The sequence below is a fragment of the Ranitomeya variabilis genome, chromosome 2 (assembly GCF_051348905.1).
Source record: "Ranitomeya variabilis isolate aRanVar5 chromosome 2, aRanVar5.hap1, whole genome shotgun sequence".
NCBI classification, from domain to species: Eukaryota; Metazoa; Chordata; class Amphibia; order Anura; family Dendrobatidae; genus Ranitomeya; species Ranitomeya variabilis.
Window position 1 is genome coordinate 111,415,826 of NC_135233.1, and position 131,448 is coordinate 111,547,273.

General features: G+C 45.1%; 2 protein-coding genes and 1 long non-coding RNA gene across 4 annotated transcripts; 1 reads left to right on the top strand and 2 right to left on the bottom strand.

The window, feature by feature from the left end:
• Positions 1-3,291: 3,291 nt before the first annotated feature.
• On the bottom strand, positions 3,292-6,287 carry LOC143804586 (uncharacterized). The gene is made up of 3 exons (XM_077282824.1): positions 5,454-6,287; positions 4,689-4,828; positions 3,292-4,070 (listed from the first exon to the last, which is right to left on the bottom strand). The coding sequence occupies exons 1-3, from the start codon at positions 6,134-6,136 to the stop codon at positions 3,619-3,621; spliced, it is 1,275 nt and encodes a 424-aa protein (XP_077138939.1). The 5' UTR covers positions 6,137-6,287; the 3' UTR covers positions 3,292-3,618.
• A 1,879-nt stretch (positions 6,288-8,166) lies between these two features.
• LOC143804590 (uncharacterized) lies at positions 8,167-67,201 on the bottom strand. Its single transcript, XR_013221063.1, has 4 exons — positions 67,063-67,201; positions 61,634-61,711; positions 21,207-21,270; positions 8,167-8,372 (listed from the first exon to the last, which is right to left on the bottom strand). It is a non-coding gene; the product is annotated as an uncharacterized LOC143804590 (long non-coding RNA).
• OVOL2 (ovo like zinc finger 2) lies at positions 66,935-106,380 on the top strand. 2 transcript variants are annotated; one of them, XM_077282826.1, is made up of 5 exons: positions 66,935-67,212; positions 67,287-67,570; positions 69,441-69,694; positions 94,585-94,771; positions 105,664-106,380. In XM_077282826.1, the coding sequence occupies exons 2-5, from the start codon at positions 67,471-67,473 to the stop codon at positions 105,972-105,974; spliced, it is 852 nt and encodes a 283-aa protein (XP_077138941.1). In that variant the 5' UTR covers positions 66,935-67,212; positions 67,287-67,470; the 3' UTR covers positions 105,975-106,380. The 2 variants fall into 2 exon arrangements, with proteins under 2 accessions (XP_077138941.1, XP_077138940.1); XM_077282825.1 differs by lacking the exon at positions 66,935-67,212 and having other exon boundaries at positions 67,253-67,570.
• Positions 106,381-131,448: the final 25,068 nt, after the last annotated feature.

The following is a 131,448-nucleotide window of genomic DNA, read 5'->3' on the forward strand; positions in this document are numbered from 1 at the left end:
TCAACCGTGCAGAGATGACACCTGCTGCTCGGTAATGGCGGACAGTATATGGCGGTATAATGTGAACACACATGGGTTAGCTTCACCCAGTATGTAAGGAAGCGAACCCTGTTGCATCACAGGGCCGCAATACCGCATAGTGAATGCTAGTATTGGGTCACAGGACTCTGCCCCAAGGACACGGGGTTAGAGTCCCTCTAGACCACTAGCGCTCGGCGCCGCAACTGCAGTGCCAGGGAAAAACCTAAATAATGATTTACCGCACTGAGTGCATGCAGCGCCGCTCTGGCGACCACCACTAACAGCCCTAACTAGGGACAGGTAAGTGCACTGGTTGCGCACGGTGCCACACTGGCTAAGGCTAGTTTCACACTAGCGTTTACCTGATCTCCGGCAGGCTGCGGACTTCCTCCGTGAAGCCCCGCCCTCGGCCACACCTCCGCCGCTAGCTCCCCCTACTTCTGCATGCGGCCCGCATGCGACCTCCGTACCTATATTTAAAGGGCACCTGTCACCTCGTTTTTTCGGTATGAGATAAAAATACTGTTACATAGGGCCTGAGCTGTGCATTACAATAGTGTAGTTTGTGGACCCCGATTCCCCACCTATGCTGCCGAAATACGTTACCAAAGTAGTCGTTTTCGCCTGTCAATCAGGCTGGTCTGGTCAGATGGGCGTGGTGTCTTCCCCCAGATCTTGCGTAGTTTTCCGTTGGTGGCGTAGTGGTGTGCGCATGTCCAAGGTCCCGAATCCTGCACAGGGGTGTGAAAATAGCAGTGATGTCCGTTATTCCATTGGTGATCGGTGGGCGCGGCCATCTTGCTTTGGCCGCGCGTGCGCAGAAGCGGCGCTCTGCTGGCCGCGGCTTCAGGAAAATGGCCGCGGGCATCCGCGCGTGCGCAGATGGCTATCGCGGCGGCCATTTTCGTGAAGCCGAGATGCGAACTCTGCTTCACGAAAATTGCCGCCGCGCTAGCCTTCTGCGCACGCGCGGATGCCCGCGGCCATTTTCCTGAAGCCGCGGCCAGCAGAGCGCCGCTTCTGCGCACGCGCGGCCAAAGCAAGATGGCCGCGCCCACCGACCACCAATGGAATAACGGACATCGCTGCTATTTTCACACCCCTGTGCAGGATTCGGGACCTTGGACATGCGCACACCACTACGCCACCAACGGAAAACTACGCAAGATCTGGGGGAAGACACCACGCCCATCCGACCCGACCAGCCTGATTGACAGGCGAAAACGACTACTTTGGTAACGTATTTCGGCAGCATAGGTGGGGAATCGGGGTCCACAAAATACACTGTTGTAATGCACAGCTCAGGCCCTATTTAACAGTATTTTTATCTCATACCGAAAAAACGGGGTGACAGGTTCCCTTTAACATTATGTTTCACAAAAGCAGGCAGCACTCCATATTCTTTGAGACAATGAGCTCGATTCTATAAAGTTCGAAAATGGGAAACTCGCCTGTTTTTAGCGTTAAAATGTAATTCTCGCTCTGAAAACAATGTAGGTGCGATCCTATACAGTCATTCTCGATTTTGCCGAGTTTTTGCGAAAAAAACTCGCAAGTGCGAGTGCAAACTCGCAAAAAAACTCGCATGCGAGAAAAACTCACAATGGCTATGCGAATTCGAGAAATTCTAGTGCGATCCTATAACCAAACTCCCCTCTCTCTGGCGAGCAAATCTCGACAGTTATGTGGGAGAAAATTACAGTTGGTTGTTTGTGGAGAGAACTAGTTACCTCAGGAGCATCATGGAGCCTTTTCTAGCTGTTTGTGTGGATTTTGAGCGCATTCTGGCTGAAAATGCCAGAACACGGCCGGTACCCCGACCCAGAATATATCGGGATAGGTTGGACATCGCTAATTTATCGGAGAGGAGCATATATGAGCTGACCCGACTCAACCGCAGTGCCCTCACCTACCTATATGGCCTTCTCCAACAGGACCTGGAGCCAATCACCGCTCGTAATCATGCCTTACCTGGGATGCTTAAGATGGTGGCAAGCATTCAGTTTTTGGCCAATGGGTCGTTCCAGCGGCTGGGAGCATTGTGCATGGGCATGTCACAGCCGGCAATGTGTCGGGCATTGGACGACTTTCTGAAGGGGATGCGACGCATTCTGCCCACAGTTGTGTACTTCCCCACATCTGAGCAAGAGGTTAGCCACATGAAAACTAAGTGGTATAAAATCGCACAAATGCCCAATGTCCTCGGGGCAATAGACTGTACGCACGTCAATTTTATTCCACCAGTGGAGGAGGAACACATCTACCGTAACAGGAAGATGGGCCATTCGATGAACATTCAAATGGTCGCTGGGCCTGATCTGCAGATCATGAGCCTAGTGGCAGGGTTCCCAGGATCCTGTCACGACAGCCACATTCTGCGGAACTCTGGCCTATATACCAAGTTTGAGGATGGCAATCTCCCTGAAGGATGGCTGCTTGGTAAGTTATTCATGTGGTGTTCTCCGATTGTGCTAAACAATGTTGCTAACAACCTGATATGTTTCTAGGTGATTCTGGTTATCCCTGCTTACCGTGGCTGATGACGCCAATGCTGCGTGAGGACACGGCAGCGCAAACCACATATAACAGGGCCCACAAGAAGACCAGAGCAGTGGTGGAACGGGCTTTTGGACTACTAAAAATACGGTTCCGGTGCCTTGATAAGTCCGGTGGCTATTTACAATACAGACCTCCCAAGGTAGTTGACATTGTAGGAGCCTGTGTGGTGCTGCACAATCTGGCAATTAAGCACAGGGTTCAGGACTACATTGCTGAGGAAGAGGGCATGGTGGAGAACATCCATGCCTTGCAGTATGATGGACCAGCCAATGACCAGGGAAATTCTGTAAGAGCACAACTGATCAATCGGTTCTTTGCTTATTAAGTATCTTTTTTTTGTATAAAAACGGCCCCAAAAATTAATTCTTATGCCTTGTTTATCCCTGAGCAAAGTATCCGATCACATTGGCCAATGGTGATCCACTTCTAAACATGTACATGTGTCAGTTAAAGATAAATAACAGTGTTAATGCTCTGCACATCAGAATTACAGCCCACCTTCCAAACGTTTATGTGCTGCAGCAGTGTTTTTTTTTTTTGTTTTTTCAAAAATAAGCAACTGCAGTTGAAAAAAAAAAGTGTAATGTCTGTTTAACAACTTCCTAGTGTTTAATCTTGGTCAGCAATTTAGGAACAATGTGGATGTCAGATGTGTGGACAGAGTTACTGCCCACACTATTTGCACGTTACCATTTGTAATTTGAAGTATGACCAGGGGTGCACCGGGCCATGCTGCTGCCTGAGTTGGGGATTAGAAAGACCAGACCATTACAGGATTTAATATGGACCTCACAGAGATACTTTAATGTTTTAAGGCATAACTACCCCAAGTTGAGGTTCACAACATTGTGAAATGGCATTTTGTGCGCAAACAATTACTTGAAAAAAATGCATGTTTTAAACACAAAACAGAGACATGCATGAATCATAACACAAACAATTAAACAAGACGTCCAAGACACCAAAAGCACAGTATGCAGCAGCAGTTAACATAATTATCTTTAGAAAAAAGTAGGGGTAACCAGTTCCAAGCTGCACTTACTGCTGGCCAGAACGGCTTGCTTGATCGGCCAAAAAAAGGCCAATCAAACTGTTCAAGGTTCCAAAATGCTCGTTCAATTGGGTTAGCTGCAGGTTCGTAGCGATCTGTTGTTGCCGGATACCGTTAAGCTGCCGCTGCAACATTTTGCGGTGCTGCTGTTGCATCCTGTAGAAACGACAGCTCGACTGCATTTGCAAACTAGGTGGGGGGCCAGCACTACGGTCAGCTCGGTTTCTGCCAACCGCACCCCTACGTGTGTTACTTACAGGGGTGGATGTGGTGGGTGCAGCAATAGGTTCTTCATTCAGACGCTGCACCTCACATTGGTCCCCATCTATGAACTCCACGGGCAGAATAATTTCCCGTTCGTCCTGCTGGGACGACAGTTCTGGTGGAATGTCCAACTCTGAAGGCGTGTTACTGTCCTGTACATGTTCCTGCACCGGACCTATGCAAAAAAAACGACAACGGTTAAAAAGAATGCTGTCATCCAGCACCAGCAGCATACAGGGCAGTAGAGGCAGCGTCTGTGGCAGTGCCCCAACTTTCTCGCCCTGCCGCCATGGCTGCAAGCACAGAGACCACTTTCCCGCCGCCAGAGTATGCGCTGGGCGGCGCCTCTGCCAGTGGGTTCCTCTAACGTAATACAATGACATCTGAGTAGAGGGACAGCCTAGGAGGTATTCCCCCACCCAGGCCCTCCCTCTAGTCTGTCGTGCGCATGGTACGCCACGGGAAAACACTTGTGATGTTGCCAAGCGGCGTAGACTCGCTCACCAGGTAAGTGGTGCATTGTCTGCTGTGCTTGCATCTGCTGCGGACTTGAGAATATTTGCAAGTGCCTCTACTGCAGGGGCAGGTTATGGGTGTCAAGGTTGCGCCCATGTGGAACGAACAGTCCACTGTGTGAAAGGAGAGCTAAAGTGGCCAAGCGCCATGGTAAAAAAGCCATACTCTGGCCGAGTAGCAGCCTGTCTTACATCATCAGAAATGTATCATGTTCCTGCATATGGATAACTGCAATGGCATAATTGATTAAAAGGATGATCAGTGGGGCACAGCATACCTGCAACTGCAACATCAGGACCATCGGTGTCTATGGTGTGCGGAAGACCAATCAAGGTCGCCGGATTTATTAGGCCCTCAATGAGCTTCTCTGCGTCGGTCAAAAGCAACCGCCGAGGGCAACCTCCACCAGTGCCGGTGCTGTAATGCAAAGGTAAGAATATAGAACAGCATGTACGCTCGCATTTAGAACGTGGAGCAGCCAGCACCAGTTATGACAGTTGGTGACAGATATATCTGCACGTGTGTGTGTGTGCCATGGTCGCAGGCAGGGCTGCCATTAGGAATTATGGGGCCCATGACAGCCTCTAAGCCTGGGCTTCCCCCCCCGGAAAAAAAATTGGACACCTTCCTTTTCCTTGCCACTGGCATCTGCAAGGCACGGTGCACCCCTGCAGCCAGCATTTTTAGTGCAACAACTGTGGTAGCGTAAAAATTTAGAAAAATGAATAACCAAACAGCAGGAAGGAATAACCATGATCATTGCAGCGGAAGATCCACCCAAAAATCCAAAATAAAAAACCCACCCCTGCCGCAGGGTATCCCCTTTTGGGATGCCCCACGGCCCTAAGCCCCCGGGGCCTATGCTCCAAGTGCAGCATCCCCTGGTGACGTCACCTCACAGGAGTCTATGGACGTTCTGCGTCCATATACTCCTGCACAATGACCCCTTAAGGGGATGCCCCGCAGCTGGGGGAGGGGAACCGAGTATTTGGTTTGTTGGCCGGAACATCCGCATTAAGCAACTGAAGTGAACTTTGCTCACCTGTACTTCCGTAGATCTGAGACCTTTTTACGGACCTGTGTTTTTAGATCTTGGTATCTCTTTTTACATTTCGCAACACTCCTTCTTTGCCTCCCAACGGAATTTACGGCATCGACAACATCACCCCAGAGGTTTGCTTTCACGGACATTTCAGTCCGGTTTGACAGCCTTCCCATTAATTTATCGAAATGCTCCGTAATTTTTTGTGCCAAAACAAGATTCTCGATCTGAGAAAAACGGGTGTATTTTTGAATAGAACCACTTCGCTCTTCAGCTGAACGAACCTCCATGCTTTCCTCTGGGGAATTGGAACCTAGCTCCTCAGACTGATGGCTTGCAGGTGATGAGTGGCTCAAAGGAGTGGAAGCGCAGGATTCTGGCCTCATGACAGGTCTGTCAGTATGCAGTGTTTGATCTCCAGCAGCCTGCACTTCACCACTGGCCTGACTAGAGGAATGCTGTACCCTGCTGGTGCTTGCCCTGCTTGTGGAGGGCCTAGGACTGTGGCTCCGTGAGCTTGAGTTGCTAGGCAAACTGACATGTGACTCCTGTCTCCTGCTACTTCCACTGTGTCTTATATGCCTGGAGATACTACGGCGGCGTGAACTGCCGTGCCCATGCTGAGTCTGTCTCCCTGCAGCATGTGAGCGCTCTCTGTGTGTATTATGTCTGTGGGAAGACATGCCAAAAGGTGACTGATTGCTGCAGCTAATACACAGGCAACAGCTGCGGGCAGGAGCACTATAAACCTAACCTCACTCCCCTATCTCTCTCCTATCACTCCTACCTATCTCTATCTCTATCTCCTACCTATCTCTCTCTCTCTCCTATCAAACCAGATGTGTGATGCGCATGCACAAGTGTAAAGCTGTTCCCGCAGGGGCGCACTTCCTGTCCACACACGAGACTCCAGCAGCTTCCTGCACAGAAAAATACGCAAGTTTGTGACGTAAATCCGCATCGGAACTCGCAAACTCGCATGAAAAGCACCGATTTCCGCAAGCGAGTTTCAAAATCTCGCAACGACTTCCGCAACCATTCGAACAAGGGAATTAAACTCGCAAGCTTCTAAGAATCACGCGAGCAAGCGAGAACAGCTCGCATGCGAGATGAAACTCGCATGCGGAAAAAAAAGAAACGAACTTTATAGAATCGAGCCCTATGTGCAGGTGTTTATTAAGCCCACATCTCCATGCAACGTTTCGGCTCTAACTGAGCCTTTCTCAAGCAGTGAACAATCCTTTGTACAACATATATATAGGGACATACCCCTACCATCCCCTGAATACAGCCAATCAATGAACATCATACATTTACAAGTAATTAGATATCATCATAAAGTGTATTAGTGCCAGCGGTGTACTATTAAAACTACATAGGTCAACTCCTTAATACAGTAACTGTCTATTAATCCATTAAGCCTACCTTTGGAGGGACATATCACTAATGGAGGAAGCAGCGTGTTATCAGCGTTCTAACCCAGCTACTGCGCAGGTCACAGCGCTTCTGTTGTGCATCATAGTCACATGTAAGGAAGGAGGCCAATGAGGATCGCTAATTCCCATCTAGCGTCTCACGCATGCGCAGTAGCGCTCAAAATCGCCATCTTGGTTGTGGAATCATATCAATGATTCCATGGCGTACCGCGCATGCGCTGTAGCGCAAAAGTTCACTATCTAACATGAGATCACAAAGAGACCTCTTAAACGTCACTATGGACATACAATACTTGCTGCTTGTATTTAATGTGTGCACAGGGGCACCTGCGGTCGCCATTTTGGTAGTGGCATCATATGGTATTAATCAACACGCCATTTCGATTATTGCATATTATCCCATAGGCTATTTGCAGCAATACATGTATCTTAAATAAAATTCAAAAAATACAAAAAAATACAAAAAAATTCACTGAAGTACGTATCATTTATAAACCACACAGTGTAAACAGTTTAAGCCACTTTAGAGTTCACAGAGGCTATACAACTCCTTTTTTGCCATGTGGACCAATGTAAGACGTGCATGTACCTGCTTTGACCCCCCAGATAGGGTCTTATTCAGACTCTCATCTGGCCATCATACAGTGTCTAGAGGGTGCGCCCCACCCCTCCGGGCACGGCGCCTCCACTAATGACCCCTGCGTAGCAGTAGCACAATAGTCCAGGCTTATATGAACAGTTGTGGCTTGTTTTTACTGAGATACACCAGTGAGCATATTGCAACTAGCCCTTTTTGGCCACCCTATAAGGCTACTTTCACACTAGCGTTAACTGCATTCCGTCACAATGCGTCGTTTTGCCGAAAAAACGCATCCTGCAAAAGTGTTTGCAGGATGCGTTTTTTCACCATTGATTAACATTAAGCGACGCATTGTGACGGATTGCCACACGTCGCACCCGTCGTGCGACGGTTGCGCCGTGCTGTGGCGGACCGTCGGGAGCAAAAAACGTTACATGTAACGTTTTTTTGTGCCGACGGTCCGCCATTTCCGACCGCGCATGCGCGGCTGGAACTCTGCCCCCACCTCCCCGCACCTCACAATGGGGCAGCGGATGCATGGAAAAACAGCATCCGCTGCCCCCGTTGTGCGGCGCTTGCACAGTATGCGTCGAGCCGACGCAGCGCGACGGCCCCGTACCGACGCTAGTGTGAAAACAGCCTAAAAGATGCCAACAGAAAATTCATTAAAACGAGGGAATTTCTTTTTTTTTTTTTTTTTTTTTTAGATTATTTATTAATTAATTAGCCTCCCACCATCCACATGAATGATACATATTAATACCAAAAACATTTTTGTTAAGAGAAATACTAGAGTCAGTTATATTCTTTTGATTACAGATAATTATAACCACATAGCAAAGTTAATTTATTCCATATGTCTCTCCAGATAGGGTCTTCCATCACATTTGAAAGCAAAGGTACCTGGACAAAAAGTAGCAAAGAATAAAATTAGGAACATATCCATAAACAAAGTATTCCCAAATATAAAAAGATACCAAGTTTTTAACACAAGGTTCCGATGAAGAAGCAATTTTTTTACATAACTGTGTGCAATTTGAAGTCTACATTAAGGCCCATAGGCCTAAGCGTGTTCAATTTATAAATTCACATAAGTTCTCTTTTGCGGAGGACCAGATCTTTAACATTAGGTACGCAGATCGTGCCGCTGTATGCGGATGCTGCCGCATGCGTCGTTTTGACGATGCGGCGACCAGCGTAGGACGCAGCCTGTAGCATTTTTTTTTTCCGCATCGTCAAAATGACGCTTGCGGCAGCATCCGCATACAGCCGCACGACCTGCGTACCTAATGTTAAAGATAGGTACGGAGGTCGCATGCAGGCCGCATGCAGAAGTAGGTGGAGCTAGTGGCAGAGGTGCGGCCGAGGGCGGGGCTTCACGGAGGAAGTCCGCAGCCTGCCGCAGATCAGGTAAACGCTAGTGTGAAACTAGCCTAAGGCTGCTGTTAGAAGCTATAGAATGTGCCTGGTGCTGGATGGCACTAACTGGGCCTAGACAGCTCCAACATTCACGAGCATTCATCAACACTAGGGATGGGAATGATTTGGAGCTTTCAACAGAACAGGCACACATCCACACACACACAATAACTGATTTATACTAGCGCATGGCCGAGCGGCCATGCAAACCTTTTATATCTGTAGCCTTCCAGGACCTTCCTAGTGCTCCAATTGGAGCCACTACAGGACCTGAGCATGTGACTCCCGACCACCAATGAGAGGTCGTCCCGTGGGCATGCTCAGTAGAAGAAAGGCAGGACTTAGTCCCTGGAACGTCTGCTCGCCTCTGATCAATGCTGGTTACAAAGGCTGAGCCTGGAATGGCAGCTGTAACCAAACGCACAGTATCTGCTTGAGCCAGACGCTGAGACCAACGTCTCTGCTGAGCAGGCTCCACTGCGGCTGAAGGAGAATGGAAGACTGCAGCGGACATGGTTCGAGATTCCCCCTGTGCAGCGGTGGGAACACAACACCTAACATTACCCCCCTCCTAGGGCTCCCCCTCCTTGGGCCTCGCTACGCTCGAAGGCAGCAATGAGCTGCGGAGCCTGAATGTGCTCAACAGGCTCCCAGGACCAGCCCTCTGGGTCATAACCCTTCCAATCCACCAAATAGAATTTTGTGGGGGCGTGGCTATGTAACAGGAGCGAGAGGACGCACCCGAGGAGAGCTCCTGCTATCCTGACTAAATCCTGGCACCTAAACTCCTTCCAGTGTGGGCTACTCACAGCTTGGAGACCCTCTTGGACCCCGGAGAGTGAGCGGCTGCTGCGGGGAGTATTTCGGAGTTTGGAGAGGAGTGGAGATCCGGAGAGGCTTGTGGGAGCGGTGAGACACACACGAGGCGGCGGCCACTTTCTATGTGCGCGCGCTCAGGAAGCACAGAGCGGCGCCGGCCTCCATTACCGCTGGGACCCTTCTGAGCCTGGGAGGCTCTGTGGAGCGCGGCTGGACTCGGGTGCGCCGGAGGCTGGAGGGAGCTGGTCGGTGGTGTCGGCGGGAGGTGGCGGTCACTCCATAGGCGCGCGCCTTATCAGGAAGGGACGCGGTGCTGAACACTATCCTTACGGCGCTGTCTGGGAGGTGTGCACATATTCTGATCCACATTGCGGAGACAGTCGGAGTGTGCCCTGAGATATTGGGCCCCGTGCTCTCCCCTATTCAGAAGTCACCTATCCCTATCAGTGCTCGAGACTTGGAGGGATTGGCTCCCCTCCTTGCTGCTTTCTCTGCTGGGGCTGCAGGCTCTCCCCTCCTCCCCCTGGTGCACAAAGTTTGACCTGGACTGGGCACTGCTGCGTTCAGTGAATTCTACTGCTACTATAAACATCTTACTCATTTTGCGCTGCCTGCTAGGCTCTGTATACGGGATTCGTATCACTCTATCATCTTTGTGAGTGGAACTATCGCTTTTATTATTCTGGTCATCTGGTTGTTCTCCACCTCTGTCAGTCATGCAGCATTCAAAAGGTTCAGGAGCTGCTGACAAACTGAAGAAATATGCTAGAGAGGACCATTCGGATGGTGGGCGAACTCTTAGAAATACTCCTGCACAGGCTCCACGGAAAGGCCGCCTGTCGGACAGTATTGAGGAGGGTGAACAGGAAGAACTAACCCTCAAACAGGCCTCTGAACAACTAATGCAGGCCATATCTTTGACCAGATCTTCTCTTACTGAAAAAATAGAGAACGTGCACACTGAGTTTGGCCGCCTGAGACGTGATATGCAAACCATGGGAGGACGTATCACAGAGGTGGAGACAAGAGTGTCACAGGTGGAGGACACCATCCCTCCCATGGAGGCTAAATTGACAAAGGTGGCTGGCTCCATAAATGCCTGGAAACAAAAAGCAGATGACCTGGAGAACAGACTGCGTAGGAATAATATCCGAATTATTGGTCTGCCGGAACGCTCCGAGGGTCAACGCCCTGAAGAATTTCTGGAGGAATGGCTCAAGACCTCTCTGGGAGGCGAATTTTCCTCAACTTTCTCCGTGGAGAGAGCCCATAGAGTTCCTACGAGACCCCTTCCCCCTGGAGCTCCGCCGAGACCCTTTTTGGCACGTCTTCTCAACTGCAAAGATAGAGACACTATCCTGCGCCTGGCAAGGCAGAAGAGCCCTATTAAATTCCACAATGCTACTATTTCGATCTTCTCAAATTTCTCAATAAAACTTCAGAAACAGTGGGCAGTGTTCATGGATATAAAGAAGCAACTCAGAGACCAAAATGTTATATACTCCATGATCTATCCAGCTCGTCTGCGCGTTGTTCATGACGGCACCTCTGTATTTTTCACTGATCCGGAAGAGGCGGCTGAGTGGCTGCGAACCCACGGGGTGTCCAATGCAAAAAAATCCTAATGTAGTTGTGCTGATAATTGCATATTGGAGCTCTCTATGTGGGCGTCCCACTTAACAACAATACCGGACGCTGAACCTACTGTAGCGAGGGTATCCCCGTTTTTTTCTCGTTAATAGGAGCACAGGACTTTACTCCTATACTGTTTGGTTTTTGCTCTGCTTCTATGTTGGTTTTTTTGTAGGTAGAAATCGCCGCCAACAACTCTCCTGCCTTGTATGGGTTGTCCCCAGTCTCTACCCGGACACCACTATTTATCATATCTTGAAATGTGGGTATGGGGTCTGAGGTAGTCTGTATGACCTGGAATGTACGGGGTATTAAATCACCTCGGAAGAAGATTAAGGTCTTTTCTCAGATCAAGCGTCATCACCCCCAAATAGTGGCGCTGGTGGAGACACATTTGACTAGAGATTCGGTCCGCTGTGTACAGAAACCATGGGTGCAATGGTCCGTCCACGCATTTCACACTAGCTATTCTAGAGGGGTCTCATTGCTCATTCACAGGGATGTTAGATGGGAGTTCAGAGAGGCTAGAAGGGACACCGAAGGTCGTTTTGTCTTTGTACATGCTCTAATTAACTCTCGTGAATATGTTATACTGTGTGTTTACAACCCCCCTCTGGCTAGCGTCTCGGTTCTTCGGAGGGCATTGAGTTTTGCTCTAAGCTTCCCAGAAGCTAATGTTATTTGTATGGGGGACTTTAACCTAGTTATGGATAATCGCCTGGATAGACTGAGACTGGGCGACGAGACGGCTGGGGAGCCTCCATCACAGGCTTCTTCCCAATTGGCTTTATTTATGGAGGGAAGTGGGTGGTTGGATCTGTGGAGAGTGCGCCACCCCGGGGTAAAGGGATATACCTGCCATTCATCTACCAGACGCACCCTATCCCGCTTAGATTACATATTTGGATCCGAGAAGGTGGCAATGTGGGTAGACAGCATTGAACATGGTAATAGGGGAATATCTGACCACAGCCCAATTATCCTTAAACTTAAATTTGGACAATCCAACCATGGCATAATCTGGAAGCTGAATCCGTTTTGGCTTAAATTACTGGATTCTAGTGATAGAACTGTTGATCAGCTGGAATGTTTTCTCTCGTCTCACCCGGAACCCCAGGGCACTAATATATTTTGGGATGCCCTTAAGGCATATCTGCGGGGATGTCTGTTGTCCACAATTTCCTATATAAAGAGGGTGACCTCAGGGGAGGATGACGAGGTGGAGCGGAGATTGAGAGATTCGGAATCTGCATATATATCTGACCCTACTAATGGCAATAGACTTGAATGGCTATCTTCTCAGAGGCTATATGTCCAACATACAGACACTAAGTCCAAGCGTAAATTATTTTTTGCGCGTCAATCTTACTTTGAATTGGGCATCCAAGCTAGTAAATTTTTGGCCTTCTTGGTACGTCAACATAATATATCCAATACTATATTACAGATCCGGACATCTGACGGACTACTGGTGTCTCCACTGTTTTCATGAATATTATAAGTCACTATATTCATCCAAATGTGACTCTGATATCTCAGAGATGCTTACCTGCCTAGGCCACCAAACAAATGCACTCTCAGGATGCAGTGGACCCATGTGATGCAGTGGACCCATGTGGTAGAAAAAACACAGGTGCAGCATAACCGATGAAGCAGCCACTCGCAACCTACCAAATTAATGGAGGGGGTGGCTGCCTGGCACATTGCTGCACATAAAAGACTTGTATGCGGCGCTGTTCACACAATGGAGATGCACAGCATCCAGGCAGGCCTAGTAGTGACACCCTTCTATTAGATCAGGCGGGCCTGCCCAGCGCTATCCAAATGCACCCCATGTGAACAGACACCACAGTTTACAAGACAAAAATGGGCCCAACTGCACCCTGGAATAAAAGTGCAAAAAACACATAAAGAAAAAAAATTTCTATGTGAGGTATTGGTTAATATTTTGGCCAAAATACGGAAGCTCATGACCCACGTCAAGGGTCCTCACGCTCATGAGTCCTAACTCTAAACAGCAAAAGCACAAAAAGAGGATTCAAAGATCCTCCAAAAATAGAAAATACAGCAAAACAAGGCAGAGATGCTTACCTGCCTAGGCCACCAAACAAATGCACTCTCAGGATGCAGTGTACCCATGTGGTAGAAAAAACACAGGTGCAGCATAACCGATGAAGCAGCCACTCGCAACCTACCAAATTAATGGAGGGGGTGGCTGCCTGGCACATTGCTGCACATAAAAGACTTGTATGCGGCGCTGTTCACACAATGGAGATGCACAGCATCCAGGCAAGCCTAGTAGTGACACCCTTCTATTAGATCAGGCGGGCCTGCCCAGCGCTATCCAAATGCACCCCATGTGAACAGACACCACAGTATTTTTTGCACTTTTTTTCCAGGGTGCAGTTGGGCCCATTTTTGTCTTGTAAACTGTGGTGTCTGTTCACATGGGGTGCATTTGGATAGCGCTGGGCAGGCCCGCCTGATCTAATAGAAGGGTGTCACTACTAGGCTTGCCTGGATGCTGTGCATCTCCATTGTGTGAACAGCGCCGCATACAAGTCTTTTATGTGTAGCAATGTGCCAGGCAGCCACCCCCTCCATTAATTTGGTAGGTTGCGATTGGCTGCTTCATAGGTTATGCTGCACCTGTGTTTTTTCTACCACATGGGTCCACTGCATCCTGAGAGTGCATTTGTTTGGTGGCCTAGGCAGGTAAGCATCTCTGCCTTGTTTTGCTGTATTTTCTATTTTTGGAGGATCTTTGAATCCTCTTTTTGTGCTTTTGCTGTTTAGAGTTAGGACTCTGATATCTCGGAAAACTTAAACTACCTATCGGATATAACGTTTCCCACACTAAGCCAAACACAGCGAGCCTATATGGACGCTGAGTTTACCTTGGAGGAGGTTGAATATGCTATGGCAGATATGGCTTCCGGGAAAGCTCCCGGTCCAGACGGGTTTCCCATTGAATTATATAGGAAATATCGGGGCACACTGGCACCACTCTTGTTGAAAGTATTTTGGGGGCTGTGGGAGGCAGGCTCTATGCCCGACACCTATTACGAGTAGTGTTGAGCATTCCGATACCGCAAGTATCGGGTATCGGCCGATATTTGCTGTATCGGAATTCCGATACCGAGATCCGATACTTTTGTGGTATCGGGTATCGGTATCGAAACAACATTGGAGTCCTTCAGGATTTTAAAATTACGTTCCGGCGTTGTGATTGGTTGCGTCGCGGTCACATGGGCGACGCAACCAATCACAAGCCGTGACGTCCCGGAAGGCTGGACACGCGCGCATTTTAAAATGCGCGCGTCTCCTGCCTCCCGTGACGTCACGGCTTGTGATTGGTTGCGTCGCCCATGTGACCGCGATGCAACCAATCACAGCAAGCCGTGACGTAATTTCAGGTCCTTCAGGATTTTAAAATTACGTTCCGGCGTTGTGATTGGTTGCGTCCCGGCCACATGGGCGGCGCGCGACCAATCACAAGCCGGGACTTCGCGTAAGGAAGTTAAAGCGCGAATTTTAAGCAAACAACGCTGCCGGTTCCCTCGGTAAGGTGCAGGCTGCGTCGGAGAGGTGAGTATAGCAATATTTTTTATTTTAATTCTTTATTTTACACATTAATATGGTTCCCAGGGCCTGAAGGAGAGTTTCCTCTCCTTCAGACCCTGGGAACCATCAGGAATACCGTCCGATACATGAGTCCCATTGACTTGTATTGGTATCGGGTATCGGTATCGGATTAGATCCGATACTTTGCCGGTATCGGCCGATACTTTCCGATACCGATACTTTCAAGTATCGGACGGTATCGCTCAACACTAATTACGAGGCAAATATTATTGTACTTAAAAAAGAGGGGAAGGACCCTTTGGAATGTGGATCTTACCGTCATATATCTTTGGTAAACGTGGACTATAAAATCTTTACTAAAATTCTAGCTACCAGACTAAACTCAATTATACTAGACCTTATACATCCAGACCAAACAGGTTTCATGCCAGGTAAGAATACCTCCATTAATATTAGACGAGTTCAATCAGTAGTCCAATACAGTTCATTAGTATCAGATAATTCCTGGGCACTGGCATCGCTGGATGCGGCCAAGGCCTTTGATTCTCTCGAGTGGCCCTTCCTCTCAGCCTGTTTACAAAAATATGGCTTCGGAGACAAATTCTTAAAATGGGTGGGTTTACTGTATATCAAACCTAGAGCCCGTCTAATTGTAAATGGTACAATCTCTGCACCCTTTCCACTACACCGAGGAACCCGCCAAGGATGCCCCCTCTCCCCGGCCCTCTTCGCTCTGGCGATAGAGGCATTGGTGATATGTGTGAGGTCCTCTCCAGATATTAAAGGTATAGATATAGCTGGCCGGGTAGATACCATCGGTCTGTATGCTGATGACATGGTGATCTTTATGGATAAAGCGGAAGAAACTCTGCCACGGGTGATTGCTACTATAGACGAATTTAGTAGATATTCAGGCCTATACATAAATTGGGATAAGTCCGCGTTGATGCCCCTCTCCCACACTCCAATGCCTCGCCTTGGGACCCTCTCTCCCCTTCCCATTGTAACCAGTTTCAAATACCTAGGCATACATATTTCTCAACTTAGTGGGCTCGACTTACAACTTAATATATTTCCTTTGATAGATCTGGTTAAATCTAAATTTGCAGCTTGGTCTAAACTTCCACTTTCTGTAGCTGGTCGTATTAATTTAATTAAAATGATACTACTCTCCAAACTCAGTTACTTTATTCAGCATAGTGTGGTGCCGATCCCTAAATCCTTTTTTATTACTTTGAATTCTCAAACTACAACTTTCATATGGGGTACTTCCAGACCCAAACTTAAACTGTCTACGCTGCAGAGGCAAAAACAGGGGGGCGGGGCGGCATTACCGGATTTTTATTTCTATTATCTGGCAGGTCAGGCTAGAGCTCTCAAAAAGTGGATGCCCGATAGGTCCCCTCCCAACTCTGAAAGTCACCTTTTTCAATCGGCCCAAATTGATTGTCCACTACACTTTCTGGAGATGGAGAAAACTAATGCCCCACGTTTGCTGCCTTTGCTTCGTTTGGCGCGATTGGTCTGGAGGCAAATTAAAAAAACTATAAAATTTACAGCCATTATAGCGGAGATGCCCCTGTGGAACAACGGATATTTCTCAGCACTATCTAATCACCCGTCCACTGACTTCTGGGTGGCGCATGGCGTCTCCTCAATAGGCGATCTGTATAACGGGGGAATCTTTGTATCGTTTGAGCAATTACAAGCTAAACACAGTATACCAAGGTCCCAATTTTTTAGATATTTACAATTGAGGTCCGCTATTCAATCGTATATGAGACACTTAGGCGTAGGTCGTGCTATTTCTTCTTTACCCTTGATAGGGATCCTCAAATCTCAGGGCCCTCAAGATCTTATCTCCTCCCTCTACACTTATTTGCTATCTTCAGGAGCTACATCTACTCTTAATTCTATCAAGGGAAAATGGGAGGGACTCCTTTCCAATATACAGGAGGATTGGGAGGACGTTCTTGAGTCTCCGGTTAGGGTATCTCCATCAGTTAATAATAGGATGATCCAGCTATATATAATGCATCAAGCATATTTAACTCCGACACGGCTTTATAAAATGGGTCGATATCAAACGTCAGAGTGTCCGCGATGTCACTCATCGGATGCAGATTTTATCCACATGATATGGAGATGCCCTATCATTTCTCACTATTGGAGGGAGGTGACATGCTTACTAACATCGCTGTTATCGCTTCCCTTTCCCCTTGATCCATTAATTTGTATATTCGGAGTATGGGAGGTGGAGACTTGGGATCATTACACTGAGATCCTCTTGCGAGAAACCCTTTTTATGGCACGAAAGGCATTGGCACTGCGGTGGATGGGGAGCTCGTGCCCCTCCCGGAGAACTTGGATTGACCTGGTAAATTCGATCATTCCATATGAGCGCACACTGTATCAGAATAGGGGGTGTCTGGGAAAGTTTGAAAAAATTTGGGGTAGATGGAATTCTTCCCACCTTACTCTGTAGTTACAACATGACTGGTTTTGGTGGTGGGTGGGGACATCGCATGGGCGACAGGCACGAGGTAATGCGGCGTATTAGTAGTTAGAATAGTGATAGGTACAATTTATGGTTCACATCTTTATATGTTACCAATAACTTAACGCCTTTACTTTATAGCTTCAAAAGAGCATTTGTCATAACTGAAATAACATTCTATTATATGCTTGCCAATGCATGATTCAAGTGTACTGTTTATTATGTTCAAACTTTTGGAAAGAAATGTATATGTAACATGATTCATTTTGTTATTAATAAACGAATTAAAAAAAAAAATAGAATTTTGTACCACCTTACACCCCATGATAGCGTTCACTTCGTAATCGTCCGTGGATGAACCCGATGTCCCGGCAGATGACTCGGAAAACCGGGACATGTGAACAGGCTTTAGGAGGGACACACGAAAGGTGTCGGTGATACCTAGGCGAGGAGGAAGGGCCAGATGGTAGACCAAAGGGTTAACCTGTTCCAGGACCTTGTAAGGACCCAAGTAGCGAGGCGCAAACTTAGTGGACTCAACTCGCAGCCTGATATTACAGGCAGAGAGCCACACAAAGTCGCCAGGAGCAAAGGTCGGAGCGGGGCGCCGATGTTCATTGGCGGAGACCCTCATTCTCTCCTTGGAGGCCCGGATAGCATCCTGTGTGCGGTCCCAAATGTCACGTGCCTCCACAGCCCAGTCTGCCACCCTGGAGTCGGCAGAAGACACGGGCATGGGCACAGGAACCCGTGGATGCTGGCCGTAGTTAAGGAGGAAAGGGGTCTGCCCATTGGAGTCGGCTACGGTGTTGTTCAGTGCAAACTCCACCCACGGTAGCAAGGATGCCCAGTCATCCTGCCTGAAAACTGAAACTCATATATTATATAGAGTCATTACAAACAGAGTGACCTATTTCAAGTGTTTATTTCTGTTAATGTTGATGATTATGGCTTACAGTCAATGAAAACCCAAAAGTCAATATCTCAGTAAATTAGAATAATTAACAAAAACACCTGCAAGTGCTTCCTAAGCATTTAAAAAGGTCCCTTAGTCTGTTTCAGTAGGCTCCACAATCATGGGGAAAACTGCTGACTTGACAGATGTCCAGAAGACAGTCATTGACACACTCCACAAGGAGGGTAATCCACAAAAGGTCATTGCTAAGAAGCTGGCTGTGCACAGAGTGCTGTATCCAAGCATATTAATGGAAAGTTGAGAGGAAAGAAAAAGTGTGGTAGAAAAAGGTGCAGCCTTGTAAGGGATAACCACAGCCTTGTAAGGATTGTTAAAAAATTTAGGGGAGATTCACAGGGAGTGGACTGCTGCTAGAGTCATTACTTCAAGACCACACACAGACATATTCAGGACATGGGCTACAGGTGTCACATTCCTTTTGTCAATCACTCATGACCAATAGACAATGCCAGAAGCATCTTACCTGGGCCAAGGAGATAAAGAACTAGACTGTTGCTCAGTGGTCCTCCATGCCACACCGCATTGATGCAGTAATTGATGCAAAAGGAGCCCTGACCAAGTATTGAGCACATTTGCTGAACATACATTTGAGTAAGCCAACATTTCGGATTTTAAAATAATTTTTCAAGTTGGTGTTTCCAAATGAAATGCAAAATTTACTGTCTTCTGAAAACAACACCTTGTAGCACTGAGCAACAGTCCAGTTCTTTTATTCCTTGGCCCAGGTAAGACACTTCTGGTGTTGTCTATTGGTCATGAGTGGCTGGTCACAAGGAATGCGACACTTGTAGCCGATGTCCTGGAAATCTGCATGTGGGGGCTCTTGAAGCAATGACTCCAGCAGCAGTCCAGTCCTTGTGAATCTCTCCCAAATTTTTGAAAGGCCTTTTTAACAATCCTTTCAAGGCTGCGGGTATCACAGTTGCTTGTGCACCTTTTTCTACCACACTTTTTTCCTTCCACTTAACTTTCCATTATTATGCTTGGATACAGTACTCTGTGAACAGCCAGCTTCTTTAGCAATGACCTTTTGTGGCTTACCCTCCTTGTGGAGTGTGTCAATGACTATCTTCTGGACATCTGTCAAGTCAGCTGTCTTCCCCATGATTGTGGAGCCTACTGAAACAGACTATGGGACCTTTTTTTAAATACTTAGGAAGCCTTTGCAGGTGTTTTTTGTTAATGATTTAAATTTACTGAGATAATTACTTTCGGGTTTTCATTGACTGTAAGCCATAATCATCAACATTAACAGAAATAAACACTTGAAATAGATCACTCTGTAATGACTGTACAGGGTGGGACGTTTATATGGATACACCTAAATAAAATGGGAATGGTTAGTGTTATCAACTTCCTGTTTGTGGCACACTAGTATATGGGAGGGGGAAAACTTTTCAAGATGGGTGGTGACCATGTCGGCCATTGTGGATCCAACTTTATTTTTTCCAATAAGAAGAAGGTCATGTGACACATCAAACTTATTGAGAATTTCACAGGTAAAACAATGGTGTGCTTGGTTTTAACATAACTTTATTCTTTCATGAGTTATTTGCAAGTTTATGACCACTTATAAAATGTGTTCAAAGTGCTGCCCATTGTGTTGGATTGCCAATGCAACCCTCTTCTCCCACACTTGACACACTGATAGCAACACCGCAGAAGAAATGCTAGCACAGGCTTCCAGTATCCTTTGTTTCAGATGCTGCACATCTCGTATCTTCACAGCATAGACAATTGCTTTCAGATGACCCCAAAGATAAAAGTCTAAGGGGGTCAGATCGGGAGACCTTGGTGGCCATTCAACTGATGACCAATCCAGTTTCCAGGAAACTGTTCATGTAGGAATACTCGGACCAGACACCCATAATGTGGTGGTGCACTATCTTGCTGGAAAAATTCAGGGAACGTGCCATCTTCAGTGCATAAAGAGGGCAACACATCATCATGATGGTCGTAGTGGGCCAGTTGAATGGCCACCAAGGTCTCCTGATCTGACCCCCTTAGACTTTTATCTTTGGGGTCCTCTGAAGGCAAGTGTCTATGCTGTGAAGATACTAGATGTGCAGCATCTGAAACAATGGATACTGGAAGCCTGTGCTAGCATTTCTTCTGTGGTGTTGCTATCAGTGTGTCAAGAGTGGGAGAAGAGGGTTGCATTGACAATCCAACACAATGGGCAGCACTTTGAACACATTTTATAAGTGGTCATAAACTTGTAAATAACTCATGAAAGAATAAAGTTACGTTAAAACCAAGCACACCATTGTTTTTCTTGTGAAATTCTCAATAAGTTTGATGTGTCACATGACCCTCTTCCCATTGGAAAAATAAAGTTGGATCCAAAATGGCCGACTTCAAAATGGCCGCCATGGTCACCACCCATCTTGAAAAGTTTTTCCATTCCGATATACTAATGTGCCACAAACAGGAGGTTGATATCACCAACCATTCCCATTTTATTTAGGTGTATCCATATAAATGGCCCACCCTGTATAATATGAGTTTCACTATTTGAATTGAAGAAATAAAATAAATTAACTTTTTGATGATATTCTAATTTAGTGAGGAGCACTTAATGTGGCACCACAGATTGTCAGGTACCCATATGATAGCAGCAAGAATTAGAATTTTTAGTCCATATTAAGTTGTTACACCAAGGCTAAACATTGCTAGCATGCAACTAACAGTCCTAACCCAAATGAAAGTGCACAGTGCATATGCTATAAAGGTAAGGAGCATTGTAGATGGTGCTTACAAACTGTAGATGTATACAAAGTATGCTGCAAAGGAGTAAACTAGTATTTACCTGTGCCAAGCGATGGTGCCACAACCCCTACATGCGTTTTGGCGGCATGCCTTCGTGACTCCTCCTACATATAAAAAAAAAACAAAGACGGAAACATAATTATAAATACAATAATTATAATGCCCTGCAGTAATTAAATAGCATAGTGCATGAAAATAATATATGGTATTTAGTTAACATGTTTTTTGATCAAACAAATGCGAAAGCCATCCCGCCTCGTCACGGCAACCATAATTAGGACAGTCTTAACTCTAATATTAAAAACCTTATCGTTTGTCAAGTGACATCCATCCCTTGGCTGTGAGTCCACTAGTTGGGCTCAGTCTGTCTCAGCCCTTATCTACATACATGTCACTTGATAAACGTTAAGGTTTTTAATATTAGAGTTATGACTGTCCCCATTACGGTTGCCGTGATGAGGTGGAATGGCTTTCACATTTTTTTAAATCAAAAAACATTAACTAAATACCATATATTATTTTCATGCGCTATGCTATTTATTTATTTACTGCAGGGTATTTTATCATTATGGTTCTGTCTTTGTTTTTTCTCTGTTTAGTGGCCAGTGTGAACGTATACCTACATGCTGCATCAACACCAATTTATATCCCAGTTCATACCTTTTGTTTTTTTTCCTTCTATATACAGTATGAGCCCCCACAAAGCCTTCTATATACAGTATGAGCCCCCATACGGCCTCCTATATACAGTGTAAGCCGGCAGATAGCCTATATATATATATATATATATATATATATATATACAGTATGAGCCTTCGCATAGCCTCCATATATACAGTATGAGCCCACAGATAGCCTCCTATAAACGGTATGAACCTTCTCATAGCTTCCTAGATACAGTATGAGCCCCCGTATAGCCTCCTGTATACAGTATGAGCCCCTTTCTAGGCTCCTATATACCGTATGAACTCCATACATAGCTCCCTAGATGCAGTAAGAGCCCCCACATAGCCTCCTATATATAGTATGAGCCTTCACATAGCTCCCTAGATACAGTATGAGGCCCCATATAGCCTCCTATATATAGTGAGCCCCCAAATAGCTTCCTATATACAGTATGAGCCCGCACATAGCTCCCTAAATACAGTACTAGCCTCCATACAGCTTCCTATATACAGTGTTAGCCCCCTAGATACAGTATGAACCCTCACATAGATTCATATATACAGTATGAGCCCACATATAACTCCCTAGATACAGTATGAGCCCCCATATAGCCTCCTATATACAATATGAATCCGCACATAGCCCCTATATACATTATGAACCCCCACATAGCCTCCTATATACCTTATGAGCCTGCACATACAGTAGCTCCCTATATACAGCATGAGCCATCGCATAAACTCCTATGTACAGTATGAACCCCACACCGCAACCTATATAGCCCACATACAGGTGCATCTCACAAAATTAGAATATCATCAAAAAGTTACGTTATTTCAGTACTTCAATACAAAAACTGAAACTCATATGTTATATAGAATCATTACAAATAGAGTGATGTATTTCAAGTGTTTATTTCTGTTGATGTTGATGATTATGGCTTACAGCCAATGAAAACCCAAAAGTCATTATCTCAGTGAATTAGAATACTTTATAACACCAGTTTGAAAAAATGATTTTAAAATCCGAAATGTTGGCCTATTGAAATGTATGTTCAATAAATGCACTCAATACTTGGTCGGGGCTCATTTTGCATCAATGACTGCATCAATGCGGCGTGGCATGGAGACGATCAGTCTGTGGCACTGCTGACGTGTTATTGAAGTCCAGGTTGCTTTTATAGCAGCCTTCAGCTCATCTACATTGTTGGGTCTGGTGTCTTTCATCTTCCTTTTGACAATACCACATACATTCTCTATGGGGTTAAGGTCAGACGTGTTTGCTGGCCAATCAAGCACAGTCATACTGTTGTTTTTAAACCAGGTATTGGTACTTTTGGCAGTGTGAACAGGTGCCAAGTCCTGCTGGAGAATGGAATTTCCACCTTCAAAATGCCTGTCGGCAGAGGGAAGCCTGAAGTTCTCTAAAATTTTCGGGTAGATGGATGTGCTGACTTTGATCTTGATAAAACTCAGTGGACCTAGACCAGCAGATGATATTGCTCCCGAAACCATCATTGATTTTGGATACTTCACACTAGACCTTGGAAATCAAGGTCCCAGAGTCTGGATGAAGAGTGGAGAGGCCATAATCCAAGCTGCTTGAGGTCTAGTGTGAAGTTTCCACAATCAGAAATGGTTTGGGGAGCCATGTCATCTGCTGGTGTAGGTCTACTGTGTTTTATCAAGACCAAAGTCAGCGCCGCCGTCTACCAGGAAATTTTAGAGCACTACATGCTTCCCTCTGCCGACAAGCTTTTTGGAGATGGAAATTCCATTCTCCAGCAGGACTTGGCACCTGTCCACACTGCCAAAATGACCAATTCCTGGTTAAAAACAACAGTATCACTGTGCTTGATTGGCCAGCAAACTCGTCTGACCTTAACCCCATAGAGAATCTATTGGGTATTGTAAAGAGGAAGATGAGAGACACCAGACCCAACAATGCAGACAAGCTGAATGCTGCTATCAAAGCAACCTGGGCTTCCAAAATACCTCAGTTGTGACACAGGCTGATCGCCTCCATGCCACACCGCATTGTCACAGTAATTGATGCCAAAGGAGCCCCGACCAAGTATTGAGTGCATTTACTGAATACACATTTCAGTAGGCCAACATTTTAGATTTTAAAATTATTTTTTCAACCTGGTGTTATAAAGTATTCTAATTTACTGAGATAATGACATTTGGGTTTTCATTGGCTGTAAGCCATAATCATCAACATTAACAGAAATAAACACTTGAAATACATTACTTTGTTTGTATTGACTCTATCTAATATATGAGTTTCACTTTTTATATTGAAGAGCTGAAATAAATTAACTTTTTGATGATATTCTAATTTTGTGAGATGCACCTGTATATATCCACTCATCCCAGACATGTATTAAAAGAAAGCACCACACACTCGCTCCCATTTCCCCCTGCGCTCTTCTCCGGTCCAGCGAGTATATGCTGGCACTCGCCAGATTGTGACATCATCGCACTGACACGTCACAGCCAAGGTGATGGGAGCAACGCTACCATTCTGTATTGTCGAGAGCTGAGCTCCAAGAAAACTCCCTGCCGGTATATGTGTGCCACCAATGGCAGCATACAAAACATTATGAAGAGGGTAATCTGGCCACGTGCCCAGGCGGTAGCCCAGATTGCCCTAATTATAATGCTCCTATGAGAACACTAGATTGACATCCATGTGTTAATACGTATCTCGTTGCTGTTCATCATACAGAGCAATGTACAATTTTACAAGAAATATATAGCAGATGGCTACACACATTCTATAATGGAAGAAAAAAAGCAAGCAGATAGCAGGGTTCAATGTCCTACAGCAGATAAATACAGGAGTGATATTGATTAGTCTAATTGCATCACAACTCGCAAAAATTGACTAGGTCGTTGAACTGATGTCTGTATTAACACACCTTATATTGCTTCCTTATTCCATATCATTGGAATTGAAACAGCTATACACTGTGATTTGTATCAGCAGCCATTTAACAGCGAAGTTTCACCTTTAAACATCAAAAATAAGATTTTATGCAAGTTTCCCCTCTGAAACTCGCAGATCGGGGTACTCTAATCCCATTTCATAGGCATTGTCTATGGAGAAGTGGAAGTGAAAACAAGGCCCCTTTCACATGTCGGTATAATACCGCTACCGGAAAAAAAACTGAATCGGTGTCATCCGTTTTTTTCCCAGTATGAATTAGGAAAAACAATTTCCAAAGCTTCTCCTATACTTTGCAATGAAAAGTACAGCACACGGATGACACACTGATGCCATCCGTATGCTGTATGGTTTTTACATGGACCCATAAACTTGTATTAACCCTTGTTATCTGTGCTGCTGGTAAAAAAACAACAGACATGTCTCAGCGTGGTTTACAAACCACAGCACCATAGATTATAATGTGAGAAAAAAAAAACGGATGCCACACGGATTATAGGGAACCTGCTGATAGAATTAAAATATTGTACTTTTCTCAAGCAATAGTGAAATCTGCAGGTAAATACCATTTAAAACATGTACAGTCCAGTTTTTCAATGTTTTTTTTAATGTGTTACCAAGGACTGCACACAGTATTCCAGATGAGGCCTGATCAAGGAGGAGTAGAGGGGGATCATTACAAAACTGTGTTTGCCTTTTTTCTGCTGCATCACCCTGTTGACTCATGTGCAGTCTGTGATCTGTTAGTATGCCAAATTCTTTTTTACATGTGCTGTTGCTATTCCTTCCATTTTGTAGATGTAATTTTCATTGTTCTTGCACAGATGTAGAATCTTACATTTCTTCCTGTTAAATACCATTCTATTCGCCCCTGCCCATTGTTCAAGCTTATCTAGATCCTTCTGAATAATTTCTCTGTCTTCTCTAGTGTTAACTATCCCTCCTAGCTTTGCATTGTCTGCAAAATTGATTGGTTTACCTTTAGTTCCCTTATCTAGATAATTTATAAAAATGTTGAACTTGACTGCTTCTGAGTAGGGCTCGTCCTTGACATGACAATACCCTCACCAGATTCTGTCACTGACTCTTCACAGCTTGCAGGACGAACTATCCCCCGAACCAAAGCCTCTACTTGCCATGGAAACCGTCACAATCATCTGTGGAGAGGTAATACTCCTGCCAAGAGCAGCCTCTCCCACTGGCCCAAGGTTTTGGACTTTGAGCTTCACTGGACAAAGACCATCAGGATGTTCCGCACAATCGCAGCAATACCGTAATCCCATCTCATGACTGAGTTCTGGCTTCTGCTTAGACTGCTAAACACTGTCAACCTTCACAGATTCTGCACGAGTTGCTGCTTCAACAGACTGGCGAATGGATGGTCTTTGAAAGGACAGGGCCAGACGTGACGGAGCCCCTTTCTCCCATAGGGAAATGAGTCATTCCAGGGCATCTCCTGCTAGGTAGTACATCAGGAATCCCACCTTGGCCCGATCTAAAGAAAACTGGCACATCGCCCTGCTGCACCAGTACCTGGTCTATTTCTTCATTCTTGAACCACCAATTGGCGTTTTATGTTGCAAATTTGATAGACCCCATTCCCCACAGATTTATCTTGATAAAGGCCGGACCTAAGGCCAAAACGTTGATTTGGTTATCTGCAATTCATCGGGTTACTTTACGTTTTTTGTTATTTATATATTTTCGAGTGCCGAAGTTTTACATTCTACTAAAGAAAACTGGCTGAAAATTCAAAGTGCTGCATGCACCGCTCCAGGAACCCATGGCACTGCTTTGGATCCCTATAGTACCTAGGCTGATCAGACACGATGGGTTCCATTAAGTGAGCACACGTTTCAGATTGTACAGGCATCAGTGTTTTCAATCGAGCATCAATTGTCATTAGATGTAGCTAAATTTTTTCCTGGCTCTCTCACAGGTTGCGCAGCTGCTGACACAGGTCAGAGTTCAGAGAGTATTGGGGAACAGCGGGCCCATGGCCAAGCAAACTGTTGCGGCCATGGCTGGGCCATGAAGACTATTACGCCAAACCGTGTTGCATGTGGATTTGTGGACCCACTGTGTCACAGGGCCGGGCCTACCCAGGAAGGGGCATAACTAAGTGACTACCATGGTGTTCACTGGAGCCCCTATTGGTGAGACCAGGCTTGTGCGGCCGATAACCAGCAGGTACCACTCATGTGCAGAACCCAGTACTACAGCTGCTGACCCCAGGGGTCAGGTATGCTAGTGCAGCGCCCCAGAGTCCTGGTCGTTGCAGTACTGTGGCTCCGCCACTAAGGGGAGCCACGGTGCGTTCGATGGCACTGAAGGAGTTCCTCCAATCAGGTATCACAGACACCAATATGTTTCACAGCTGGGCCTCCGGGGGGAGCTAAGGGTGCTATTCATTAGGCCACTCCCCACCATAGTGGGTAAACTGGGGGTCAGGCAGGAAGTTAGTAGAGAAAGCTGACTGGATCGAACGAAGCAACACCTAGTGAGAGAGGGGGTTGTGGAGGAAGAGACAGTAGGGTCTCTGCCAGGGGTGGGATCCTGGCAGAGGCTTGGCATTGAAAGAACGTAACGGGACCGTGCCTGCTCAGAATAGCGGCGGTGCCCTAAGAAAGGATTAGAAGCGAGATAGATTGTGCTGAGTGAGAAACGAAATCAAGCAGAAGGAGAATACCAGCAGGGGTTTTGTTGAAAGAGGCAGCACCTTGCTGAGGCGCATTACCGGTGGCCGGAACGCCGAGGGAGTGGAATAATATACAGCTTTAAGCCATACTCCAAACAGCGGCAGGACAGTCAGTCTCAGGCGGGCTGTCTTCCACATATCACCTATGAAGTCTTGGGGGGCAATTGCGGGAGAGGGGCGTCTCTAGGGTCCCGGAAGAACTCCAGGCCTACCTGACAAACGGGTGCCGTTCTTACTGTAACATCAGGAAGGGACGGAAGATTAGCAGAAGATCAGTTAATCGAGTTGTGAGGGAACTTAAGAAACAGACACAACAGTTGTGGGGTACTTTCCGTAAGCACAGCAGGGAAGGACTACAACACAAAGCGCTAAGAAGGAAGGCACTGATTTCCACCTGTGAGGAGAACTCTGGAAGTGCCATTGGACCGTCCGGACTTGCGCAGCCTGGTGGACCGGATTCTGGACTGAGGACCGAGAGATCTCCAGTAAAGAGGTAAAGAGACTGCAACCTGGTGTCCTCGTTATTTACCGCGACCTGCACCCCACAACTGCACCGCTATACCACCGTTAACAGCACCTATTTGCAACGGACGTCCCCCACTGACAGACAGGGCCACGGACCGGGTCTAGCCACCGTGACAACCCCAGGACTGAGATCCCAGAGGCCCGGCTCCGGGTACCCCTCGGCCCTGCGGCGGTGTGGGGGCGCTCCACTGACACTGATTTAGGGCTTAGTTCAGACATGCTGGTCTAGGATTCAGGATCAGTGTTAGGCCACTCATGGACCAGGGAATAGCGTTCATGCACAGGCCGCACTGGGACCAGGGGACTTTGGAAACAGGACTGGCAGCTCCAGGACCAGGGGACAATGTTTTGGCCTGGCCGCTCTGGGACCAGGAGACAGGGTTCAGGTACTGGCTGCTCCAGGATCAGGGGACAGGCACTGGCCTCTTTGAGACCAGGGGAAAAGGTCAGGCACTGGCCATTTGGGGACCAGGGGATGAGGATACAGGACTGGCCACACTGGTATCAGGGAACAACATTCAGGCTCTGGCTGCACTGGGACCAGGGGACCTCACAACTCACTAGCAATACACCTTAGTAACTGGTGATTCACTAAGTTGCTTTGAGACTCCCTAGGGGAGAGGGAGTCTATTTTACAAGATGCCTCCCAGCCATTGGCTGGGAGTCACCTTGTAGGTGTACAACTTATACTAAATGCCTCTCAGCTACCCTTTAAAAATGGGTAGGAGCGGGAACAAGCGTACTAGGCGCGCTGCCAGACTGCAGCGCGCACAAACAGAAAGCAGGAAGTAGCAGGAAGGACACACTGGGAGAGCGCAGCAGGGCTGGGGCAATGAGTAAGCCGGAATCCCTGAATGAACGGGGAATGGGACACCATGCAGGGGCGCCAGCAGAAGCATTACACATATGGTTTCATAATGGGTCTGAAGATCTCATCCCGGTACCTAATGGCAGTCAAGGTACCTCTGGCTAGCACAAAGAAATGCCTCCTGACACCATTACTGACCCACTGCCAAGTCGGTCATGTTGAAGGATGTTGCAGGCAGCGGAACATTCTCCATGGTGTCTCCAGACTCTGTCACATCTGTCACATGTGCTCAGTGTGAACCTGCTCCCATCCGTGAAGAGCACAGGGCACCAATGTTGAATCTGCCAATCTTCGTGTTCTCTGGCAAATGCCAATCACCCTGCACGATGTTGGGCTGTAAGCACAACACCCACTTGTGGATGTCGGGACCTTGTACCACCCTCATGGAGTTAGTTTTTGACAGTTTGAGCAGACACATCAATGTTAGTGGCCTGCTGGAGGTCATTTTGCAGGGCTCTGGCATTACTTCTCCTGTTTCTACTTGCAAAAAAAGAGGAGGTAGTGGTCCTACTGCTGGGATGTTGTCCTCCTATGGCCCCCTCCACATTTCCTGGTGTACTGGCCTGTCTCCTGGTATCTGTTTCATGTTCTGGACACTGTGCTGACAGACACAGCTACCCTTCTTGCCACACCTTGCATTGATCATCCCTGGATGAGCTGCACTCCCTTATCTAGATCTTTTCTAAAAATGTTAAACTTGACTGCTTCTGAGTACGGCTCATCCTTCATCTGACAACACCCTCACTGGATTCTGGAGCTGTCGGACAGGAATCTGACACTGACTCTTCGCATCTTGCAGCACTTACTATCCCGCCAAACCAAAGCCTCCCCTTGCCATGGATACAGTCACAGTCATCTGTGGACTTAATACTGTTGCCTAGGGCAGCTTCTCCCACTTGCCCAAGGTTTTGGACTTTAAGTTTCACTGGACAAAGACCGTCAGGATGTTCCATACAACCACAGCGATGCCGTAATCCTATCTCATGACTGAGTTCTGGTTTCTGCTTAGCCTTCCAAACACTGTCTATCTTCATGGACTCTGCATGGGTTGCTGCCTCAACAAGTTGAGGAACGGGTGGTCTTTCAAAGGACAGGGCCAGACATGACTGTTTCCTCACACGTGTCACCCATCTGGGCTGCACCTGGAAGCTGGATAAGGAAGTTTTTTCAGCAAATTCTAGGTTTGGCTCATCGAAGACCATCTGAAAGGCCTCAAGGAAGGCCTGCAGGTCTAAGGTGATAGAAGCTCCTTCCTCCCATAGGAGAATGAGTCATGCCAGGGCATCTCCTGCTGGCTCCTGAGCAACTTGTGCGGTTTGTAGACCCCTACTGTACCTCTAGGGGTGAGAACCACCCCTTTATAGGCATTTTCTTGCTAATTGCCTTTAATTTCTACCTCTTGTCTGTTCTATTTGGATAACAGCAGGATAAATTGATTCACAGTCAGTGTTGCTTCATAACTGGACAGGTTGATTTCACAAAAGTGTGATTGACTTGGAGTTACATTGTGTTAAGTGTTCCCTAGAAAACTTTGTCCACATTTCACCCCTGCAAAGTAATAATGCTCCATGTGCACCATTGATGGTCACAGTACCCTGTGTACCACTATAACAATGATACTACTTAAGTGCCCACTTAACAATTAATAACGTTCCCTGAGTCCCCCATGAACAACTTTCCTATACACAGTATGATGAAATCACAGCTCTCCTATAAACAGTATGATGGGTCCACAGCTCTTCTATACATGGAATGATGGACACACAGCCCCCTGCAGACAGTATGATGGGCACACAGCCCCCCCTGTACACAGTATGATGGGCCCACAGCCCCCTGTAACCACTATGATGGGCCCATAGCTGCTTTGTACACAGTATTATGGTCCAATGCTCCTCTATATACAGTATGATGAACCCACAGCTCTTCTATACATAGTAGGATAAGCTCATAGCTCCCCTATACACAGTAAAATGCTCTACGTAAAGGCCGCACATTAGCTCCCACACTGCAAAATGGCCGCACATTAGCTCCCACACTGTATAATGGCCCCGCATTAGCTCATACTTTATATAATGTGTTGTGAACTCTGTTTTCGGGCTCCCTCTTGTGGTCACAGGTGGTATTGTGTGAGTTTTGTTTTTGGGCTCCCCCTGGTGGCTTTGTTTGTTATCCTGCGGATCTGTGTCTGGATCAGCTGCCTCGTTATGCACTAGGGAGTTTCCTATTTAGCTCTGCTTCACCTCCACTTGTTGCCGGCTGTCGATGTATTCAGTGCTATTCTGATCTCCCCTGATTATCTTCGTTTTCAGTCTCTTCTGGAGAAGCTAAGTTTCTGTTTGATTATTTTTTGCTCATCAGTCTGCAATATGATTTCAGTGTATGATGAGTTTAGTCCAGCTTGCTAATATGTGAGTTCTTGCTGCTGGTAAGCTCTGGGGTACGGAGTTGCTTCCCCCGCACCGTTAGTTGGTGCGGGGGCTCGAGCAATCTCTGCGTGGATATTTTGCTTAGTGTTTTCTATTGACCGCACAGCTCCCTTCCTATTTTCTGCTATCTAGTGTTAGCGGGCCGCATTTGCTAAATCTATTTCATCTCTGCGTTTGTGCTTTCCCCTTAACTCACCGTTAATATTTGTGGGGGGGCTTTTCTATATCTTTGGGGTCATTTCTCTGAGGCAAGTAAGGACTTTACTTTCCCTCTAGGAATAGGTAGTTTCTCGGGCCGTGAAGAGACGTCTAGGATTTCCAGGTAACGTTCCACGGCTGCCTATAGTTGTTTGCGGATAGGATCAGGTTGCGGTCAATCCAGATACCACTTCCCCAAAGCTGGTCGTCGGTTTAGTTACTTAGCTAGTCTAACTTGTGATCCTTGCCACTAGGATCATAACAATAATGGCCTCGAATTAGCTCCCATGCTGTATAATGGCCCCCCATTAGCTCCCACGCTGTATAATGGCCCCCATTAGCTCCCACACTGTATAATGGCCCCACATTAGCTCCCACGCTGTATAATGTACCCACATTAGCCATCACTCTGTATAATGGCTCCACATTATCTCCCACACTGTATAATGGTTCCACATTAGCTCCTATGCTGTATAGTTGCCCCAAATTAACCCACAAACTGTATAACAGCCCACATACTTGCTCATACTCTGTATAATGGCCCTAACATTAGCTCCCACACTGTATGATTGCCTCCACTACAGTTGAGCTCAAAAGTTTACATACCCCGGCAGAATTTTTGCTTTCTTGGCCTTTTTTTCAGAGAATATGAATGATAACACCAAAACCTTTTCTCCACTCATGATTAGTGGTTGGGTGAAGACATTTATTGTTAAACCGCTGTGTTTTCTCTTTTTAAATCATAATGACAACCCAAAACATCCAAATGACCCTGATCAAAAGTTCACATACTCTGGTGATTTTGTCCTGATAACATGCACAGCAGATGACACAAATGTGTACTAAAGGTAACATCCTGTTACTTGTTTGCTTGTAATCAGTATGTGTGCATAAAAGTGAGTGAGTTTCTGGGATCCAGACAGACTCTTGCATCTTTCATCCAGCCACTGTTGTTTCTGTAATGTGAGTCATGGGGAAAGCAAAAGAATTGTCAATGGTTCTACAGGAAAAGGTAGTTGAACTGTATAAAACAGGAAAGGCATACAAAAAGATATCCAAGGAATTGATAATGCCAGTCAGCAGCGTTCAAACTGTGATCAACAAATAGAAAATCAGGGACTCAGCAAAACAAAAAACCACAGTCAGGTAAACCAACAAAAATCTCATCCACAATTGCTAGGAAAAAAAATGGTCTGCATGGTCGAGTCGCCAGAAGAAAGCCACAAAATATCTTCGCCTACAATACGCAACAAAGCACAGAGACAAGCCTCAAAACTTCTGGAACAAGGTAATTTGGAGTGATGAGACAAAAATTGAACTTTTTGTCCAGAACCATACATGTTACATTTGGAGAGATGTTGTGAATTTGGATTCTGGGCTCCCCCGGTGGCCGCTTGTGGAATTGGACTTGTCATCCTCTTTCCTGTTTCACCTGGTTCCATCAGTAGTGGGTGTCGCTATTTAAGCTCATTTCTCTGGTGGTTTCTTGCCGGTCAACAATGTTATCTGATGCCTCTCAGTGCTTGTTCCTGCTTCTAGACAACTACTAGATAAGTTGGACTTTTGTCCATGTTTTGTTTTGCCTATTTGTTCCAGTTCACAGCTGAAGTTTTGTTACTGTGTCTGGAAAGCTCTCGTTGATCAGGGATTGCTACTCTGGCGTTATGAGTTAATGCCAGAGTTTAAGGTAATCTCTGGATGGTGTTTTGTTAGTGTTTTTCTGCTGACCATGAAAGTATACTATCTGTCTTCTGCTATCTAGTAAGCGGACCTCAAATTTGCTAAGACTATTTTCCTGCTGCGTTTGTAGTTTCATCTGAACTCACCGTCATTATATGTGGGGGGCTACTGTCTTCTTTGGAATATTTCTCTAGAGGTGAGCCAGGTCTTATATTTCCCTCTGCTAGCTATTTAGGTCTTAGGCCAGAGCTGGGCATCTAGCGATAAATAGGAAATGCTACCTGGCTATTTCTAGTTGCGCGGCAGGCTTAGTTCATGGTCAGTATAGTTCCATCTTCCGAGAGCTTGTCCCTCTATAGGCTTGCTATGATCTCTGCCTGCAGAGATCACGACAGTTTGACCGGCCCTTAAAGTGTTAAAGACCCAGGTTGAGAAAGGAGAGTTATAAGAAGTCTGCTGGAATTTTTTTTTTTTTTTTTTTTTTTTTTTTTCCTCCAGTCTGCCTTGCTGCAGTCTTTTTTTCTCTCTCTCCTCCTAATCTCTGTATGCTCTGTGTGCACCTGACAATAATGGATCTCCAGAGTGTAACTGCGGGTTTGAATAATCTCATCACGAAAGTACAAAATTTACAAGATTTTGTGGTACATGCTCCGGTATCTGAGCCGAGAATTCCTTTGCCGGAGTTCTTCACAGGGAATAGAGCTAGCTTCCAGAATTTCCGAAATAATTGTAAGCTTTATTTGTCCCTGAAGTCTCGTTCAGCTGGAGACCCTGCTCAGCAGGTTAGGATTGTGATTTCCTTGCTCAGGGGTGACCCTCAAGATTGGGCCTTCTCATTGCCAGCAGGGGATCCTGCGTTACGCGATGTGGATGCGTTTTTTCTGGCCTTGGGCTTGCTTTATGAGGAACCTCATTTGGAACTTCAGGCAGAAAAAACTTTGATGGCACTATCTCAGGGGCAAGACGAAGCTGAAGTTTTCTGCCAAAAATTCCGTAAATGGTCTGTGCTTACTCAGTGGAATGAGTGCGCCTTGGCGGCAACTTTCAGAGAAGGTCTCTCTGATGCCGTTAAGGATGTTATGGTGGGGTTCCCTTTGCCTGCAGGTCTGAATGAGTCCATGACTATGGCTATTCAGATTGATAGGCGTCTGCGGGAGCGCAAACCGGTGCACCATCTGGCGGTGTCTATGGAAAAGACGCCAGAAAGTATGCAGTGTGATAGAATTCTGTCCAGGAGCGAGCGACAGAATTTTAGACGGAAGAATGGATTGTGTTTCTATTGTGGGGATTCTACTCATGTTATATCAGCATGCTCTAGGCGTACAAAGAAGCTTGATAAGTCTGTTTCCATTGGCACCATTCAGTCTAAGTTTATTTTGTCTGTAACCCTGATTTGCTCTTTGTCATCCATTGCCACGGACGCCTATGTTGACTCTGGCGCCGCTCTGAGTCTTATGGATTGGTCCTTTGCCAATCGTTGTGGTTTTAATTTAGAGCCTTTGGAGACTCTTATTCCTCTGAAGGGGATTGACTCCACCCCATTGGCTAATAATAAACCACAATACTGGACACAAGTAACCATGCGTATCAATCCGGATCACCAGGAGATTATTCGTTTCCTGGTGCTGTATAATTTACATGACGATTTGGTACTGGGATTGCCATGGTTGCAGTCTCACAACCCAGTCTTGGACTGGAGAGCAATGTCTGTGTTGAGCTGGGGATGTAAGGGTATTCATGGGGACGTACCTTTGGTTTCTATTTCGTCGTCCATTCCCTCTGAAGTCCCTGAGTTCCTCTCTGATTATCAAGACGTCTTTGACGAACCCAAGCTTGGGTCGTTACCTCCGCACCGTGAGTGCGATTGTGCCATAGATTTGATACCGGGTTGTAAATATCCAAAGGGTCGTTTGTTTAATTTGTCTGTGCCGGAACATGCTGCTATGCGGGAATATATAAAGGAGTCTTTGGAAAAGGGACATATTCGTCCATCTTCTTCTCCCTTGGGAGCTGGGTTTTTCTTTGTCTCAAAAAAAGACGGCTCTTTGAGACCATGTATTGATTATCGGCTTCTGAATAAGATCACTGTTAAGTATCAATACCCATTGCCATTGCTTACTGATTTGTTTGCTCGTATAGAGGGTGCTAAGTGGTTCTCTAAAATTGATCTTCGTGGGGCGTATAATTTGGTGCGGATCAGGCAGGGGGATGAGTGGAAGACCGCATTTAATACGCCCGAGGGCCACTTTGAGTATTTGGTCATGCCTTTTGGTCTTTCTAATGCCCCTTCAGTTTTCCAGTCTTTTATGCATGATATTTTCCGCGATTTTCTGGATAAATTTATGATAATATATCTGGATGATATTCTGATTTTTTCTGATGACTGGGACTCTCATGTCCAGCAGGTCAGGAGAGTTTTTCAGGTTCTGCGGTCTAATTCTTTATGTGTGAAGGGGTCTAAGTGCGTTTTTGGGGTCCAGAAAATTTCCTTTTTGGGGTATATTTTTTCTCCCTCTTCCATTGAGATGGATCCCGTCAAGGTGCAAGCTATTTGTGACTGGACTCAGCCCTCCTCTCTTAAGGGTCTTCAGAGATTTTTGGGCTTTGCCAACTTTTACCGCCGATTTATTGCTGGTTTTTCGGATGTCGTTAAACCACTGACTGATTTGACCAGACAAGGCGCTGATGTTGCTAATTGGTCCCCTCATGTTGTAGAGGCCTTTCAGGAGCTTAAGCGCCGTTTTGCCTCTGCCCCTGTGTTGCGTCAGCCTGATGTGAATCTGCCTTTTCAGGTTGAGGTTGACGCTTCGGAGATCGGAGCTGGGGCAGTGTTGTCGCAGAAAGGTTCCGACTGCTCCGTCATTAGGCCTTGTGCCTTCTTTTCTCGCAAATTTTCGCCCGCAGAGCGGAATTATGATGTTGGGAATCGGGAGCTTTTGGCCATGAAGTGGGCGTTTGAGGAGTGGCGCCATTGGCTCGAGGGGGCTAGGCATCAGGTGGTGGTATTGACTGACCACAAAAATTTGATTTATCTTGAGACTGCCAGACGCCTGAATCCTAGACAGGCGCGCTGGTCTTTATTTTTTTCTCGCTTTAATTTTGTGGTGTCATACCTACCGGGTTCTAAGAATGTTAAGGCAGATGCCCTTTCTAGGAGTTTTGACCCGGACTCTCCTGGTAATTCTGAACCCACAGGTATCCTTAGGGAGGGAGTAATTTTGTCGGCCGTTTCTCCTGATCTGCGGCGGTCCTTGCAAGAGTTTCAGGCGGATAGACCGGATCGTTGTCCGCCTGATAGACTGTTTGTTCCGGATGATTGGACCAGCAGAGTCATCTCTGAGGTACATTCTTCTGCATTGGCAGGTCATCCCGGAATTTTTGGTACCAGGGATTTGGTGGCAAGATCCTTCTGGTGGCCTTCCCTGTCACGAGATGTGCGAGTCTTTGTGCAGTCATGTGACGTTTGTGCTCGGGCCAAGTCTTGTAGTTCTCGGGCTAGCGGACTGCTGTTGCCCTTGCCTATTCCTAAGAGGCCTTGGACACACATCTCGATGGATTTTATTTCAGATCTGCCTGTTTCCCAGAAGATGTCTGTCATCTGGGTGGTCTGTGACCGTTTCTCTAAAATGGTCCATTTGGTTCCTCTGCCCAAGTTGCCTTCTTCTTCTGAGTTGGTTCCTCTGTTTTTTCAGAATGTTGTCCGATTGCACGGTATTCCTGAGAATATTGTTTCTGACAGAGGTACCCAATTTGTGTCTAGATTTTGGCGGGCATTCTGTGCTAGGATGGGCATAGATTTGTCTTTTTCATCTGCTTTTCACCCTCAGACTAATGGCCAGACCGAGCGGACTAATCAGACCCTTGAGACATATCTGAGGTGTTTTGTCTCTGCTGACCAGGATGATTGGGTTGCTTTTTTGCCATTGGCAGAGTTCGCCCTCAATAATCGGGCCAGTTCTTCCACCTTGGTGTCCCCGTTTTTCTGTAATTCGGGGTTTCACCCTCGATTTTCCTCCGGTCAGGTGGAATCCTCGGATTGTCCTGGAGTGGATGCGGTGGTGGAGAGATTGCATCACATTTGGGGGCAGGTTATGGACAATTTGAAGTTGTCCCAGGAGAAGACTCAGCGTTTTGCCAACCGTCATCGTCGTGTTGGTTCTCGGCTTTGTGTTGGAGATTTAGTGTGGTTGTCTTCTCGTTTTGTCCCTATGAGGGTCTCTTCTCCTAAGTTTAAACCTCGGTTCATCGGCCCTTATAGAATATTGGAGATTCTTAATCCTGTTTCTTTCCGTTTGGACCTCCCTGCGTCCTTTTCCATTCATAACGTTTTTCATCGGTCGTTATTGCGCAGGTATGAGGTACCTGTTGTACCTTCAGTTGAGCCTCCTGCTCCGGTGTTGGTTGAGGGTGAGTTGGAGTACGTTGTGGAGAAAATTTTGGACTCTCGTGTTTCCAGACGGAAACTCCAGTATCTGGTCAACTGGAAGGGTTACGGCCAGGAGGATAATTCTTGGGTCAATGCATCTGATGTTCATGCTTCTGATCTTGTTCGTGCCTTCCATAGGGCTCATCCTGGTCGCCCTGGTGGATCTGGTGAGGGTTCGGTGCCCCCTCCTTGAGGGGGGGGTACTGTTGTGAATTTGGATTCTGGGCTCCCCCGGTGGCCGCTTGTGGAATTGGACTTGTCATCCTCTTTCCTGTTTCACCTGGTTCCATCAGTAGTGGGTGTCGCTATTTAAGCTCATTTCTCTGGTGGTTTCTTGCCGGTCAACAATGTTATCTGATGCCTCTCAGTGCTTGTTCCTGCTTCTAGACAACTACTAGATAAGTTGGACTTTTGTCCATGTTTTGTTTTGCCTATTTGTTCCAGTTCACAGCTGAAGTTTTGTTACTGTGTCTGGAAAGCTCTCGTTGATCAGGGATTGCTACTCTGGCGTTATGAGTTAATGCCAGAGTTTAAGGTAATCTCTGGATGGTGTTTTGTTAGTGTTTTTCTGCTGACCATGAAAGTATACTATCTGTCTTCTGCTATCTAGTAAGCGGACCTCAAATTTGCTAAGACTATTTTCCTGCTGCGTTTGTAGTTTCATCTGAACTCACCGTCATTATATGTGGGGGGCTACTGTCTTCTTTGGAATATTTCTCTAGAGGTGAGCCAGGTCTTATATTTCCCTCTGCTAGCTATTTAGGTCTTAGGCCAGAGCTGGGCATCTAGCGATAAATAGGAAATGCTACCTGGCTATTTCTAGTTGCGCGGCAGGCTTAGTTCATGGTCAGTATAGTTCCATCTTCCGAGAGCTTGTCCCTCTATAGGCTTGCTATGATCTCTGCCTGCAGAGATCACGACAGAGAGAGGTCAACAAGGCCTATGATGAAAGGAACACCATTCCTACTATAAAGCACGGAGGTGGATCGCTGATGTTTTGGTGATGTGTGAGCTACAAAGGCACAGAAAACTTGGTCAAAGATGAAGGAAAGATGAATGCAGCATGTTATCAGCAAATACTGGAGGCAAATTTGCACTCATCAGCAAAGAAGCTGCGCATGGGACGTACTTGGACGTTCCTACATGACAATGATCCAAAACACAAGGTCAAGTCGATCTGTCATTGGCTACAGCAGGACAAAGTGAAGGTTCTGGAGTGGCCATCTCAGTCTCCTGACCTCAATATCATTGAGCCACTCGGGGGAGATCTCAAGAGTGCAGTTCATGCTAAACAGTCCAGGAATTTACAGGAACTGGTGGCTTTTTGCCAAGAAGAGTGGGCAGCTTTACCATCTGATAAAATAAAGAACCTCATCCACAACTACCACAAAAGACTTCAAGCTGTCATTGATGTTAGAGGGGGCAATACACGGTATTAAGAAATGGGGTATGTAAACTTTTGATCAGGGTCATTTGGATGTTTTGGGTTGTCATTATGATTTAAAAAGATAAAACACAGTAGCTTGACAATAAATGGCTTCACCCAACCACTAACCATGAGTGGAGAAAATGTTTTGGTGTTATCATTCATATTCTCTTAAAAAAGGCCAAGAAAGCAAAAAAAGGGGGATGATTTGAAATGTTGTTTTTTTTTATATTTTTAAAAACATTTTTTTTTTACTTTTTGCATGCTTCAATAGTCTCCATGGGATAGCATCTGCTACACATAGGCGATGATCACAAGATGCAAATAAATGTCCTCCAAACAAAGTATGATACCCACACAGTGAATTCCTCTACTGTAACCGCCACATGCATGGTATTATGACCCAACTGTACCCCATCCCTCAATCTCCTGACAAAGAATGGTGACCCCATCACAGTATGATTCTTTAACTGTAATCTCCACACAGCCCTCCATACAGTTTTATGGTCACAAAAAGTGTTCCACACATTATAATGGACCCCACATAGTCCTCCACACAGTATAACAGAGCCCTGAATTGTCTCCTATACAGTATAATGGCCCCACAAAAAGTGCTCCATACAGTATAATGGCCACGAAAAGTTCTCCATGCAGTATAATGGCCCCACAGTGCCACATACAGTATAGTGTCTCCACATAGTGCTCCATACCATATATTGATACTACATAGTGCTCCATACAGTATAATGGCACCACATAGTGCTCCATACAGCATAATGTCCCCACATAGCTTTCCATACAGTATAATGTTAGGGCATGTTAGGTTAGGCTATGGGTTGAACTAGATGGACTTAAAGTCTTCCTTCTACCTTAATAACTATGTAACTATGTAACTATAATGGCCGCATATAGTACTCCATACCATATCATAGCACCACATCGTGCTCCATACAGTATAATGGCACCACATAGTGCTCCATACAGTATAATGGTCCCATATAGTGTTCCATACAGTATAATGGCCCCATATAGTACTCCATACCATATCATGGCACCACATAGTGCTCCATACAGTATAATGGCCCCACATAGTGTTCCATAGAGTATAATGGCCCCATATAGTGCTCCATACAGCACAATGTGCTCCACATAGTGCACCATACAGTATAATGGCCTCACATAATGCTCAATACAGTATAATGTGCCCCACATATTGCTCCATACAGCATGATGGTGCCCACATAGTGCTCCTTACAATATAATTACCTCACATTAAAAAAAATACTTGCCTCTGCCTTTTTCCCCGCTGCTGCGGGTTCTTCATGGTATCTTCAGATCCTCTGCACAACACAGTGCAGAAGGCTCGTTGTAATGATGTTATTGCACCCACTGAAAACATCAGATACAGATGGGGAATGATGGGAGAGGGAGTGTCAGCTGACACTCCCTCCTCCGTCATTGCTTTCAACTGAATCGGCATCTCGAATGTCCATACAGTGTAAAGTTCAATGCTGGGCGGGGGTCAGATATACTCACCTAGTATCATAGGCCAAATATACTTACCCCAGGAGCCAGAATTTGACATGATGTGTTTGGGGGCCTTAAGGTTATCCAATCAGCTCTAACTGTAACAAACGTAATTTGCAGCTAATCTTTATTGCCTGCAGTCATGTATTATCATACCTATTATGTGATTTTCATACAATCACTCATCTAACTATGATCCAATTGTAAATTGTGAAACCCTGAAATAGTCTATAGGAAGTCCTAATGCCTCTGTAAACAATAAAGTAACTCAGCTGAACCGTTGATGTCAGCAGGATTGGACGACAGTCTAATGTGTATAGGGTCCTCCCAATTGCCATCCAATAAATGTCTTCACGCGAGATAAGGGTCTGGCATGTCCAATTTCAGACTGTCAATCCTTTTGTTCTCATAGAGATAGGCCCAAACCCGTGGTTCTGGCAGTGGTTCTTTTGTGTTAAACACAGGAGCACTCAGCAGAATGAGCCCTCTTATGTATGGAGAAGTCAGAAGAGCTAACTGCTGGCTGTATTATCAGCCCAACTATCATACGTCCAACAGCTGTCCATTGTGTATTGGGTCTCCTACACAAATTTTTGCGACTTTTGGAATTTTAAAGAGAATCTTGGCCAGCTCTGCCAAAGTGGTTAAAGAATGGGGTGGGATGGAGCGTGGTGGCTTCCATCCGTCGAATTAATAAGTTATGCCACTTTTGCCACGTTGACTAATGGGTGTCTCCCTATGGATGTATATATGGAGAGACCTATCAGTCTAGAAGAGCGGGGCTGAGAGAAGTCACAGGGAACCTCCCTCAGACAGGTTGGCAATCACATTTTCCTCGGCTGACTTTTGTAAAACATAGACAGTCACACAGGTACGGACTGTGGCTGAAATTCAGCCCTGGCATTTGAAATCACACAGGTCCATGTTGTCCCCGTTCCCATGAACCAGATGGGATATATTACTAATATTACCCTGGATGGAGGAAAGGAAGATTTTCTACAAGACCAATATTTCTAATGATACCCGTGGCCTGCTGGAATAAGTGACGGAGTCAGCAACTTTGTGCTCCATCACAACTCTTAAGAGTAAGGGTATCTTGAGAACACCGGTTCTGTTAACAACACAGTAGACAAATCAGCCCATGTCCAAACAGGCTCTTCTGGCATTTGCTACAATTGCCAGATGGCCAGTCCGGCCCTGCAGCCACAGTAACATACCCTGTATCTAATTTGTTCTGCTTGTAGTTCAGGTAGCTTGAATCATATGACTTTTCCCATTCATTTTTATTGAATGACTTAAGTGTTTAAAAAACAAATGGTTAATGTTAGTAAATGCTTAAATTTTTTTTTTTTAAATACACAATTTACTTTTTGATGTACCTTTTGCTCCAGCATAGCTTCTCTTTTGCTCCCTGATGATCTTTTGTGATAGGGCTGCGTTAATGACATCCTGTCTAAAGGAAGTGACCACTAGACCCAATTGCTGGCCTCAATGGACATGCCAAGGTGGAAAACACAAGACCGCTGAGTCTAGTGATTAGCTGCAGCAATCATGTACTGCAGACAAGACATCACCCCTTCAACCCTGACAACGAAGAGAGGAAGAGCAGGAGCAGCAGGGGCAAAGAGTAAGTTATCCTGTTATTTTTAAGCATTTCCTGCAATTATCTTATTTTTGTATACAGGCATCCCTAATGATTGATGGTTTATAATACTCTTGATTTACAGCATAATCAATAACTAAATAATAGGAGTTCAGTTCTTACACATATATTACATATGTTATGTCCATAACTAAACTAAATTTATCTTATATTGGTTTAAACAAAAGAGAAAACAAGATCTAGTCATAAAGTGTGGAACAGGGATCAAAGATCATACGAATAATCTAGGTAGGATTGACGCTTCATCAAACAGTTACACAGTCACATGACACATGCGCTTTAAGTGCTTCCTTTTCCTTGAAGCCCTGGTATATTTGTATTGTAGGAATTCTGTTGTTGACTTAATTATATCTGTTATGTCTGCTTTTAGTCATGTCGAAGATTTATGAATCATCCCTATATGATCTTGATCTTTATGATGACTGGCTTATTATTTAGCTTTTTGTTATGTAATTTATACAATGCATGAAATAAGAATAAAAGATAATAATTATTGTAATGATTACCACTTTTATCCCGTTCATGAGTCATACTATGGACCTTATTAGAGTTAAAGTGAACACTGATAATGGAGAATAGAATTGTTTGTGCATTGAGTTGAAAATGCACAGTACGTGAATAAGATATATTTTATTCGACTATCTTTGTAAATGAGTACAGTTTTGTCCAAACTGCAAATATAGCTAATGTGCTCAAAATCCCAAAACCTTAAAGATCACGTCTATTACAGTGCTGTGAAAAAGTAATTATACCCTGTGAACTTTTCCACATTTTTTTCACGTTACACCCACAAACTTAAATTTATTTTATTTGGATTTTGTATGATATACCAACACAAAGTAGAAAATATTTGTGGAGTGCAAAGAAAATGATATATGGTTTTCTAATTGTTTTAAAAATATAAATCTGAAAATTGTGCTGTACATTTGTATTCAGCCCCCTGTAGTCTGATACCGCTACATAAAATCCTGAGTGGCCAATTGCATGTAGAAGTCACATAATTAGTAATTTGCAAAAACTTCTGCATAATTTTTTTGTTTGAGAACATTAGGGATCAAACAGCAGCAAGAAAACCAAGGTACGCATCATACAGGTCAGAGAAAAAGTTGTGGAGAGGAGTTAAGCAGGGTTAGGTTATAAAAAAAATAGCTCAAACTCTGAACATCTCACGAAGCACTCTTCAATCCATCATCCAAAATTGGAAGGAGTATGGCACAACTGCAAACCTACCAAGACACTGCCGTCTACCTAAACTGACATCCCAAGCAAGGAAAGCACTAATTAGAGAAGCAACCAAGAGGCCCATGGTCACTCTGATATCCACGACTCAGGTAGTCTGGCCTTTATGGAAGAGTTGCAAGAAGAAAGCCATTTTTGAAAGCGAGCCATAAGAAGTTCTGTTTGCAGTTTGCAAAAAGCTATGTATATGACACAGCTATCATATGGAAGAAGGTGCTCTGGCCAGATGAGACAAAAGTAGAACTTTTTTGGCTAAATGCAAAACGCTATATGTGGTGGAAAACTAACACTGTGCATTACCCTGAAAACACCATCCCCAAAGTAAAACATGATGGTCGCAGCATCATGCTATGGAGATGCTTTTCTTCAGCAGGCACAGGGAAGCTTAGCAGTGTTGATGGGAGCTAAATACAGGGCAATCCTGGAGGAAAACCTATTAGAGGCTGGAAAAGACTTAAACTGGGGCTTGGGTTTACCTTCCAGCAGGACAACAACCCAAAACATACTGCCAGAGCTACAATGGAATAGTTTAGATCAAAGCATATTAATGTGTGTGAATGGCTCAGTCTCAGTCCAGAACTAAATACCATTAAGAATCTGTGGCAAGACTTGTAAATTGCTGTTCACAGGTGGTCTCCATCCAATCTCACTGAGCTAAAGCTACTTCGCAAAGAAGAATAGGTAAAAATTTCAGCCTCTAGATGTGCAAAGCTGGTTGACATACCCCAAAGGATTTGCAGTAGTAATTGCAGCAAAAGGTGGTCCTACAAAGTATTGACTCAAGGGGGCTGAATGCAAATGTACTGTACATAACAATTTTCAGATTTATATTTTTTAAATGTTTAGAAAATCATATATTATTTCATTTACACTCCACAAATACTAGCTGCTTTGTGTTGGCATAGCACATACAATCAAACTAAAATACCATTAAATTTGTAGGTGTAATGTGGAAAAGTTATGAATATTTTTTCAAGGCTCTGTACATCGGCTGAAAACCAGCTGGTTCTCTTGGAAAACGACCCACTTTTTCTCTGGGCTTACACATACCCTTTCTAGCCATTATTGATAATAACCGATATAATGATGTCATCCATATGTCTGTTATATTATTATATTGATATTCTTAAAAAAAAAGTATTTTTGTTTTATGCACATTTTATCTGTCTTTCATGTAATCTTTCATGATTTCCTAAAAATCATTCAAAATGTCTGAATTGGGACAAATGTTCCCATATAAGGGCCTTGTAAATATTAGCCGGGGCAGACATATACCGCAGGTGCAGCCGATGCAGCTGCACTGGGGCACGAGGTGTAGGGGGCCCCGTCATCACCAGAGCCTACTTCAACTGGATGTGCGTCCGAGGATGCACATCTATTTAAAAAGTATTGCAATGCTTCCTGCACTTCAATGCATGCCACCGGCCAATCAGAAGCCCATCATAGGCAGCACATCGCAGTGATGTCATGCGCCTGTCATGTCGGACGCTGTTCAGACCAGGTCGTTCAACAGACAGCGGTAATTCCGCTTTTGACCACTATTTGCTCATTGGCGTCGGCTAGATTTTATCTAGCTGTTCCGGGGTTAATTTACCTGATCCTCGGATTGGAAGCTGGGCCATGCCCACTGCCTTTAAATAGTTCTCCTGATCATTGGGCATCGCCGATTATAGCTTCTGTCTTGTGCGTTGTTATCGCGGTCTGGAGTGGAGAGCTGGTTGTTGGAGATTCGTTGCTGGTGGTGTATTTTCCTTAGTCTTATTTACTCCTTCCTATATTTGTATTTATTTTGCCCTGCAAAATTATAGTGTATTCCTGAGTGACTGCGGCGTGGTGTATATTTTCCTTTATCCTTGTCTGTGCTAACTGTGGGTATTGGTGTATTACCTCTTCACTGGGTGGTGGGCGGAGGTTTCAGCCTAGGGTTGAAACAGGAGACAGGGTGAGGTTCGAGGCCTGGACATGCACACCATCAGTGTAAACACCAGGTAGAGGGTCAGTCAGGATTCCCCTAGTCTGAGGGAAATTGCAGGGGCCCGGGTTATTAGCTCTCGCTCACCTAGTCTCCCTGTGACATTATAATCGGCCCAACAACACAAAAGAACAAAAAAAAAAGGTGTTTCTTTTTTTTTTCTTTTGTCATGGATCCCATGACTTCCATAACCCGCCAGTTGGAGGCGCTGTCCCTACAGGTCACTGAGTTGAGGGGGGCAGTTCAGCAACAGGGACTAGCAGTATCTAATGTGCAAGCTGGAGCGACAGGAAGAGTTGCTGAGCCTAAATTCCCTTTGCCTGAAAAATTTGCTTGGGAATGCAGTAAATTTGTTTCTTTTCGTGAAGCTTGCAAACTATATTTCCGTATGCGCCCGATCTCCTCGGGTAATTAGGCTCAGCGTGTGGGCCTGGTGTTGTCATTGTTAAGCGGGGATCCCCAAGCATGGGCGTTTTCTTTGCCATCTGATTTTGCTGCATTTGACTCTGTGGAGAGTTTTTTTTCCTCTCTTGGAAAAATCTACGATGAACCTGACAGAATGGCTATAGCAGAATCTAAGATACACACTATTCGCCAGGGGGAGCGAGTTGCAGAGGATTACTGTTCTGAATTTCGTCGCTGGGCGATCGATACACAATGGAATGATCCAGCATTGCGGAGTCAGTTTATTCATGGGGTTTCTGGAAGGGTTAAAAAAGCCCTTCTGATGTACGAGACTCCTGCTTCTCTAGATTCCGCTGAGTCTGGTTGTCTGCATTGATCGCCGTTTGCGTCAGGGGGAGCATGAGACACCGCCTATGGGAGAGGGTTTAGGTTCACGTGAGGTTGCTGCAGGTGAGCCCACGGAGCCTATGCAAATCGCAGGGGTGTCACATGTGAAGCGTCGAGCCCCTGAGCTCAGGAAGCAGGGAGCCTGTTTTTACTGTGGTAAAACTGGTCATTTTATTAACTTCTGTCCTCTGCTGTCTAAGAAAAACGCAACGGCGGAAAACTTCTAAGCTCAGAGGGTGTGGAGGAGACCAATCTGAGCTTATGTATATCCTCCATGGTGGTTTCTCAATGCATGCTCTGTTGTGAATTCCGTTCTCGGGCTCCCTCCTGTGGTCGCGAATGGTACTTTGGTGAGTTCGGTCCTTGGACACCCTCTGGTGACTTTGAGTGGAATTGCTGATCTTTGAGGTTGGCTTTCTCAGCTGCCCTTGCTTATTGCTTCTGCTGGCTTCCCTATTTAACTCTGCTCAGGTCGTTAGTTCATGCCAGCTGTCAATGTCTCAGTACTGGTTCAGATCTCTCTTGGATTTCTCAGATGACCTGTCTACTCCAGCAGAAGCTAAGTCCCTGCTAGTTCATTTGCTGTTCATTGGTTTTGAATATATTTCTCAGTACATGCTATGTTTCTAGTCCAGCCTGCTATTATGATATTTCCTTGCTAGCTGGAAGCTCTGGGGGTGCAGAGCTGCACCTCCACACCGTGAGTCGGTGTGGGGGTCTTTTTGCACACGCTGTGTGGTTTTTGCAGTTTTTAATACTGACCGCATAGTTCCCTTTCCTATCCTCTGTCTATCTAGAGAAGATTCGGCCTCCTTTGCTAAAATCTGTTTCATTCCTGTGTTTGTCACTTCCCTCTTAGCTCACAGTCAATATTTGTGGGGGGCTACCTTTACTTTGGGGAATTTCTCTGAGGCAAGGTAGGCTGCTATTTCTATCTTTAGGGGTAGTTAGCTCTTAGGCTGTGAAGAGGCATCTAGGGAGAGTTAGGCACGCTCCACGGCTATTTCTAGTGTGTGTGTCATAGGATTAGGGATTGCGGTCAGTAGAGTTACCACCTCCTCAGAGCTTGTCCCAGGTTTTCTGTTTTAACCATCAGGTCATTTCAGGTGCTCCTAACCACCAGGTCCATAACAATGCTCCCTGCTAAGGTTTTTATCGCTGGCAGTGAGCTACCAATTACTGTTTTTGTGGATAGTGGTTCAGCCACAAATCTCATTGATGAGGAGTTTGCGCGCACAGCAGGTTTTAGGATTGAAAAACTGTCTCATCCTATCCGCGTGGTCACCATCAATGCTGCTCCTCTCTCTCAGGGGGAGATTACTGAATTTGTGGCTGAGGTGAAACTCCACATTGGGGTTCTACATTCCGAGCGGGTTACATGTAAGGTGCTCAGGAATCTTCCTGCTCAGGTGGTTTTGGGTTTTCCTTGGTTGTCCATGCACAACCCGGTAATTGACTGGAAAACTCAGGACATAATTCAGTGGAGCGAGTTCTGCCAGGAGAATTGCCTGGCCACATGTGTGGCTGCGGTGACTTTAAGCGTTCCAGAGTCACTTCTGGATTTTGTGGACGTGTTCTCTGAAAAGGGTTGTTCAGAGTTGCCGCCACATCGTCCCTATGACTGTTCTATCAGGTTTAAACCAAGGGCCAAGTTGCCTAAAGCAAGGATGTTTAACATCTCCGGTCCGGAGAGACAAGCGTTAAAAGATTATATTGCTGAAAGCTTGAGCAAAGGGCACATCAGGCCGTCATCCTCGCCGGTGGCAGCAGGGTTCTTCTTCGTGAAGAAGAAAGATGGCGGATTACGCCCGTGTTTGGATTTCAGGGAGTTGAACCAGATTACGGTTCGTGATCCATACCCGATGCCACTGATACCAGATTTGTTCAACCAGGTGGCGGGTGCTAAGTGGTTTACCAAGCTTGACCTCAGGGGGGCGTACAACCTCATAAGAGTCCGTCAAGGTGATGAGTGGAAGATGGCTTTTAATACCCCTGAGGGTCATTTTGAAAATTTGGTGATGCCTTTTGGGTTGACTAACGCACCTGCAGTGTTCCAACATTTCATCAATGATGTGTTCTCGCATGTTTTGGAGAAAATTCGTTATCGTGTACCTAGATGACATCCTCATATATTCTTGCGACCGTGATGCTCATTTAAATCATGTCAGGCAGGTGTTACAGCTTCTCAGAGAGAATAAGCTGTATGCTAAACTTGAGAAATGTGTATTTTCTGTTCAAGAGTTGCCTCTCTTGGGTTATATTGTGTCTGCTTCTGGTTTTAAAATGGACGCCGCTAAGGTGCAAGCGGTGCTGCATTGGGAACGTCCTGATAACCTGGAAGCACTTCAGCGGTTCCTTGGGTTTTCTAACTACTATAGGAAATTTATCAAGGATTTTTCCATCATTGCTAAACCGCTAACTGACATGACTAAAAAGGGTACCAATTTCTCCGTTTGGCCTGAGGCTGCTGTGCGCGCATTTGAATTTCTTAAGAACAGTTTTGTTTCAGCCCCCATTCTTGTGCAGCCAGATGTATCAAAACCCTTTGTTGTGGAAGTCAATGCGTCTGAGGTTGGTGTGAGGGCGGTACTATCTCAAGGCTCATCTTTGAGTGGTTTGCGTCCGTGCGCCTATTTCTCCAAGAAACTGTCGTCCGTCGAACGTAACTACGATATTGGCAACAGGGAGTTGTTGGCAATCAAGTTGGCCTTTGAGGAATGGCGACACTTCTTGGAGGGGTCGGTACATCAGGTAACTGTTATTACCGATCATAAGAATCTGCTGTATTTGGAGTCAGCCAAGCGTCTGTCCCCCAGGCAGGCTCGCTGGGCATTGTTTTTCAGGCGGTTCAATTTTGTTGTCACTTACAGACCGGGGTCTAAAAACACTAAGGCGGATGCTCTGTCCAGGTGTTTTCCGGGGGGTGAACCTCGGGAAGATCCAGTACCCATCCTCCAAAAGGGTGTTGTGGTTTCGGCTCTCACTACCGAGGTTGAGGCTGAGATTGCCGAGGCTCAGGTGGAGGTACCATCTGAGCTTCCCATCAACAAATCTTTTGTACCGCTTCATCTCCGCTTAAAGGTTTTGGCGGAGCATCATGATGCTGTCCTGGCTGGCCACCCAGGGGTTAGAGGTACCTTGGAGTTGGTGTCACGTCGGTTTTGGTGGCCCAAGATCCGACAGGACGTGGTCTCATATGTGTCAGCTTGTACCACGTGCGCTAGGGCTAAGACGCCCCGCTCCTGTCCTGTTGGCACACTACTTCCTCTTGAGGTACCTAGTAAGCCATGGACGGAAATCTCCATGGATTTCATCACTGATTTGCCCTCATCAGCTGGGAACACGGTCATCTTGGTGATTGTTGATCGGTTTTCTAAAATGTCGTACTTTGTGTCTTTGCCTTCGTTGCCTAACGCTAAGACTCTGGCTCAGGTATTTGTGCAGTAGGTGGTCAGACTTCATGGGGTTCCATCTGACATCGTGTCTGATAGGGGGTCTCAGTTTGTGGCAAAATTTTGGAAAGCATTTTTCTCACAGCTGGGGATCAAGTTGTCTCATTCTTCGGCGTTCCATCCTCAGTCAAATGGTCAGACTGAGCGTATGAACCAAAATTTGGAACAGTACCTACGCTGCTTTGTCTCTGATATCCAGGAGGAGTGGTCTACCTTTCTTCCTTTGGCTGAGTTTGCCATCAATAATCACCGCCAGGAGTCGTCTGGGGAGTCTGTTGTGGATTCTGTTTGCGGGCTCCCTCTGGTGGTTACTGCTGGTACTGGGTGACTTTGGTGGGTTGCGGCCTTTGGTTTCCATCTGTCCATCAGAGGCTGGGTGTTTCCTATTTTACCTGGCCTTTCTGTCATTTCCCTTGCCGGCTATCAATGTGTTCAGATGTGCTCTGTTTGGTTCCTGCCTACCTGCTCCCAGATCTTTCAGGATAAGCTAAGTGCTGATTTTCAGTTGTTTGTTTTTTTGTCCAGCTTGCTTAGAATGTCTCTTTGTTAGCTGGTTGCTCTAGTGGACTGAGGTTCTCCCCATGTGCCATGAGTTGGCACATGGGTTCTTGTAATCTCAGGATGGTTTTTTTGATTAGTGTTTTTTGCTGACCGCTCAGTCCCCTTTTGTGTCATTCTGCTTTCTAGTTTTCAGCGGGCCTCTATTTGCTAAAGCTATATACATCATCTCTATGTGTGTGCCTTCCTCTCATTTCACCGTCAATACATGTGGGGGGCAACTATATCTTTGGGGTTAATTCCTCTGGAGGCAAGTGAGGTCTTTGTTTTCTCTGCAGTACTAGTTAGCTCTTAGGCTGGTGCGTGGCGTCTAGAACCAACGTAGGCACGCTCCCTGGCTATCTCTAGTTGCGTTTGTCAGGCGTAGGGCAGCGGTCAGCCCAGGTTCCATCACCCTAGAGCTCGTCCGATATTTATTATACTTTGCTAATCCTGTGCTATCCCTAGCCATTGGGGATTCATGACAGGAGTCTCCGTTTTTTTGTGTTTACGGGCTACATCCTCAATTTTGTACCTTGAGTCAGAGGAGCTCTTCCGGCGTTCCGGAGGAGGATCAGTTAGGAGCACAATTGTCATCAGTCTGGAGGAGAGTTAAACAGCGCCTGTTGAGTGTGGGTGCTAGGTACAAACGTGTGGCTGACAGTAGGCGTGTGCCAGGTCCGGACCTGAGTGTGGATGACTGGGTGTGGTTATCCACAAAAAACATAAGACTCAAAATACCGTCCCTTAAATTGGGTCCACGGTTTATTGGTCCATTTAGGGTCACCGCCGTCATTAACCCAGTAGCGTACCGATTGGAGCTCCCTACGGTGTATAAGATACACAATGTGTTCCACAGGTCTCTTCTAAAGAAGGTGGTGGGTTCTGTGGACGCGGCGCCTATGCCACCTCCCGTCTTGGTGGATAGTAATTTGGAGTTTGAAGTCTCCAAGGTGGTTGACTCTTGTGTAGTGCATCGCACTTTACAGTACTTGGTACACTGGCGTGGTTATGGGCCTGAGGAGAGGTCCTGGGTACCAGCCTCGAATATTCATGCGGATCGGCTGGTCAGGTTTTTTCATCATCGACATCCAGGCAAGCCGGGTCCTATAAGCCGTGAGGGCCCAGGGGTCCCTCGTAGAAGGTGGGGTACTGTCATGTCGGACGCTGTTCAGACCAGGTCGTTCGACAGACAGCAGTAATTCCGCTTTTGACCACTATTTGCTCATTGGCGTCGGCTAGATTTTATCTAGCTGTTCCGGGGTTAATTTACCTGATCCTCGGATTGGAAGCTGGGCCATGTCCATTGCCGTTAAATAGTTCTCCTGATCATTGGGTGTCGCCGATTATAGCTTCTGTCTTGTGCGTTGTTATCTCGGTCTGGAGTGGAGAGCTGGTTGTTGGAGATTCGTTGCTGGTGGTGTATTTCCTTAGTCTTATTTACTCCTTCCTATATGTGTATTTATTTTGCCCTGCACATTTATAGTGTATTCCTGAGTGACTGCGGCGTGGTGTATATTTTCCTTTATCCTTGTCTGTGCTAACTGTGGTTATTGGTGTATTACCTCTTCACTGGGTGGTGGGCGAAGGTTTCAGCCTAGGGTTGAAACAGGAGACAGGGTGAGGTTCGAGGCCTGGACATGCACACCATCAGTGTAAACTCCAGGTAGAGGGTCAGTCAGGATTTCCCTAGTCTGAGGGAAATTGCAGGGGCACGGGATATTAGCTCTCGCTCACATAGTCTCCCCGTGACAGCGCCATGGTGTGCAAGTAAGTAATAAAATGCCTTAAAACATTCTCTCTCATTATTCTGGCATTTGGCAAATATTAAAAATTATGTTAATTCTAATTGACCTAAAATGGGGAAGGTTTATTCTGATTTCATGTCAGATATTGAGAAAAACATGCATATGTGTCTTTTTATATAATGGATGTAAACTTCTGATTTCAACTGTATAACACTGTCCCTTATTACCTAGCATAGTCTCTAGTTATGGACAGCGCTGTCCCTTATTATATAGCATTCTTTCGTTATTTTTGTTATTCACCAGGCACTCTCTTTATTACATGGTCCTCTCTTCTTAGATATAAATTAAAATGACTTCTGATGAAGCAGCAACTGACCAGACCAGTCCATCAGCCTCCTCAATCAGAAAATAAGCTTTACCATATTCTCATCAGAAGTCATTTCAGTTTATATATAACAAGAGAGGACACTATGTAATAAAGAACTAAGTTCTGTAAATAACAAAAATAACAAGAGAATACGATATGTAAGGTACAATGCTGTACATAGTAAGAGAGGGTGCTATGTAATAAGGGACAATAATATACATAATTAGTGGAGACTATGATATATATATATATATATATATATATATATATACATATATATATATATATACAGTATATATATATATATATATATATATATATATATATATATATATATATATATAATTTTTTTTTTACAAACACAGCGTATATAATCTGAAGCTTTGTTGGCATAAATGGAGGGGGGCCCAGACACATTTCTTGCACAGGAGTTGCCGGAAACCACAGGATATTGATATGTTCAGTTGATAGTTTAATACGTATGGGGGCACCAGCCAACACGTAGAGAATTATCTGGTTTTGAAAAAGTACTGTAGTTTCCACGTTCATTTGTAGGCGTTATCAAAACGCCCCATTTATAGCTAAAAAAATGTAAGCTGCAGAAATGTCTATAACAAATGTTTCTACAGCAAGTATACCCCTAGGGGCTTTTGGCACCTTTTTTTAGCATTTAAAAAACATCATGTATTTCATGTATTTACATGGATATTTTTCACGTTTCCTTATTTTCTATAGTGAAGTCTATAGAAAACAGCCATACTGCAATTAACAAAGATCAATAAAAAAAAAAATAATGCACAGTAATGTTTCATGTTTCTATATTGACTGCCTGCTAACATCTGGCAGTAGCATTGTTTGCTGCATAAAAAAAATCTGCAATAAACATCAGGAAAAAAAATGAGATTGTTTTTTCCCCCCCACAGTATGCTTTAGGCTCCCTTCCACGTCCTAATTTTACCAGTACTTAAAATTTACCGGTGTTATCAGGGTTGCGTGTCTGTGTGAAATACTTGTGGTACGTAGGTGTCGTCCGTGTGCGTCATTCGGGTGCCGTCAGTGTTACCATAGCGGAAGCCGAATTTTACGTAGCGGAATACAATGCAGAATAGAAATTACAGATGTTTAGGTGTTAAAGATGTGCAAAGATAGATAGACAGATATGGAGTAAATAGGTAGCTAGATAAAGGGAAGATATACAATTAGTATCTTGCGAATGTTGCTTACTGTATAAGCTGTAAGGTGGCACTTAGAATTTGGGAGAATAACTTAGAGTAATGCTTTAGTACATATAGGACTAAAAGGGGTTAACTGGCCATGCCAGACTGATTGTGTGCAGCTGATGGTAAGCAGCCATCTCTCAAAACTCACATCTCTTCCTCTGGGTGTGGTTCACCTCCATGTCTGTGTGTATGGAGGTGTGTAGATCTCCTGGACTGAGTGCCTTTGCTAAACAACTAAGAAGCTGGACTCTAAGCCAGGAGGGCTAAACCAGCACTATTGTATGAATTTGTTACTTTGTGTTTCCACTCTGTGACAGACAAAAGCATGTATTTAAATTTTCCTGAATTGTGGTGTCACGGAGTTACCATGACAGTATGGAGCCAGAAGACCGCAGCGTCTGATTGCTCCTACTTCAGCACTGATAAAAAGCATTTTTTTCTTCATTTTAATGGTGTTTATTCCTTCTGTCAGAACAGGGGTTATTTGGCCATATTGGAAATCTCTGTGCTCACAGCTGAGCTCAGTTAGCCACTCCTTTCCCCTTTATAATCTGAGCTCTGTTGCAATGTCTCGTCAGAGCTAGCATTTGCTGCATGGCTTCCGGAGGGAGAGGAGTTCATATGAGGAGTGTTGGTGGAGTTATCTGTGACTGTTGCTTGGTTTGTATGTGTGGTAATTCCCTATCCTTCTCTATTTTGGTTTATTCCCCTACCACCATGCCACGGTGCATTCCTTTGTTATATGTCAGTGAATTCTTTGTGTTGCCTTGTTTGTCGGGTTGGTGTACTACGATGCACAGTAGCGCCCTTCTTCCCTGGGAGGGGAAAGAGAACAGATGGAGGGCTGACTCAGGAGATAAGCCAAGCGTGGAGTCCCAGGCATCTGCACCTTCAGAATCCTTATCCTGGGGAATAGGGCAAGCTAGGGCACCCCCTAGTGCTAGGGACAGAGGAGCCCCTGGTCCCGGGTCACCCGACAGCTGTGTCGTGACATGTGGTTTATGAGGATTGAAATAAACCAGCTGGACATTAAATAGATATGGCTCCTGCAATACCTCAGTTTGCTCCCAAATGAGTAGCATTATTATTATTTATTATTATAGTGCCATTTATTCCATGGTGCTTTACATGTGAGGAGGGGTATATATAATAAAAAACAAGTACAGTAATCTTACACAATACACCCCACGACTGTTACAGAAGCAGAGAGGACCCTGCCCGTGAGGGCTCACAATCTACAAGGTGCATTGTATTAAACAAATAAATACATTTAAAAAATAACATGAGGTCCCCCCTATTTTTTGATAACCAGCCAAGATGTAGCAGACAGTTGTGAGCTGATATTATCAGTTCCCTGGTTATTGGGCCCTTCTCAGCCTAAAAATACCAGCCCTCAGCTGCTCCAGAAGTGACACACCACATGAGATGCTCCAATTCTGGCTCTTTGCCTTTGTTCTTCCCAATGCCCTGGTGCATTGGCAATTGGAGTAATGGGGCTTGGGGTTGATGTCAGTTGTGATTTCTCAGAAATCACAGCTGCCATTAAGCTCTGGTGTTAGTAATGGAGATGTGTCTATCAGACACCCCCAATACTAACCCAGTCATTAAAAAAAACACATACATACAAAAAAATTACTTAATTTGAATGAACAATCCCCCACACTTTCACTGGTTCACCAATTTATAAAAAAAAAACATGCAGGTCAGTCATAGTACAGGAAATCCAAAGTAGTCCACAAATGTAAACCTGAAAAGCATAAAACAGTAGCATAAAAACAAGACACTGTCCCTTGTTCACCAATTTATTATAAAAAAGTTCCAAAGTTTGTCCAACATATTCAAGCACTTCCTACGAAGATCCCCGACTCCAGCCCCGCCGACTGTAAATAGCAGGACCATTGCTGACATCACCGCTCTTTAGGCTATGTGCACACATAGCGGTTTTTACCGCGGAACCGCAGCGTTTCTGCAGCTGCGGGTCCGCAGCAGTTTCCATTGCGTTTACATTTACATGTAAACCTATGGAAACCGCAATCCGCTGTGCACATGCTGCGGGAAAAACCGCGCAGAAACACAGCGGTTTACATTCCGCAGCATGTCACTTCTTTTGTGCAGAATCGCTGCGATTCCGCACACATAGGGATGCATTGATCCGCTTACTTCCCGCATGGGGCTGTGCCCACGATGCGGGAAGTAAGCGGATAATGTGCAGATGGTACCCGGGGTGGAGGAGAGGAGACTCTCCTCCAGGCCCTGGGAACCATATTTGTGTAAAAAAAAAGAATTAAAATAAAAAATAATGATATACTCACCTCTCAGCGCTGCACGCGGCCGTCCGGTTGCAGGGTTGCTGTGCGAGCAGGGCCTGAGATGACGTCGCAGTCACATGACCGTGACGTCACGAAGGTCCTTCTCGCACACCATCTTTGGAACCGGACCGCCGCGTGCAACGCCGAGGAGATCGGGACGTCAGAGGGTGAGTATAACCATTTTTTATTATTTTTAACATTACTATTGATGCTGCATATTGCTGCCTATGCAGCATCAATAGTATAGGAGTAAACCCGCAGCGGAAACCGCAAAACAAACCGCAGCGGTTTTGCCCTGCAGATTTATCAAATCCGCTGCGGGAGAACCCGCAGAGGACCCAGCAAAGTGTGCACATAGCCTTACAGTCGCCCGGTACTGACGTCCCCACTCATCAGTCGCCGGCTCTGATGCTATATTATAAATCTACGGCATGTCAATCAATGCTGTTAGTTTTCACTGCGGATTTCATCCTCTGCAATGTATTGGATGAAATTAGTAGCAAATGTTACAAAAGTTAATTTTCTAGCAGATTCTGGAAAAAAACACCTAACATGGCAGAACACTACACATGGTCACTGCTGCAGACAGGAGAGAGGGATGAGAGCGCACTCGCACTGTGTGAACATAGTTTAATGCTGATATTTACTAGCCTATTACCTGTCACACTTTGAACTGTGCATAAATATATCACTATAGAAAGAATAGAATAGACAATGGACAAAATTGGCGTGAAAATGTCAACGGTTGCAAAATTTTAGCTCAATTCTGTTGTGCAAAAATGTTGCTACTTTTAAAAACTATTTTCATCAGAATTGTTGAGTAATTGGTTACTGTGGCCTTCACTTCACCCATGCTCCTCGCCAGTGTCAGACTGGGGTGACAAGGGTCCACCAGTAATATTGACTTTGGGGGGGCCCCATTTTTCACCTGCATGCAAATATAATACTACCTTCGTTCACAAATGTACCTGTATCTCTATATGATAATACACTGGGTAGTTCGGTTAATGAGTGATGAGATGCTGCTTTTTTCTGTACAGAGTGAATCAAGAGAATTATGCCAAGTACTGCCCATACAGTGGGGTTGGGGGCCCAGATCTACTCAGGGGCCCACCAGGGCATTCCCCTGTTACCCTGTGGGCCAGTCCAAGCCTGCTCCTCGCCCTGGCAATAGATATGGTGGAGGAGTTGGTCTTCTCCTTTCTAACAACTCCACTTTCAACCCAATCCCACCTCTACCCTCCCTTCTTATGAAATCCACTCTGTCTGCACCCACTCTCCTTCTAACCTCCATACACCGACCCCATGCCCAGCCACTTCCCCGATTGACCATCTCTCTACCTGACTTCTACACTTTCTCTCTGCTGACATTCCCACCATTATCATGGGTGCTCTGCATAGGCCATCAAAGTTATTTACGACATTATCTTTCAAATATCCATAAATGAGAGATTCAGTTTAATAAGGACAAATGATACTAATTGCAAAGGTGCATCAGATTTTGGAAACTAGGTTCTTCCCTTCCATAATATCTGGGTAAAACTGTATTGAACAAAAAGGCACGCACTGATGGCTGTATTATGAAACTGTTTGGGATCATACTACAGTTAAAGAGCCAGAGGGCTTTGGATGGGGCATGATGTAACTGATAGGCAGCAGCGGGTGAGAAAAGTCAGATTGCTGTAGATGTCATGGAAATAAGAAGAATATGATATTAAGGTTGCACTGTGCTATTGATGGGCTCCTTTCAGCCACTGGTGTTGTGATAGAAGTACCGTAGTAGGACTCTGTCTTAATTCTTCCTAAGTCGGTATATGAGTGATTCAAAGAATGAATGGGTGTGCCTGAAATTCTGTCTCAGGGTGGGAGTCTAAAAACCCTTTTAAGAGACTGAGTAAAGGTATTGTCTTGAATCTTTCGACGTATTTAACACGTTTAGTGCTGAAATAGATGGCAGTCCATGACTACCGAACAACTTAGCTTTTTTTTTTGCATGATTTTGGAGTTATGTAGTTTAACAGAGACCTATTCAAAGGAATTTCTAATAATACAAATATGAAAAGTGGTTTATTATGATACTATTATAGTGATATATGCCACTGATGGCCTGAGGCAGGTTTGTCCAGGTTTGGTATACTTCCAGATATGTTCCGACTAGACGTGCTCAGTCTCGCTCAATTTACTTGCTTTGACTGAGGTCGCCCACGTCTAGTTGGAATGTGACTGGGAGTTATATTGAAGACTTGTAGTCACATGACCGCCCGCATCTGGTGACAATACTGGAAAATCCTGATAGTGGGCACTGGGCACGATGTGAAGATTCACTCGTCTGCAGTCTTGTAGATTCACGAGTTTGTAGTCACTTTCATGCCAAACCTGGACAACCCCTTAAATATTAGTTTCATTTATGGAATATGGACATATATCGGCTCAGTGGTTAGCACTGTTACATTGCAGTACTACATCCTGGGTGTGATATTCCATCAAGGACAACATGTGCAAGAAGTTTCTATGTGTTCCTTGTATTAGGGGGTTTTCTCTAGGTACTTCAATTTTCTCCCACACTACAAAGACATACTGATAGAGAATTTGGATAGTGAGCCCCAATGGGGACAGCGATGATGATGTCTGTGAAGTGCTGCGGAATTAATGGCGCTATATAAGTGAGTAGAATAAATAAAAGACCTCGCAGGATAACTTCGCACTTAGTTCTTAAAATGCGTTAGCTGTATGTTTCAAATACATTAATATATTTGGCATTAAATAAACGCTCAAATATCTGAATGTGAGCTTTTCAATCAGAATGTAACAGCGTTTGGCATTTACTGGGAGATGTAGGTCACATGTGCACCGTGCAGGTCGTGGAAGAATGACTCCATTGTGTAACGTCTTCACTATCACCAGAAAATCAGTAGTGTTTCTAAGTGGAGAAGGAACGATCCGTTAAGCGCTCAGCTTCCAAAGGTCACCCTGGAGGTGGATAACTATTTCTTTGCGTGTTTGCTGGGCCTCTGGATGTCGGTGACTGCTCACATTTCTTTAGCAGGCAGGTGAGGTGTCAGGTTAGTAAGCGGTTACCTCCCAATGCTGGAGGCATGTTCACGAGATAGAAGTATGCCTGAGAGACACTACAAGGATATATGTGGCAAACACCAGGCTTGGGAAACATGTGGCTCTTTAGTTTCTGTGAGCATACAAGCACCAACATGCTGTGACTTGTAGTACCCCAACAGCTGGAAAGTCACTTCTTGTCTTCTTTGTTCCTGCCATGTTTCACTGAGAGAGACTGAACTTTTTAAGGTTTTGTTCATATCTCCACTATAGTTTCATTTTACAACAGACAGATACCAATGGTGGCCGACAATTTCCCGGAATGGGTTTTTGCTATTTTGATGGAAATAAAACAGAACATCTGCAACAATTTGGACTTGCCTAAAATTAACCTTACGGCTAATACACATGGCTGTATTACTGCCCCACTGTGTAAGAAGATATGGGGTTAACCTGCAGGTTACAAACATTCTGTAGGCGTGTGGCCGCTGCACTGAAAGTCAGGCCGGTTACCAGGAGGAAATTAACCTTATTCCTTCCGGCAGCCTCAGGCTTTTAATCAGTCGCGGCTTCAGTTACCACTCAGTACATAGTGAGTGGCGGCAGTAACCACGTCCCACACAATGACTGACAGCCGTCTCAGTAATGCATCAGTACAGAACCGGCTGTCAGTCACAGCACCGGGCGTGGTTACAGCCGCCTCTCACGATGTATTGAGCGGTAACTGAAGTCGCGCCTGCTGCACCTCTGTGACTGAAAGTCCGAGGCTGCCGAAAAGAATAAAGGTAATTTCCTCCAAGCAGGTGAGCTTTTGAAAATTATTGTTTTATTATTTTACACAAAACGATGCACCACCGAGAACAAAGATCTTTGAAGCTCCAAGCGTTTTACTCGTTCATCGGGTGATCGGCAGTCAGTCAACCCGGTAACAAATATCTCCTACCTCCTCAGAAAACAGGTTGTCCTGCTGTGCAGCTGTATGTAGGTCATCAAAGATGCTGCTATCTGTACTAGAAGTGACAAGCTATGTAACATAAATAACTACGGTAGATTATTAGGTACGCTCTTCCCTATAATGGCATTGGTGCAGTGTAAACAGGCTGCTGCTCACCCGACAAGTAAGGGTGCTTTCACATTGCTTTTAGTACATGCTCGGTCGGTGGCCCTGTTGGGGCATATGTCCGAATTCCCCCACAAATCGGGATTTGGACTTATGTGCCGATGGGGCTACAGACTATAATGATGATGGCACAGCGAATGTGCACTCTACCGTGCATCATTTTCGAGCGTGTACACCTACTGGAGGCGGACACCCAGATGTAGTAGAATGCGTCTGGGTGTCCACCTCCACTAGGCAAACGCCTGAAAATTATGCAAGACAAAGAGCATGTTCACTCTGTCTGCACCATTACAGTCTTTGGCCCCACCGGGGCATAAGTCTGAATCACGTTTTACGGAGGGAATTCCGACTTATGCCCCGACGGGGCCACCAAGTGTACTAAATGCAATGTGAAAGCACCCTAAGCTAAATGCTCCTTTGTCCTGTGAACGGATCTTTTGGTTTGCTTAAAAGATCATTGTTCTCGACAACACATTGTCCTGTTTAAACAGTACCTGTGCTACTGTGAAGAATAGCAGCCTATGCCACAGAATGATCTATTACTAATCGCTCTGTGCACATATTAAATGTGGTCTGCCTGTCTAAACAGACCACTAATTGGGAAAAATGTACCAATCGGCAATTTACGCTGCTAGTTGGGTAGTCTAAGGGCCGTATAACATGGACGATGATCGCGTCGCAATGCTCGGACTGGCCAGCGGCTCTCCTGGCCCAAGCGTAACAGCATTTAATTCTAAGCAGTTGTCAGGAGAGCAGCCGGCCAGTCCATGCACTGCAATGCGATCATCGTCCGTGTTATATGGCCGTCTGACTGCAACCCAAGGGTCCGTTTTCATTACGTGATCTGCGGTGTTAAATGACTCGGAATCAGTGCACGTTTGCCAATTGTTGGCCACTTAATAGCCTGTTTAGACAGGCAAACAAAATAGTAATATGCACACAGAACGATGTGTAACAGTTTTGTACGCATATGCTACCAATCTTTTCTGGAGTACATGTTCTGTTTACTTCCAAGAACCATGATCTTTTATGCAAGCTAAGAAATCATTTGACCTTACGAACCAGTATTTTGGTTGTTCATCAGGTAATCTGTTTGCACTGTACGAATAGTAGAAAAAGAGCGTTTTTAGGAATAATCCCCATAATCGTGTAGTGTAAATGCAGCTTAAACCCCCTAAATGTTTTTCTCGTTCATGCTAGGGGAAATTTGAAAGTGGCTCATCCAAGGCAAACACTAGAGTTGGCAACCATCAGTCCTATAAAGCAAAGGTACAGATAAGACAGTATGATACAAAGACTCTTAGTGTCCCGTATCTGTATGTCTGTATATCTATTGCTCATAACGTTTTTGCCCAGCTAATATCTGGCAGTACAAGCCCAAAAGTTAATTTTTATAAGGTATCTGCTGTGAGCAGACTAGTTTACAAATTACAAGACTGACTGCAGAGAGAATGACATAGACGGCACCACCCAAACTGTGCACATTTACGGCAAGGACTATTTTTCTCTATTTTACTGCCTTATAGGTGGACATTTTGACATGTAAAAAAGCAGGTAGCAAGCTTTTCTGGTACTAACATGTCCCAGAGCAAATACATAACGACTTACCACTGCACAGATACTAGGAAGCAAACAGGGTTTACAAGATGGAATTTATCAGGTGATTCACACTAACAGAATTTCCCCCTAAATAAAAAAAAAAAAGTATATTAAAAATACACTTTTAAATAGAAGAGTTTGTGCTGAAAATAGAGTTACAAGCAATGTGATTATTACCTTTACAGCCACAAAGGTTGGAGACACTTATCTAAGGGCTCAGGTGCGTGGTTGTTTTACAGCTCCCTACAATCTCCGGGCCATAATACAGCGCTCATACAAGTGTCAACTTTTGAAGTTGTTGCATGATCATTAGATTTGACGAATATGAATGTTGTCTTGCTGTAAAGCCAGCTATGTTTCAATAGTTGTTTAGTACAAGAGTGTGATGCAAAATGGCCCTCTTGGACTGATTAACATCACACCTTTCTTCTTCTTTCTACAATCTACAGTATTTATATATATAAGCTCGTTTGGTTTCTGTCTAGTGTCATACTGACTCCAAAAAAAGAACACACCTTTAAGTGGGCAATAAAATCGGAGATGGAGCAGTCACAGGAACATAACATCAGCCGAACGAACAAGCAAAACACTATCGGGTGGACCATTTACACTGGCATAAAAATCATTGCTGCGGGCAGCACATCACCCGGCGTAAATGAGGATATGCTGCTGATAATATGTTCTATGGAGAAGAATACAGATCTCTCCATAGTGCTGATATCCTTATGAACAGTGGCGTAACTACAGAGCTATAGGCCCCGGTGCGAACTTCCAAATGCCCCCCCCCCCCCCACACATTCCCCTAGATACGCCTCGGACTGTTGCAGGAATCTCCTGCACTGCAACATGGTGTTGGGTGCCAGCACAGCCCGCACAGTGGTATATCCAGCACAGCCCGCACAGTGGTATATCCAGCACAGCCCGCACAGTGGTATATCCAGCACAGCCCGCACAGTGGTATATCCAGCACAGCCCGCACAGTGGTATATCCAGCACAGCCCGCACAGTGGTATATAGAGCACAGCCCGCACAGTGGTATATCCAGGACAGCCCGCACAGTGGTATATCCAGCACAGCCCGCACAGTGGTATATCCAGCACAGCCCGCACAGTGGTATATAGAGCACAGCCCGCACAGTGGTATATACAGCAGAGCCCGCACAGGGGTATATAGAGCACAGCCCGCACAGTGGTATATACAGCAGAGCCCGCACAGGGGTATATAGAGCACAGCCCGCACAGGGGTATATAGAGCACAGCCCGCACAGGGGTATATAGAGCACAGCCCGCACAGGGGTATATAGAGCACAGCCCGCACAGTGGTATATAGAGCACAGCCCGCACAGTGGTATATCCAGCACAGCCCGCACAGTGGTATATCAAGCACAGCCCGCACAGTGGTATATCCAGCACAGCCCGCACAGTGGTATATAGAGCACAGCCCGCAGAGTGGTATATCCAGGACAGCCCGCACAGTGGTATATCCAGCACAGCCCGCACAGTGGTATATCCAGCACAGCCCGCACAGTGGTATATAGAGCACAGCCCGCACAGTGGTATATCCAGGACAGCCCGCACAGTGGTATATCCAGCACAGCCCGCACAGTGGTATATCCAGCACAGCCCGCACAGTGGTATATCCAGCACAGCCCGCACAGTGGTATATAGAGCACAGCCCGCACAGTGGTATATCCAGGACAGCCCGCACAGTGGTATATCCAGCACAGCCCGCACAGTGGTATATCCAGCACAGCCCGCACAGTGGTATATAGAGCACAGCCCGCACAGGGGTATATAGAGCACAGCCCGCACAGGGGTATATAGAGCACAGCCCGCACAGGGGTATATAGAGCACAGCCCGCACAGGGGTATATAGAGCACAGCCCGCACAGTGGTATATAGAGCACAGCCCGCACAGTGGTATATCCAGCACAGCCCGCACAGTGGTATATCAAGCACAGCCCGCACAGTGGTATATCCAGCACAGCCCGCACAGTGGTATATAGAGCACAGCCCGCAGAGTGGTATATCCAGGACAGCCCGCACAGTGGTATATCCAGCACAGCCCGCACAGTGGTATATCCAGCACAGCCCGCACAGTGGTATATAGAGCACAGCCCGCACAGTGGTATATCCAGGACAGCCCGCACAGTGGTATATCCAGCACAGCCCGCACAGTGGTATATAGAGCACAGCCCGCACACGGGTATATAGAGCACAGCCCGCACACGGGTATATAGAGCACAGCCCGCACAGTGGTATATCCAGCACAGCCCGCACAGTGGTATATCAAGCACAGCCCGCACAGTGGTATATCCAGCACAGCCCGCACAGTGGTATATAGAGCACAGCCCGCAGAGTGGTATATCCAGGACAGCCCGCACAGTGGTATATCCAGCACAGCCCGCACAGTGGTATATCCAGCACAGCCCGCACAGTGGTATATAGAGCACAACCCGCACAGTGGTATATCCAGGACAGCCCGCACAGTGGTATATCCAGCACAGCCCGCACAGTGGTATATCCAGCACAGCCCGCACAGTGGTATATCCAGCACAGCCCGCACAGTGGTATATCCAGCACAGCCCGCACAGTGGTATATCCAGCACAGCCCGCACAGTGGTATATAGAGCACAGCCCGCACAGTGGTATATAGAGCACAGCCTGCACAGTGGTATATCCAGCACAGCCCGCACAGTGGTATATCCAGCACAGCCCGCACAGTGGTATATCCAGCACAGCCCGCACAGTGGTATATAGAGCACAGCCCGCACAGTGGTATATAGAGCACAGCCCGCACAGGGGTATATAGAGCACAGCCCGCACAGTGGTATATAGAGCACAGCCCGCACAGTGGTATATCCAGCACAGCCCGCACAGTGGTATATCCAGCACAGCCCGCACAGTGGTATATAGAGCACAGCCCACATCTCATCCCACCACCCCCGATAATGGCCCCACAGTCCGGTTAAAAAGAAAAAAAAAAAACCACTCCTCACCTTTCCTTTTGCCCGCGCTGCTCGTCCCTGCTCCTGTCTCGGTGGCTGCAGTCAGCGCAGGACACAGCAGGTGCGCGATGATATGACGTCATCGCGCACCCGCAGTGTACTGTCAGAGGCAGAGCGGGGAATGATGGGAGAGGGAGCGTCAGGAGACGCTCTCTCCGACATCATTGCATTGAACTATACCGGTGTCATAGACGCCGGTATAGTTAAATGCGGCGGCAGCACTGGCGGGGGAGCGGGCGGCCCACTACTGGCACCGGCTCTTCTGGCATTTGCCAGAAGTGCCCGATGGCCAGTCCGGCCCCGCAGGTCAGGGGCCGGCCCTGGGCCCCTGACCTGCGGGGCCCGGTCGCAATGGCGACCGCTGCGACCACGGTAGTTACGCCCCTGCTTATGAAATGAATAGTGATGGCAGTATGCTCATCTTGTAAAGGTCCGCTGCAAATTATTATTATTATTATTATTATTATTTATTTATATAGCACCATTGATTCCATGGTGCTGTATATGAGAAGGGGTTACGTACAAATTACAGAAATCACTTACAGTAAGCAAACTAACAATTACAGACTGATACAGAGGGGCGAGGACCCTGCTCTTGCGGGCTTACATTCTACAGGATGGTGGGGAAGAAGACAATAGGTCGAGGGTTGCAGGAGCTCCCGTGTTGGTGAGGCGGTAGCTCAGGTAGTGGTGAGGAGGCAGCGGGGTCAGTGCAGGCTGTAGGCTTTCCTGAAGAGGTGGGTTTTCAGGTTCTGTCTGAAGGATCCAAATGTGGTTGGGGCAAAGAATTCCAGAGGATGGGGGATATTCAGGAGAAGTCTTGGAGGTGGTTGGGTGAGGAGCGAATAAGTGTGGAGGAGAGTAGGAGGTCTTGAGAGGACTGGAGATTACGTGAGGGAAGATATCGGGACATTAGTTCAGATATATGGAGGAGACCGGTAATGGATGGCTTTGTAGGTCAGTATTAGTACACTGAGGGAATGGGAGCCAGTGAAGAGATTTGCAGAGGGGGGAAGCGGAGCAGTAACGAGGAGAGAGATGAATTATTCTGGCAGCAGAGTTAAGGATGGACTGGAGTGGTGCAAGGGTGTTAGCAGGGAGGCCACAGAAAAGGATGTTGCTGTAGTCGAGGCGGGAGATGATGAGGGCATGCACAAGCATTTTAGTAGATTTAGGGGTGAGGAAAGGACGGATTCTGGAGATATTTTTGAGTTGGAGGTGACAGGAGGTGGAAAGAGATTGGATGTGAGGTTTGAAGGACAGGGCAGAGTCAAGGGTTACTCCGAGGCAGCGGACTTCCGGTACGGGGGAAAGCGTGATGTCGTTAATTTCGATAGATAGGTCAGGTAAGGAAGATCTATGAGATGGAGGAAAGATGATGAGTTCAGTTTTGTCCACATTAAGTTTGAGGAAGCGAGAGGAGAAGGAGGATACGGCTGATAGACACTTCGGGATTCTGGACAGCAGAGAGGTGACGTCTGGGCCAGAGAGGTAGATCTGGGTGTCATCATCATATAGGTGGTTCTGGAATCCATGGAACTTTATGAGTTGTCCCAGGCCGAGTGTATAGATTGAGAAGAGTAAGGATTCCCTACTCCAAGATGGGGAACATGACGCCGATGTACATGCGCTATTCTGATGTAATGAGAGCAGACTTCCCCATAGGTTAACGGAAATACGCGCTCACCATGGCAGACATGCGCAGTGGGACGCCGATGACAGTGCGGTAATATTCCATTTATCTGATTATTGTTGGGCGAGTTGTAACCCCCCGAATTATCATGCATTCCTGAGATTAGTTCTGATCATTTAAAGCATAATGCACATTAAATGAACTTTAAGATACATTATTGGATTAGATTTTTTATATACGTATATATGTATTGTATTTTCACTATATATTGGAATGTAAATGAATATATCATGTATTCATGTATGATGAGTTTCTGAGAATGTTAATGAGGTTTAAAAAATGTAATTGCACTAATCAATATTTGCAACTATATATATTTCACTATTTGCACTTTTACCTTGCGTGAGAAAGGTTCTGTGAACAGAAACGTTACCATTTGGTCTTAATAAATGTCCCTTTTTTCAACTTTATGCCTTTTTGGCTTGGAGTGCTGCCTTCTTATGATTTATACTATGGAACAAATTAGACATTTGTCTGGAGGCCGGGCACCCGCTGCAATGACTATTATCTATCGATCCGTCCCGCTCCGATCGTGATGTCACATGAGCGCTGCCGCCAGTCATTGCAAGAAAGGTTTCATATGAAGGGCAGGAACAGGTAATTGTGCAGGGTGTGGATGGAGCCGGGTATTTTATGGTAGAGAATTGTATCATCATGTCACAGTCTGTTATTCCTACACTCCACACTTATAAATCGGTGACCACCCACTCATCCCTGGTAACCAGGACCCTCCCTCACCAGGTAATCACACGTGTAGGGTGGGCTCAGTGTCTGCAGGAATGAATGGGCTCCTGGTGGCGGTGGGGCTTTGTTACATTCCTGTGCAGACACTCAGCAGCCGCTCCATGAGGAAGGGCAGGGACTGAGCTGCTCCAACCGGTCGGACAGGTAAGGAGCTTGTTGACACCGTTATGTTTGCAGTACGCATGCGCACTGGTGCAGTTCCTGGTGCGGTTTTCTAGTGCTCCTTTTCTCGGAAGTTTTTGGAGAGTGGCTACAAGTAGCGGAGGACACCTGAGGTCTGCTGCGTCCTGCGGGCTCGTCACACCGGGCGGATCCGCCCTGGTACCGCATCGCTAGCAACTTCTCCAGGTGGAGGTGAGACGTGCCGGCCGCGGGAAAATCTCCGCGATCCATCAGATCGCCATGCCCAGAGCCTTCCTGGTGAAGAGGAGGACGCCGCCGCCTGTAGTCCGCAGCTGGGACGAGCAGCCGGACGAGGAGAGAGCGGACACCTACATCCCAGGTGAGGGACGCAGGCATGCGCCGTGTGCGGCAGCCCACCTGTCGGTCTATAGGAAGGGGGTATATATATATATATATATATATATATATATATATATATATATATATCACATACACTGAGCCGGTATATTATGTCCTACACTACGCCATAGGCTTTCCAGTATATACTCTTATGTATCTGCACACTTTGCTAATCTGTCCAATCTCTCCACGTGCACCTTCAGTACATACCTCTGTGATCTATATAGACTGTGCACACCTTTGGTACATACCCCTGTATACAGATTATACGCCTCATACATGCTGCTCAGATCTATACAGCCACCTAGGTACAACTCTCATTTACAGCTTGAAAATGACCCTATAGAGGAGCTGAGATGTTCCTGTCTATCATCCATTTTTGGCTTGGATGTTGGATATTTTTGAGTTTTATTCTTCATTTTTCACAGTTCTCCCATACAAACCCCTCTTATCTATACAGACTGCACCTATACACCTTGTATAATACCTCTATAATCTATACAGTCACTATGTATACACTTCTCAGACAGATAATCAATACAGGTTTCAGGTCTCCTCCTCTAATGTAAAGCACTAATCCATAAATACCTCTATGTGCCTCTCCGAATGATCTATGTGTGTAATATATCATTTATTTTTTCACCTGTCATTTATACCCCTCTAATCTATACAGGCTTCACCTATACACCTCTTTACAATACTGCTATAATATATCCACCTCTCAAACACAGCTCGTCACAGACGCTTTTTATAGGTGCCTCTATAATGTATGTACTCTTCAGATTTACACTTATTATATAAAGTCTGTATGGATTAAGTAAGCGTAAGCATGGCAAGTGTGTATGTATATAATATATACTTTTTTTTTCCATGCCAATCTATTCAGACTTTGTAAATACCCCTCTCATGTGCAGACACATATATATTCTTCCTTACACTGCACGATTATTGGGATCGAGCGTTCTTGGCGCTATTCGAGCAATGTAGACAGGCTGCCGATCACCGGACGTATGAGCTAAACACTCAATCAGGTGAAATTGTTCTTGTACTTAAAAATCCTCATTTTCCGGAGCACGTGGTCTCGTATAAACTGGACATGTGCTGTCGAGGACAGTGGCAGCCAGTAATTTTGTGTAATATTATAGGTGTCGGGTTGTGTAGACAGGGCATTAAACAACCGCTGATCCGTGATCATTTCATGCCGCAGATCGTGTAGCGCTAACGAGCCCTTAATATCTATCTCCGCAGTAATCGTTTTTGGCCTGTATTAGCTAATCTGCAGTAATCTCATTAATCCCATCCTGGGCTATGCTGTGCAGTGCTGCAGGGTCCATGTGAGCCCCATTGTTAAGTTTCCAGGACCTGTGCTGTTTGTACAAGTGGCGCAGGTGCCCTGCTGGGTGATCTCGTGTTTGCCTTAAGAACAATGGGAATAGTTTAGCCTTGGGCTGCGGGGAACGACCTGTCTAGGAATCAGGGGGTCCCTAGCTGAGACTTGGGGGGTCAGGGATGGCTCTTAACTGCTCTGTTTGTCTTTCTTCTCTCACAATCTAACGGAAAGTCCACGCCATCAGTGCAGCTCCTCTGTGTTTGCTTTATGCCATTGACTTGTTAATGAGAGACTTACATTGTGACTACACCCTCAGTTCAAACAGCGCAGCCCTCACCTGCCTCCTCCCCCACTCCCTCCCAATCTGATGATTGTTGCTCTGGGGAAAAGGGATCAGCTTTACATATTTGCCTTTCAGTTCACTTTAGAAAAAAAAAAAGTCCTCACTTTGCCTCCGTGAACCCTGCAGGTGATGATCTCCTTACACGCCGCTCACCTCCACCCTTGTGCTTGTCTCCAGACAGCATCGACTGCATCTTCCAGTATGTGACTGAGGACAGCCTGAGTAACAGCAGCAGCAATGGTGACCCTGTGGGGGACAGTCCGGAGAGGGGCAGCAGCGACTTCAGCCTGTGTAACGGGAGCCTAACCACCCCCAACAGTGCTGACCGCTGTGAGGATGAGTTATCCCCTGAAGCGAAAGGAAGCAACGAAGAGAATGCTGAGGAACAGGCTCTGGATCTTAAGAAATCATCCGTCAGATCCAAAATTAAGGTATTTTGAGTTATTTAAGGGCAGACTGCCAAACTTCTCTTTCCCCTGTAGAAATAGTTATCAATACATTGCATCTGTTTATAAGACATGTTTCAGAGATATGTGACATAATATATATCAATCCTGGGGGCAGGGATTGTACAGTCCATCTTCCCCTGTGCAGAAATGCTGTGTTTTTTTTTTGTTGTTGTTGGTTTTTTGAGGTGTCCACACAAAAAATATGTAACCGTAATCTGATTTGATTATTGCACTCAAAAAAACAGTACCGGTGAGGTCCATGTGACACCATCTGTATTGAAAATGTGTGTCCCAACACTGGAATAGAATAAAGAATACAAATGACAGACATTTAGGTGTTAGATGTGCAAATATATATATATATATATATATATATATATATATATATATATATATATATATATATATATATATATATATATATATAATATAGAGATATACACTTTATATTATCTATATTTAGTCCCCCTTATTTTTATTAAACAACTGAGGGAAATTATTCCGTTGTTGTTCTGGGAAGGGGCCAATATCCATACAGGTTTCCACTCTATTGATAACAGCTTATTGTCTGTTTTCAATGGGGGGACCCCAAAAAAGACATGAGGGGGGGGCTAGATTTCATAACTAGCAAAGGCTATACTGACAGATGTAGGTTGAAATTTATAGGCTGGGAAAGGGCCATGGATTGGATATTGGCCCCCTCCCAGACTAATAACCTACCCTCAGCCACCCCAGAAATGGCACATCCTTTATTACCATACAAAAAAAAATAACCCAATGTGGTTCGCCATAAAATCCATCCCAGGTCCCACTACAATCCCCAGTTCTGCTACATCCAGATGCAGTATGGCACTATGACATGAGTAATAACTGCTCCGGACCTGTAGCCAGGACACACTTGACAGTAGCTGCAAGCGGTGATGTCAGTAAGGTTACCGCAGTTCACAGGCCTGCTCATCCAGAGGTTACTGTGAGAACCGCCACCTGTGACCTGCGGTACCCTTAATTACAGTCACCGCTTGCCACTGCAGCAGCATTCTCACGCTACTGTCAATGTGTTCTAGCTGCCGTACTGAGCGGTCACATTGATCATGTCGCCGCTCAGCGCTTCATCTGGATGTAGCAGATTGGGGTTTTGGCTTTTTTTTTTTTTTTTTTTTTAAATGTGTTTTTTACCAGCTGATTTTCTATATCTAATGTAAGCATATGGGGAAAATCTGCACATAAAACTCAGTGCACACGCAAGAGAACTTGACGTGCTGCAGACTTGAAAAACTTAACCCAGTTTTTAACGTTTACGTAGCTTAATAAAGAAGCACAGTGAGCATGAGATCTCTAGAAATCCCATCCACTTTGCTGGAACTGTAAGATGCTGAATTTTTGATGAAGAGAAAGCATGCAGCAACAAAAACGCATCGTGTGGATGTAGCTTAAAGGGGTTTTCCAGCTTAACCTTTTTTCCAGTTCACCATCCTGACAGCACCATTGGAGGACGTCCTTCTTACCCTCAGTGGGACAGGAACAACAAGCGGTTAAAAGGACCCTCCCCACTCCACCCACCAGTGTTTTTCCTGTCCCACTGTGGATAGGAACGGCAAGCTTTTCCTCCGACGGTGCTGTGCAGATGGTGGGGATCGGGGGGCCCAGCCTTTCCCTTCCCTGCCACAAGATATCTGCGGCTGATACCTGCTATGGGGGGTCCCTCAGCCTCCCCAGTGCAGCGCTGCTCCTGGGGTCGGGTCCGTCTCCTCCGCTCAGGGGGCTCTCAGTCCGGGCGCTTTCTGCCTGGGGGTGAGTGCTGCGGCCGCTTCCAGCAGCGGCCGGTTCCAGCATGAGGCCGCAGCGTTCCCCATCAGCTTCCATGGCTTCCGGGTCTAGCGGCCGCGTCACTTCCGGTCGCGGCAGCGATGGCGGCAGCGTGGGAGAATGGCGCCGGCCTCAGGGCATGGCAGCACGGTAAACCGCAGCGGCGGTAAGGAGGGCAGCTGTATGCCGCCGGCCATCCTGACAAAAGGAGCACTCGGCTATATGGTAAATTGTCCTCACTATGGAGGAAACAGCCAGACCTGAGAGGACTGACCAGCTTCAGGGGCACGTGAGTAGGTTATACTAAGCCATACCACAATGCTCACCCCTCCCCCTACTTCCCTATCTACAAGGTGTATCTATGTATTTCTATCTATCCTAGGCAGAGCCTCCTATCCCCACATCCGAAAGGAAAAAATCAGGGAAAAATAAATGCCTGATATGTGCTGCTAAATTTCCGGAAAATTGGCGGAAGCCACTATGCAAGTCGTGCACATCTAAAATTGTGGGTGATGAACAGACTGCATTATTAGCCAGTATGAGGACAATGATTCGTCAAGAGGTTCAGGCATCCATCTCAAGCTTGAATCTTCCCCAGACAAGCCAGTCGGAACCGCAAACAGCACAGAAAAGGCCAAGAGAGTCTAGTCCCTCTTCCGAAGGAGAGATTTTGGAGGATTCAGACCAGGAGGAAAGAGACGGATGATTAGGCAGAGGGAAGAGATAACTCTTCTCGGCGGCAGATACAGATGAGCTTCTTCATGCAGTTCGTAACACCATGCAGTTACAGGACACGCCAGAGGAGACCTCGATCCAGGATGAGATGTTTGGCGGATTACATGCCCAGGTCACAAAGGTTTTTCCAGTTAACAATCACATCCGTTCCATGATTCTAGAAGAATGGCAGGAAGCGGAGAAGAGACTGGTAGTTCCCAGAGATTTCAGACTCCGTTTGCCTTATAATCCAGAGGACATTAAAGTGTGGGATGAAGTTCCCAAGATTGATGTTCCGTTGGCAAAAGTGGCGAAGAAGACCTCAATTCCATTTGAGGACTTCTCCGCTTTAAAGGATCCAATGGATCGCAAAGCAGATGGACTGCTCAGGAGAACTTGGGAATCCTCCGCAGCAATAATACGGGCCAATATAGCTGCAACGTCGGTAGCCCGGTCAATGCATCTATGGATAGATGATTTGGAGGAACATCTTAAAGCTAAGACTTCCAGAGATGTTATTCTCAAATCTCTACCGTTACTTAAGCTCGCAACAGGCTTTATGGCAGACGCTTGAGCAGAATCTGTACGCTTCGCCACCAGAAGCGAGTCCTTATCCAACGCGGCCAGAAGAGCTGTCTGGCTAAAGACTTGGGGATATCCAATCAAAAAATAAATTGTGCGGAATCCCATTCTCAGAGAATAAAGTATTTGGGCCTATTCTAGATGACATATTAGAAAAAGCATCTGATAAAAAGAAGGGGTTCCCTGAGGAAAATACAAAAAAGTACCAGCCCTTTCGTAGATCCCGACCTAGTCAGAAGAGACTACAGGGGGAAAGGGAAGACTGGGAGGTGGTCTTATCCCAAGGGTGGAAAGGGTAGAGACTCCATCTCCCCAAGTGCAGGTGCAGGAAAGCCGAATAAATGACATCAAGGTGGGTGGTCGGTTACAAAAATTTCTAGGGGGTTGGCAGAAAATATCCCCAAATCCTTGGATTCTGCAGGTAATTGCTCAGGGGTACAAGCTAGAGTTCTCCAGCAGTCCCCCAGAAAGATTTGTTGTAACCAGACCCTGTCCGCTCTCAGACTCCTCTATGTGGACAAACATACAGGAGTTGATAGTTAGATGCGATAATTCCAGTACCCATCTCAGAAAGAGGCAAGGGCCATTACTCTCACTTATTTTCAATAAAAAAAACCTTCGGGAGACTCCCGAACGATCATAAATTTAAAACCCCTAAACAGGTGGGTCCGGTACAAAAGATTCAGGATGGAATCCATAAAGTCCACAATGCCTCTCATAGACAAAGACATGGTGATGTGCACCTTAGATCTAAGCAATGCATACTACCATGTCCCAATACACACTGCCTACCAAAAGTTTCTGAGATTTGCCCTAATGAACAAGGGAATAATGTATCACTTCCAGTTCAGATGTCTCCCCTTCGGGCTTGCTTCAGCGCCCAGAATATTCACCAAACTAATGTCAGAAGTTGTGGCCTATCTAAGGAACCAGAATGTGACCATAGTGCCATATCTGGACGACTTTCTGATAATGGCAAGATTAGAGAAACTTCTCAAAATAGACTGCAGCTTCACACTTTCCATCCTACAGGACCTGGGGTGGATTGTGAATTGGAAGAAATCTTGCCTGGTCCCAAATTCCAGAATGAAATTTTTGGGGGTCATATTAGACTCCAACGTCAGAACATCTTTTTTACCAGAAGACAGACAGGAGGCCTTGATCAGGCACATACATCAATTCAGGAGGAGTACCCCCTCCATAAGAGAGGCAATGAGGTTTCTGGGCTTTATGACGGCATGCATACCCTGTGTGAAATAGAGCCAATTCCACACCCGGGTATTACAGAGAGAGGTTTTGAAATCTTGGAACAGGAAACAGAGTTCCCTAGACGAGAAGATGATTGTGTCTCCATCAGTAAAGAGATCCCTAACCTGGTGGACCACACCGAAAAGCCTAAAAGAGGGAGTTCCATGGATCCTCGATCCCTGTGTTACTGTTACCACAGACGCCAGTCAATTTGGATGGGGCGGTCATATAGAAAGGACGTACTACCAGGGAGAATGGACTCCCCAGATTGCCGCAAGGTCATCAAACTTCAGGGAGCTGTATGCGATCTGGAAGGTGTTATACCAGGCCCAGTCACAGGTCAGGGGCAGACACGTAAGGATACTGTCCGACAATGTCACAGCAGTGGCATTTCTAAGACACCAAGGAGGTCCGAAACATCCACCGCTGCAACACCTAGCAGACCAAATTTTCAGATGGGCGGAGAAATCTGTCAAATCCATCTCAGCAGTTCACTTGGAAGGCGCCAAGAATCAAGTAGCAGACTTCTTGAGCAGAACGTCTGTACATCCCGGAGAATGGGAACTGAACCCAGAAATATTCAGCAGTCTGTGCCAGAAGTGGGGAACACCTCAGGTGGACCTTTTTGCCACCAGGTCAAATACAAAGACCAGAGCATTTTTTTTTCTCTCAGTCCTCTAGACGGAGCCACAGCAGTAGACACCTTGTCTCAGTATTGGGGAGAAGGTCTCCTGTACGCATTTCCGCCTCTTCTTCTGATACCGAAGACACTCGGGAAGATACGAGATGAGAGAGCAACCTTAATCCTTGTGGTTCCTTTTTGGCCAAAAAGGAGCTGGTTCTCTCTACTATCAGAATGTCAACAGAGAGACCAATCTTATTACCGAACAGGAAGGACCTTCTACTACAGGGGCCGGTGTTCCACGAAGACCCAGACTCTCTTCACCTATCTGCTTGGATCCTGAACGGCGAACCCTAAGATCCAGAGGCCTGTCAGAAGTCATTACCACACTCCAGGCAAGCAGAAAGCCGGTGACTTCAGCGATTTATAACAAAATCTGGAAGCGGTATTGTTCCTTTCTGGGAGAAGTTTCTGTGGATACCTCAAAACCTGACATTCCCAGAATCCTCGACTTCCTGCAACTCGGTTTTGAGAAGGGCCTCCGGCCTAGTACTTTAAAAGTACAGATTGCAGCGCTTAGTGTCTTATTTGATATGTCACTAGCCTCCCATCCTTGGATAGCAAGATTTTCCAGGGCCAGGCAGAGAATGAGACCACTTGTGAGAAAATCAACTCCTCCTTGGGACCTAAACCTGGTCCTTAATGCCCTGTGTAAAACCCCGTACCTGTTATCAGAAGATATGGGCATAGCCAATCTCTCCTTTAAAACTGCCTTTCTGATTGCCATCATGTCAGCTCAAAGATTGGGGGAGATGCAGGCTCTTTCCACTCAGGACCCATATCTTCAGATCTTTGACGACAGGATAGTCTAAAGGTACCTTCACACTGAACAACTTAACAACGATAGCGATCCGTGACGTTGCAGCGTCCTGGATAGCGATATCGTTGTGTTTGACACGCAGCAGCGATCTGGATCCTGCTGTGACATCGTTGGTCAGAGCTAGAAGGCCAGCACCTTATTTCGTCGCTGGATCACCCGCTGACATCGCTGAGTCGGCGTGTGTGACGCGGATTCAGCGATGTCTTCACTGGTAACCAGGGTAAACGTCGGGTTACTAAGCGCAGGGCCGCGCTTAGTAACCCGATATTTACCCTGGTTACCATTGTAAATGTAAAAAAACCCCAAACACTACATACTTACATTCCGGTGTCTGTCGCGTCCCCCGGCGTCCGCTTCCCTGCACTGTCAGCGCCGGCCGGCCATAAAGCAGAGCACAGCGATGATGTCACCGCTCTGCTTTACGGCTAGCGCTCACAGTCAGTGCGGGAAGCTGACGGCGAGGGACGTGACAGACACCGGAATGTAAGTATGTAGTGTTTTTTTTTTTTTTTTTTTTTTTTTTTTTTTTTTTTACATTTACACTGGTAACCAGGGTAAACATTGGGTTACTAAGCGGCCCTGCGCTTAGTAACCCGATGGTTTACCCCGGTTACCCGGGGACTTCGGCATCGTTGGTCGCTGGAGAGCTGTCTGTGTGACAGCTCTCCAGCGACCACACAACGACGAAACAGCGACGCTGCAGCGATCGGCATCGTTGTCTATATCGCTGCAGCGTCGCTTAATGTGACGGTACCTTTAAGACTTAACCCAGCCTTCCTCCCCAAGGTAGTGTCCTCAACGAATATAAATCAGGAGTTAATCCTTCCCTCTTTCTGCCAATACCCTAGAAACACCAAGGAAGGGGTCTACCATAACCTTGACGTTAGGGAAACTGTTCTAAAATACCTGGGGGCGACGGAAGGTTGGAGACGAGACACTAACTTGTTCATACAGTACGGGGGTCCAAATAGAGGTTGCAGGGCAGCAAAATCAACCATTGCTAGGTGGATCAAAATCATGATAAACCTAGCATATACAGCCCAAGGGAAAGATCCCCCGGATATTCTTGGAGCCCATTCAACCCGAGCTATCTCTACATCATGGGCAGAGAAGGGGGGAGCCTCAGCTGAGCAAATTTGTAGGGCGGCGACTTGGACCAGTCTTTCTACCTTTGCTAGACACTATAAATTAGATGTCTCATCAGATCAGTTAGCCTTTGGTAGAAAAGTATTACATTCAGTAGTCCCATCCTAGTTTAACATCCTTTGGTATTTCTCCAATGGTGCTGTCAGGTGGTGAACTGGAAAACGGTAATTAGTCTTACCGGTAATTGTATTTCCAGGAATCCATCCTGACAGCACTACTAGTTCCCTCCCAATGCAAGTTTATACTATTAACTAATGTGATGTAACATTGGTATATGACTGTTAATAAACTCTCTCTTAGCATCCATCCAGATGTGGTACTTAGAAAATCACTGGTGGGTCGAGTGGGGAGGGTCCTTTTAACCGCTTGTTGTTCCTGTCCCACTGAGCGTAAAGGTACCTTCACACTAAGCGATGCTGCAGCGATACAGACAACGATGCCGATCGCTGCAGCGTCGCTGTGTGGTCGCTGGAGAGCTGTCACACAGACAGCTCTCCAGCGACCAACGATGCCGAGGTCCCCGGGTAACCAGGGTAAACATTGGGTTACTAAGCGCAGGGCTGCTCTGCTGTTAGGGCCGGCACTCACAGTCAGTGCAGGAAGCGGACGCCGGGGGACGCTGCAACGTCACGGATCGCTAGCGATATCGTTTAGTGTAAAGGTACCTTAAGAAGGACGTCCTCCAATGGTGCTGTCAGGTGGATTCCTGGAAATACAATTACCGGTAAGACTAATTACCGTTTTTGTGCTCTAAAAGCCTGGTCGGTATAAGGCTATACCACGTCTTTAAATTTGAATTTAAAAAATACTTTTTTTTTTTTTTTACAGTGCTAGCAAAAACCTATGAGATTTCAGAAATGTGAACATTTTTTTTTTTCCCCTGAATGAATTTGAGAATTGCAGCATTTTTGGATTCTGCAGCATGTCAATTCTTTTAGGGTTTTTTTCACCTATAAATAGCAATGTGAAAGTAAATAAAATAAAATAAAAATTATCATCTGTTTGCAGCATTTTTGGTGAATAAAACTAACTTTATTAAAAATGTACTGTAGACAAATCACATGTCATCTGCGCCCCCCAAAAATGATGCAAAAATGCCTCAAATTAGGCATAGTGAATGCAGTGTTATTACTAAGAAAGCAGGTTTTGGTTGCAGGGGAAAAATGCAGCGAAAAAAACGCTGTAAACATAGCCTAGAATATGAAAATCTGTTACTTGACCCCTGTCGCTCCAGCCATGCCTTTCTGCCCTGCGCCCAGTTTTTGTTGACATGACGGGGTCCTTTTTGTAGATGACCTGATGCGGCCTAGTGTCATTGTGAAGAGTAAATCTGCTACAAATATTGGTAAAATGGGTCATGGATCTAAACGACAATGTACATTGTTGCTTTATTTATAAGAATCTTTTAATTAGAAACAAATTTGCAAACACTATTGGGGTGTTTTGTGTTCTGTTGTGCATCGTTTTGTTTATTGGAGAAGGACACAAAGCCGTAGTAGACCGCGCCGTGCTGCCACCTCAACTATGGCGTATATAGCCGGCTGCATCATTGTAGTATATGGCTCTGTCGGTGCACACACCCGAATCCCATTCTACAGTGGGTTTGGACGTAAGCCCAGATGGAGCCACTGAACGTACGCACCACTGGCGGACGCTATATCAGATCTTATTTACTTCAATGTGACAGTCACAAAGTTCTGATCCAAATCTGGTGCATGAGAATTTACTCTTGGGTGGGATTCACACGCAGCATTTTTCATGGTGTACATTTGTAACGTGTTCTCTCTTTTTTTTTTTTTTTTTTTTTTTTTTTTTTGAATAACAAAAAAAACACTGCAGCCAGATGTAATTTTTGAAGTCTAAAATGCCTACATAAGAAACAGTTTTAGTTTTTAGGTGTGTGTTTTTGTTTGTTTTTTTCCTCAAAAAAAAAAAAAACACAGCATATCAGGGGAATGTTTTCTGGCGTTTTCCCCAAATATAATTCTTTGTAGGACTTGGATGTTTTAAATGGTATACAATTATTAAAAAAAAAAAATTTCCACCAGCTATTTAAGCTGATTTTTTTTTAATTTTTTAAATTTTTTTTTTATTTCTTTTGCAGGTTTGCATTCATAAAATTTGTTCTGTGCTCAACCAGTTAAAACTGTTGAGGATTTTTTTTTTTTCTCTCAAAAACGCTGCATGTTTTGTTCTTTTTGCTTTACAAATCCATGTCCACATTTTGTGAGATGTTCTGCAAGATGCCTCTGTGATACACAGCCGATTTTCTGCACATAAATTAAAGGGAATCTGTCACCTCAATTTTGCCCTATAAACTGTGGCCACCACCATCAGGGGCTTATCTACAGCATTCTGTAATGCTGTAGATAAGCCCCTGATGTAACCTGAAAGATAAGAAAAACAAGTTATATTATACTCACGCAGGGGCGGTCCAGGTCCGATGCGGTCCGGTCCGATGGGCGTCTGGGTCCAGCGCCTCCCATCTTCGTACGATGACATCCTCTTCTTGTTTTCCTGCCACGGCTCCTGTGCAGGCATACTTTGTCTGCCCTGTTGAGGGCAGAGCAAAGTACTGCAGCGCGCAGGTGCCAGGAAAGGTCAGAAAGGCCCGGCACCTGCGCACTGCAGTACTTTGCTCTGCCCTCAACAGGGCAAAGTACGCTTGCACCAGAGCTGCGTAACGAAGCAAAGAGGATGTCATCGTAAGATAGGAGGCTCCGGACACGGACCGTGACGCCAACCGGACCGCGTTGGGACCGCCCCTGGGTGAGTACAATATAACTTGTTTTCTCTAGTTGCCTTCTACGACAGCCCAGGAGGTACCCTAATGGGGGACAGGAAGAACAAGAGGTTAAAAACCCCTCCCGCCTCCCATTAACCACTGTCTTTCCTGTCCCCCATGGGGTATGGAGAGGTTCCTGGTACGCTGCGTGGCCGGCTTTGGCAGTGGTACCTGTTAAATCTTGTTGCCGGGCAGTGGTGGTCGGGCCATGGGCTTTCTCCTCCGTTCTGCTCCCGTCTCCTTTGGATTTTGTGACCGCTCTCCTGGTCCACCTGCGTCCCCTTTGAGGGGGTAAAGCGGACCAGCAATTCCCTCCCAGGGGCCTCCCTGAGCTCTCCGGCGTCTCCCCTCCTGGCGCGCTGTTCGATGACCCGGAAGTCACGTGGTGCTGCGGCGCTTCACTTCTGGGTCTAGCGCTCCTGCATAGGAGCGCTCTCACTTCCGGGATCCTGAGACCTCCGAACGGTGTGTGAGGCATGCTGCACGCCTGCCTGGGACTGCGGAGAGGGAGGGGAAGGCTAATTGCCTAGCACTGGGGCAGTGTTTATTTTCTATATAAACCTGCCTGAAGACGTCTCTCAGGTAAGGCTGTTCCAGCATGGAGAATACGTCTTGCCCTGCAGCAAGATTTTAAACACAGGTTCCCCCTGGACGAGGATCTAATAAAGTGGGGTATTCCAAAAATATATGTTCAGGTGGCGAGAGTGGCAAAAAAGGCCGCCCTACCGTTTGAAGACTCCTCCCAATTAGAAGATCCCCTGGATAGAAAAATAGAAAGTCGAAAATCCTGGGAAACCTCCACTTCGGATCTCAGGTTTAATATAGCATCTACCTGTGTAGCCAGATCTCTCTTTCGCTGGATGGAAGAGTTAGGCTGCCGTCACACTAGCAGTATTTGGTCAGTATTTTACATCAGTATTTGTAAGCCAAAACCAGGAGTGGAACAATTAGAGGAAAAGTATAATAGAAACATATGCACCACTTCTGCATTTATCACCCACTCCTGGTTTTGGCTTACAAATACTGATGTACAGTAAAATACTGACCAAATACTGCTAGTGTGACGGCAGCCTTAAAGAATCACATCTCCCAGGGAACTCCGAGAGATGATGTGTTGAACTCTTTGCCTATTCTCCAAAGGGCGACTGGTTTCGTTGCTGACGCCACCATGGAGTCAATCCGTGTCGCCGCTAGATCCCTGGTCCAGTCTAATTCAGCCAGAAAAGCCCTCTGGCTCAAAATGTGGAGTGGAGATGTAACTTCTAAAATAAAATTGTGCTCCATCCCCTTTAAAGGAGACTGTGTTCGGACCATCTTTAGATGATATCCTGGAGAAGGCCACGGATAGGAAAAAGGCTCTTCCTGAGACCTCCCAGGAAGCGTTTTTTTTTTTTTTTTTGGCCCTCCCAGTCTCAGCCCTCCCAGTCTTAGGGTATGTGTCCACGGGCCATATTACATCCGGAATAGCTGCGGATTGAACGCTGCTTGGAGCCGCAGCGTTCAATCCGCAGCGTCCAGATGTTACAGCATAGTGGAGAGGATTTTATGAAATCCCGTCTCCACTATGCATGGTAGCACGCATCCGGCGGCCCTGCATTTCCGGACATGTGGCGTGTCTTTTTAGAACGCAGCATGTCCGTTGACAGGGCCCTATGTGTGGGGTGCGATGATTCCGGATGTGTGCAATGAACACATCCGGCATCATCGCGTCTACAGAAGGGGGCGGAGCGAGTTTTTCGCTCGGTCCAAAGCGCCGGCCATCCTGAACGTGGACACATACCCTAAGGGTAAGGGAAAAACTGGTAGATGGAGCTATGCCAAGGGTAAACCTAAGAATATTCTTATCCCTCAGCAGCCACAGCAAGAAAAGCAATGACTCCGATCCTCGCTTTTGAAGTTTGTTCACAGTTGGCAGAGTATTTCCAACAACTCCTGGGTTATAAATGTTATTCAGGAAGGTCTTTTAATAGAATTCGAAGCCCCCTCTCCCAGGATCCGAAGAGTCACCTCCCCGTCATCCCGGGAGACTCAAAATTTGATGTCAGGACTACGGGAGCTGGTAGCCTCGAGGAATTTCTATGGTTCCAGCAAACTATCAGGGAAGGGGCCATTATTCCCGTATATTTATGGTGAAAAAACCCTCGGGACAGGCCCGAATTATAATAACTCTAAAGTCTCTCAATCATTACATCACCTACCGCAAAATCAAGATGGAATCCATAAAATCAGCCATTCCGCTGATAGGCGCACACTCGTATATGGCCACTATATAGCTCTCAAAGACGCCTACTTTCATATCCCAATACATCCTTGCCACAGGAAGTACCTAAGGTTTGAGGTCCGGCTGAATCGGAGAGTTTTACATTTCCAGTTCAATGTACTTCCCTTCTGAATCTCCTCGGCCCCAAGGGTCTTCTCCAGAGTCATGGCGGAAGCAGTGTCACATATTCGAAGGCAGAACATCGCCATAGTGCCCTACCTAGACGACCTGCTAATCATTGGTCCTTCCGCTGAGATCCTCGAACAGAGGGTATCCAAAACTCTGAGCGTTTTACAACACCTAGGTTGGGTGCCCAATCTGGAAAAAATCCCAACTTCACCCATCAAAAACAATAAGATTTTTGGGGTCCTCCTAAACTCGGCAAGTCAAAAGTCTCTCCTACCAGAAGATCATCGGGTAAACCTGATAGCCAAAGTTCTAAACTTCAAGAAGCAAAGATTCCCTACCCTACGGACAGCCATGTCCCTCCTAGGGTCTATGACGGCCTGCATACAGTCAGTCTCTTGGGCCCAAGCCCACTCCACACTCCTGCAGGCACACATTCTGGAAAACTGGAATGGAAACCCAAACTTCTTAAACAGAAGGATCCACACACCAGCGAGAGTGAAAGCCTCCTTAACCTGGTGGCTAAATCAAGCAAATCTTCTCAGAGGTCTAGACTGGATACAAGCTCCCCTGGTGACAGTAACGATGGATGCCAGCAGAAGAGGCTGGGGGGGCTGTAGTGTTACAGGTTCCATTCCAGGGACACTGGAATCAAAAAGAGTACCAAATCCTCCAATTTCAGAGAGTTAAGGGCGGTGGAGAAGGCCCTTCAGCGGGCAGTCTAATCGCAGGTCGTCATGTCAGAGTATACTCGGACAATATGACGACTGTAGCCCATCTCCAGCATCAAGGGAGCCCAAAATTCAACTATCTGAAGGTGGAATCAAGTAGAATCTTCTGCTGGGCAGAGAAACCTCTCCTCTCATTGTCAGCAATACACCTGAAGGGGTCTGTAAATATTCAAGCAGATCTCCTAAGCCGTCACGACTTACAACCAGGAGAATGGAGCCTGAAAATGGAAGTCTTCAACATGTTGACGATCAGATGGGGTCTACCCGAGATGGATCTGTTAGCCTCAAGTCGGAATACACAGGTCGAAACTTATTTCTCCTTAGATCCCAGAGACGCTTTTCAGGGAATAGACGCCTTTGCACACGCATGGAAGTTCCGGTTGGCATATGTATTTCCTCCAATACCGTTGCTGGCAAAGACCCCCCCCGAAAGATCCAAGACGACCGGGTCCCGACTATCCTGATAGCCACAGTATGGCCAAAGAGGAGCTGGTACCATCTCATCATAGAGCTGCAGGTGGATGGTCCAGTCTTTCTACCAATATCAGATGATGATCTTCATCATCAGCATCCTTTTCATCACCCAAATACCCAGAAATTCAACTTGGCTGCCTGGCTACTGAAGCCCAAGTATTGAGAGCTAGAGGACTCTCAGAATCGGTGATCTCCACTCTGCAAAAATCTAGCAAACCTATTACTAATGCCATATATAGCAAAATTTTGAAAAGATTCTCCTCGTGATGTCACCCTAATGATCCTGACCCCTTCCACCCTAAAATCTCTCAAATATTAGACTTTTTACAAAAAGGGTTGGAATTGGGGCTGAAACCGAGCACATTGAAAGTCCAGGTATCAGCTTTAAGTTCTGTTTTTGACCAGGATCTAGCTGGTCATCGGTGGATAAAAAGATTTATGGTCTCAGCACTTAGACATCATCCCAAACGGCAGATCTTTGTCCCATCATGGGACTTGAACCTAGTTCTAAGAGGTCTCACAGCTCCTCCATTCGAGCCACTGTCTTCTTGCACCCCGCAGCTCCTATCCTGTAAAGCAGCCTTCCTGGTTGCCATATCTACGGCAAGGCGAGTAGGGGAAATACAAGCCCTATCAATCAGAGAACCTTACCTCACTATTAGGGATGATTCCATTGTGTTTCGCCCTGACCCATTTTTTTTCTTCCAAAGGTGGTATCAGATTTTCACCGATCTGTCTTTCTGCCAGAATCCAGCAAATCCGGAGGAATAAAAATTCCATACTTTGGATGTCCGACGCATAGTCCTATACTATTTAGAGCAATCCAAATCTTTCAGAACTGACCAAAATCTCTTCGTACATTTTTCTGGCTAAAACAAGGGCAAAAAAGTAGCGAAGAACACAATCGCCAACTGGATAAAAAAGGCCATAACTGGAGCATACTTAGCTCAGGATGTGACGGTACCTGCAGGCCTAAAAGCTCATTCCACCAGATCTACTTCTGTCTCCTGGGCTGAAAGGTCTGGCGCATCTACTGAGCAGATTTTCAGGGCCGCGACATGGTTTTTTCTTCACACCTTTACCAAACATTAGACTGGACTTCTGGTCCAATCGGGATCTAGTCTTCGGCCGGAAAGTGCTCCAAGCCCTGGTCACCCCCCCCTAGTGCAGAATTGATTGGCCTTCCTCCTGGGCTGTCATGGAAGGCAACTAGAGAAAATAGAATTAGACCTACCGGTAATTCGGTTTCTAGGAGCCTTCCACGACCGCACTAATTCCCTCCCGACATTCTTGGATAAATTTCTGAGAACCTAAAGGTAACCGGTGCTATGGTGTCAGTTGTAAGTCACTGGTTAATGGGAGGTGGGAGGGGTGTTTAACCTCTTGTGCTTCCTGTCCCCCATTAGGGTATGGAGACAACCTCCTGGGCTGTCGTGGAAGGCTCCTAGAAACCGAATTACCGGTAGGTCTAAGGGTACCGTCTCACAGTGGCACTTTGGTCGCTACGACGGCATGATCCGTGACGTTCCAGCGACATACTTACGATCTCGCTGTGTCTGACACGCTACTGCGATCAGGGACCCCGCTGAGAATCGTACGTCGTAGCAGATCGTTTGAAACTTTCTTTCGTCGTCAAGTGTCCCGCTGTGGCGGCATGATCGCATCGTGTAACAAAGGTGTGCACGATATTGTATACGATGTGCGCACAGTAACCAACGGCTTCTACATCGCAAATACGTCATGAAATTATCGCTCCAGCGCCGTGCATTGCGAAGTGTGACCGCAGTCTACGACGCTGGAGCGATAATGGAGCGACGCTGGAGCGTCACGGATCATGCCATCGTAGCGACCAAAGTGCCACTGTGAGATGGTACCCTAATTCTATTTTTCTTATCTTTCAGGATACATGGGGGGGGCTTATCTACAGCATTATAGAATGCTGTAGATAAGCCCCTGATGGTGGTGGCCGCAGTTTATAGGGCAAAATTGAGGTGACAGATTCCCTTTAAGAGGAGAAAACCCAACATCAGCCCTATGGGAGTATACCCTAAAATAAATGCTATTTATATGTAATTATTATTATTTTTTTTATTTTTTTTAAGCTTTTAAAATGATTTTTTTTATGTGTGCGAAAAAGTCCTTAGGGAATCGGGATTTAGAGCCGTCTATGCCTAGAAGAATGTGGAAAATACTTGTCACCCGTTTGTAACACAATGTTTAATTCTTCTAGTTCTAATGATAATTTACTACTGAGTTCTAGTTCTTCTTATTTGTGTTTTATATTTTATTGATTGGGGTTAAGCAGGAGAGAACAGTGATATAATAATCTGCAGAGTGCTCTGGCTGGTCACATCCCACTTAGCACATTTCCAGGGGCAATGCTTCTGATTGTAGTTCTATATTGCCCCAGCATCGGAGCCTTTGATCAGTGACGGGTGAGGTTTCTTCCTAATTACATATAGGAAGCAGATAAATTAAAGGCGAGTGTAAACTAAAGGCCTATAATCTGCAGTCAGGTCACCTCTGTTGTTTCACCGGAGATCAATAATTTTACCAAAATCACTGAACTGAAGGAATCTAAAGCTGCAATAGACACAATCTAGTCGCCTGTGTGATGGACAGCCCTGATGTAACATTTAGGGCTTATTCGCACACAGTGCTTTTGTTAAAAATTAAAAATAAAAACACAATTGCTGCAAAATAAATGAGATCTCTGAATTGCCCCCCCCCCTTTTTTTTTTTTTATATATATGTATACTGTAGATTATAAATGCAGCCGTCAGAGGTTAACAGCAGCATTTAACAGGAAGATGATGGCTGAATAACACAGCCAATAGCTGTTGGGAAAGAAGCAATTAGTGAGCCCGCATCAAAGAGGGGGACCCGACAGGTGACGTACCTGTACGTCATATGTTGGGAAGGGGGTTAAATCAGCTTTTTGTATTAAATAAATAAATAAACCTGGCAATGGTTTTTTTTTTCACAATCTGTATTAGAAAGCAAAATTAGTAATCTTGCAGTTTTCACATAGGTCACTGGTACTATTGTAGACTCGTACTTCCTGTCTTTTCAGGAAGAGTTTTCATCAGGCTCGTGATCATCAGAGGCAGGATTGCAATGACTGATAAAACCCCTATGCACAGCTAATAAGACGGGTCTCGCCAATCAATCTGTCACTGCTGACCCTGCTCTCCTTCCTGTTACAGTGACCTTTGCACACGCTCAATAGATGTTTCATACAAAAGATAGTCTAGTACTGTACATTGCTAAGTTACATGTGAATTTTCTGAAACAGTTAGAAAAAAGTGCCAGTGTGAAATTTCCAATTATTGCTCATTTTGATTTTTAACAAAGATTGTGGTAGTTAAGGATAAAAATGTCCAAAATGTAAGAAATATATATACTTTATACAAAAACCTGATAATACGTTTTATATGACGCATTCCCTTTAGAGCAGAATATTATTTGGTGAGAATTAATATATTGTTTTAATCACTATTTTAACATAAACAAGAAGATGTAAGCTTTATATTAACATTTGTCTAATCCATAAAGGCCGAGACACGTTTTGGGGAATTTTTTTTTTTTTTTTATTTACCTAAATTCATATATTTTACTGTAAAAATCATTTCTGGCTTTGTTTGCCTGCACATTGCTGGATGCTGAATGATTTAACAGAGAATATCTCGGTCAACTGGTTCTGACGGAAAAGTTTGTAACTCTTTATCTGTCTTTTTCTGAGCTCTCCTCAGCGGAATTATGACCACAAAGAACAGCTTGACTTGGATGTGGACTGTAGCCACAAATGAGCATAGAGGATCTTAGAAAAAGATAGTTACCAACTCCCCAAGAATTTTCAGCATATTCTGACTGAGGGATTCTGTCAAGGCTCCGTTTCTGGATTCGATCCTGTGACCTTTTCCTGTGTGGTTGGTTTCCTGCTGAGCTACAGTTGTTTTTGTCTTTCAAATGTTGATGGCTTCTTTTTTGTTTTGGTTTTTACTTTCTTGGTTGGCTTTTCTTCAGGTGTTTTCCATTTTACCTTTTTTGGCTTTGTCCTATCACATTTTGGGATGGGCTTTATATGTTGGCCTTTCACTTGCCTCACTTGCTGGTTATAGTTCTATGTAGATTGGTGTTTGGCATTCTAGCTCTTCAGCTAGGGATTTACCTTGTCTGGCAAGCCACTGTTTTCACCTTTCCTTTCTTGATGTTTGGGGGTCTGGGAGGTTTCACGTATTCGGTTTGTTTGTTTTTTGTCTTTTTTGTTCTCCTTATTCATCCCTGTCTATCCTTTTTATGAATGTGTTTTTATTTTATCGCCCTGGGTTCTCATGTATTGCTGCAAACTTTCCTCTACTTTTTGTTGGATTTGTGTTGCGGCCTCCCCTCTGGTTGCTCAAAACATTAGAGAATCCTCTCGACGGCTATTTAGAGAGCCAGGTCCAAGGAGGTGTATTTGGTTGTACGGCTAGGGACTTTTCCAGTCTGTACAGGGACCAGTTGGATACAAGTGCGGCTTCTCTCTTTTGATAGTTATTTCCCTCTTCTGTTACCCATGTGAGTGTGTGAGCATGACCTGACGGCTTCTTAGATATCTCATTCTGCAGCCAACAATAGACAATGCAGCACAGACTGCAGTAAAGTATGAAGATTTTTTTTTTATTATTGAAATCCAATTTCAAATATCATTTTAGCTCAAAATGCATAGAATATATATATATATATATATATATATATATATATATATATATGTATATATATATATATATATATATATATATATATATATATATATATATATATTCTCTAACAAACTGTCCATATGATTTAATGTCTGATTTTTTTTTTTTTTTTCTTTTTTTTAATAAATATTATTTATATAGTGCCAGCATATTCTGCACCATTCACAGCAGTGCCCAGTAGGGGCACACGCACACAACCCCATAGCGCCAAAAGCTAAGATTTTATATATCTATATCTCTTATATACTTGTAGTGTCTACTTTAGCAGTGATGATATGGCGGAGAACCACTGTATCGTAAAGTTGTGACCCCATTAGCATCCTGTGTGAATACACCACCAGTTTTCTCTTGAAGACAACCCTATGCATAGAAGCCTCACGACCCCCTCCACCATGTAACGCTAATGTCTGACCAGCACTGGCTTGTCCTACAATACCAGATGACTGGCGGAGGTTAAAGAATCTAGCTTTCATTAAAAAAAAAAAAAGATTTCCCTGAGACCACTCCTTTTTTAGGCTCCGTTTCCATGATCAGTATTTGGTGAGTTTCTGATGTGACAGCATTTCTGTACATATTGGCTAAATAAGGTTACTTGTGTTTTTACCACTTTTTGTGTTCGGCCTCGTTCATTCCCTATGGGACTTGCGGACATGTTAGTCCGGTTCACTATGTAATTTCGCCGGAATTTTCTGGAGAGTTTCAAATATGTACATTTTTGGAAAGGCTATGGTATAAGCAATAAGAAAAACAATGTTTCCATTTGCCCCGAGTCCTAAGTGGCCGCCATCTTGGATTTTACAAAATGGCTGATTTACATCGATTTTCGTTAATATCTCAGCTTGTAAGTAACGTAAAACTTAAATTTTGACAGCTAAACATACATTTTGAGTACTAAGAAATGCAGTGGTATCCAAATAAATACTCTATATACGACTACAAATTGTATCGGTTTATATTTGAACAAATTTTCGAACTCGAAAAGCAGAGAGTTAATGTTTTTAACTTTTGAACAACCAGAGTGTCTTTACATATCGCCACCATCACTGTCATCATCAGTTTCATATTTGGTCTGAGTGTCCTCGTCATTCATACACTCGCTGTCACACTGACAAAGATCGGTACAGGATAAGTTATTTTTTCGGCACGAACACCTTGAAGAAGAACAGTCATGTTTGCATTGACAACTAATCATCTCGATTATTGCTTTTGGAGCTGGAAGAACATCTGTCATGGTTGGTTTCAACTGTCCATCCAACCCTTTGTGATAGCCATTCTTCTCGGGATCCAGCTGAGAATCCTGCAAAGCAATGTTAGCTTGTCCCCACACTCTGGCTTGGATATGGACTCTGAGGACATGTTGTTTTAGAGCTCCGAGTGTAGGAGGTAACCTGTCACTTTCTGCCATATGCTTGCAAAATAGATGCCATCGCAGTTCGGGAATATTCTTAATAAAAATGCCTTTTGGAGAGTAAGCAAAACATACGAAGGTAGCAAGAGTTGACAACATAGTTTCGCTCACTTCTTTTTCAGTCGAAAGCATCTGCAGAGAACTGATTACATCTGGTGTTGCGTTCATGTAAGCTTGCAGCCAGATTGCTTTGCCAATTCGAGAGAACCTTCCAGTTGTGTCAGCACCAGTGAATGCATGGAAGGCTGTCAAAGCCTTTGCTCTGTCTGCCCCTATGACTCTCCTTATTGGCTCTATCTCGATCATCCCAGAGACCATTGAAATCGATGTATTCTTCAGCATGAGGTCATAGTTAGCTATGACCAACACCAGTACATCGGTATCAGGGGAGAAGAAAACCATCCTTGCTGTACCATGTTGTACTTTTGGCTTGTCACAGTGCAACATATGTACATGGTATGGAGTGACAGATAAAGTGTGGGCATCTGTTATCTTCAAGGGTGGTGCAACTGGTTCTCCAACAGCATCTACTTGCTGATATACAGCAGTAATAGTTCCATGTGTGGTTCCTTTCCCATCAGGGGTATCCTCTGCAAAGTCTGTGTTATCAACTGCAAAGAACACAAAGGTACCCTTCTTCAAGAATGGTGGCACGTAAAGACCTTTTAACTCTCGGGTGTTTTCTACAACAGCATTAGCCAAAGCAGTTTCCATTCGTAGGGTACGGCCATAGGGAACACAAAACCCATGTGAACTAAGAAGATTCATTAATTTCTTATCGCGAGTGGTGTGATGAACAGTCAGAGCTAGCCCCAGGACCTGTGGGTTTTCTCGTGCGTTGGGTTGTCTGAATACTGATGATTCGGTTTTTGGCTTGTAGTTGACCTGGCGTTTTGATTTGAATTCATACATGATGTTCTGACTCATAGTGAGTGCTGCTCGGTCAACTATTTTGGTCCTTCTTTGAGTTTCAAGGCTGTTAATCGGCCCTGTTATGATCCAACGGATAGCGGAATATAATTCTGCTGGATCGTCGTGTATGTCACTAGTGACCATTATGGTGTTTTTATCATTGACTTCCGTTGTAAAATTAGCAATGCTTTTCCTAATTAACTGTGCTGCTTTGTAGATTGTCTGCATGTTGTCTGCATCATCACTACGACATTCCATTGCAGAATTAACCATGATTTCCTCACAGGCTTCTGGTGAATAAAGAACTGCTGATTCCCTTCTGTTTTTTGAAAGACAGGATTTCAGATGTGGCAAGGCATTCATTATAATTTCTTTGAGCCACTTTCTAGTGAATGTAGGTTTGTGATTTTCCACGCCTTCTATACCAAGCATATTCAAATAAGTGGTTTCGATATCTTGTATAGATAGATATGATTGGTTCTGTGTTTGAATATCCACTAGGTTTATCAACTCTAGCAGACTTGCACGTTGTAATAAGTGTTCTTTGTGGTCTGTTCTGTTGGTACTACGTTCTCGTTGTCCATGAAAAACATGCTTTGTCCAACAGCTTTTGTGGTACCGGACGTCAATAGAATGTGCATCCCCTGGTGCAATGCATGTGTTCAGTCTTGTTTTCAGTGTTAAATTATCTGATGTTTCAATAGCTTGTTTCAACGATTTCCCTGCGTTGACTGTCCTCACATTATAAAGCTTCTCATTCTCATCGTTCTGACAAAAGAAACATTTTTCCTTATCCAGTGGCCATGTATGTGACCTCGTGAATGGTGATGAAGAGTCAGATGTTAATGAACCTGATTCGTCCATTTCAGCACGTCCTCTTTTTAATCCTCGTTTCTTGGTAATGTGGCTACCAGTAGCTAATGCATGTGCATAACGGTCCCGGGCTCGTTGTATTTGGTCGTTGTTAATTGCATTTGTGTAACAACTTCGATGGTAGACTGCCTGATGTGTAGCGATTGTGTCTTTCCTGTTGCTAATCCGTCGATGGATATCAACATAGTTGCCATCTTGTAAACTTGCCCTCTCTGCTACTATGTCCAAAACGCGCTGGTAAGACTGTATCCGAGGATTTTGCACCAACTTCTCATTGCCATTGGAAGACTGACAGAGCATACATAGCTTCCAGTTGATAGGTGCCTCACCTTCACAAGTGACTTCAGTAGCTTGTGGTTTGTCTGTCATGTTCAACTCCTGTAATAAAAGAAAAAAAAAAACATGTGATTCCTGTCATTATGTATTATTATGTCAATACTAATTAATTATAAAAAACTGCTGTAGTAAATATCTAAAACACATCTGCAACTAGTAATATTGCATTTCTTAGCCCTAAAATGTATGTTTAGCTGTCAAATTTTATTTTTATGTTATTTATAAGCTGAGATATTAACGAAAATTGGTTTTACGTCAGCCATTTTGTAAAATCCAATATGGCGGTCACGTGGGACTCGTGGCAAATGGAAACATTGTTTTTCGTATTGCTTATACTATAACCTTTCCAAAAATGTATAGTTTTCAGACTCTCCAAAAAAATTCCGGCGAAGGCCTAAATCAATACATAGTGAACCGGGCTATGTGTGGCACTTGCAGTTTTGCCGCGATCCCACAAATGCGGTACTTGTAGCAATGAAAAAAACCCACTTTTTTTTGTTGTCTCCATTCTCTCTCTGTGCACACCCTCAGTCCCTGCCTCACTGGCTGCGCTGTGCACAGACCTCCCTCCACCGGACCCAGTAATCACCGCTCACAGTAGCATACCTGCAGAGGTGTATCTAGGGTTTCTGGCACCCGGGCCAAGAATTCATTTTGGCGCCCCCCTTACCAAGCACAAATGCGATTTGCACACTTAGTCATGTACCCCCGAGCTCCTCTCCCTAATGCTCTCAATGTTCAGTGAAAAACAGAGAAGCAGGAAGAGAAGCTCGTTGTCACAGGACCACAAGTATGAAAATCGCATATAGGTGAAGTGTCCATGCGATGACTACTGGAACCTGCAGAGCTGAATCCTGACATTGCAGCTTCTGAATTCTCACAACTGATGCACCGCACACTTTTAGGATTCTCCCTTGCCGGTGGACAGTCATGTCAGCACAAGCATGCAATTTGTATACTTGTGGCCAGACGTGCCCGGCCTCGCTCACTTCATTTTCATTGAGTGAGGCCACACATGTCGAGTGAGCATGTGACCGCATGTATGTAAATCGCCAGCACGAGAGAATCCTGACAGCGTGCAGTGCGCACTGTGAGAATTCAGAAGTCTGCAGTTAAAGAATGACTGCAGAATCATTACAAACCTGGACATTCCCTTTAATGCTCCTAACAAATAAAACATGAGAATTACCGTATATTCTCGAGTATAAGCAGAGACCCCTAATTTTGCCACAAAAAACTGGGAAAACTTATTGACTCGAGTAGAAGCCTAGGGTGGGAAATGCAGCAGCTACTGGTAAATTTCAAAAATAAAAATAGATACCAATAAAAGTGAAAATGATTGAGACATCAGTAGGTTAAATGTTTTTGATATCCATATTGAATTAGGAGCCCCATATAATGCTCCATACAGCTCATGATGGACCCCATAAGATGCTCCATACAAAAAATATGCCCCATATAATGCTGCACAAAGGTTAATAATGGCCCCATAAGATGCTCCATAGAATAATATGCCCCATATGCTGCTCCGTAAAGGTTGATAGGCCCCATAAGATGCTCCATAGAATATGCCCCATATGCTGCTGCAATTGAAGGGAACCTGTCACCCCCAAAATGGAAGTTGAGCTAAGCCCACCGCCATCAGGAGCTTATCTACAGCATTCTGGAATGCTGTAGATAAGCCCCCGATGTATCCTGAAAGATGAGAAAAAGAGGTTAGATTATACTCACCTGGTCGGGCGGTCCGATCCGATGGACGTCGCCGTCTTGTCCGGGGCCTCCCATCTTCTTACAATGACGTCCTCTTCTTGTCTTCACGCTGCGGCTCCGGCGCAGGCGTACTTTGCCTGCCCTGTTGAGGGCAGAGCAAAGTACTGCAGTGCGCAGGCATCGGGAAAGGTCAGAGGCCCGGCCTCTACTTTGCTTTGCCCTTAACAGGGCAGACAAAGTATGCCTGCGCCGGAGCCGCAGCGTGAAGACAAGAAGAGGACGTCCTCCTATGAAGATGGGAGGCCCCGGACCGCACCGCAACACCCATCGGACCGTACCGCAGCGGGACCGCCCCTGGGTGAGTATAATCTAACCTCTTTTTCTCATCTGTCAGGATACATTGGGGGCTTATCTACCGCATTCCAGAATGCTGTAGATAAGCCCCTGATGCCGGTGGGCTTAGCTCAACTTCCATTTTGGGGGTGACAGGTTCCCTTTAAGAAAAAAAATATGACATACTCACCTGGCCAGGTGCCGGTGTCCTGAGCAGGCAGGGACACCGGTGCGCTATGGGGGCCAGGTGCTGGTGTCGCCACTGGCTCAGGCCCCCGCCACTTGCGATATTCACCTGTCGCCGTTCCACCGCCGCACGCTGTGGTGTCTTCCGGGTCTCTGCAGTGACTGCTCAGGCAGAGGGCGCGCACTAACCACATCATCGCGCCCTTTGTTTATAACTCCCAACTTCCTGTTGGGAGTTGCGGGTGATATTTTCTATTTGTGCTTCCCAGTTGAGGCTTGGAGCTGCAGCAGTTGGCTAGCGTCCTCTTTGGAGTTTGAAGGACGACGGTGTTCCTCTCTGAGTCTACTCAAGCTAAGTTTCCCCTTGTTTTGCGTAGCCTAGCTGTCTTTAGTGTTAGTGAGGTTTGACTAAAGTTCACCCCTTCCTTCCCTAAGCAGGGCTTACCGCTTGGGTCTGACAGGCACTAGGTGTCCTGCTTGGTGATTAGGTGCTGAACCTATTTAGGATCTCTTAGGGCAGAGAGGGTGATGTTAGATCTGCATACGGGTCTCCACTCCTCACATCCCTAGTGTTGGGCGCCCTTACCCTTATCCCTTTGTGTTGCACTTAGTCTGTCCTACATGTTGCATGACAGGTCCCCTGCGACTTTTAACAGTGATTTTCTCTGAAACACCGTAGCAGCTCAGTCATACAGCCACTGTCTGATGCATGCTGCCTGATCCACAGGTAATATATATCATCTGTCAAGGTCCCTTTAATGCATATGTCACCATGAAAAGACAGAGTCCAATGTATGCATATGTCTGTTGCTGCCTACACTTCATATTTTATCAAAGTCTGTATTTAGCCTTATGAGGGAGGAAAATGTGTAGGACAGGTCACACCAGTTTTTTTTTTTTTCTTTACGTCTACAACCGTTCTTACAACAGCGTCTATCTTGATTGCTTGTTTATCGGTGTTTGTTCTAACTGAGGCGCATTGTGCATTTTCTTAGGTCACCACTGGATCACTGAGCGAGGAGATTTATAGCTGTGACATGTGTGGTAAAGGCTTCCGTTTGCAGCGCATGCTCAATCGTCATCTCAAGTGCCATAACCAGGTTAAAAGGCACCTCTGCACCTTCTGTGGCAAAGGATTCAATGACACGTTTGATCTGAAAAGACACGTGAGGACTCACACAGGTATGCACACTGCACTCGCTCTAAGGGCCACTGCTGCCCCCTGCAGGTCATCTGCTGAAAGGGATCATGCCATCACAATGTGATCTATTCAACATTTTCAAGATCTGGCTATTTAAAAAAAAAAAAAAATATATATATATATATATATATATATATATATATATATATATATATATATATATATATATATACCTACCTACCTACCTACATTTACCTTCTATTCATTCAATAGCTGTTTTTTTTATTTTGTCTCTCCAACATAGCGATAGGAGTGTATGTTGTTTGTTTTGTTTTGTGTTTTGTTTTTTTTGCAGGACAAGTGACCTCGTCCAGTTAACTAATTAATGTCATAAAAAAAAAAAAAAAAAAGTTCCAAGTGGGGTAAAATGTTAGACATGAAATTCAGTTCCACAATTTTTATAAATATGTAAATGTAACCATGAGCCACACAATACACTTGTTGCTGAGGGTAAAGAACCCTCCCTGGACACCTCAAGCGGGTCCAATACAAGGGACAACTCCAAATAAATATGAAACACGAAACAAGGAGTATATAAGTCCAAATCATCATTTAAAAACCAAAGTATACCTTTATTAAATAGTTACCAAAATAACAAAAAGTTAAAATACAGTCATCATTATCATGTCCAATATACAATAAAGCAGAGGAATCAGGAGGGAGACTCAAAGGTAGCCGGGTCCGGTGCACACAACAAAGTACATCCCAAACATGAGTACTAGTACAAATAGTGAAAAAAATGCATAGATCAGCTGGGACACTATCATAGGCAGTGTATAATACACAATGTCCCCTGCTCATATAGAGCACTAGGTCCACAGCCCGCACTTATAGCATATTAATGATGGAAATTGCACGCTTACCCATTATTAGATTCAGAGGGGAGCAGTCTGCACTTCACCCGGCGGCCCCGGACGCGCGTTTCGCGGAATGGCTTTGTCAACAGGGTTAACCCTTTTCTCTGTCTCCTGTGCTTATAACTGCCACACACCGGAAGTGTGGTCGGCAAGCGGCGCATGCGCAGTGGCGCTCCGTATCAGCAGCACCTGAGGGCCGTCATTGCAGGGCGCACAGAGGGCGGAAATCCGCCATATGACGTCATGTAATGTGCATCCCGCAACTATAGACGGCTGCCAGGGGAAGCCGATCATAAGGGTATCCACCGCGCATGCGCACATACCAGCGGCCATTTTCAAGGAGCCCGATAAGCGCGGCCATGTTTATGGGGGCATAAAAGCAAAAATGGGATAAGAGGAAAACCTGCTGTGAAATAAAGAAATACTGTGCAATTACGTGACGGGCAGTGTCAGGTAAGAGTGTCCGCAATCATAAATATAAAATATACTTCAAAAGTACAAAAATACTAAAAAGTTAAAGATTGCTAAACAACATATAGTGCTGTGTTATAAATAATATGAACACAAGTGAAAATTGTATATAATGATAAAATATAAATAGGAATGTAAAGGGCCACATACATCCTAACTACTACATTGCAATACATAATAATAGAAGGTGCAAAGGAAGGAGACGATAGGTTTTCCAGAAGTCTTCAAAGTTCCATATAGGACCATCCAACAACATGGCCGACATCTATTGTGAAATATAAGGCTCGTGGTCGTCGTATGTAATGATAACAGTAATGCTAAAAAAACACACAAAAGACAAAAGAACAAGTTAAAAAGAGAACGGGACATAAACATTCATATGTATATAGTGGCACACCCATGTCCCACACCAATCAGGATAAGACAGCCCGCACAGAACGGACGAAGAAGTGGTAGAAGGGGGCGATCTCCCTAATAGGCCTCATAGGAAGGGAGCAAAACTAAACTGTTCATTCAGCCCTTTCGGGGCCATGGTGTCAAGGGTGATGATCCACTTGCACTCACGTTGTGCTAGGATCTTGGCCATATTACCACCCCTGATACCACCATGGACCCTGTCGATGCCTCTAACCCTAAGGCCAGTGGGATCCGATCCGTGATGTAGACGGAAGTGCCTCGGAAGAGTTTTAAGGCCAGATATATCCAAGGCTTCCTTTCCCGCCGCTATGTCCCGTACATGTTCGCGTGTCCTAACCTTCAACTCTCTAGATGTGAGACCAATATAAATAAGGGAGCAGGGACATGTAGCATAGTATATCACATAGGTGGTATTGCATGATATAAATTCACGTATCTTAAATTCCCTGCTCCCATTAGATGTTTTAAAGGTCCCACATCTCAAGATGTTAGGACACGCGACACATGAACCGCAGGGGAAACAGCCCTGTCTCGGGCCCCTTGTACCAAATGGACGCCTGGTTTGAGCCACATAGTGACTACTCACCAGGTTATCACTCAGATTTCTCCCCCTGCGTTGTGTCATCAAGGGACGTTGGGTGAGTTGGGAAGCCAAGATGTTATCTATAAGTAGAATAGGCCAATGTCTATTAAGGCTATCACGGATCAGATTCCACCGGCAATTAGACGTTGAGATAAACCTAACCTCAGAATCTTGAGTGGGTTTATTTGATTTGGCTTGGCACAGTAAATCATCCCTACGTGCAGCCCTGGCTCTTCTATATCCTGCCCTGATGCAACGGTGGCTGTATCCCCGGGCTTGAAAACGCTCAGTGAGAATGGTAGACTGTCTCTCGAAGCGGGTCTCTGTCGAGCAAACCCGCCTATTCCTCAAGAATTGCCCAACTGGGATGGCTTTAATAACTGAATAATTGTGTGCCGAGGAGGCATGCAATAAAGCATCAACAGATGTCTCTTTCCTGTATAGATCTGTCTCAACAGAGCCATCCTCGGCTTCACACAAAGTGATGTCCAAAAAATTAATTTTACTCCTGTGCCAAACATATGTGAATTTCAAATTAAAATTGTTGTCATTAAGTTCCTGCATAAATCTGGTTAGGCTGGCTTCGCCACCGTTCCAAATCATAAGAACGTCATCAATGTAGCGAAACCAGCCCACCACCGGGTCCGCGACATGTGCCCCATCGCCCTGAAAAATGTGTCGTTCCCAAAAATAAATTTGCATAAGACGGGGCACATGCCGCGCCCATTGCAGTACCTTGTGTCTGCAAATAAAATTTATCCTTAAATACAAAAAAATTATGGGTTAAAACAAACTCCAACAATTCCAAAAGAAATTCCAAAAAGTGGCCATCCCAGTTGGTACTCTCAAGGAAAAAACGGGCAGCCCTCAGGCCATCTTCGTGCCTGATAGATGTGTATAAAGACTCAATGTCAATAGTGACTAGAAGCATGCCCGCCTCCAGAGACAGTCCTTCAACCCTTCTCAGTACGTCAGTAGTGTCTCTGACATAGGAGGGCAAAGTCTCTACCAGTGTCTTTAAGTAGAAATCTATAAATTTACATACATTTTCACATAGCCCTCCTATGCCAGAGACAATCGGACGGCCCGGTGGATTAACAGCGTCCTTATGCACCTTGGGCAGGACATAGAAGGTAGCAACCCTAGGGAACTTGGGCAACAGACCATCTAGTATCTTTTTGGGTATAATACCCAATTCATAGGCTGGTGCAACAATATGTTCCAATTTTTTCAAAAAGGTCTGAATAGGATTCTGGGTTAAGACACGATATGTCTCTTTGTTTCTAAGCTGCCTCAGAGCCTCTCTCTCGTATTTCTCGACAGGCCAGACCACCACATTCCCCCCCTTGTCCGCTGGTTTTATAACCACCGTCTCAAGGGACCGTAGTTCCTCCAGAGCCTCCCTTTGGGCTGGTGTCAGATTATCCCTATATAGGCCTCTAGGTATCTTCATGAGGTCCTCCGAAACCAGCCTACAAAAAATGTCTATCTGGGGACACAGGGACAAGGCGGGGAAGGTGGCGGATCTGGAAACAATAGATGTCGGAAATTTACCTACATGGTCAGGCTGTTGTTCCTTCAATAGATCTTCTAATGCCGAAAGTGCCGTAGCCTCCGCATCATTCAATGTATCACAGCCGGCATTTTTCTGACCATGTAGTTTCCTGAGTAGAAGCTTGCGGCAGAACAGATGTGTGTCTTTTAGAGCTGTGAAAAAATCAAAGCGGTTAGACGGAACAAAGTTAAGGCCCAATTTTAACACTTCAATCTGTGTCTCGGATAGGGGATGGGTGGACAAATTAATCACCTCTAAGTTGGTGTTTTTTGCCTTTCTCTCATAAGTCGGTGGTGAAGTGAACTTCCTCTTATTGGTCGCATATTTCCCTTTAGCAGCTCTGCCTGGTTGGGTCTTCCTACCCTTATCACCACCAGCCAATATGGATTGGTCAGATGCTGCACTTGACTCATCCATAGATGTTATAGAGGAAGCTGAGCCTGATCTCATTTGAGGCGGGGGGCGATTTTTAATTCTATTCATCCTCCATCGATACACTCTGTTCTCACGGTAGTCAGTGTTGTCCCGCTGCAGTTTTTTGGTTTTTATGGCACTAATCTCCTGCTCCCATTTGGAGAAATCCTTATCCAGATCCCCATTTACCGTATTTTCCGGCGTACAAGACGACTTTTTAACCCCTGAAAATCTTCTTAAAAGTCGGGGGTCGTCTTGTACGCCGGGAATCGCCTTGTACGCCGGGTGTATATGGTGGGTGGGGGGGGGAGTGATCCTGATGACGACGAGGGGGCGTCTCACAGAAAAGTGAGTATCCCCCATTACCTTATCATAGCGCTGCAGCGTGGGGTCTCTGTGCTGGGAGCGGCGGCGGCTGCTGTGCTGTGCTGTGGCGGCTCCTCTTCTGCAGTGTGGGGCCTCTGGTGCTGTGGGGCGGTGGCGGCGGCGGCGTATCTTCATGCAGTCGGGGCTCCTCCGGCATCTCAGCCTGGAAGCCCCGCCGGCAACTCCATCGGTACAATGCGCTGGCCTCCGGGAAAATGGCCGCTGCTTAGATTCAGATCTCGTTGAGATCTGAATCTGAGCATGCGCAGCCCCCAGCGGCCGGGCCACCGCATCGCACCTATTGAGCTGCCTCCGGGAAAATGGCCACTGCTCAGATTCAGATCTCGTCTCCCGAGATCTCGGGACGAGATCTGAATCTGAGCAGCGGCCATTTTCCCGGAGGCCACCTGACCGCATTGTACCCATGGAGTTGCCGGCGGGGCTTCCAGTCTTTGAGATGCCGGAGGAGCCCCGACTGTATGAAGATACGCCGCCGCCACCGCCCCACAGCACCAGAGGCCCCACACTGCAGAAGAGGAGCCGCCACAGCACAGCACAGCACAGCAGCCGCCGCTCCCAGCACAGAGACCCCACGCTGCAGCGCTATGATAAGGTAATGGGGGATACTCACTTTCCTGTGAGACGCCCCCTCGTCCTCATCAGGATCACTCCCCCCCCCCCCCCCCAAAAGGCACATATTCACCGGCCCTATAAGACGACATAGGGTGTATAAGAAGACCCCCGACTTTTAAGAAGATTTTATTTTTTAACTGGTAAAGTTGGGGGGTCGTCTTATACGCCCAGTCGTCTTATACGCCGGAAAATACGGTAATTTCTCCAACGCTTCAGGTGTTAATTCATCTTTAATTAGTGCCTGTATACCATCAATCTCTTTTTCCAAATCTGTCAACTTTGTTTCATCTAACTTCATAAGTAGCTCGATGAAACCTTTGGAACATCTTGTGGCAAGTTCCTCCCATTCTCCTCTAAAGATCTCATCCTCAACAGGAAATGCTGGAAAAATTTGGATGCGTAGACCCCTGGGAATAAGGCCACGCACCAAATATTGGCCCAGGGTCGCCCTATTCCACCACAACTTCGTCCGTCTATGAAGCAGAGTTCTCAACCTAGTAATCCTTTCTTTAGAGTCCCCATTACTCGTATCTAAAATACCAGCAGAGTCTCCCTTGAAAACCTCTTGTGGGCGAGATAACCATGTTTGATCTCGCATGCGAAAATCCATGGGCTTAAGGTTGGAAGCTGTGAAAGACACAGAAAAACCATATATGTAAATGTAAACATGAGCCACACAATACACTTGTTGCTGAGGGTAAAGAACCCTCCCTGGACACCTCAAGCGGGTCCAATACAAGGGACAACTCCAAATAAATATGAAACACGAAACAAGGAGTATATAAGTCCAAATCATGCTTTATTGTATATTGGACATGATAATGATGACTGTATTTTAACTTTTTGTTATTTTGGTAACTATTTAATAAAGGTATACTTTGGTTTTTAAATGATGATTTGGACTTATATACTCCTTGTTTCGTGTTTCAAATTTTTATAAATAGTCCAGTGGGGAATATAAGTATTTGATACACTGGCAATTTGGAAGTTCTCCTACCTACAAAGAATGGAGAGGTCTGTGATTTTTATCGTAGGTACACTTCAACTGTGAGTGACAGAATCTAAAAATAAAAAACAGAACATCACGTTGTGTGATTTTTACGTAATTTTATTTTATTGCATGAAATAAGTGTTTGATACAGTAGAAAAACAGAACTTAATATCTGGTACAGAAACATTTGATTCCAATTAAAGAGGTCAGACGTTTCCTGTAGTTCTTGACTAAGTTTGCACACACTGCAGCAGAGATTATGACCCACTCCTCCATACATATCTTCTCAAGATCTTTCAGGTTTCGGGATGTCACTGGGCAACATTGAGGTTCAGGTCTGGAGACTGGCTAGGCCACTCCAGGACCTTGAAATGCTCCTTAGTTGCCTTGGCTGTGTGTTTCTGGTCATTGTCATGCTGGATGACCCAGCCACGACACATCTTCAATGCTCTTACTGAGGGAAGGAGGTTGTTGGCCAAAATCTCTCAATACAGAACCCCATCTATCCTCCCTTCAATATGGTGCAGTCGTCTTGTCCCCTTTGCAGAAAAGCAAATCAAAGTATATTTCCCCCACCATGATTCATGGTAGGGACTGTGTTCTTGGGGTTGCACTCATGCTTCGTCTTCCTCCAGACACGGTGAGTGGAGTTGATACCAGAAAGTTCCATTTTGGTCTCATCTGACCACATGACCTTCTCTTATGCCTCCTTTATATCATCCAGATGGTCATTGGCGAACTTCATACGGGCCTGGATATGGCGTGAGCAAGGGACCTTTTGTGCCCTGCAGGATTTTAATCCATGACTGCATAGTGTATTACTAATGGTAATGTTTGAGACTGTGGCCCCAGCTCTCTTCAGGTTATTGACCAGGTCCTACCTTGTAGTTCTGGGCTGATTCCTGACTTTTCACAGAATCATTCTTACTACACATGGAGCCCCAGACAGTGAAAGATTGACAGTCATCTTGTTTCTTCCATTTCCTAATAATTGTGCCAACAGTTTTGGCCTTCTCACCAAGCTGCTTGCCTGTTGTCCCGTAGCCCATCCCAGCCTTGTGTAGATGTACAATTTTGTCCCTGGTGTCCATATACAGATCTTTAGTTTTGACCATGGTGGAGTGGATGGCGTGTGATTAATTGTGTGGACAGGTACAGGTGTCTTTTATATAGGTAGCAAGTAAAAACAGGTGCAGTTAATACAGGTAATGAGTGCACAGTAGGAGGGTTTATTAAGAAAAACTAACTGGTCTGTGAGAGCCAGAATTCTTGCTGGTTGGTGATCAAATACTTACTTAATTAAATTTCATTTTATTGCATAAAATATTTAAAAATCATACAATTTGATTTTCTGTTTTTTATTTTTAGATTGTCTCACAGTTGAAGTGTACTTATAATAAAAATTACAAACCCGCCAGTCTTTGATACACTGCTGATTTTGCAAGTTATCCCACCTACAAATACCATATTTTTTGGACTATAAGACACACTTTGTTTCCCTCCAAAAATGTATGCATCTTAGAGTCCGATGTACCTGCTCTGGCTAAGATGGTGGAGCTGCAGAGCAGCGGAGTCACAGGAGTCAGCTGCTGCGGCTAACTTCTGTGCCCACTGATAAAGAGAAATTAATATTCACTGCATTCCACGCCCATAGGCGTGGAGGGCAGGTAATATTAATTTTAATAGCATACTGGTATGCATGGCTCCATCAGAAAAACAATAAGAGAAAAAAAGTTACACTTACCTTTCTGCATTCCCTCGCTACGTCTTGTTTCAATGCCAGCAGCTGCTTTATGCTTGTAAGCAGCGCATTGTAGGGACGTCATGCTCTGCTTGCAAGCCAAAGACAGCTGCCGGAATACTCATAGCTCTTCACGCCGGGACTCTGTGCGTGGAGGGCATTGAGCATTCATTCATTTAATAGCGAACACAGTGTCAACTGCAGCAGCTGACTTCCTGCAGCTTCCAGCTTTCGTGTGTGCTGCTACTAAAGGAAATTAATATTCACTGCTCTGCACTCCCATAGGTGTAGAATGTAGTGAATATGCATTCCCTTTAGTAGCAGCACACGTGAAGGCTCGGCAGCTGCAGGAAGCCAGCGGCTGACACTATGCGATCTACTAAATAGCAATGAATATTCACTGCTCTCCACGCACATAGTCCCGACGTGCAGAGCAGGGAGTATTCCGGCAGCTGTCCATGGCTTGTAAGCAGTGCATGACGTCCCTGCATTGCGCTTCTTACATGCATAAAGCAGCTGTTGGCATCAGAACAAGACGCTATGAGGGAGCGCAGGAAGGTACGTGTAATGGTTCGTTTTGTTTTTTTCATGTTTTTCTGATGGGGCCATGCATACCAGGATTGGGCCATGCATATCAGGACTGAAATGGTGGCCCTGCACACCAGGCTGGGGATGAGGGGGCCATGCATACCAGGCTGGGGATGAGGGGGCCATGCATACCAGGCTGGGGATGAGGAGGCCATGCATACCAGGCTGGGGATGAGGGGGCCATGCATACCAGGCTGGGGATGAGGGGGCCATGCATACCAGGCTGGGGATGAGGGGGCCATGCATACCAGGCTGGGGATGAGGGGGCCATGCATACCAGGCTGGGGATGAGGGGGCCATGCATACCAGGCTGGGGATGAGGGGGCCATGCATACCAGGATAGGGGATATTAAGTACACAATTGACCACATTTTTTTGCTTCAATTCTTCTTTTTCTAATTTCCTCCTCTAAAACCTAGGTGCGTCTTATAGTCCAAAAAATACTGTACTTATTTTCCCGTGTTAAAAAAAAAATATACATACATACATACATACATACATACATACATACATACATGTTGGTGTTTACATTTTTTATTTATTTACTTTTTTTTTTGTTTAAGATACTTTCTTTTTCTTTTTTTTGTATTACTCCATTGATTGCCCTTACAGACACCGCAAACTTTTTATATTGATTCATCTTTTATTTTTAAATTGAGAAAGAGGACGTGTTTAAGGGTATGTGTCCACGTTCAGGAAACGCTGCGTTTTTGACGCAGCGTTGTGCCGCAGCGTCAAAAACGCAGCGTCCAGATGTTACAGCATAGTGGAGGGGATTTTATGAAATCCCGTCTCCACTAAGCATTAAAAAACGCATGCGGAATTCCCGCAAAAACGCACATGCGGTACGTTTTTTATGCTATGTAAGGACATGCTGCGTTCTTAAAAAACGCAAGGACAGTGCAGGTGACCTGCCAGTGACCTCAAGTGCAGATTTGGTCAGGATTTTACTTGCATAAAATCCTGACCAAATCCTGAAACAATCCTGAACGTGGACACATACCCTAAAACTATTTTTAAAACTTTACCGTTTCACTTAGAGGACTAAGGCGGCGGCCATGGGCTTAGTAGACCCACTGCAACCTTTTGACTCCGTGCACAGGCAAACAGATAAATGCATAAATAGTTGCATCTAAAAACCATGATCACAATTTTCGTATCATCTCTGCTGGTAACATTCCCTCCCAAATCCCAGTGCAGTCTTTAATCAATTCTCTATTATACTGTGAATATTTCACATCTTGATTTACATAAGTCAGTGTGTGAGTAAACTACCTTGCTTGTGTCGTGGTTCAGATGCTACTGTATAATCCCAGATACAAAGTACAAACACTTCACTGTACCTCTGAGATCAATCATTATAGCACCACTCCAACATTTATTTCAGAGCTGGAGTGGTGCAAGTAATCCAAGTTCCCTGCCTTAGTATTGTATTTACCAGCCGCTGTCATCAGCTGCTCCCGGTGCCACACCACCATCTTGTGACCACAACTTTTGACTAAGGGAACGGAAGTCGGAGGTAACTATCATAAGCTCTCAACGTAAATCTATGATCACCTCGATCAGGCTTCATTCTGACTCTCAGACATACAATGAGTAGTGACTTTTGGATCACCCAGCAAACAGTGGAACGATCTGGCAGATCACAACTTGCAGAAGACCGACTGGAGAAGCGCCCCTAAAAGACTGGCAAGTGTATTACTAAGTGTAGGGGACTTAGTAAGTTGCACCACTCCAGTACTGCAATAAAATAAGTGCTGGAGTGTCGCTTTGTTATTTGAAGTTCATTCCCCACTTGAGAGCTACAAGTGCGACTTCTGGTCATGATTTGGGTTGGCAATTACCAGCACTGATGGTAGATACATGCAAACAAATAATGATCTGATGATCCATAGTAATAGATTAACGGACACAATTGAATATGTCTCTGAACGAATCAGGTTAGACAAGTCAGCCGTTACTATGTTGGCCCTACCAGAATATGGGCTACACCTGTACTAGTTATAAGCGGCCTACATGATACATAGCCTGAGAGGTTCATTAGACTCTACCCAGATTAACTGATTTTTTTTTATATTTTTTTTTCAATTTGTGCTGTATTCTAAAATAAAATAAAAATAATGATTAATAAAACAAAGGTAAATGTGATACCAATAAATAAAATGTGTATTTTTTTAGAACCTTTTTTTTCATGGTCCACACATGCAGCATGAGCATGTATGTAATTATTAAGCATTAATGTTAAATTTACTTTCAGGAATCCGCCCATATAAATGTGACGTCTGCAACAAAGCATTTACTCAGCGCTGCTCACTGGAATCTCATCTGAAGAAAATCCACGGGGTACAGCAAGGTTATGCCTACAAGCAGAGGAGGGACAAGCTGTTTGTATGCGAGGAATGCGGGTACACCGGGCCGTCCCAGGAGGATTTATATTTGCACGTATACAATCTGCACCCTGGTAGCGCCTTCCTTAAGAAGACCACAAAAAAACTGAACGCTCTTCTACAAAACAAAATCGCCTCTGTTCTCCATGGAAGTCCTAAACCAGAAGAAGAGGTGGAGTGAGAAGCACGTGAACTTTTTGTTCAGATGTTTACAAGTTATATGAACTTTTATATATTTTTACTGCTAATTTTATTTTTACTAAGGTAGAGGGATACCTACATTTTAATGCAAGATACAAATGTCATAGAGGAAGACTACTGACTTTTAGCTTAAATAAAAAGCTGCATTTTTTTAATCTCTATTATTTAATGCCCTGCGTTTGGTGTTGAGACAAGAACAGTGTGTACATATTATGATATAATAGATGTAAAGCTCTATAACGTGTCTCCATGCCAACAATTGTTAAAAAAAAAAAAAAAAAAAAATACATTTTACTTTGAATACTAATTTTTTTTTATTTTTTTTTTAATACTGTACTTTATATAATGGGTGCTGGTGCCTTTTAATAAATGTAAGGTTTACATTGTTTTGTCTTTTCACATTTTTTTTTTTTTTTTTTAGCATGCACTATTGCACATGTGGTGTAATGGTGTACAGGTTGTGACTCCCATAGATTTTTAGCAAAACTCTTAATATGGTATGTTTCAATTGAAAATCATAAATCTATAAAAATGAGACTGTTCCTTCTTTACTAATCAGTTCACAGTATAGTTTTGGGCTGTATAATTACCAAGTTACATTTAGTTAAACTGGAATGCTAAAGTAACATCTGTAACCAAAAATTCTACATTGGTTGACGGGTACCTGCTGTAGGGATCCGCTCTTTCTAGTAGCACTATAATAAATATATATATACACCCACCCACCCACCTACCCACCTAGGCCATGTGAGGACACAGACAAACATTCAATACAGATTACACTTCTCAAAAATATTTTTTACACAAATTTTTTTCAAAAGTTTATTTTTCATAAAACTTAAGTTATAGATGAAAATGAAAGTTCTTAGCGCATAAATTGGCCAATTCATGTATGACCATCAACCACGGCAATGTGACCTCCCTCTGATGGGTCCTACTCTACTGAACATGCTACTTTTGGGCCACCAGCCTACAACTATGGACAAAACATGTCACTCTCGGGCGAAATCCTACAATTTATGGGCATGTAGAGCTGATTACGGCCACCTGCAAGGTCAATGGGAGGAGTGCAAGATCAGACTGGAGACAGCCTGCATCCAATAACTAAAAAACAACCAGCACTCCTACTGTGAACACACACACACACACCCACACCATAAAAGTATGAGTTGGTAAAGAAACAAAACAGTCCATACAGTAGTACAGAGTCTACAGTCTAAGACTAAACTCAAAGGTTTTTCCAACTTCCATACCTAGCCATTGAATGAGGCAGCTGCACTGCCTAAATAGGCCTTTCCATAGTCTGGAACTGTAGGTATGGAAATGGCTAGTTCCACCTAGCTCTTTAGGCCGTTCCTAAACCCCAGACCCAAAATCTGGGCCCATTAAAAACAAACAAAAAAACCCCTCTCAGCACATGTCAAAGTTCACCTCTTTTGTCCCGATCTTCTAATCTCAGATGTACCACAGATCTCAGCAGAATGTCGCACATTAATGACAGTATCCCCTCCCCTTCAGTGAGTGGCGTCAGCACCAGGTTTATCTGGATGTGCTATATGGAAAGCACAAATGAATTGGCTGGCATTAACTTCAGATGTGGGTACCCATGTTCTCGCCTCCAGACCATAACCTTTCCAGTGCACCAGCTACTGTAGTGCTCGACAGACAAAATGAGAATGGACAATTCAAGCAACCTGGAATTCTAAATTGCCATTTACTGTGACTGGAGGTAAAGGTACATATTTTTTTTGAGCAATGACCTATGAAAAACATTGTGGATTTAAGTGCCAGTGGCACAGTCGTTGCCTGGTTGCACTGATCTCAGGGAGACCAGGCAACAATAATGAGAGCTGTCTTCAGCACCCGGCTCCTGGGAACAGCTACCTGTACTGCTGTCACACGGATAGTAAACGGACCACGGATCTCACCAGTACTTGTTTTTCAAGTACAGAAATTAACAGTGTGCCAGTAATTACACGGAGGATGGCTGTGCTCAAGCAAGTAGTAATAGCTCTGCAGTAAGATCAGGGCAGTCATTACATCTCACACAGCCGTAACCTGCCTATTGAAGATGAATACTGTGTGTGATGAAATGAGACCCTGCTCTGATGGCATTGACTGAGCACAGCAGTCATAAGTGTGATTACTAACATCTCTGGACAGGCATTGTGAGGGGAGCGGGAAGTACAGCAGAAGCGACCATTCTAGGAGAGGAGACCAGATAGAAGGGATCATAATGTGACACAGCTAAACTCAGCTGTACTACCCCTCCCACACACTGACCCATGCAGGAGGTGAGATCAGGGCTGTATCATTACATCTAAGACACTGAAAAGTCTTCTCTAAGATACAGTGGGGGCATGTTCTTTCCTTTGTGTTGCTGCCCACTTATCATTGGTCAGTATCATACAGGGAGAAGTACACGACCCCGTTGAAAATTTTGATAACTTTTTTTTGACAAAAAGTCAGCTCATTCGTTGCCAAATGCTTTGAGAATATCGTTACAACAGAGAAGCATAATTAACCCCTTTCTACCATTGGACGTACTATTCCGTCCATGTGGGGTGGGCCCTACTTCCCAAGGACGGGATAGTACGTCCAGAGCAATCAGCCGCGCTCACGGGGGGATCGCGGCCGGGTGTCAGCTGACTATCGCAGCTGACATCCGGCACTATGTGCCAGGAGCAGTCACGGACCGCCCCCGGCACATTAACCCACGGCACAGTGCGATCAAGCATGATCGCAGTGTTCCGGCGGTATAGGGAAGCATCGCGCAGGGAGGGGGCTCCCTGTGTGCTTCCCTGAGACCCTCGGAGCAACGAGATGTGATCGCGTTGCTCTGAGGGTCTTTTACCTCCTCCAGAGCAGAGCAGGCGCCGGGAAGCCTCCAGGAGTCCACGTCAGATCGCTGATCTGACACAGTGCACAGCAAAGTGTCAGATCAGCGATCTGTCACTTTACTGTGATGTCCCCCCCTGGGGCAAAGTAAAAAAAAAAAAAATTTACATGTGTTAAAAAAAAAAAAAATTCCTAAATAAATAATTAAAAAAATATATTGTTCAAATAAATACATTCCTTTATCTAAATAAAAAAACAAACAATGAAAGTACACATCTTAAGTATCGCCGCGTCCGTAACGACCCGACTTATAAAACTGTCCCACTAGTTAACCCCTTCAGTAAACACCGTAAAAAAAAAAAAAATCGCTTTATTATCATACAGCCAAACAAAAAGTGGAATAACACGCGTTCAAAAAGACGGATATAAAAAACCATGGTACCGCTGAAAACGTCATCTTGTCCCGCAAAAAACGAGCCGCCATACAGCATCATCAGCGAAAAAATAAAAAAGTTATAGTCCTCAGAATAAAGCGATGCAAAAATAATTTTTTCTATAAAAGTTTTTATCGTATAAAAGCGCCAAAACACACAAAAAAATATATAAATGAGGTATCGCTGTAATCGTACTGACCCGATGAATAAAACTGCTTTATCCATTTTACCAAACGCGGAACGGTATAAACGTCCCCCCACCCCCCCCAAAGAAATTCATGAATAGCTGGTTTTTGGTCATTCTGCCTCACAAAAATCGGAATAAAAAGCGATCAAAAAATGTCACGTGCTCGAAAATGTTACCAATAAAAACGTCAACTCGTCCCGCAAAAAACAAGACCTCACATGACTCTGTGGACTAAAATATGGAAAAATTATAGCTCTCAAAATGTGGTAACACAAAAAATATTTTTGGCAATAAAAAGCGTCTTTAATCCTCCCAATCTCCTAATGTGTATGAATGGGTCAAGGAGATCACCAGCCTTCAAAGTATGGAGCAACCAAGAAAAGCAGACACGCAAATGGAGCGCACACCCAGAAAAATACAAGCTGAGTAGCAACAAATACAAAAGGTTTATTGAAAACAGAGACACATACACTAGAATAAAAGCATATTAAAATATAACAACCACACCACTAGTCCCATGGTGAATACTCATGAAAGACAGCCCAAAATACAAATAGTGATATATATGCTATACACCACAACAATAATGGCAACCAAAAAATACCTATATATGAAAATCAATAATTAGACAGCATATAAGGAAGACCTGTAAAGTGGGGAATAAAAACCCCTAAGCCCTATAAAAATGTAATGTGACTCAATAATACAGATGTAATAGTACAAACAAATAAAAGAGCACAGAGGGTCTGCTATGGAAGACGAGCCTGTGACTATCAAGGGGCCATAATAGGAAAAAAAAAAAGGAGGAAATACCAGCAAAAGGTAAATTAAATCAAAGGAAAAATATATAAATATAAAGCAGGGTGATCAGGTGGAACAAGAATATCACCCAGGCTATAGAAAAGTACCCACAAAGGTCAGGGTATGTGGCACAATGGTAGAAAGAGCACAAGGTATATAAGTATAAATCACCCGATCAGGTCATCCAGTCTGTGGTCTGGGCTGTCAGAAGTCAGGAGTAAAGGAAGATGATCCCGGGATCCAGAAGGTGTGGGGAGGCCCCACGCGTATCGCTGCTGAGCGCAGCTTCGTCAGGGGAAGCTGCGCTCAGCAGCGATACGCGTGGGGCCTCCCCACACCTTCTGGATCCCGGGATCATCTTCCTTTACTCCTGACTTCTGACAGCCCAGACCACAGACTGGATGACCTGATCGGGTGATTTATACTTATATACCTTGTGCTCTTTCTACCATTGTGCCACATACCCTGACCTTTGTGGGTACTTTTCTATAGCCTGGGTGATATTCTTGTTCCACCTGATCACCCTGCTTTATATTTATATATTTTTCCTTTGATTTAATTTACCTTTTGCTGGTATTACCGCCTTTTTTTTTTTCCTATTATGGCCCCTTGATAGTCACAGGCTCGTCTTCCATAGCAGACCCTCTGTGCTCTTTTATTTGTTTGTACTATTACATCTGTATTATTGAGTCACATTACATTTTTATAGGGCTTAGGGGGTTTTATTTCCCACTTTACAGGTCTTCCTTATATGCTGTCTAATTATTGATTTTCATGTATAGGTATTTTTTGGTTGCCATTATTGTTGTGGTGTATAGCATATATATCACTATTTGTATTTTGGGCTGTCTTTCATGAGTATTCACCATGGGACTAGTGGTGTGGTTGTTATATTTTAATATGCTTTTATTCTAGTGTATGTGTCTCTGTTTTCAATAAACCTTTTGTATTTGTTGCTACTCAGCTTGTATTTTTCTGGGTGTGCGCTCCATTTGCGTGTCTGCTTTTCTTGATTGCTCCATTATGTCCTTTTGGCTATGCATGGTGCTGCACCCCTTTATAGATCTACTATTAGCATAACATTGCACTTGCCCAGCTGTGGTGCTCCCTATTTTTCTATAAACAGCCTTCAAAGTATGGAGGAATTGTTCGCTGAGGTTAACGGCTCAATGGAGAAATATCTGCAGGTCTGGAGTCCTTGGATTTTGTATATGGACTCTCAGGACTTTTAATCCCTCTTTTCTAAGCCATAAGGAAGATAGATTGAACAATACGGGTTAGACGAACGTCATTATAGGGGTGCAAGTTGCCCCCTTCTATATCAGAATCCATGGTTCCTCCCCCTCCCTCCTTTTTTTTCATCCTCTCTCCTCCCCCATATTCCTTTTCTGAGTCTCATTCTTTCCGTTCGTGTTTATACCATTATTACTTGGAGTGACCTAGCTCCTCTTGTTTGGGTCGCTCTCTTTCAGAGGATACCTCATATGTATCACCAAAGGTCATACAGTCTCCCTGGATAGGGGATACATACATCCGCCATGGATTTTTTTTTTCTTTTCAGATCTTGTTGGACTTGATTGAAAATGATTTTGACCTGAAAGTTATACTATTTCGGGACTTGTTGGTTACAGGTCTTGATATACAGTTGTTTATGTTGTTGAATCCTTTGTTCCTTGTTTGTTTTGAAGTTATTTTTAATAAAAACCAGATTAAACATAAAAAGCATCTTTTAGTGTGTGACGGCTGCCAATCATAAAAATCCGCTAAAAAACCCGCTATAAATAGTAACTCAAACCCACTTCATCACCCCCTTAGTTAGGGAAAAATTAAAAAAAATTATTTATTTCCATTTTCCCATTAGGGTTGGGGCTAGGGTTAGGGCTACAGTTAGGGTTGGGGCTAGGGTTACCGTTGAGATTAGGGTTAGGGGTGTGTTTGGATTAGGGTTTCAGTTATAATTGGGGGGTTTCCACTGTTTAGGCACATCAGGGGCTCTCCAAACCCGACATGGCGTCCGATCTCAATTCCAGCCAATTCTGCGTTGAAAAAGTAAAACAGTGCTCCTTCCCTTCCGAGCTCTCCCGTGCGCCCAAACAGGGGTTTACCCCAACATATGGGGTATCAGTGTACTCAGGACACATTGGACAACAACTTTTGGGGTCCAATTTCTCCTGTTACCCTTGGGAAAAATACAAAACTGGGGGCTAAAAAATAATTTTTGTGGAAAAAAAAGATTTTTTATTTTCACGGCTCTGCGTTATAAACTGTAGTGAAACACTTGGGGGTTCAAAGTTCTCACAACACATCTAGATAAGTTCCTTGGGGGGTCTAGTTTCCAATATGGGGTCACTTGTGGGGAGTTTCTACTGTTTAGGTACATTAGGGGCTCTGCAAACGCAATGTGACGCCTGCAGACCAATCCATCTAAGTCTGCATTCCAAATGGCGCTCCTTCCATTCCGAGCTCTACCATGCGCCCAAACGGTGGTTCCTCCCCCACATATTGGGTATCGGCGTACTCAGGACAAATTGTACAACAACTATTGGGGTCCACTTTCTCCTGTTACCCTTGGTAAAATAAAACAAATTGGAGCTGAAGTCAATTTTTTGTGAAAAAAAAAAGTTAAATGTTCATTTTTATTTAAATATTCCAAAAATTCCTGTGAAACACCTGAAGGTTAATAAACTTCTTGAATGTAGTTTTGAGCACCTTGAGGGGTGCAGTTTTTAGAATGGTGTCACACTTGGTTATTTTCTATCATATAGACTCCTCAAAATGACTTCAAATGAGATGTGGTCCCTAAAAAAAAATGGTGTTGTAAAAATGATAAATTGCTGGTCAACTTTTAACCCTTATAACTCCCTAACAAAAAAAATTTTGGTTCCGAAATTGTGCTGATGCAAAGTAGACATGTGAGAAATGTTACTTATTAAGTATTTTGTGTGACATATCTCTGTGATTTAATTGCATAAAAATTCAAAGTTGGAAAATTGCGAAATTTACAAAATTTTCACCAAATTTCCATTTTTTTCACAAATAAACACAGGTAACATCAAAGAAATGTTACCACTATCATGAAGTACAATATGTCACAAGAAAACAATGTCAGAATCACCGGGATCCGTTGAAGCGTTCCAGAGATATAACCTCATAAAGGGACAGTGGTCAGAATTGTAGAAATTGGCCCAGTCATTAACGTGCAAACCACTCTTGGGGGTAAAGGGGTTTAAAAAACTAAAAAAATGTTTTATTCTGCTCTGCAGACACTATTACATCTTGTCAGTTCCACGTGCAAAATGTGGTGAAAGGTTGTCTTTAAGACAAATACTACTTTTCAGATTCCTAGCCTTTGAGAAATGCCATTACTATATTGTTGTGGATTTAATTCCTAAACGGTATTCTATCCCCTCACTCCTTAGAAAAAAAAGACAAAAAGCAGCACAAAAAAAATTGTTGGGTGCAAAAGCCTCCCAGGCATGTACCAAACCTCCTAAATAAATCCAAAAAATTGAAGGCAGCACACCAGTAGGTAAAGATTCACATGCAGTTTAACCCCTTCCTGACATCTGACGTACTATCCCGTCGAGGTGGGGTGGGCCCGTATGACCACCGACGGGATAGTACGTCATACGCGATCGGCCGCGCTCACGGGGGGAACGCGGCCGATCGCGGCCGGGTGTCAGCTGCATATCACAGCTGACATCCGGCACTATGTGCCAGGAGCGGTCACGGACCGCCCCCGGCACATTAACCCCCGGCACACCGCGATCAAACATGATCGCGGTGTACCGGCGGTATAGGGAAGCATCGCGCAGGGAGGGGGCTCCCTGCGGGCTTCCCTGAGACCCCCAGAGCAACGCGATGTGATCGCGTTGCTCCGAGGGTCTCCTACCTCCCTCCTCGCCGCAGATCCCGGATCCAAGATGGCCGCGGCATCCGGGTCCTGCAGGGAGGGAGGTGGCTTACCGAGTGTCTGCTCAGAGCAGGCGCTGGTAAGCCTGCAGCCCTGCACAGCAGATCGCAGATCTGACAGAGTGCTGTGCACACTGTCAGATCAACGATCTGTGATGTCCCCTGCTGGGACAAAGTAAAAAAGTTAAAAAAAAAAAATCCCCACATGTGTAAAAAAATAAATAAAAAAAATATCCTAAATAAAGAAAAAAATATATATATTATTCCCATAAATACATTTCTTTTGCTAAATAAAATAAAAAAAACAAAAGTACACATATTTAGTATCCGTAACGACCCAACCTATAAAACTGCCCCACTAGTTAACCCCTTCAGTAAACACCGTAAGAAAAAAAAAAAAAAACGAGACAAAAAACAACGCTTTATTATCATACCGCCGAACAAAAAGTGGAATAACACGCGATCAAAAAGACTGATATAAATAACCATGGTACCGCTGAAAATGTCATCTTGTCCCGCAAAAAACGAGCTGCCATACAGCATCATCAGCAAAAAAATAAAAAAGTTATAGTCCTGAGAATAAAGCGATACCAAAATAATTATTTTTTCTATAAAATAGTTTTTATCGTATAAAAGCGCCAAAACATAAAAAAAAATGATATAAATGAGATATCGCTGTAATCGTACTGACCCGAAGAATAAAACTGCTTTATCAATTTTACCAAACGCGGAACGGTATAAACGCCTCCCCCAAAAGAAATTCATGAATAGCTGGTTTTTGATCACTCTGCCTCACAAAAATCGGAATAAAAAGCGATCAAAAAATGTCACGTGTCCGAAAATGTTACCAATAAAAACGTCAACTCATCCCACAAAAAACAAGATCTCACATGACTCTGTGGACTCAAATATGGAAAAATTACAGCTCTCAAAATGTGGTAACGCAAAAAATATTTTTTGCAATGAAAAGCGTCTTTCAGTGTGTGACGGCTGCCAATCATAAAAATCCGCTAAAAAACCCGCTATAAAAGTAAATCAAACCCCCCTTCATCACCCCCTTAGTTAGGGAAAAATAAAAAAAATAAAAATGTATTTATTTCCATTTTCCCATTAGGGTTGGGGTTAGGGCTAGAGTTAGGACTAGAGTTAGGACTAGAGTTAGGACTAGAGTTAGGACTAGAGTTAGGACTAGAGTTAGGACTAGAGTTAGGGTTAGGGCAAGGGTTAGGGTTGGGGTTAGGGTTGGGGTTAGGGTTGGGGCTAGGGTTAGGGCTAGGGTTGGGGCTAGGGATAGGGTTAGGGCTAGGGTTACGGCTAGTGTTAGGGCTAGTGATAGGGCTAGGGTTATTGCTAGGGTTAGGGCTAGGGTTGGGGCTACAGTTAGGGTTGGGGCTAAAGATAGGGTTAGGGTTTGGATTACATTTACGGTTGGGAATAGGGTTGGGTGTGTCTGGGTTAGAGGAGTTGTTAGGGTTACTGTTGGGATTAGGGTAAGGGGTGTGTTTGGATTAGGGTTTCAGTTATAATTGGGGGGTTTCCACTGTTTAGGCACATCAGGGGCTCTCCAAACGGGACATGGTATCCGATCTGAATTCCAGCCAATTCTGCGTTGAAAAAGGAAAACAGTGCTCCTTCCCTTCAGAGCTCTCCCGTGTGCCCAAACAGGGGTTTACCCCAACATATGGGGTATCAGCGTACTCAGGACAAATTGGACATCATCTTTTGGGGTCCAAGTTCTCCTGCTACCCTTGGGAAAATACAAAACTGGGGGCCAAAAAATAAGTTTTGTGGGAAAAAAAATATTTTTTATTTTCACGGCTCTGCGTTGTAAACTGTAGTGAAACACTTGGGGGTTCAAAGTTCTCACAACACATCTAGATAAGTTCCTTGGGGGTCTAGTTTCCGATATGGGGTCACTTGTGGGGGGTTTGTACTGTTTGGGTACATCAGGGGCTCTGCAAATGCAACGTGACGCCTGCAGACCAATCCATTTAAGTCTGCATTACAAATGGCGCTCCTTCCCTTCCGAGCTCTGTCATGCGCCCAAACAGTGGTTCCCCCCCACATATGGGGTATCAGCGTTCTCAGGACAAATTGGACAACAACTTTTGGGGTCCAATTTATCCTGATACCCTTGTGAAAATACAAAACTGGGGGCTAAAAATCATTTTTGTGAAAAAAAAAAGGAATTTTTATTTTCACGGCTCTGCGTTATAAACTGTAGTGAAACACTTGGGGGTTCAAAGCTCTCAAAACACATCTAGATAAGTTCCTTAGGGGGTCTACTTTCCAAAATGGTGTCACTTGTGGGGGTTTTTAATGTTTAGGCACATCAGGGGCTCTCCAAACGCAACATGGCATCCCATCTTAATTCCAGTCAATTTTGCATTGAAAAGTAAAATAGCGCTCCTTCCCTTCCGAGCTCTGCTATGCGCCCAAACAGTGGTTCCCCCCCACATATGGGGTATCGTCATACTCAGGACAAATTGCACAACAACTTTTGTGGTCTAATTTCTTCTCTTACCCTTGGGGAAATAAAAAAATGGGGGCGAAAAGATAATTTTTGTGAAAAAATATGATTTTTTATTTTTACGGCTCTGCATTATAAACTTCTGTGAAGCACTTGTTGGGTCAAAGTGCTCAACACACATCTAGATAAGTTCCTTAAGGGGTCTACTTTCCAAAATGGTGTCACTTGTACAGGGTTTCAATGTTTCGGCACATCAGGGGCTCTCCAAACGCAACATGGCGTCCCATCTCAATTCCAGTCAATTTTGCATTGAAAAGTCAAATGGCGCTCCTTTCCTTCCGAGCTCTGCCATGCGCCCAAACAGTGGTTTACCCCCACATATGGGGTATCAGCGTACTCAGGACAAATTGTACAACAAATTTTGGGGTCTATTTTCTCCTGTTACCCTTGGTAAAATAAAACAAATTGGAGCTGAAATAAATTTTGTGTGAAAAAAAGTTAAATGTTTAAATAAAAATAAACATTCCAAAAATTCCTGTGAAACACTTGAAGGGTTAATAAACTTTTTGAAAGTGGTTGTGAGTACCTTGAGGGGTGCAGTTTTTAGAATGGTGTCACACTTGGGTATTTTCTATCATATAGACCCCTCAAAATGACTTCAAATGAGATGTGGTCCCTAAAAAAAAATGGTGTTGTAAAAATGAGAAATTGCTGGTCAACTTTTAACCCTTATAACTCCGTCACAAAAAAAAAATTTTGGTTCCAAAATTGTGCTGATGTAAAGTAGACATGTGGGAAATGTTACTTATTAAGTATTTTGCGTGACATATGTCTGTGATTTAAAGGCATAAAAATTCAAAGTTGGAAAATTGCGAAATTTTCAAAATTTTCGCCAAATATTCGTTTTTTTCACAAATAAACGCAAGTTATATCGAAGAAATTTTACCACTATCATGAAGTACAATATGTCACGAGAAAACAATGTCTGAATCGCCAAGATCCGTTGAAGCGTTCTAGAGTTATAACCTCATAAAGGGACAGTGGTCAGAATTGTAAAAATTGGCCCGGTCATTAACGTGCAAACCACCCTTGGGGGTGAAGGGGTTAATAGCCCATGTGCTCCCTCCTTTGTCATTAAGGTTTAAAATAGAAATGGTAACTAAAGAGTAGCCATTGTTTTAATTTGTATTTAATAAATCAATAGTACACATGAAAATAAGAAACTTTGCAATATATAGGTGATTTTCACAAAATTAGAATATGAACAAAAAGTTAATTTATTTCAGTTTTTCAATACAAAAAGTGAAACTCATATAGAGTCATCATGTTTATTTCTGTTAATGTTGATGATTATGGCTTACAGCCAATGAAAACCCAAAAGTCATTATCTCAGTAAATTAGAATAATTAGCAAAAAACAAATGCAAAGGCTTCCAAAGCACTAAAAATTTCCCTTAGTCTGTTTCAGTAGGCTCAACAATCATGGGGAAGACTGCTGACTTCACAGATGTCCAGAAGGCAGTCATTCACACACTCCACAAGGAGGGTAAGCCACAAAAGGTCATTGCTAAAGAAGCTAGCTCTTCACAGAGTGCTGTATCTGAGCATATTAATGGAAAGTTGGGTGGAAGGAAAGTGTGATAGAAAAAGGTGCACAAGCAATCGGGATAACCACAGCCTTGAAAGGATTACTAAGAAAAGGCCATTCAAAAAATTGTGGTCAATTCATAAGGAGTGGACTGCTGCTGGAGTCATTGCTTCAAGAGCCACCACACAAAGAAGTATCCAGGACATGGGCTACAAGTGTTGCATTCCTTGTGTCAAGCCAGTCATGACCAGTAGACAACCCCAGAAGCGTCTTACCTGGGCCAATGAGAAAAAGAACTGGACTGTTGCTCTGTGGTCTAAGGTGTTGTTTTCAGATGAAAGTAAATTTTGCATTTAATTTGGAAATCAAGGTCCCAGAGTCTGGAGGAAGAGTGGAGAGGCACACAATCCAAGCTGCTTGAGGTCTAGTGTGAAGTTTCCACAATCAGTGATGGTTTGGGAAGCCATGTCATCTGCCGGTGTAGGTCTACTGTGTTTTATCAAGACCAAAGTCAGCGCAGCCGTCTACCAAGAAATTTTAGAGCACTTCATGCTTCCCTCTGCCGACAAGCTTGATGGAGATGGAAATGTCATTCTCCAGCAAGACTTGGCACCGGTCCACACTGCCAAAAGTACCAATACCTGGTTTACAAACAACAGTATCACTGTGCTTGATTGGCCACCAAACTTGCCTGACCTTAACCCCATAGAGAATCTATGGGGTATTGTCAAGAGGAAGATGAGACACCAGACCCAACAATGCAGACGAGCTGAAGGCTGCTATCAAAGCAACCTGGGCTTCCATAACACCTCAGCAGTGTCACAGGCTGATTGCCTCCATGCCACGCCGCATTGATGCAGTAATTGATGCAAAAGGAGCCCTGACCAAGTATTGGGTGTGTTTACTAAACATACATTTCAGTAGAACAACATTTTGGATTTTAAAATCATTTTTCAAGCTGGTGTTATTAAGTATTCTAATTTACTGAGATAATGACTTTTGGGTTTTCATTGGCTGTAAGTCATAATCATTAACATTAACAGAAATAAACGCATGAAATAGATCACTCTGTGTGTAATGACTCTATATGAGTTTCACTTTTTGTATTGAAGAACTGAAATACATTAACTTTATGTTGATATTCTAATGTATTCGGACTCCCATGACAGCACCACGAGAGAGGGGATCCGCCCTTCAGGAACAGGAAACCTACAGATACAAAAGGGCGGCACCTCTCCCACGCATCAGTTGGTTTCCTGTTCCTGATGGCACGGGTCCCTACAGATGCCTACAGTATTTAGGATCCCAGGACGGCCGGCCAACTCAGGTAGTGGGGGGTCTCCTACCTCGACCGGTGCGGCGATCCTGGAAGATCGCTGTCCCCGGAAGTGGCCAGTGCCGAAGTAAGTATCCTCACAGGCTCCCTAAGGCTCCAGCGATGCGGGGTCTCTGTGTCCCGGGTGGCGGTGATTTTTGGTGCAGGGGCACGTGCGTCTCTCTTCCGGGAGTCCCTGAGCGGCCTCTGGCGCACTCAATGCCGCAGGGATGACAGGACTGGCATGTACTTCTGGGTCACCAGCATCGGCTCCCTTCAGCGCATGCGCTGGGATTTCGAGCACCAGGAAAATGACGGCCGCCATAGAGGGACCGGAGACCAGATTCAGTTCCATTAGGAACTGATTACCACTTGTGGGGGCGGGGGAAGCCGGGGAGAGGCGCGTATTCACCTGCCGACCCAGAACCAGAGGGGGGTATATAGGGCCATCAGATGAGAGATCCCTGCTTCTGGCCCATTTTCCTCACAATGGAGGATGAGCAACTGCACCCTTTGCAGCCAGTGAAAGCTGCTGTCCAGCAGACTACAGACAAGCCTCAGGCCCCATGGAAAAGTCGGGATGGAGGTGGCCAGCTGAGTGACCGATCCAGCAGCAGGACTTCTTCCAGGCGAATTACATCGGCTGAAAAATTCCCCCCTTCGTGAATGTTCATTCAGTGATGCAGCCTCCCCCTTATGTTTTTATTCTTAGGGGAAGAAGTGCACAGATAAGGCAAGACACAGGGAATGCGCCCTCGATGGATGCTCCCTACCGGACTCTTGTCCAAAGAGATTATCCCCCCATATCCAACAGACAGTGGCGGAGGAGACTCCTAACTTCATCTTAAGTCTGAAAGAAATTATCAGGACAGAAGCGAGTCTATAAAATCCCTGTCCCATGGAGAAAGTTGTAGGCAGAAGGATCTCCCAGAATCAGACTCGTCAGTAGACTGGTGGAGGGATGAAGTTTCACCTGAATCACCCCTCTTGGCCTCTTCATCTGAGGAGGATTCGGGCTGCTTCTGTCTGCCCCTAGACCGTGTGGATAAACTTGTAAAAGCGGTCAGGGGGACAATGGGGATAGTAGAACCCAGACCTGAAATGTCCGTACAGGATGTCATGTTTAAGGGTCTAGATCAAAAGAGGCGTAGTTCCTTTCCCTTGAATCAGAAGATTCAGGGTCTGATTCTCTGCAAATGGAAAAGGGGGGAAGAGGGGCTCCTTACCTCCGGCCCTCAAGCTGAGGTACCCCTTTGATGACCCGGCTGTTAATCTCTGGGATAAAGCCCCTAAACTAGACGCAGCAATCTCAAAGGCATCTAAAAAATCTTCCCTGCCCTTTGAGGATATGGGCTCCCTTAAAGATCCCCTAGATAGAAAGGCAGACATTTTCCTTAAAGGAACCTGGGAGATGGCAAACGAATCTCTGAGGCCAGCAGGGGCATCCACTTGCGCAGCCTGATCTATGATGGTGTGGCTGAACCAACTTGAGTCTCAGCTTAAAGAAGGAACACCTCGAGAGACGATCTTGGGAGCCCTTCCAACAATTCAGGACACCGTGGCTTTCTTGTCGGATGCCTCAATTGAGTCAGTCAGGATAGCGGCAAGAGCAGCGGGTCTCTCCAACGCAGCCCACAGAGCGCTGTGGTTAAAATGCTGGCCAGGCGATATCCAAGCAAGGTCTAAGCTCTTTGCCATCCTGTGTGAAGGGGAATACCTCTCTGGTTCTGTACTGGACTAATTACTGGATAAAGCAGGGGATGAGAAAAAGAGATTTCCCAATCCATCGTCCTCCTCCTTCCGATGTCCTTTTAGCATGAGAATATTCGGTCAAAGACCGTCAAGGGACCACTCTAAATGGGATGACAAGAAGAGAGGTACCGGCTTCATGTTCGGGCGTTCATCGCAGAAACGGAAAAAAACATCCCAATGACAAGCGATTCCCGTGGGAGGTAGATTGTCCACCTTTTATCCATCCTGGTTTCTCTTATCACCAACAGCAGTTGGGTGCAGGGCGTGATATCCACAGGACTTAAACTTGAGTTCCTTTCGACCCCAGGGGATAATTTCAAGATGACTCCTGTCCGTTCCTCCCTGATAGAACAGTCTGCCTTAGAGTCTGAGGTTGTCAAATTGTGCCAAAAAAGGGTCCTGGTGGAGGTGCCGGCTTCTGAGGAGGGTAGAGGTTTTTACTCTCCCCTGTTCTTGGTCCAGAAGCCGGACAAATCTTATAGGACCATCATTAATCTTTGGTCCCTTAATAGATTTCTGGTCGCTCGGCCCTTTAAAATGGAAAACATTGGCTCAGCCATAAAAATGTTGTTTTAAAACTGTTTTATAGTGGTTTTAGATTTAAAAGACATGTAATACCATGTACCCATTCACTCAGATTATCAACGCTTCTTGAGAGTAGCTGTTTCCATAGATGGCATAGTCCGGCATTTCCAGTATAGAGCTCTCCCCTTTGTCCTTTGAGCAGCACCACTGGTCTTTACGAAACTAATCTCTGAAGTTATGGCCCATCTTCGAGATTCAGACTTCTTGATTATCCCATACTTAGACGACTTCTTAATTTTAGGCAATTCGGCATATCATTGTCTTTCCCAGTTAAAAAAGTCTATATCCTCTCTAGAACACTTGGGTTGGTTAATAAACCAAGGAAAATCCCGGTTACAACCCTTGAGGGTCCAGCAATTTCTCGGTCTCAATTTAGATTCAGAAAATCAAGAGTGTCGTCTGCCAACTGACAAAATTATTCACATCCATCATCAAGTTCTGTGGGCAGTAAGTAGACCCTCCATGACCCTCAGGCAGGCCATGTCCCTTCTAGGTTCCCTAACGTCTCGTATTCCGGCTGTCAAATTGGCTCCGGTTCACACAAGAGGCCTTCAGAAGGAGGTTTTATTTTATGATAGGGCTCTGCGGGGGTCCCTACAGGAAAAAATAACATTACGACCATCTGCCGTAATCTCCTTAAAATGGTGGCTTAACTGGGATAATTTGTCTTCAGGGGTTCCCTGGGAGAATAACATATCTTGTATAGTAACTACTGACGCCAGTCCCTCGGGATGGGGGCCCATATGGGGGATATGGTGGTCCAGGGACAATGGGATTCCCAGGTAGAAGGTTCATCTAACCTGAAGGAACTACTGGTGGTAGAGCTGTCAGTTAAAAAAACTCCTTGTATACCTGCACGGTCACCATGTCAGAATCCTCTCGGACAATCAAGTCACAGTGGCCTATATCAACCACCAAGGTAGGAACCGATCTGAGGCTCTCATGGAAATAACGGAACGCCCTTTTCAGACAGCAGAAAGACATTTTCTATCTTTGACAGCACTTCACATAAAAGGAAAAGACAACACCACAGCAGATTTTCTAAGCTGCAACACGCTGAAGCAGGTAGAGTGGTGTCTGAATGGAAATTGTCCGCCTGTGGGGTCAACCATACATAGACCTTTTTGCCACCAGAATAAACAGAAAAGTAAAACAATTCTGTTCTCTCAAGCCGAGGGAAAAAATCCTTGTGGTGGACGCCTTCCTGCGGAAGTGGGATTGCAATCTGGCTTACGCCATTCCCCCATTGTCTCTGTTGCCTCTGGTAGTAAGGAAGATCAGAGAAGACAGGGTGAGGATTATATTAATTGCCCCATTTTGGCCCAGAAGGGCTTGGTTTTCATGATTGAGGACAATGTCAGTCTGCAACCCCTGGGTACTTCCCGATCTTCTTGTCCAGGGTCCAGTCAATCACCCACGGGTAGCAGGGCTCCACCTGATAGCATGGAGTTTGAAAGGGCATTATTAAAGGATTCTCCCCCAATCTGATAGATACACTTCTAAAAAGTAGGAAATCAGTTACAACCAAGATCTGCGCTAAAACCTGGAGACGATTTCTAGCCACTTATGACCTTAAAGCCAAAAAAGGGATACCTATAGGGCAGATTCTCGAATTCTTGCAGAAAGGCCTTGATTTAGGTCTGGCTACTAGTACCCTGAAATTACAAGTCTCGGCCCTTGGTGCATTATTTAATTATGACATCTCAAGAAAGTACTGGATATCCCGATTTATTAAAGCGGCTGGCAGATCTAGACCCATACTCAGGGTTTTGTGTGTCCCATGGGATTTGAACTTAGTCCTTACGGCTATGGTGGAGCCTCTATTTGAACCTATGATATCTGCCTCAATTAAAATCCTATCCCTCAAGGTAGCTTTTTTAGTAGCTATCACATCGGTCTGTAGAATAAGTGATATTCAGGCGCTCTCTAGAATTCCCCCTACATACAGGTTTTGGACAACAGGGTAGTACTTAGGTCAGATATGGCCTATTTGCCCAAGGTTGCCTCAAACTTCCATAGGACATAAGAGATAGTTCTCCTTTCCTTCCTCCCTAATCCCACTAACCAAAAGGAGGAAAAACTACATACTTTAGATGTTAGAAGATGTCTTTTAGAATACCTTTCTGTCACTAATCCTTGGAAAAAAGACAACGCTTTATTCAGACCTTTCCAGGGTGCTAGGAAGGGTTTCAAAATGTACATTAGTAAGATGGATTAGTGAGGCTCTCTCTCTAGCTCCACAGAACTTAAAGGCGCATTCTACCCGAGCTATGGCAATCTCTTGGGCGGCTACGTGGTCATCCCCTTGCACCTTTTTTAACCATTATAGGCTAGACATGGGTGTTTCCTCTGAGCTCACCTTCGGGTTCAGGGTGCTGCAAGCTGTAGTCCCTCCTTAAGCTAGTTTTACATCTCTAATTCTCTCGTGGTGCTGTCATGGGAGTCCAAATAAAGCATTAAAGGGAACCTGTCACCCCCAAAATCTTAGATGAGCTAAGCCCACCAGCATCAGGGACTTATCTACAGCATTCTGGAATGCTGTAGATAAGCTCCCGATGTATCCTAAAGGAAGAGAAAAAGAGGTTAGATTGTACTCACCCAGGGGCAGTCCCGCTGCGGTCCGATGGACGTCACGGTCCGGTCCGGGGCCTCCCATCTTCTTATGATGACGTCCTCTTCTTGTATTCACGCTGCGGCCCCGGCGCAGGCGTACTTTGTCTGCCCTGTTGAGGGCAGAGCAAAGTACTGCAGTGCGCAGGCGCCGGGAACGGTCAGAGAGGCCCGGCATCTGCGCACTGCAGTACTTTGCTCTGCCCTCAACAGGGCAGACAAAGTATGCCTGCGCCGGAGCGTGAAGACAAGAGGACGTCATCCTATGAAGATAGAAGGCCCCGGACCAGAACGCGACGCCCATCGGCTCGGACCTCCCACCCAGGTGAGTATAATCTAACCTCTTTTTCTCATCTTTCAGGATACATCGGGCGCTTATCTACAGCATTCCAGAATGCTGTAGATAAGCCCGATGCTGGTGGGCTTAGCTCAACTTTGATTTTGGGGGTGACAGGTTCCCTTTAAGTTACTTACTGGTAACGGCATTTTTCGGAGGCCCATGACAGCACCCTTAGTTCCCTCCGTTAAAGTAAGGGTGCGCACTTCTTCCGCTTATAAGTTTTCACATAGGGTGAATTGTTAAAGTTGTATATATATTTTTTGTGCCATTAACCATGGAGATCCTCTCAAGCTCTGTAATCCAACTGATGCATAGGGAGAGGTGCCGCCCTTTTGTATCTGTAGGTTTCCTTTTCCTGAAGGGCGGATCCCCTCTCTCGTGGTGCGGTCATGGGCCTCCGAAAAATGCCGCTACCAGTAAGTAACTTAATGCTTTTGTGAGAAGAACCTGTATCTTATCAGAGAAACCCGTTTCTTTCTCTGCCATAATTGATCAATCATTATCAAAATTCTCAATTCTGAGGTAAAAATCTGTATTCCGTGAAGACGTATTGTTACATTACTGAGCTAGGAGACGGCAGTTGGTGCTGATAAGATTCTATGTAGAGGGGAGGGGGAGAAATGAGGAGCTCTGCCTCTATCTCCTCCCTCTTGTTCACATAGAATTGTATCCATAGCAAATGCCATCTACCCGGTATCTCAGTAATGGGAAAGTCTGTCTTCACTGAATACTTTTTACCTCAGAATTGAGAATTTTGAGAATGACTGATCAATTTTGGAAGAGAAAAAGGCAGATTTCTCTGATACGATCTATTACAAAGTTGTGTATTTTCAGCTGTGCTATTGATTTGTGAAATAAAGAGTAAATATCATTTTATTTTTTTTCTTTTCTAAATTGTTGCCAAGCTACAAAAGTTCTTTAATTGGTGAATACTTTCTGCTTTTTATGCCTTACCACATTTCAAAATCTTTAACCAGTATTAGCGCTTCAGTATCGTAAAAGGTCCTGACCGCTTCCCTTGATGATACCAATTACGTTTACTGTTGTATTGTTTATATATAACAAATGGCAAAAAAAATAGAATTATTCTTACCGTTAATTCGGTTTCTAGGAACCTTCCACGACGGCATATGGAGGTTGTCTCTTTGCCCTAATGGGGAACAGGAAACACAGAGGTTAAAAGGACCTCCCACCTCCCACTTGCCAGTGACTTACAACTGAGACCATTGCACTGGTTTACCTTTAAAATCCCAGAACTAATCCAGGAATATATATCGGGTGGGAAATTAGTGCCGTCGTGGAAGGTTCCTAGAAACCGAATTAACGGTAAGAATAATTCTATTTTCTCTAGTCACCTTCCACGACGGCATATGGAGGAATACCAACTAATTTTGGCACTAGGGAGGGACAACGGCCTGGAGTACTTTGCGGCCGAAGGCTAAGTCCTTGTTGGACAATACATCTAGTCTGTAATGTTTAGAGAAAGTATGGAGTGAAGACCACGTTGCTGCCCTGCAAATCTGCTCCGGAGATGCGCCTGCTCTTTCTGCCCAGGAAACCGATGTGGATCTTGTTGAATGGGCTTTGATACCTACTGGAGGTAACTTGTTTTGAGCGAGATAGGCTTCCGTAATAGCCTTCTTGATCCATGTAGCGATGGTACTTTTGGCTACCTTTTTCCCCTTGTTTTGTCCTGAGAGATGGATAAACAGGTTATGATCAATTCGGAATGTACTGGTGTGATCCAAGTATTGTAAAAGAATACGTCGAACATCCAAGGTGTTGAATCTTCTTTCTTCCGAGTTTGCTGGATTGTGGCAAAAGGTTGGTAGAAAAATCTCTTGAGAACGGTGGAAGTCAGAGATAACCTTCGGAAGAAAGGACGGATCAAGACGAAGCACAATTGAATCATCTCTTACCAGGAGATAAGGTTCTCGTGTAGACAAGGCCTGTAATTCACCAATCCTTCTGGCTGAAGTAATGGCAACCAAGAACACGGCTTTATAGGCTAGATTTTGTGGAGAACAAGATGATAGTGGTTCAAAGGGTGGGCCTGTCAGACCCTGGAGAACTATATTGAGATCCCATGGGGGAACTATGACCTGTTTTCTAGGATTCATTCTAGTAGCCGATGTCATGAACCTTTTAATCCAGCGATGACTCGCTAAATCTTGATCAAAGACCGCGCTAAGTGCAGAGACCTGGACCTTGAGGGTACTAGGCCTGAGACCTATTTCCAAGCCTTTTTGCAAAAAGTCCAATATAACGGGTATATTAGGCTTGAGGGGGTCTGGAAGGTTAGGCAGACAGAATGAAGAAAACTTTTTCCAGATCTTGTTGTAGATGGCGTTGGTCACCGGTTTTCTCGATTTTTGTAGGGTAGCTATGACAGGAATTGATAGTCCTTTAGCTCTTAAAACCTGGGTTTCAGCAACCACGCCGCCAAGCTCCACTTCTGAGGGTCTGGGTGGAGAATGGGACCCTGAGAAAGAAGATCGTGTTTTATCGGCAACATTACTGGTCCATCCACTTGTAGTTGGGTAATTAGGTTGAACCAACTCCTTTTGGGCCACAATGGAGCTATCAGGATAGTTGGAGTCCTTTCTAGGCGTATCTTCCGTAGAACCTTGGCAAGGATGGGGATTGGCGGAAAAGCATAAGCTAGATGAAACGGCCAATCTTGGGTTAAAGCATCCAACCCCCTGGGATTGCCTCTCGGGTTCAGGGAAAAAAAGGTTTCGACCTTTGCGTTCTGGTGAGAGGCAAAGAGGTCGACGTCTGGATGACCCCATCTGTGAACCAGCATGCTGAATATTTGAGGATCCAGGCTCCACTCGCCAGGATGGATTTCCTGGCGGCTTAGGTAGTCTGCCTGAATATTTGTAGTTCCCTTGAGGTGGATTGCCGTCAGGGATAATAAGTGCTTTTCGGCCCAAGAAAAGATTCGAGCGGAGATTTTTATTAGACTGAGGGTTCTTGTACTGCCCTGGTGCCTGATATGGGCCACCGTGGTCATGTTGTCCGAGTATATCTGTACATGTTGACCCGAAATCTGATGACTTGCCGCTAGTAGAGTCTCTTCCACAGCCTTGAGCTCCCTGAAATTTGATGATTTCTCGGAAATCGATTGGCTCCACTGGCCCTGATAGGGGACATGGTTCACTATGGCTCCCCAGCCTCTCTTGCTGGCATCTGTTTTGATGGTGGTTAGAGGAGACTGAATCCAGCATACCCCTTTCAGAAGGTTCCTGGGCTTCATCCACCATGTTAAAGAAGCTTTCACTCTGCCCGGAGTGTGGATCCTCTTGGCAAGAGTGCCAGGTTGACCATCCCAATTGTGAAGAATGTGGGCTTGTAGAGTCCTTGAGTGAGCTTGAGCCCAAGCCACCGACTGTATGCAGGCTGTCATGGAACCCAACAGCGACATTCCCTCTCGCAGAGTAGGAGATCTCGTTTCTTTGAACTTCCTGACTTTTGTTAGTAGGGGAAGTCTGTGATCGTCTGGGAGGAAGGACATTTGTTTTGCTGAGTCCAGCATTACTCCCAGAAATCTCCTGGTTTTTGCAGGTTGAAGCTGAGATTTTTGTAGGTTCGGAATCCAACCTAGAGATCTCAGAATGTCTAGAGTGGTAGAGACATGTGCTATCAGGGTTATCTCGGTGGAAGCTACTATCAGAAGATCGTCCAGATAGGGCACTATACAGACACCTTGCTTTCGGATAAATGACACTACTTCGGCCATCACCTTGGAAAACACCCTCGGTGCTGATGAAATGCCGAAGGGAAGGACTCCAAACTGATAGTGCTCCACCCGATGATTCTCCTGTATCGCAAACCTGAGATATTTTCTGTGTCTCGGGTGAATACGGATGTGGAAATACGCATCCTTGAGATCGATGGTAGCCATAAAAGAGTGATGTTCTATCAGAGGAATCGCAGATCTTACGGACTCCATCTTGAACTTGCGATATTTCACGTGCTGGTTCAGACCCTTTAAGTTTATAATAATCCGGACGTCTCCTGAAGGTTTGGGAACCAGGAAGAGTCGGGAGTAGTGTCCTTTCCCCCACTCTGATTGTGGGACTGGGGAAATTACATTTGATCTGATAAGGTCTTTGAGACCTAAGGACAATAGACTGCGATCCCTTGATGATGGAAGGGAAGTGACTTTTAGACCCTGAGGTGGGGGAGAAATTAACTCTATTAACAGGCCGTCTCTGATGACATTGAGAACCCAGTGGGAGCTGGTAATATCCTCCCACTGAACCACATATTTCGAGAGTCTTCCCCCCACCGGGTCGGAGTCATTGTTTGTCCTGCTGGGATTGTTGCTGCTGCTGCTGTTGCGGGACAAAGATATTCTTTCCCCTGCCCTTTGCGTAGCTCCACCTGCCGGTTTTTCCTTTGCCTCTTGCTTGAGAGGGCTGAGGTTGTGGGCCACGAAAAAAACGTTTCCTAGGCTGTTTTTGCTCAGGGAGCGCCTTCTTTTTGTCAGTGGCTTTATCAAGAATATCGTCTAGGGCAGGACCAAAGACGTAGTCTCCTTTGAAAGGTATGGTGCAGAGCTTAGACTTAGAGGTGATATCCCCACTCCAGAGCTTAAGCCAGAGGGCTCTTCTGGCAGAGTTGGAAAGTACGAGGGATCTGGCGGCGACTCTTACAGACTCCAGAGAAGCGTCCGCCAAATACCCTGTAGCTTTATGCAGAATGGGTAGGGAATCCAATATCTCGCCTCTTGAGGTACCTTGAGATATGTGATTCTCTAATTTCTCAAGCCAGCAGGAGAGGGCTCTTGCCACACAGGTGGAGGCGACGTTAGCCTTAAGGACAGCTGCAGAAGTTTCCCATGATTTTCTGAGGAGACTTTCGATCTTTCTATCCATGGGATCCTTCAATTGAGAAGAATCCTCAAAGGGGAGTGCGGTTCTTTTGGCGACTCTAGCCACTTGCACATCGACCTTGGGAATATCTAATTTAAGGTCATCCTCAAGCAGAAATCTGTGCTTCATTTCTGAAGGGGTACTAAGACGCCTCTCAGGTAGTTCCCATTCTTGATTAATCATATTAGTGATATTGGCATGAACTGGGAAGCCCACTCTCTTCTCCGATGAAAGACCACCGAACATCTGATCCTGTATGGACTGCGGTACAGGTTCCTCTTCTAGTCCCATGGTATTACGTACGGCCGAGACTAGATCCTCAATATAGTCTGAGGAGAAAAGGTACTTCCTGACCTCAGCTTTAGGGGATACTGGATCCTCCCAGCCAACAGATGAGGCATGAGAGAGGTCCGAATCAGAGTCGGATTCCACAACCTGAATCTTCCTCTTCTTAGCCGGGGAATGAGGTTGTGGCTGCGGAGATGGAGGTGGGGGTGGAGGTGTAAAGGCTGCCAGAGAAGATTGTACCTCCTGTTTTACTAATGAGCGAATCTCATCCAATAGTGATGGCTACTCAGCTCTTATTATCTTGTCCGTACATGACTGACAAAGTTTCTTGTCCCAGTTAGGAGGACATTTAGTGGAACAGATAGGGCACTTCTTTCTATAGGCACCTTTAGGGGCAGGTTTTTCTCCCTGAAATATATAAAGGGAGAGAGGGGTGAGGACTTCTAACCCCTGCTACACTCCTCCCGGATCCCATCCCTGCGAACACTTACAGAGGCAGGGGTGGCGCTGGGCTCCGCAGATACGGGGCATGAAGAACCTTCCATACTGAAGGAGATAGCCTTACCTCAGTGGTGGTTCAGCAGGCTTTTATGGACGCCGTCCAAGCAGCTGCTCCAGCGATTAATCCCCCTCCCCCTCCAGAATCCAGGTGAGGGAGCTGTGCGGTCCGACACGCCGGCCGGCGAAACCCGGAAGTACCGGCTTCTGGATGCATGAAGAAACCGGAAGTGACGCGCGAGAGCCGCTGACGTCACTTCCGGAACGCCGAGCCGACAACATGGAGGAGGAGGACGCCGGGCAGCTCCAGGAGGAGCCCGGTTAGGGAACCCCGGCCTGCTTTGCCCTCGTGGGGGCGCGGGAAGGCCGGGCGGGGGTCCCGAGGCCCTGCAAGCAGGAACGACGGGAGCAGCATGAGAAGGAGGCCAGAGGCGACCATCTGCTGCCCGGCTAAACAGGCAGCGCCTGCATGGTACCGTAGCCACCGGCCACTACAGCACATGAGGAAACCTCTACCTGTCCCATGGGGAACAGGAAAGACACTGGCAAGTGGGAGGTCCTTTTAACCTCTGTGTTTCCTGTTCCCCATTAGGGCAAAGAGACAACCTCCATATGCCGTCGTGGAAGGTGACTAGAGAAAAGGGGGTTTTTTAGCTTTTAATGTTTCTATTGCATAGATTTATTTTTTACAGCTTGGTCTATTGCACATTTTTAAGTACCAAGAAAGTCCCTTTTAAAATGTGACCTTCACATAAAAGATAGTAGTGACATACACTAGTACTTTATTATACTTCTGATGTGTGAGATATATGGCTGGATACAAAAGTGCTTTACAAAAGAGTATGTGTTTTTCTTTTTTGCCACGCATTAGATCCCAATATCGATAGGTTCATATTCTTGGCGGAGGCAGGCTGTATATATTTTTCTGATATATCAGTGTGTATATTCATCTTTACA

Coding starts and splice junctions, on each gene's coding strand:
- LOC143804586 (XM_077282824.1), bottom strand. CDS start 6,136: ATGTCTTCCCACAGACATAATACACACAGAGAGCGCTCACATGCTGCA. Junction 4,829..5,453: donor TCAGATCTACGGAAGTACAG/GTGAGCAAAGTT, acceptor TTTGCATTACAG/CACCGGCACTGGTGGAGGTT. Junction 4,071..4,688: donor TCCTGATGTTGCAGTTGCAG/GTATGCTGTGCC, acceptor TTTTTTGCATAG/GTCCGGTGCAGGAACATGTA.
- OVOL2 (XM_077282826.1), top strand. CDS start 67,471: ATGCCCAGAGCCTTCCTGGTGAAGAGGAGGACGCCGCCGCCTGTAGTC. Junction 67,571..69,440: donor AGCGGACACCTACATCCCAG/GTGAGGGACGCA, acceptor GCTTGTCTCCAG/ACAGCATCGACTGCATCTTC. Junction 94,772..105,663: donor ACACGTGAGGACTCACACAG/GTATGCACACTG, acceptor ATTTACTTTCAG/GAATCCGCCCATATAAATGT.